The sequence below is a fragment of the Candoia aspera genome, chromosome 1 (assembly GCF_035149785.1).
Source record: "Candoia aspera isolate rCanAsp1 chromosome 1, rCanAsp1.hap2, whole genome shotgun sequence".
Lineage (NCBI taxonomy): Eukaryota > Metazoa > Chordata > Lepidosauria > Squamata > Boidae > Candoia > Candoia aspera.
In genome coordinates, this window is record NC_086153.1 from 45035858 (window position 1) to 45180036 (window position 144179).

At 39.6% G+C, this 144179-nt stretch overlaps 1 protein-coding gene across 1 annotated transcript; it reads right to left on the reverse strand.

Moving 5' to 3' along the window:
• Positions 1–25068: 25068 nt before the first annotated feature.
• PKDCC (protein kinase domain containing, cytoplasmic) lies at positions 25069–71912 on the reverse strand. The gene is made up of 7 exons (XM_063302968.1): positions 70895–71912; positions 51360–51482; positions 49647–49918; positions 45964–46043; positions 45377–45496; positions 30295–30468; positions 25069–27581 (listed from the first exon to the last, which is right to left on the reverse strand). Exons 1-7 carry the CDS (start codon positions 71627–71629, stop codon positions 27496–27498), a joined length of 1590 nt encoding a protein of 529 aa, XP_063159038.1. The 5' UTR covers positions 71630–71912; the 3' UTR covers positions 25069–27495.
• Positions 71913–144179: the final 72267 nt, after the last annotated feature.

The following is a 144179-nucleotide window of genomic DNA, read 5'->3' on the forward strand; positions in this document are numbered from 1 at the left end:
GGGAATGGCAGTAATCAAATGCATAGCCCTGCAAGCCATGGTGGCTATTCACAGCTGCATACCTGCCATTCTGACATATAAGTTATTGTATTACTACTACTACTACTACTACTACTACTAGCTTTGTGGAAGTAATGTGGATTCACAGTTCCTTTGGAGGGGTTGTCTACATATTCTTTTTCAGGAAATAATGCAGAAGTATGTGTATGTGTATGCACTATTGCGCTTCACAGTTGCTAATGCTGTAGCAGTTGTACAAATACAAGGACTGTTGGTGTGCCTGATTTGTTGAGCTTTAATGCATGGGTCTGTGCACTGTGCATGTCATGCTGAAGCTGATCTTCAGAGGGCATTTAAAAATGCAGTGCTTCTATGTTCACTTGGTATGATTTGTTAAGCTTTGGTGCATGCCACTGTGCATCACTGTTCAACTTTCAGAGGGCATTTAAAAGATCAAGACTGAAGGTTTTACTTTGTTTTGGGATGGTTGGTGGGTGAGCTCTGCACTTCTGTGGGTTAACTTTTGCTAATACAGCTCTGAGTGTGTATGAGTGCTAGAGAGCATTTTCCTGGGGAAATAGTATTGTGCTTGTTCACTGATGCAAGACTTATGAAAAGCACAGCTCAAGCACAAACTAATTTGTGTAACATTAAAAAAAATAAAAATATAGTAAAAAATATATAATTTAGCTGAGCAGCATCTTCTTTCTAGGGTGGGGCTTGGTATACCTGCTGCTTCTTTTTAAGTAAATGCTAAATGAAAGACATGATGAAAAGCATTAACTCTGTCCTGATAATGAATTGGCTGAGTAATTCAGGAAGTTACTTAATGAATTAAGGAGTTCTGAGAAACCATGCTGGATACCTTTTCTAGTAACCAATTCAATTGCTACTTTAATTTTACCTTATAAGTGATTTGATATTTTTTTTTGAAAAAGTTTCCCTATGTTTTGCCAGCACACATGGATTCCATCTCAGTTATTCTCATCCATCCTGGCCCTCTGTGATCTCTCGGAGGGTTTCAGTACTGTTAGTTGTGGTATCCTAGAGGGGGGCTAGGAGTGAGAGGCACAGTGTTGTGATGGTTTTTCTCCTTGCTCTGTGATTGGTTCCAGTCAGTGTTGGTGGAGGGGAGAGGACTAGGCCCAAGACCCTAACAGGGCTCTACCCTCTCCCCACTTTTTTTTAAACATCTACAAGTTGCTGGGTGAGGACATCCAAGACCATATGGTTATACATCTCTAACCGAGTGATACTGTCAAGGTTCTGAATCAGTGTCTGGGAGTTGTGGGGGCCTGGATGGGAAAAAACAAGCTGAAGCTGAATTTTAGCAAGACTGAGTGGCTGTAGATTTTAGCCTCAAGATCTGGAGATTTCCCATCATTGGTTCTGGGTATGGTTGCACTGCCCTAGATGGAACTTGTGTGCAAATACTCTTGACTCCTGCTTGAAAAGCAGGTGGCAGCTGTGGGTGGGAGGATTTTGCATAGCTAGATTTAGATTTAGTTAGATCCATTCCTAGACTGGGAGGCCCTGCTAATGGTCACTTGTATCTTGGTCATCTCATATCTGGATTATTGCAATGTGCTCTACGTGGGGCTGCCCTTGCAGATCACTCAGAAACTATAGCTCAGAAAATATGGCAGAGGGGTAAAAATAAAGGGGCAGAAGATGTGTCTGAGTTTAGCCCTTATCATCTTTCATTACCTTTCTCTACACTCATTCCAGTTCACCACCATCTTTGTATTCTGGTGACTAGAAGTGGACGCAGTATTCCAAGTGTGGTGTGACTTTTTCAATCATTTCTGTTGAAAAGAAATTGCTTTTGTTTGGTTTTTAAAGAAAATAAATATTGATGACATGGGATGCAGGTTTCTGGCATTAACTTTATTTACAAGGTGACACAATGCCATTCATGAGATCCTTTTGGTCTCCAGTAGCCTTTATCTCCCTTGGTATCCTGTGTCTCAATTAAATCCCACTGAAAGTGATAAGTTTGGGAAACACGGACAGATCTTTGAATGATCCATATAGACTACTTAACATGCTGCAGTAAAATTATTTCTAAAACTCCTAATGTCAAATCATTCATTTTTCAAATGTCCCAAAGGATCCCATATTTTGACAGCAAAAGGTTTTTTGAAAATCTTTTTGAAGATGAGCTGACTTACACCTTTTGAATGGAGTGCATTCCTGATTTGCCCTCTGTAGAATTTTCTGAATGAGAAAGAAGGAACTGCAGAAATGGTGAAAGCTGCTTCCAGAATGCATCTGGCAGTGGGAACAGCATGTGCTGCTTAAGTCCATTCACCTCCAGCAAACAAAGGGCCAGGGTAGTGGAGGCTTGCAAAGATGATAATTGCCTGAGCAGTAATCCCTTCGATTAATTGGTGTGCCACCCTTAGGATAGATCTGTCTCATCTGGTTTGCTTATCTTTCTGTATGTGAATATATTTAAGAAAAAGTTTCTTTGAACATGCCCAAATCGGCCACCGGAGAAATACACTGGGACATAAAGAGAAAAGACAGAACTAGAAAGAGGGGGGGAAATGCCACCAGGAAGTTCTGCCCCATGTGGAGAGAAGCAAGGAGTCTGACAGTACAATTAGCGGTTACTAAAAACAACAAAGAATATTGTGGCATCTTAAAGACCAAATGTTTATCATGGAATAAACTTTTCCGGACTACATGAAGTATGACCCTGAAACAGGAGCATCTATGCACATCAGAGATGTGTAGCTGGAGGCCTAGGGGGGATACCTAGTCCCAGAAAGCTATAGCGGGGATCCCCAGAGCCTATCCAAAAGTCACCAGTAAATTATAACAGGAAGGGGAAAATATTAAGATCATGTGGAATAATCATATTCTAATGTTATTAATTACCATAATTAATTTGATTTACGTTAAACTAATTTGAATGCTAAATAAAATTTAGTTCTACCCTGCCCCAACTTCTTTATCCTGTGCTATATTATAAAATATGGACACTGGCCTGCCACTGAAAGATCAAGTGTGGCCTTTAGCCCCCCACAAATTGAGTTCCCTGATATACACTAAGGGTTAGGTGAGGAGAGGTGTAAACAGTAAGGTTAAAGGGAAATGAAATGCAGATGGTACACATGGTGATAATTACCTACAGATAATAGCCACTCACAAAATAATTCTTAAGCATAACAGAGATATTCTTGCACTGATGAGTTTATGCATAAATATGGTGTTTTTATGAAGGTACATGATACAACCCCCACATGCACACTGTATTACTATAGATGTTGATTAATTGTGTGACTGAAGCACAGACAAGTTTTAAATAATTGTTTAAATAATCTTATCAAAACTTCTGTATAGGAACATTTTGAAATACTGAAGGCACCACAAAAGAAATACAATTTAAATAAGCAAAATTACTCTTCGATTAAAAGGAAAAATCCTTCATATTTAAATCCTTCTCTTTTACATTAACATGTCTAAATCAAAACGATTTCCACAAATAAAAGCCCATGTGGTCTTAAGTAATAGCCCTACCAATTAAAAGTGGACCACACTGATTGCTAGAGCATTAGCTGATTAATCCATAATCTGAGCCAATTAAAGATTGCAATTTAGTATTGCCAGACTCACACTGCAGAATATACAAAGAGTTCATTTATATATACACAGAGAGAATACACAAAGTATGTTGTGGTGGAAGGGACAGAATGTACATATACAGAAATTAAAAGAGACAATGAGTAAGGAAGAACATTTGAAAGTGAATATACAGTTGTTCAATGATTATGGTAAAAAACAACAACAAGATGGCGGCCACAACAGTGTGATTGAAGCTCTGCCTGTTCCTTCTGTGCACCACCCATAAAAAATGGGGGCAGCTTTGATCACACTCTCATGGCTGCCATTTTGACAGTTGTCCATCAAGAGTTACCTCAGGATGGCAGACTGAGCAAGCACACCATCTCAGTCACTTTCTGGTTAGAGGCATCTGTCACATGTATCATGACTTCATCACACAAATGACAAGAACTATGTATTTTGGCCAAGTTTGGAAGAAAACTTGGCCAAAATGCAGGAGTAACTAGGTGTATCCTGTTGCTGCTTTCGTTTTCCCACTGAGAAATCTGTGTAGAGGGCAGAGTAGCTTTAAATGGGATAGAAACTGAAAACTCTTCACTGTCATGTGTTTAGATACAGCAGTATCTAAATATCATACAGGCAATTGGGAGGTTAGAAACTGTAGATGAAGAACATGTTTTTTTTTCATTTCAGCATGTTGGAATAAATGTCTGTTTTTCAAAGAGACAGTTGGGAGGAGAAGAATGTACCTGCACTTTTGCACTTTCAGGAAATACAAGGTTTTCCAAAGTTGAGTGGATGAAGATTTTTGCCCCTGACATTTTTGCTAGCTGGGATGATAAAGCAGAAAATGTGATAGGAAATCTTTTTGCTGTTAATTTTTACAGCTGCTGGAGTTCAGAATTACTTACTGCCCAATGCTGGCCCCATGTTTTGCATCCCTTACAAGGTTTTCATTTCCATTTTCTAAATCATCCTGGCCAATCTTGGAGTCAAATTGAGACCAAAGTAAGTGTCAGCATTCAATGCCGTTCCTGTGCATATTCTCTTTAATACTGATAATTATCAGCTTCCCATTACCAGCCATTTGCAAGGCAGGAGTGATGGTGGTCCCAGTTGTTACTCATTAAATAAAATGTCTTATGGTCTTTTTGCCACAGATCACTGTAAAATCAGCCAATTCTGAATTTTTTTATGAGATTATTTCAATGAGGTAATGGTTTCCTCAAAAGTGCAGCATGTTTGATGACAAGTCATCTCTTCTGCTGGCACTCTGCTTGGACAGCAAGATAACATGGCCCTGCTTCTAGTCCATGAAGCAGGAAGCATATCCTTAGCATGCTGCAAGTGATGACTCTTCGGGTCTTGTGCTGTGTGTGCACTAGAGGTGAGCTGCCATGCTTTCAGTAAGCTTTCCGCAATAAGGAACCCTCCAGACCATCCAGACTACACTTCCTAACATCTCATGCCAACATGAACATGGAAACCCAATACACGCAACAAGTTAGGAAGGGCTGCTTTAAAGTATATCCATTGAACCCTCAGAGTCACATTGTAGTGGGTTCCTTTTGAAACCACTCCCAGTCAGATTGAGCCAGACTCAATCCTTGCATTTATGACTGTCGCAGTGTCCCGCAGTCATGTGATCACCATTCACATGCTTTGCAACTGGCGTGAATTTATTTTTATTTTTTATAAGAATTTTATTAATTTTCCAAATACAATTAAAATACAAAATACAGAATATAGAACAGATAGAGTACAGGTCTAAAGAAAAAAGAAAAACTATAAAAGTTCAGAACAGAGAGAGAACAGAAACAGAAAGTGACTTCCAACCTTCTCCAATACAGATATGAATACATTTACAAGTATAATCTCCTACCATTAATTAAACCTTAGTAACATGCAGCAATGGAAGCACTTACTCTTCTATGTCAAGAAGTTTGGAAGACAAGAACCTGGCCAACTGACTGAAGGAGATATGTATTCATGCCCATTCCAAAGAAAGGAGATCAAACAGAATGTGGAAATTACTGAACAATTTTGTTGATTTCACATGCTAGCAAAATTTTGCTGAAAATAATTCAACAACGTTTGCAGCCTTACATCGATAGAAAACTACCAGAAGTCCAGGCTGGATTTAGAAGAGGACACGGTACGAGAGATATCATTGCTGATGTCAGATGGATCTTGGCTGAACGTAAAGAATACCAGAAAGATGTTTACCTCTGTTTCATTGATTATGCAAAGGCGTTTCACTGTGTGGACCATAACAAATTATGGCTAATATTACAAAGAATGGGAATTCCAGAGTGCTTAATTGTACTCATGCAGAACCTGTACATGGATCAAGAGGCAGTCATTAGAACAGAAAACAGTGACACCGAGTAGTTCAAAATTGGAAAAGGTGTGCGGCAAGGTTGTATACTTTCAGCCTACTTATTCAATATGTACACTGAACAAATAATTTGAGAAGTAGAAATGTACAAAGAAGAACAGGATACTGTACAGAATTGGTGGAAGACTCATTAACAACTTGCAATATGCAGATGATACAACTTTGCTTGCTGGAAATGAAGCGTTGAAGTACTTGCTGATGAAGATCAAAGATTCTAGTCAGCAATATGGGATACACCTGAATGTGAAGATGATGACGATACTCACAAATGGACCAATAAACAATGTCACAATAAATGGAGAAGAAATTGAAGTCGTCAACGATCTACTCAGATCAACAATCAATGCCAAGGGAAGTAGTAATCAAGAAATAAAACAATGTATCGCGCTGGGAAAATCTGCCATTAAAGACCTATCTAAACTTTTCAGAAATAAAGACGTCAGTTTAAAAACAAAGGTACGTCTGACTCATGCCATGGTCTTCTGTATTGCCACATAAGCCTATAAAAGTTGGACATTAAAAAAGGAAGATAGAAGAAGAATTGATGCATTCAAATTGTGGTGTTGGCGAAGATTATTGAAAATACCATGGACTGCCAGAAGAACAAACAAATCAGTTTTATAAGAAATGCAACCAGAATGCTCCCTAGAGGTGAAGATAACTAGGCTTAGACTCTCATACTTTGGGCACATCAATAGGAAAGACTGATCACTTGAAAAGGGCATCATGTTTGGTAAAGTCGAGGGCCAGCAGAAAAGAGGAAGACCTTCAGTAAAATGGATTGATACAGTTACAGCAACAATGGATACAAATATTGGAACAGTCAGGCATATGGAGCAAGACCAAACAACGTTTTGTTCTGCTATACATAGGGTCGCTATGAGTCGTAAATGACATGACGGCAACCGAAAACAACAACAACATTATTTCTATTGAATCAAGCCATTTAATCATTAAAACCCAAAATCAAAACTTCATTTTTTTCTGACACAAGCAAGTAGTCTAAAAGTGGTTGCCATGTAGACACAAATCCAGAAACAGTATTTTCTCTTATCAACACTGTTAACCTGGCCATTTGGGCCAGCTCCATCAGTTTAATAATCCAGTCCTCCACTGAAGGTATTTGTGAATCTTTCCATCTTTGTGCATATAAAATTCTTGCTGCTGTAATTATATATAAAAGCAAAGTCCCTTGCTGTTTCTTGAGCTGCTTCTCCATCATGGCCCAAAGAAACAGTTCTGGAGTTTTTTTGTAAATCCATTTTAAGGATCATTTGAATATTAGCACATATTTGGTCCCAGAATTTTTTGGCCTTTTCAGAAGTCCACCAAAGATGCTAAAAAGTTCCTTCACCAAGAGAACATTTCCAACAAACATTCATTACTCCATTATACATTTTTGACAACTTATCCGGAGTTAAATACCAATGATACATCATTTTATAAAAATTCTCTTTTCAGTTATAATTCAAAGTAAATTTCAAACCTTTATTCCCATTGCTCCAACATAATATTGTATCCAAAATTCTTAGCCAATTTAATCATACATTCTTTAACTTGTTCATCTTCTAAATTCATCTGTAACAACATTTTATACATCTTTGTAATAACATGTTCATCATTTATTCAAATTGAGTTGTTTCATTAACAAATCTAAAATTCTTTTTATCCACTTTAAAACGTTCTAACAATTGTACATATGTAAACCAATGACATGTAAAACCTTCCAACTCTAACAGTTCCCTTGTTTTATCAACTGGTGTGCATTTATGATCATCGCAGTATCCCACAATCATGGGATTGCCATTCGTTTGCTTTGCAACTGGCTTGCGACAAACAAAGTTAATAGAGAAGGCAGAAGTAAAATCATAAGTCGTAGTCATGTGATTTTTCACTTAACGACTGCAGCGCTTCACTTAATGACCAAAAGGGAAGTAAGGTCATAAGCCCATCACATCATGTGATTTTCTGCTTAGTGACTGCTGTGCTTGGCGACCGAATTGCCGGTCCCAATTGTGGTCGCTAAGTGAGGACTATCAATAATGCTAACCTCATGTGTGATTGTTTTATCTATCCTTCTTTTAACCAGTGTTTTAATATGTACAGTGATTTAGCGGTTTGCTATGTAAAACTGCTTTGTTTTAAATGCTTCTTTGCTTGCAGTGAAACCCAGGGACAAAGAGGAAGAAAACATCCATTACATTACTTCTGTGATCCTTAACTCCCTCACTCCCAACAAATACAGAAGATCATTCTGTATTTCTTCTGATCATTCTTAAGTACCTTATAGATCAAATTTGAGATTATGTGGAGAACAAGCTTCTGTTTGATGGAATCGTCAAACATCCATGTCCCCATCAATCTACTCTCTCTTGAGTGTTTCCTTCTCTGCTTCATCTAAGGCTTTCTGTATTTCATTATTCCTAATTTTTGTTTAGGGAGTTATTCCCAAAGGTTCATTATAGAACTGATGTACAACGTCTGGGCCTTGCAGTTGGGAAGTGTTCCCAAATGATCCTCAAATCATTTTTATAGAGAATGTCACTTCTTGACTATAAAAGTCCAGTGTAGTCAACAGCCAGTCAACAGTGAAGCAGCTGTGCTGCACATAATAGTTTGTTTTAATATAGCATACATATTAATACTTGAAATTTGAACTGGGCCATGCAAGGAAATGGAATGAGATGGGCATATAGGAAAAATGGTGGAATAACATTGCTTTCTTAGTAACCAAGAGCATAATTTTTATTAATTAATTTATATATTATTAATGAATGCTGAGGATAATGAATCCCAAACTGGTGGATGATCTCACCCAGCAGTTTCATGTAGATATTGAAAAGGAGAGGAGAGAGAATAGAGCTCCATGGCACCCCACAAAAGAGGGGCCTTGGGAGCAATCTCTCTCCCACAACCAACACCAACTAGAACCAGCCCTGAGAAAGGAACAGAACCACTGTAGAATGGTGCCCTCAGAGCCATCTCAGAAGGATACTATGTTTGACAGTACTGAAAGCTGTGAGTCCAGGAAAACCCCTGGATTGCATAACACCCTTGAATGGAGAAGTGGAACCTCAAAGATGGAGTATGGTCAAAGATGGAGATCTAGGTGGCCCCAACACTCACAGCCACTCAGTCTTGGTAGGATTGAATCAGAGAAGGTTCTTCCCCATCCACCCCTGCACAGCCTCCAGTCACTGGGACAGAACCTCAACAGCTTCACTTGGCCAGCCTGGGGTCAAAAGATATAATTGGGTATCAACAGCATACTGATGATACAGAACCCTAGACCAGTGGATGACCTCACCTAGCAGTTTCATGTAGATGATGAAAAGGAGGGGAGACAGAATAGAACCCTGAAGAACCCCACATAGGGGTTAGGGACCTATCTCTTCCCACAACCAGCACCAACTGGAACCAGCCCCAGGGACTATAGAGTGGTACCCCCAATCTGCAGCCCACAGGGACATCTCAGTATACTCTGGTTGATGGTTTTGAAAGCCACCAAGGGATCAAGGAGCACAAGGATGGATGCACCACTGCTCTGCCATAGATCATCAACAAGCCCAGCCAAAGCTGTCTCAATACTAAATCCTGACCTGAAACCTGACTGAAATGGGTCTAGATAATCCATTTCCTCCAGGGTTCTCATCAGCTGCAGACCGACCACCTTCTCAACAATCTTCCCCAGAAAGAAATCAGTTTACAAAGAGAAAACTTGCATTAGCTCCATTCACTTCTGTAGTGAATCTTTGCCTACGTTTTCTTAGCCAGCTGCACTAGTTTTTCTCACAAAGGGCCAGACTTCTTTCACCTATGACCTGGGATGTTCTCTTTTCTCTGCTAGTGGACAATTGTATAGAATAGCTTAATGAAGGATGAGATGCTTCCCAAGCCCTGAATCCACATTCAGAAGCCAACTGAGTCTTACTTCGCACTGGCAGCATCCCCACTGCATTTGCAAGCCACACAGTATTGCCTTCCCAGTTTACCCTTCTCTGCTTCCCTGCATCTACTGCTTGAAATTAATTCTTCATTGTGCCTAATGAGAGGCCTGGCTCTAACAGTCTGCCCTTCAAATAAATAGTATTTCACAATTCCCTAAGTATTGCCTAAGTCTGTGATCATTAATGGGATTTTTATAGGGAACATGGAAGTATAGTCTTTGAATAGTCATGCTCCCTGGAATATTATCATGGGGCTCTGGACTTTACCAGAAAAATTATGAATGACGATGCTGAAAAGCCAGGATTTTTTTCCTTTGAATTTTTAATAAGTCATTTTTGAAAAGACAAATAATATGTTTCAAACTGAAAAGCAACCTCAGGATTCCTAAAGAAGTGACATTTCAAGGAAGTTGTTAACCTGCCCTTTCCTATTGCCATGGACAACCAAAGATTTTCCTTGGACCTAACAGGGAAATAATTCTAATAGCATTTCTCACCCCTGGGCTACCTTGTATTTGAGAATTCCTAAGTATTTTAAAAATCGAGCCAGAACTGGGGGTGTTATCTTCAAAGCGTTCTGGCAAATTCCAGCTTGGGTAATTCCATTTGTACCTACAAAATAATTTCACTACAGTCTTTATGTAGAAAGTTTAGACTGTTTATGAAATTCTTAATTTTTCCTGGCATCAGTTTTCTTATATGCTTAGAATAAATTAGATAAACTATAGACTTGGAATCATTATCATTATCCAAGTCATTATCCTATTTTCATTATCATCCCCATTGTTTCCAGTGTTCACCCTGCGGGTGCCATTGTTCATGTAGCCAAAATAGCACCACCCACACACAAAAGGGAAGTATCAACAGATTCACTGAATCCTTAAGGCTTATACAGATAAAAAAACTATTTTGCAGAGAAATAAAAGGAGAGGACTCCTTAACAGCTCATAAGATTTGGATATTCCTAGTAACTATAAAATGCTAACTAACTAGTAAAGGTCAAGCATAAAAAGGAAGGGATGGAGTTTTGGAATGAAAGGCATGGCTGGCAGGTTCTACAAGTCAGCATTTTGTTGCAAGCTTCATTGATCTCATTGATTCATTCTGACTGTAGGTCTGGAATCTGAATGAGTCACACTTGATATCTCTGGATTGAGGGGAGGGTCACATTTCTCATAAGAACATCAGAATAGCTCTGCTAGCTAAAAATCTAAGCCACCATTCTGTTCCCCACAATAGCCAGCCAAATGCTTATGGGAAGACTGCAAATATTCTTCTAGGACTTCTTACCTGGTATAGGCAATCTCAGATCCTGAACTACTTAATACCGGTAGTCTTGAATACATCTTATTTCCTTCAACTTCCAGAATAGACCAGGAGCTATTTGGTTACAGGAAACCTAAACTTGTCAACTATTTGAGATTCTTAGCCAAGGATCTTCACATGAACTCAGCCTTCAATGCCTCTTCCCAACGTCTCCAGTTACCAAATGCGGTATAAATTGTGCAATGTTTTAATTGCTGGGGAAAGTTATATTTTGTTGTCTTTTTCTTTGCTTTTGTTTTACTTTTACTTGTTATCTACACTTGTTGTTTTAACCCTGTTATGTAAGTTGCCCAGAGTTCGTATTGTGATTGGGACAGGATACAAATTGTTAAATTCCCATTTCGTCCCAGACTCTTGCATTGGTACATTTCTTTTTTTTTTCAAGTAATTTTATTAAAGATTATAATTACAACAGTAAAAACTAATACAAACTAAAATAAAGATAGAAAAATAGAAAGAAAAAATAAAAGGTGCAAAGGGGAAAAACAGGAAAAACATAAAAAATAGAAAGAAAAAAAGAAAAGAAAGAAAAGTAAGAATATAGTAAAGAAAAAAAAAGAAATATATAAAGAAGTGACTCCTAACCTTCATCACAACAAGTGTAAACACTTTTAGTAACTTTTCACCTCCTCTTAAATTACAACAAATGACCTTTTCTTCTCATATACCATCGCTTATCTGTAAACAAATCCATAAAGCATCGTCATTTCAATCCTGGTGTCAGCAAAAGTCCATTAAGAGTACCAGAAATAACAACACATCTATTTTAACCTTGATCAAATAAACCGACTTTATATTCCTTTGTTTTACTTCTAACAATCTTAATCTTTAGTCCCTTCAAATAATGTCCTAGAACTTGATTTCTTTTCACTTCTTCTTTGTCCCTTCTCATGAGATTCTTCAAAGCTTTAACAAGTCTCTTTTGCAAGTCCAAAATAATAAAATTATCCAGGTCGCTTTCTTAATTTATTGTTTGTATGTCCCTTTTAATTATTAAAACATCAGCCAGTTTCTTTTGTATATCTGGTATAACATCTTTTTTCTATGTCATTCTTGTAGCCTGTCATTTGTAAGTCCACTTTCAACTCAGTCTCTGTCTTGTCAATAAAACTTGTTCCTCTTCCGTAACATCTTTTAGACACAGTCTATCCATAGAGGCAGATATTGCTGCTGACATTGTTAATATTAACTTCTATCTCCATTTTTCAAAAATATCCTTCAATATTTCCAGTGTTAGAATATTTTGCATCCTTTAACTGTTAGTCAAGTTTATGTGTTCTTTTCCTTTAATTGAAATCTTTAGTTCCCTCTAGTGTCCAATTTTTAAAGTCTTATGATTTTTTAAAAAAGTTCAAAACACAAGTCTTTTCCCACAGGAAGGATTCTTTATAATTAATTCCAAAATCTTATTTCAAATTTATCTGGACCCTTAGTCCATTTGTAACTTTCTAAAATCAAAGTTTTAATCAACCTTTTGCTGTTTATTTAAAAAAAAATTTTTTTTTTAAGTTCTTAAGCTTGTAGTTAGAATTTTCTTTCATTAAAGATTGAAGGCAGTCTCACCTGGTATTTTCAGACTTGTCAACCCAAAGGTTTCTAATAGCTGAAAAGTAATTAATAAGCCATTTCCAAATGTGATTAGAAAAGGAAGTGTGCAAACTTTTAAAGGCACTGACTATGGTTTGAGCAAGATGGCTATTCCCTCATCTCCCAGTGCACAAAACCCACCGGAGGCCACTGTCTTACTGTCTCCTTGTGAGAAGCAACTATCAGGAGCACTTGTGGGCAAACTCCCATCCTCTCTTTTCTACTCAACGGCTTTTCGTTCTTTGCCGCGGTTGTCTTCAGTCTGCCATTTCTTCCTCCAAAAGTCTCTTCCCACATTGGTACATTGCTCATCTGCATCTATCACGATACTGAGATAGAACTGCTAGGAATATATATTTTTGTTACTTTCATTGTTTGCAAAGCAGAAAAAAGGAATTCAAGAAATGCATAACTTCAAATGACTCATTATTCTTCTTTAGTGCCAATGAATGAAGATTCTGATTCTGAGATAATCAGAATCATCTCCCGATTAGATGAAGTAGCATGGAGGACTAATGTGGGACAATGCTATGGCTGCATTATCTGTATTAGAACATACTTCATGTGGGGTTGGTTCAGTGATATAACTCACATAACCTGCTACCCTTCAGATGTACTGCACTTTTTGTTTCATAGTCAATATCACCAAAAGGATTCTAGGAACTAGAAGTCAATGTATTAGGAGTAAGCTAAAGGGAAAGCTGCTCCAGATCAATGCATTGATGGCACTAGGAGTATCTTGAAGATACAAGATGTAATATTTGTTCTACTCCTTCCCCTTTCATTTAGGAGTCACCAACAGTTGGCTCATTATTCTTGTCTCCTGGTTTAAGGGCTTTTTTCTCTCCTAGCATGACATTCCTTTCTTATTCTAGGAGGCTGTCGTTGTCAAGCCCCATGCAGCTGGACAAGATCATGCAAGTAAGAACTACACAGACTTCAGTACAGTATCTTTAATATAAAAGATATTATATAAAATTCCTCATATAAAATCTTGGAAACTGTAAGAGGAATTTCCCACTCTCATTTATTCATCGGATTTATTTAGGTGAACTTGAATGATATGAAATTCTTCTTCCCAGTTTACTGTTCACCTGGGCTATGTTGCTGTTTATAAGATAAGCTGCTAACAGACTCCCCTGTCCTTGATTGTTTATGTCTACTCTTCCTTTCCTAACCTTCCAGCTTCCCCAACAATCTTTTGCAGTCAGTTGAAGAATCTTCAGGAAAAAAAAGATCTTTACAATTTCCTCCTCCTCCTTCTGCTGCTGCTGCTCCTCCTCCTCCTCCTCCTCTCCTTCTGTATTGGGAGCAAAGAATTATATATTAAAATGTGTGTCTCCATCCATTTGTGGGGGGGAGGTGTGAGAAAAAATCTGAAAAATGTCAGCTCAGCTCATAACAGAAAGACCTCAAGCTCCTGACTCTGAATGCTGCAGCTTCCATGTTCTGCCTTTGGGGCTAGGTAGCATCTTCTCACTCAATAGCCACCAGATCACATCCTAGCTAAGAATAATATAATACTTGTAACTCAAGAAGAGTAAACAAAGAAGCAAAAAAGCTTCTGTAAATACAATGGGAGTTAATTCATGTAAGCAAATACTTCTGAAAGGAATAGGAAAGATATAAAATACAAAGAGTTCTGCCTTATACCAGGCCAGACTTTTTAATCCTGTAACCCTGGTATGGAAAATGTGTGCTCCATGACAACTCTCAGAATTCCTCACCATTGGCTAGTGAGATAGGCTGTTTGGAGATGGTGGGTCCATATCCTTCAGCTTGCCCAAACTTCTGGTTGGTAGCCTTTCTCCTCCATGCTACCTAATCTTTTTAACAAGAGATGCCACCTGATCCTTGGCAGTTGCCAAGATAGAGAGACAAATACTATGATTTTAGTATTGCTAAGTGGTTTAGATATGGCTTAAGTGTATCTAAACAATCCACTACCCACAACTAATCAATTATTTTCCCCCAGTCAATTTGTGTTGCTTGCAGTTTTATTTATTTATCAAATGTATATGACTGACCATCTACCAAAAGGAACTCTGGGCAGTGAACAAGAATAAAAACACAATGCAATTATCAGAAGAACCGATTACAATAAAAAAGACAATGTTGAGGCTCCAATAAAACTTGCATCTGTAAATCAGCCACACCATGCCAGCTCCATCCACATCCTGGCCCTAGTGTCAGGTCTCCACTGTTTTTCTGAAGGCCAGTAGGGTCAGGGCCATCCATATTTCTGGGAGGAGGCTGTTCCATAAGGCAGGCATCATGACAAAGAGGCACACTTTTGAGGCCCCACAGGGTGACACTCTTTCACCAAGGGGACCCAGAGCGTGCCCACCCTGCCAAATCTAGCGGGATGGACCATTAGGGGTAGGTGGTCCTGAAAGTAATCTGTCCCCATGCCATGTGGGGCTCTTTGTTCTTCTATTTATCCATACTCTAGGCAGGCCAGCCCAGTTCTTTAGGTCTGTGTTACATTTAGCAAGAGGATAGGCTTGAAAATCAAAAGTAGTGCTCTGCTCAAAAAAAAAGTCTTTTACAGCCTTTCTCATTCCGTAGAGTGAAAGAAAAACATTTGAAAATTTCAAAGTGTATAATATGATAAACCTTATACAGTATGATTACTGTATCTTAAAAATAGAGTGGCCTCTTTTTCATTGTACAGTCCTTTCTCACAATCTGCAGCCTTTCTGGCTTCCATACGTAAATCACTTCCAAGGGGAGACTTCCTAATGCAATGCTTTCCATAGAGGTGTTTCAGTCTGAGCAGCAGGGACAGCCAGGGGGTGGTTGAGTGCCTAAGGAGGAATTGTCACCAGGGAACAGCAACATCCTTTTCCATTTTGTAGCAAGCAAGAAAGCTCAACAGCAACACCAGAAGACACTCTAAACGTAGAGGCATACAGATAAGGAGGAAGATAAGCTAAAGGCTTGGTACCTGTGAAAGGAGGAGGATAGCTTTGGGAGCAATATTAGTCAAAATCATTTGAAAAGGGAATTCTTAGCTAATCCCTCCCCTCCTTTCACAAAACTGGTGTTGCAACCAAAATAGGTCATAGCCAAATACTGTCTATGACATTGATTTTTTAGGTTAACTGGCAGAGATCCTCCCTGGCATGTTATCTGAGACCTTCTAAGTAAAAATGTCAGGACTTAATTCACATTTCAATGCCAGTTTTACAGTGGATATTATCAAGGTTGTGGGATAATCATCATCATGATGATTGGGGTTTTTTTTAAATCAAGAATAAATTTTATTCCAGAGAGAAAGAGAGAGAGAGAAAGAGAGAGATTTCTGTTATTCATTTTTAATTTTACATTTTTCTGATGGTTTCCTGACATGCCACTCAAGGCAATAATCAGTTCTTGACCGAATGGAAGTTGTGCATCCCTATTTTACCATGATTTTATTCTCTTCCTCTCCCCATTAGAAATACCATCTAAATAAATTTATTTTACTAATTGACCTACTTTCACCTTTAACCATCAGCCATAACATAATGGAACATCACCATCTTTCATGTTTAGCAATAAGCACAGGGTTTTAAAAGAGTTTTCTTAGTTTGTTGATTTGAATGAAAGACCTTAGGTATTTGAATTCATTTTTCAAATAACATAATGGAATCTTCTGCCTATAAGCTGAAGCACAAAGAACTGATGTCTGTGGATTCAATCATCTCCCATTGACAAATCTGGTTGAATTATCAGGTTGTATGTAATTTTATTTGAGCATAGGAAAATGAGGGTTGCAGCCAAGAGCTTGGTGGGGTTTTCTTTCCTGAGATGATGATTTATTCCTTTTGGCTTCAATAGCTATGGTGTCAGGCATATTTTATATTTCTCCAGCTTTGACACTTCAAACATTTGATTTCCCTTTGCAACTTCCAATCTAAAACATGTTTCCCATTATAGATATTCAAGTGACTGCCATGCGTACACTGACTCATAAAGCTGTTTCATATTCTCACCAAATATATAATGCCATTTGAATAAAATACAGATGGCCTCTAATGTGTTAAACACAGCAAATTTGCCATTTTCTTTTCCACTGCTCACTCGCTCTCTCTTTCTCTCCCTCCATTGCACCACCCGGTTTTCTCTTTCCAATCTAACATGGTCTGCTTGACAGCAATATGAAATCTTATCAACCTAAGACTGAATAAATCTGAGATGTAAGGACAGCACATTAAACATTCAGTTAGAAGAAGTGATGCAAATATGTGAATGGGTGGGAGAAAAATATATCCAGATGAATTTTCTGTGCATAATGCACATTTCAAAGAGTACGCACCACTCTCCCAAACCAGTTCTAGTTTCACTAAAGTGTAGCTGAAGCTGGGCATGCAGATGGGCACAGGAATTCAACTGGTGTGGTGCTGATGGCCAACACATGATTTCTGATACATGCTGAAGCAGGTGGTCTTTATATAGATCTCATCTGGACTGGTCTAAAAATCCATGGCCACTTGTTATTACAGTGAGTTCCTCTTCATTGGATGTGTTCCAGCAGAGGCAACAGTGTCCGCAGGAAGGGCAGGGATGGGGAGGTCAAACAGGTCAGTCTGATGATAGTAGTGTCCTGCCATCATGATGCAACCCTGCCCCTTTTGTAACATTGCAAATACACCCAAAAAGGGGCAGAGCTTGCAGCATGACACTTTTTTAGGCATTCTGATGAAAGCAGCAGCAGCAGCCTGTGGATGCCCATCCTCAGAGGCTAGAGAACCATCTCTTGGAAATGTCTTAATTGCCAAAATCTATGCACTGAACAGGGGCTGGACTTAGTGGCTAAAACGGCCCTTTCAACTTTGTGATTCAAGGATTCTATTGACTGTAATAAGAGTGTAGCCATCACAAGCTGATTCCCCCTCATAAGACTAAAAGATTCTTATGGGAATTTGCAGCCCTCCTGTCTTCTGTGTAACAGAATAGCTACAGGCCCCCCCACCCCGCAGGATGCCATTTACTATGTCTATCTTAAATGCTTGTAGTAGCTTTCCCAGCATGCCAACCTTAAGATAGATTGGACTACAGTCCTCTTTATCCTTATCCAGCAGAGGTGTCAATCAGTCTGGCTAGGGAAGATGGAAACTGTAGTTCAACTCATCTGAAGGAATTCAGGTAAATGAAGGTTGGCTTATAGCATCCATTATGTGAGTCGTACAGACTTATGTTCATTGCAGATCAACTACTTTTGTCCTAAATTTTATTAATAATGTGTAAAGGACCATTCTTTTTTTATGCTCTGTTAAATTCCCATTACATACACGCACACATAGAGCAGAGTGGGAACATGGACCACCAGGGTTGCAAGCATTGTATATGTGAGCAGAACTTGTTGTATACATTTTTCTCATCTTATGTAATCCTTCAGCAATCAGGTAAGAGGGGACTTCTGCAGCAAGAACCGACCAATGTGGATTTGGTAATTATATACATGTTCTCATTCAGGCTTTTCCAACCTAATGTCTTCTGTAGTTAGACTCCAAGTTTCATAATTCATGTTGGTTTGGAACAATGGAACTGCAGAGATCATCAAGTTTGGCAAGATTGGTGCTTGGCAAAGGTCAAAGTGTCCACCTCAGGAGCTGATGTGTTTGGAAGTGGTGCACAGTATAACACTGTAACAAGCATGCATGCATTGGCAGTAGACATGTTGGCTTTTCACTTCTGGAAAGCAGCTGCACCTTGAAAAATGACAGAGTTCCCAATATACGACTTTTATCCATATATCTGTACTTCTCCCGAATTCAGAAATATGGATAAAAAGGAGACCCAAGGACATGCTACCATTGCACTAGAATGTAATTAATTTCCCTGCTCCTGATGAACAGTTGGAGTATATATGATGCTATCAGAGTCAGCCTTCCCATTTGGCAAACTGGGTCAGCTGCCTCTAGTGGCAGAAACTGACGCTAAGGGCCCTGGAAGACAACTGTGTTCGTTCATATGGCCATCCAGGTTAACTTGCTCCCTTCCCAGGCAGGAGAAAAGCTGTCCTATTGTCCATATTCAGGTAGGATTCAGTGACTTCTGAACCTGAAGGGAGCATCATCTAATTCTTTGTTTCAGCAGCACATGTGCCATGGCTCAGTCCTGGGTAGGCAGAAACAAGCGAAAGAGTCTCTGCAAGAAATAAGTGAAAAGGTCTCTGCAGTTTTAAGACAGTGAAACAAAATATGAATTGGTAGAGGAAGTTTCTGGGCAGCTGAAAAAAAAAAAACCTTTGTCTGGGCAAGATTTTATTTGCATGCAGAGAGCATAAAGTATCCAGAGATAAGGGCTAAGAGAAGCAGCAGGAGCTGAAAGAGTGTAAATACAGATTCAGAGTGCAAAGGAAAAGAAAAAAAGAATGGAGTTAGGAACTGAAGCAGCATGTATGTGCTGTATCCTGATTTGGCTTTAGGGAATTAAAAATTAATCCTTACTTAAGTCTCTGAGTGGAATTTCTCATACTATTTCTGTCACGCAGCCACAACCAGTTTAGCTCAAGGAGTGAGCATCGAGCATGACTTTTTTCAGATCTGGCTGATGTATTTATTCTTTTGTCAATTTTTGTTCCCCTATTCTGTTTACAGATCACCAGCAGAATTAGATCTATTTGCCGGCTTGTGACAGAAGCATCGCCTTAAGCCCTCACACCCTCATTGTTGGTCATGTCTGCATAAATAACAAAGATGCTTATATTCTGTTATTATGGCTAAGGCCTGTGCAGTTTTCTGTACTGCTGGAATATTCTACCTCATTTCTACACAGGAAGCTACACTGTAGACAAATAAGGATGGAAATATGGCCAGTGGAGAAGCTGGGGCAGCAGTTTGCTGGTGAGCCCATCGTCTGTTCCATCCCTGAGAAGCAGAATTTCCTAGCCAAGAAGAGAAGGGAAAGGAGGAATCAAAGATGCTCTTTTATAAAACCTATTCTTTGGCACTAGGATCACGCCATTAACTAGCTTTAGTTTTTGGGAGACACTCTGATACTCTGGCAGTAAGATACAACATGTCAATAATATGTTTTGTTGACTTCTTAATTAGCGCATCATCCAAACCCTTTCAACAAAACCCTGACAGCCTCACCCTGTCTCTCTTTGCTCTGAATACTTTTTTCTTTTAAACTTCTCCCGATTTCCTTCCAACCAGATTCTCAGCCATCACCCACTTCTCCCAATTATGCTACCAGATTGGTTCTTTTTCCTTTTGCATTATTATATGTTTACTTGGCATGTTTATATTCTGCATTTCTTCCCACATGTATCATAAATATTCTATCATCACCATCTTCCATCTGTCACTGACTAGATACAGACTTGCTTAGCTTCAAGCATAATGGCTTCATCATGAGCTTGTAGATGACAGAGGACAATTTACAGTTCATGGGCTGCATGCATGAGTGTCCTCATTGCCATGACCAAATTCTGCTGAATTTCTCCAATTTTTACCTTCCTGTTTAATAATTGACTTTTTTCACACCTGTCTTTAAGCCCACTTCCTGGTACAAATAATTAGCCCCCAAATATTCTCCCACCCAGTTATAGTTTTCTTTCTTTTCTATTTTTCTTACCCAGATGGACACTTGGATATATCTCCAAGTTGATTTCAGGAAGTCTTGGATGATGGAGTGGACTTGGAATGGAAGAAGGAAACTGGTAACGTGGCTACCCATAATGGGAAAACAATTACCACTTCTTGTTTGCCAAGTACTATTATTTTTAGGCTGGGGGAAGCAGCCAACTGGCCAACTGGTGTAGGATTCTATGTAATCAGATGCCTTCCAGAATCTAGCACTCTCATGTGATCCTCCTACTTCTTTTTTTCTAACAGTTCTTAATATACCTACCTTTAGGTTGGAGACCTTTTTTTCTCAATTTTATTTGTTAAAATGGTGAAATATAAAAGAAAAGAATCTACATTAAATAATGACTATACACTGAAAAAACCCTAAACTATGTAATAATGACTAAAATGAACTAAACATAACAACAAAATTAATTAACAGAAAGAGCTATATGGTAGATATAAAAACCTATATAAAATGAAGTCAAATTTTAACCTTATAATTAAATGTAAGTTATATAGCAATATACCATTTCACCTTCTCATTTTTAGAGACTTTTAAAAAATAACAAACTCATATCCAGGATCCATTCCTTAAAATCAGGAGAGTGATTTACTTTCCAATTACATAGACTTAGCCTCTTTGCTATATCTTGGCTTTGAGAGAGCCAAAGCTTTTCATTAGAACACAAATTCCATATTTTAAGAATATAGTTCAACATCACATTGAGATCCTTAATTATAATATTTCTTCCCAAAATTAAATTCTTCCCAAAATTAAATCCATTTGCAACCAAACCAAAGTTAGCAGAACAGGACCAAACCATGTGAGTTAAAGCACCTTCAAATATCTTACATTGACAGCATAAGACATCTAATATCCATTCCTTTTTAAACATTCTTTGAGAGGCTAATGTTCCTGAAAATATTTTCTGATTAATTAATTTCACCAGAATTAACTTCACCAGAAAATATGGAGACCTGTTCATATGTCAAAGCCAGAATTTGTTTGTTGATTCTCACAGAATCATAGAAAGAAGAACAAGAAAATCCCAGCTGCTGCACATCTACTTTTCTCTAGTAAGAAGACATCCTGCTCTTCCTTCCCATCTTTGTGCTAGTGCTCTTTTTTTACTGTTAGCATTCTCAAAACTGTCACAATTCTGAAGAGTTCTGTTATAATTCCTCAGATTGCCAAGGTATTCCCTACCGTCCCACCAAGGAACTGTCCATATTTTATAGGACAGTCAATAGATTCACTTTAGGTCAGAACTTTCACAGTTTCCTCTGGATGCCACTGTAACTGATAGGTGTCCGCAAACCTCACTTCATGGATACATGGATTGTGAATCATACACAATTTACCTTCTTGCTTCCATCATTCTTCTTTTCCATTAGCTGTTTTTTGTTGTCAAAACAAACAATTGTTTTGAAACCATCTATTCTTCAATGTCCTTGTACCATAAATATTGAAAGGTGACAGGTCCCCTGTGCAAGCATCGAGTCATATCTGACCCTTTGGAGGGACGCAGCTTTCATGATGTTTTCTTGGCAGACTATAGTGGGGTGGTTTGCCATTGCCTTCCCCAGTCATCACCTTCCCCAGCAAGCTGTGTACTCATTTTACCAACCTCAGAAGGATGGAAGGCTGAGTTGACCTGAGCCGGCTACCCGAGAATCCAGCTTCCACTGGGATCGAACTCAGGTTGTGGGGAGAGTTTCAGTTGCAATACTGCCACCTACCACTCTGTGCCACACAATAAATAAATAACGTATTACATATTACACCATTGCTTTGCAAGCTACGTTGGGTACCAGTCTGCTTCCGGGTGCAATTCAAGGTGTTGGTTATTACCTTTAAAGCCCTTCATGGCATGGGTCCAGGGTACCTGAGGGACCATCTCATCCCCATTGCATCAAGCTGTCCCACCTGATCATGCAGAGAGGGCATGTTACAGACCCCATGTGTAAGAGAATTCCATCTGGCAGGGTCCAGGAAGCGGGCCTTCTCTGCAGTGGCTCCCACCCTCTGGAACATCCTTCCCCCAGAGATAAGACAGATTCCATCTCTTGCGGCTTTCTGAAAACAACTGAAGACCTGGTTTTGCCACCTCACTTGGGGCGGGAAGGGAAGTAATCACTCCTGGAGATGGCTAGTGCCCTAAAATGGCCCTTTAGATATACATGAGCAGTACTACAACTATCATCATCATCAGGATTTTATACTGTATCTATGCTTACATTATATTTGTATCTGATATTTATTTATGTTTATGGTATTTTAATGTTTTTATGTTTATTGTAAACCGCCCAGAGTCTCCCCTTTGGGGAGAGATGGGCAGTGGCAAAATTTAATAAATAAATAAATAAATAAATAACAACATAACAAAAACAAGTTGTGATTGGCCCAGGAAGCTGTAGATCTTAACTACTGATTAGTTACATATATTTTGTATATATTTTCATCAGTCCATTCATAGCTTATTCCTTTCTGAAGGTACATGTTAGGTAGCCATCCATGTTTGTTTGTTTATTTCAAAATATAAATATGTTATTAAAGTTTTATTAAAATCAAGCAAGTAAAAGACAAGTAAACCAACTAATCTTATGCACCATGAGTATGTATGCATGTATGTGGGTGTTGGGGTTGGGTTTTCAAAAGGCTGGGTGGAGTCTTTTAATTCCCTTTCTCATATTAATAGTCTGTCTTATTATAATTCAGTAGTCTTGGAGATTTAATTGTATTGTTATCATTATATTCTGGGGGTTGCTGAGGTTGCTGAGCAGAAAATATACTTCCTTAACAAAGATATTCTATTAGATTAGGCTAGAACTGAGCTAACAGTTTTCTATTCCATTACATACATTAATACAACAATACCAGAACTGTCATGTTGCATCCAATAGCTCATGTCAGAAATCACGGCGTTGCTTATATAAAGCTTTTACATTGAATTGTCATACACCTCTTATTTTTCACTGCCATTTCCATTTTTTCCTCAATATACTTACCTGTACTGCACATCCATTTGGCAACTGGGAATGATACTTGATTAAATGGATGTTAGTCACAAATATTCATTCTATGGTACATAGTCTTTGAGATCTTCTTTGTTTATTTCCTCCTGTCTTAGGGGGTGATGGTAGAGCACAAACTGACAATAAGGGTTTTTAGTTTATGCTGCCATTGCCAGTGAGAGTACATATATAGTGTCATGCATATAAAGTCTACCATGACCACGTTTAAGACTAACATTTTCAAACCAATTGTCTTCCTACTTCCTGATTTCTCTCTTTTTCCCCCCAGTTGACTGAAAACCCATCCTTTGCTGATCAACACTTAAAAAATGTGAAAAGATCCAACATTTCTAAGACCAACATGGTCTCTCTTATGGTCAAGACCTCCTTAGCTCCCCCTGTCCCATTTGCTAAATTGCCAGGCAGATTGTTCATTTCAGAAGTTGACAGTTCCTTCTGCGCTATGTAAATAGTGTATCTCCCTTATGATCTGAGGAATTTTCTTTCTTTTTATCCCCAGGATCATTGTTTAGAGCAGGGCTGGTGTCTCCTTTCATTTTTCTACCTTTGAAATGCAGAAAGTTGTTTGAAGAAGCCAAGGAAATATATAAACCCACTGAAATTTTCGACACATGAAAAAGTTCCTATATTTCTCACAAAAAATCCTACAAATGTACAACCCAATCCTCCAGCACAAATTATTATTTTTCTCCTCTGCTGTTTTCATTTGCAAAGAAACACTTGCTCCTTTGGGCTGAAGACTGGATTTAAAGAAGTCTGAACAAAAGTTATTATAGCATTATTATTGTGCATTTCTATTCTACAGGTTTCCACTCATATTCTATAAGAAACGTTTGTTTTGTTTTGTTTTGTTTTGAAGGAGGTTTATATGAAACTGACCCTAACTGAAACCTTTATATTTATAATCAAATAATTTGGGGCATCTTAAACTCTATTACATAAAACTAATGGACCACAGTCTGTGTCATCAAATACAGTCTATCTGGAGATAGGAGTATTACATCTTTTGAGAAAGGAGAGGGGGGAATAATAAATGGAGAGGCTAGCAGAAATGAAATGTATAGGGTATAGACATTTTAAAAATATATTGGAATAACTGTTTTTCTTTAGAAGAGTCTGCAGCTGCATAATTGAATTTCCTCAAATCCTGTCCTCATGACAATCCTATGGGCTTGATTCCTATAGTAATTGTTCATCATCTAACTTAAACTCTGTGAGAAAAGGAGTATTTGAATCGGGGTCTCTCTAACTCTTGCATCACAACATGCTTGATCACAGAGATGGGGAACGTGACCAAACACAATCACAGAGAGGGACAGATATCCAAATTGGGATGGGAAAGTTGAAGAAATCCAAAAGATGGTCCAATCTCTAGGGAGCTGATGTCTACTAAGGCCAATAGTATTTTCTTCAGGGGTAGTTCCTGTAGTTTGAAACCCATTTCAGACTTTTATACAATATTTTATGTTTCAAAACAATCTACTTATAGAACAAATGCATTTTACATAGAAGGCCACAAGGTTCTACCTCCTGTTTGGTTTGACAGCTACCACCTCTAGAAGGGTTCCTTCAGGAGACCACAGTATTTTAGGGGAGCAGCCAGAAAAGGGACCCAAAAAAGTTACAGCCAAGGCCAAAAGAAGTTCATCCATTTTATTTTATTTTCATATAAAAATAAACAATTTAAGAACAAAAGTAGAAAGGTTTCCTGGATGTACAAACTAGGTAAAAGCATGACATTTGTCACGTTTAACATTGTCTTGCTTGCTTTCATTGAAAGCATATAATCTACATACATACATTTTGCCTGTTACAAGGTTTGCACTATTAAGGCTTGGATTCACTTGCTCTTGTTAGGAACATTTATTTTTAAAGCTAGTAAGCAACAGTTAAAGAATTCCAAACATTCACTAGCAGAAATTTATCTTTTGTTGTAAATAATCTGGAAAAATTACATCTTTCATTAGTGGTAGTTGCTCTGCTGATGTGCAAGGGGATACATTTCTCTCTGCTTTTGGATAAACAAAAGTGACTAGACCCAAATAAAGTTTACAAAGGGTTTTTTTTTTTCCTTAGTATTCTGAACACCTACATTGGCAGGACATTGTGGCAGCATTTACGTCGCCTCCTCTAGGGACAATTCCATCAATTTTTGGAACCAAAAGCAACTGAGAATATCTTTCGCAGTAGTGTCCCTTGGAGGGAAATATGGATAGCCCATTCCATCAATGAGCGTATCCAGACTTCTCAGTTCATTAAACATCTCCATGTGTGCAGCACATCAAGTCTCAGATTTCAAAACTTTTAAGTTTACATCAAATTAATATTAATCAACTCTAAATATTGATCCAAGGCTATAGGAATGAATTGATCAAGTTACGATGCATGTCTAAATGCCAGTTCAAATTTTTGTTTGGGTATATTCCAGTGTCCCATTCTATGATAAAATGAGACACTGGAATATGCACAAAATTTTGAACTGGCATTTAGATATGCATCATAACTTGATCAATTCATTCCTATAGCCTGGGTCAATATAACCAATAAATGAAACCCAAGAGAAGCTATATAGATCTTTATAGGCTCATTTCCTGGAGATTCCTATGAAGTCCAATGGGATAAAATAAACAGACTACAGTTTTCGGAAGCTTCTGTAGCATGGTAATACCTCCTTCCCTTTCCCCTGCTAAGAAGAATATGGTTAGCCTCCTTGTCTTATGGCCTTTTAATTTCTGAAGCTGTGTGAGATACATTCACCCATATGGGAAATGTGAATGGGTTCAGTTCAGGGTGTGATCCTGAAGACAGCAGTTACCCTGCTCATTTACTGTTACACTCATAGGCTTACAAGTGTATAGCTCTCTCTTACTTCATTCATCATAAGGAGCAACTTCTAGCTTATTGTTAAACTAAGCATTGACTGTATGATTGACTGTATAGGAACTATAATTGCAAAATTCAGTCAATTAACCAGTTAGACCAATTAAAAGCATATTGATCATTTCTTTTTTAAAAAAGTAATTGAGCAGCAGATGCAATGCATAATTTTATTACACATACAGATTAAAACTGCAGAAGACAAGTGCAACTTTAAAAGTGGCATTATTTCCAGTGGTGCTACCAGGGGACACTTGGGTAAAATATTCAGAGCCCCATTCAGCAAACTGAGTCCCCAGAGCTGCAGAATTAGCTTGTGACATGCTAAAGTCAGTGAAGTGACACTTGATACCCTCAAGAGAGAATACACCCCGTAAGGTCGTTATATCTGAAAGCTAAAATGACTGAACCGCACCTCTGATTTCCTCCTCTATTAAAGTGAGGCAAAGTTTCTTTTAAAATAATATCTACAGCACCGCAAGCTGTGCAATTGAACATACTGGTTTTTTCAGACACATTTTGCTGGTTTAATGAAAACTGATTGAATTACTATATTTTAAAAATCGGATGGCAACCCTTAGAGCCTATTGATCCCTTACCCTAGGACCACCGTGATGTTTGCTCTTCTATATTTCATACAACCCCAGAAGTCCTGATTGTCTTCCAGAAGATTTGATCTTCAAGAGATTTAACAGTGCTGCATTAATTGTACTTACTCAAATAAACATTGGAATAAGTAGTCCTGAGCTCCTTATGAAAAGAATTTTCAACCGACCCTAAGCAAAATTGAACATAGGGTGTATAATTCTCGTAAGAAAAGCATGCTTGAGGGGCCTGCTGCTTTCCAGCACTGTAAGGCTAGCCATGCAGTGTGTCACATTTTGGATTTCATTCTGCTTCATCATATGGAGTCACATTTTTAAAATGTCATTATATTGCACATTCTTCCTGGTAATGCAGGTCTCTTCTTAAAGTTATGTTTCACACTTTATAGATTAAGATGAGTGCAATTTCCTCCCCATTCTCAGCTTCTTTGCACGCAACAGCTATTTTCATTAAAAAGCCAATTGCTGTCATATTGATCAGTCAAACCAGGGTAGCAAACCTGTCTGCACTTACTATGGAGTAAGGCATGTAGAAATCGTTTGAGTAAACCTGCCCAGAATTGAGTTTATAGGTCATGTAAGCTTCATCCAGTCACTTTCACATATGTTGTCTTGTCATGGTCAGGAACAATGGAAGTGGATCCCATCTTGAAGTAGACAAGTTGACGACCTTGTCAGACAATAAATTATTATTATTATTATTATTATTATTAATAATAATATTTAGGATAGATTAGGAAATTTTATCCTAAAACTAACTCTGACGTTATCCAGCTACAGCCTCTTCTTTTGCATGGTATGTATCAAGTCAGGATCATAAAAGTTCATCAAGAGTTCTCAGTGGCTACTTCTAAGAATGGAACAGTCTTCCTCTGAAGGCTAGCCATAGCCCATCTATGGTCATCTATAAGAGATGTGTGAAACATCTTTACATACTTATCCCAAATGCCTTTGGACTCAACAAAAAAATAAATGGCACACACTGATAAGATTGCCCTGTAACTACATACTCCAGGATTCCTTGTTTATTTATGGATTATAATATAAAACCATCATGCAAATATCACTAAAATCCTGCGTATTCTGATTAACCCAACAAAAGCATAGAATTAAGCAGTGAGGAGCTCCTGGTTGAAATAATCCACTAGACTGTTATAAGTGGAGGAGCATGGCATTCATGTTCTGACTTCATCAGTGCTGTCACCATTCCCTGTGTAACCACAACAGTCAATGATATGGAACAGAGGCCAATCAAGTGAGGACAATTTGCTATGTGCAAATCTACTTACAAAAGGGGAGATGGAGAAATTAACAAGAGTGCATCCTATTTTTCCCACCTTCTTTCAAGTATTGCCCCCTCCAAAAAAAATTGAACACTGAGATACAATGTTGTAATCAAAGAAGATTCATCCAAAAATAATACTAAAATATAAAGCCTAAATGCTTAATTTTCATGTTCAGATAGGGATAATATGTTATATAGGTTAAACCAGGCTTTCTCAAACAGGGTTTCACAGAACCTATGGTTCTGCGAGAGGTTGCTAGGCGTTTCCTGGGAGATCACAATTTATTTAAAAAATATTTCAAATTTGGGCAACTTGATATTAAAGAGGTAAATTTAATTCTTTATATTTAGTTTAAGAACACTGTGAATGCCTGTAATACAGGTCAGCCCATGAAACAAAGATCATAACTTGGTAAGTTCTGGCCTATATTTGAACCTGAATGTGCAGGGGTTCCCCGAGGCCTGAAAAATATTTCAAGGGTTCCTCCAGGGTAAAAAAAAGTTGAGAAAGGCTGGGTTAAACTGTAATAGGTTCCTTTGCAAGCTTTTTGACTCTGCATATAATTTAACTATTGTTAAGTGTTGTTTTACATTGGGTTAATTTCTTGTAAATTGTTTCATAGGCCAGAAACATATTTCAAAGTTATTATTAAACAGTTAACAATAAATTCAATAGCCAAGACGGATAGCAACGGACATGACCTTTGTCAAGTTTCCAGAGTTCATTTGAGGCTGCCCTTTGAGTGAGGTGGCATTTGTTAGTATCCAAGAGTGCTGAGGTATGAGAACAGAATGCTCTACTTGTCAAAGGAAGATCTTGCTTATATTTCATCCAGCTGGAAACAGTCATCCAGCACACACATGCTAATCTCTTTGGAACTCGTCAGGACTGATAAAGCAAAGGCGTTGGAATGTATTTTCCAGGATCACTTTTGTAGCCAATCGACCTTCCTTTGCCTTCGGCTTAGTCTTAACACAAAGGAGAGTGGCTTCCCTAAATCCCTTCTCTCAAGTGCTATCATCATCAAGAACTTGTCCTCTGGACACTGCTAAGAGAGATTCTTTATATGCTAAAGCCATATGCTGAATGATCTCCTGAGGTTTCTCTGAATTCCCCTGCATAATAATTTGGTAGGTGATCCTCCTCAGTAGCAGTCCCCACCTGTGGAATGCCCTCCATACAGAAATTTGTTTGGAGGCATCTTTCTTGATTTTCAGTCCTAGGCAAATCCTTTTTTTTTTCCTCTCAAGCAACGTTTTTACTGGCTTTTACATTTTGCATTTTATATCTTCCATAATTATGTTTGAAGCTAATCTTTCCTCTCTACATATCTCCATTTCAAAGTGTTTTACTGTTTTTGTGCTGCATTTTTATTTCATTTTGGAGTTATTGATTGTATTGCTCTTATTATTGTGTACATCAGTGTTTCTCAACCTTAGCAACTTTAAGATATGTGTACTTCAACTCCCCGAATTCCCCAGCCAGCATGGGGAGATATCTTAAAGTTGCCAAGGTTGAGAAACCCCTGGTGTACATCTGCCTGAATGCCTCAGTCAGCCTGGCTCAACATGGATTCTTCTAGATGTGTTGAGAATATATTTCCCAGAATTGCAAGACTATATTGCAAGGCAGTATAGCTGTTGACCATCCTAGCTGGAATTCTGAGAATTGTGGGCCTAACTCATCTGAAGAGAACCAGAGTAGAGAAGGTCAACTCATAAGTTTGAACTATAATATTGTTAATGACTCCTTTTGCAAACTAAAATGTGATGGAAAGTACAATTTGCAACTCGGAGATCCTCATTCAGACAATTCTATGTGCTTTAGTCACAAGGAATCCCTCTGTAGAATTCTATTAAGGAAAATAGATAATTGGTGAACTGATTACCATTTACTTAGTATAGAAATGTCTCATTATCTGTCCTCCAAGGAACATTAAAAGCAAGAATCTGTAAACAGAGAGACCAGTGTGATATCATGAGCAAACAGAGTAATTATTTTCTTATGTGGATGTCTGAATGTGCTAACCTGCTTTTTTCAAACATTCTCATTTTGCTAGTTGAGAATTACAAAACTTTATTAGTTGCCATCCATTACCTGTCCAAGTTGTTTGGTTGGTAAAGACGAAAGCTTTGCATTGGGAATGACTCTTGCATACCTCTATGGCCTCATTTACATCAAATACAGAAAGGAGACATCCTTTATGATGGTAGGATGGCCAGCATCTGTAATTTTCATTGATTATTGTAGCTTCAGGCACTCTTTTATAATCTAGAAAAAAGCAAAGGAAAACCACCATTTAAAATGCATTCTTTCTGGCAAACTGGGCTTCAACAGTCTCCTAAAAAGTGTTTCCAACACTCTTCTCCATTTCCTTAATATTCAGCCTCTGTATGTGTTTTTAATCTTGCACGAAATATTTGCCAAAAAGAATATTTTGTTATATGCACTTTCATAGAAAAGAAATGTGTGAGCAAGGTTTGCCAAGAAACTCTCTGTGCCCCTAATTCTATCCCACTTCTCTTTCCTGTGCAATGTAAGTCTTTGATTTCATTGAGGTCTTTGTGGACCAATTGAGTGAATATCATCCACTTCAATGAGCAAAGGATTCAGCTGTTGTTATTCTTAAACCAGCCCCAACCTCGTACCTCAAATGTGTTAAGATTGCAAATTCCAGAATTCCCAATCAGTGATTATGCTAGCTAGGAATTCTGGGAACTGTAGTCCCACACATGCAAAGGGGAAGAACAGGGCTAGACTTAATAAGGCATTCCCACCCCTTGTTCTGAATCAGGAGAGCATGGCTGGGTTTGCCTGTTTTGTAATGAACAAGCAAGGTCTTAATTAAGCCAACTTTTCCTCATCAGTCTAGTACAAAGGGGCAGTGACCTGATGGGCTCCACAGAGAAAGGCATGGGGAAAAAATGGCATGAAGTTGGTTCTTGCTCAGGCACTTCTTGTCTGCACAGACCATGGATTGGCTTTGGTTCAGTCTCCCTTCCATTTATGCCTCTCTCTCACACACACACACACAAACATGTTTTACTCACAATTCAGTGCTCTTTTCCAGCTGTCTGGAAATCAAGCAGACAAACAATCAAGCAGAAAACAATACCCTAATCAAGGAACTACCAAGGAGAAAACCACCATCCCCCACCAACTCTGGCAGGGCAAGCGACTGAATATAAACAGGGAGCAAACCCCACACTCACTCGCAGTGATGATGTTACCTAGTCAGGTAATGAAACATCTGCAATCGAACAACCAAGCTCAGAGAGCACCAAGAACTATACAGAAGCAAGGACTGCATGAATACATGATAGATATTTTCAAGAATCAGAAAGATGTAGAAAATGGGGCAGAATTGTTCAGATTTGTTCAGTTATTCCAGAAGCAAAATGAGAAGCAGGCAGTTTAAATTACAAGGAACAGCTTTTAATTTTGGTTGGACCTGAGGAAAAAAATTCCTAACAGAAAGAGCTGTTCAGTGGTGGAACAGACTGTCTCAGGAAGTGGTGGACTCTCCACTATATGTGTTCATACAGAGGCTGGATGGTCATCTTCACAGTAGGCTGAAGTGGCTGATTCCTGCGATAGGTACGGGGTTGGACTAAAATCCCTTCCAACCTTTACATTCCGTGATTCAACATTTAAAAATTCTATGTCTTTGGATTTCTGCTATTTTGCAGAATGTGGATTCCATACTTGCATCTGCTTTCCTTTTCATTTGCAGGAGCTCAACCTGGACTCCCCCTGCTCAGTAATGCCTTTTTTTAGGAATAGACTAATGGGAAATCTCCACACAACCCCTGTGAATTCAGTGGCCTAAATAAAACTCGTAATATTACCTAACATGCTCTGTTCATGCAAAAAGGTTCACACAAATAAAGTAATCTTTCTGTTCCTGGCAGCTTGCATGGGTATGCAACACCACCCATCTGTCAGATGCCTACAGCCCAGAAGCCACAGATCTCCAAAGGTCTCTGGGCTCCAGACTAGCATAATTACTATGTCATAACATATTTAGTAAATGGTAACACAAGCCACACAAAGATATACCAAATCGGTTAGAAAGATGACTAACTGGGCCTTGAGATAGAAAGTTATTGAATATGAGGACTTGTAAAGCTGAGTCAGAGAGAAAGACTTGAGGAAATATCACTAGAAGGGCACAACTGTTTCCATTAGCTTTCTGGCAAATTTTCAACAGTGGCACAGATTTTGGAATCACTCCCATTTCAACAGTTGTTCTCCTTTCTTCTACAAATACAGAAGCCTATGGGGGGAGGGCAGTTCTGTACACAGACTTCTTTCTCCATGAGAGATTTAGTGCCCTGCACAGAGTGAAATAAATGCCAACTGACTTTCTGAACAGGAAGAATGTCATCAGGAACCACAGGAGCAAGCAAGTGCTCCTAATGTCCAAAACTGAACAAACTTACAGAAATATGTGAACCTTGCAACCTTGAATGTTGAGTCCCTTTTATACCATCACCCCAGTTAAGTTTTCCTGTGTGTGTATGATGGCACTTTTGGCATCAAATGAAGACCGTTTACAGAACTTCACATTATTTTATTGCTAATTTAATTATTGTCATTTTATTACATGTTTTATCTTGTCTTAATAATTATTTTATAAGGGACGCGGTGGCGCTGCGGGTTAAACCGCTGAGCTGTCGATTGGAAGGTCGGCGGTTCGAAACCGCACGGCGGGGTGAGCTCCCGTTGCTCGTCCCAGCTCCTGCTCACCTAGCAGTTCGAAAACATGCAAATGTGAGTAGATCAATAGGTACCGCTTCGGCGGGAAGGTAACGGCGTTCCGTGAGTCATGCTGGCCACATGACCCGGAAGTGTCCTATGGACAACGCCGGCTCTAAAGGCTTAGAAACGGAGATGAGCACCGCCCCCTAGAGTCGGACACGACTGGACTTTACGTCAAGGGAAACCTTTACCTTTACCTAATAATTATCTTAATTATTCCATTCCCTATGTTGTATTTATATTTATTTATTTTGTACTGCCATTACTGGGAGGTTTGTAAGCAAAATAAGCATACATATAAAAACACATTCTAGCTCAATTTTATGATGACCAGCAACAGCTTTCTCAGATTTCAGATGAGTCTTTATCGTTCCTCCCAGTGATAAAACATGGAAACTTTTATATGCAAAGTATGTGTTCTACCCCTAAAGATCATCTCTACCATGACCTTTCATGGACATGAATAAGAAAGAGGAAGAAAGAGTCAGATTTTGTAATATTAATCTAGAATTGTCAGTTCCACATAGGAATGCTGAATTCCACATAGGAATTCAGCAAAGTTTGAATGTGTGTGGAAGAGAGAGAGTCATTCATTTTTATTATTATATCCAATAGTGGATATAATAATGGTAATTGAACATGTGGCAGATTCACAAGATTCTAAACTTCTACTGAGGATCATCATTTATGGAGATGATGGAAGCTAACATTCCTCCAGCTGAGAGGAGATGGCAACTCAAACTGTGTGTGAAGAAAAGAAATTAGTACTACAAGAGGCACAGAGGCAGCTGGAAAGTGCCAAGAGTTTGCAGCTGAATTTAGCACTGATTAGGGTTCAGTCTGGGCAGGACTACTTAAATTGCTCTGTGGGGGATCTGCCCGTCATGCTCTACTTAACCAAAGTAAAGTAAAAGTTGAAAAGATTTATTGTATTTATATAAGCTTTGCTAAACTGCAATTTGGTCCTAACAAAACCCAGTTTATTGCAAATTCAAAAACTTCAGAACTATAATCTCATTAAAACAGGATTAGACATTTTAATCAAAGTTAACTGGAGATTCAGAAACACGACAAAGGGAGGAGATGTTTAAACTCCAACTTCAAACATACATGCAATTAGAAGTGAACTAAAAAAATACTGACTTTTTAGCAGCCCTTTAAATGTCCTCACAAACTAAATGGCTGCAGAGAAAGTATTCCCTTTTGAAATAAGATGTCAGAAAATGACTGTAACTTAGTCAAGCTGATATAAGGGGTGCCATTCTTGAGATATATTTACCCTAGGAGGTATGAACAATATATGAGTCACCATATGCCACTCAACTGCAATGCCCATCTTCCCCTATTCTTGGCTATGTTGGCTAGGGATGATGGGAGCCATAGTTAACAGTCCTTAAAGGGCTTTGAGCAGACAACCACAATATATAAGCTTAGCCACAGCAACTCACTGAGGACAGTTTTATCCAAGGAGAGAATTATAACTTGATAGAAAGCTAAGTCTCCACAGACAGGGTAGCATTCTACTCTCACCATTGCCTATTATTCATCAGACTGATTTGCCAATTTAGCAATTTAACCCAAAGCATTACATTAAACTATGGCTTCTTTCAAGTGACCATTCATCTGTAAGCATTTAGGCCCATAGGTGAGCCAATTATATGGCCAAGAAATATTTAAAAAAAAAAAATTGTAGCAATCTGGGACCTGTTGGAGTCTCTTTAATAGTGTTTGAGTGTATTCACTGTATCTGAATAAAGCTATAAAAATATTTAAATTATTTTCTATAAACAAAATACAAGTAAAACAGTAAATACCGAGAACCCAAGATAAAGATAATGGGACTGGGTATACCCTTTAATTCAGCCTTCCCTAATGAAATACTCTCCAGATGTGTCAGTCTGCAACATTCACCACCCCCTGTATGCATGACCAATGGCAATGCACAAAGGATCTTTTACAACAACTGGGTAACCCAGGCCTTTTCCCACCCCAGACTTCCAGACTTGTTTTAGCATTATTACTATAAGTATATGTTCAAGGCCACCCACTGAGTTCATGGCTGAGCTGAGATCTGAACTCAGGTTAAAGTCCAGCATTCTGTCAACTGGACCACACTAGCTGACAATTGACAGGACACCCAATGGAGGAAAGCAACACAGTCTTATTTGTGCTCTGCTCAGTGTTGCTCTGCTTTGCCTGGCTGGAGCAGAGCTGAAAGACTGAACAGAGAAGCAAGCCAACCAATGGAAGAAACACACACTGCCTGAAACGTGCTACACAGACTGGAAGACAAGACCCAGGGGATACATAAACCCATCAGCACATGCTAGCAGCCTTGACACACACAGTACAGATCGATGCAAGGCTATTAGAAAATAGAAGACCTGCTGGCTGAAATGGGTTCTTAAGAATTAGCTCATTTGAAACCAGAGCTTTATTACAAACTTTTAAGTATCACTATTAGCCTATGGCAAGAGTACCTCTCTAGCTCCATGGAAGACAGTTTTATTTATACTAAAAGTTAAATACATAGAAGAATTTATCTGAGGCATGTGGTTAAATATATGCATAGAATTTAAAGAGGTAATGGGAAGAGGGTTCCAAAACCAATGCATTAAGGCTCAAATTGACCCACCAACTAAATAAAAGAAGCCCCTTCTTCACAAACAGATTTTCCTGCTCCAAATTTGCTTGTTATCATGGAAAAAAGGAAAAAGAAAAAATGCCTAGGCATATTGCTTCATATGGACCCTAGAATTTGGCATAAGTGGTCCCTTTGTGTAGTTTTGTCTAAAGACAGCATATCCTTTAGTACAGCTATATGTGCATGTGAGACATGTGGGCAGCTAAGATTATAGCTATCATACATGTTTTCCCTGTCCCCCCAAATGGTGTGTGTGTGCGCATGTGTGTTTGAAGTTTTCTAAGACTATTAGGTCAAGTTTTCACAAATGGCAGACAAATAAGAAACTGGTGATTAGACTTTCAAACTAGGGAGTTCATTTGATGTTTACTGTATTGTTCTATAGGGGAGAAAAACTAGAAAATTAGTAGATCAGGGAAGATTTGGCAATTTTCTCCCTGGTATTTATTTTATTATGTGTCGTTTTGCAAGAAAGCCAATAATCTGAGTGGTGGGTTCTTGGTGTTCTCTGGGTATGGGTGTTTTCCTGCAGATGTTTCATTACCAAGCTAGGTAACATCAGTGTGGTTATGAAAGGTCTGCAGGAAAACAGCCAAGCTCAGAGAACACAGGAACCCCACAGTTGAGCTCTGAGCTACATATGTTGTCTACTAGTAGAATCTGAGTGTCATCATACAGATACAGATTTTCCTATTCACCTGCTATTTGTGGGAGCTAGATCTTGCTTAGGGTAGAGCTACATCTTGCAAAGCAATCAGGGGATGCCCTAGCACATATGCCTTATAAAGCTAATAAAGGAAACCAAAAGGCAACTGCAGAGACTCTTGGTTAGGAGTAGTTCACAATAAAGCTACTTAACAAAGATCTGCTTCTCTGAGTCACTGCCTGCGCAATTTACATTTCTCGTTTCATCTAAGAGAATCCTGACATCCTTCACCTCAGAACTGTTCCTAACAGTAAGCAGAAGGAAGTGATGTTTTTTTTAACATGGCAGATTCTAAAGTGTTGAAAATAGTAGAAGCGTTGGCCAACAGAGTTATTTAGGCCATGCAGTTTAATGCTATTCCTTAAGATAGCCCCCTGCCCTTAAGATAGCAGTGCCCTTTCCCCAGAAAATTCCACTATCGGAATTGTCAACTTCTGTGCATGGAAAGGAGGTATCTTGTCCAACTTGGGCAGCAAAATGCCTTTGGTTAGCTCTGTTTTCTCTGCTCATCTAAACTACTTTTTTAACTCAACCTTTGTGGCTACTGGAAGAAAGTGAACATCTAAGAACTAATAATCTATTTTAAAAGGCACATCATTAAAAGGGTGATTGTAGGATGGAAAACACATCTGTGATAAGAATATGGGACATTGCTTGATACTGAGTTATCACTGGCAATTGAACAATAGCTACACTGGCTAGCAGCACTCTCCAGAGTTTCAGACAAGGGGGCCTTCCCTCACCTATTTCCAGACCTTAGGGACAATATCGGATGTCTTGCATGCCAAAAAAGCACTCTGCTAATGAACAATGGTTGTCCTCTTTTAGCTATTATTCTAAGACACTGCTTTTTCTACCAAAGTTTATCTAGCTGTAGAGATATTATAAACAATGCAGCATAGAGTTGACAGCAAGATAACTGTTCCAGTAAAGAATGCGTTCCCACCAAGAACGTTTCCAGTAATGACCCACAGCACCATTTGCATTCCACTGGGAATTACTCCAGCTATGTCAGACTGTGTGGGTTTCTTTGCTGCTTTGAGGGAATCAGTTATTGAAACAGTCATACAGGACAGAACATTTTTCCAGTCCAGGATATAAAATGATGGGCTCAGTATCTACCTGTCAGAGCTCCTCAAGCAGGAAGGCAGCGGTATTCTGATTCTGGGTACCCAAACTGTTACACTTACTGACCTGATGTTGCTTTGCAAGTCCCGCCTTGCACGCATTTGACATCAGTGGCTAACTCCAGTTCAACAACTTGCCATTGGAGTTGAGATGTATATGTATGTAACATGTATGTACAGGGTGGGTGTGTGCATGTATGGATGCAGGTGTGTGTGTGTGTATACAGACACACATACATAGACACACACACACACACACACATACACACTCAGTTTATTTTTGGTTTATTTTCACTTATCAAACTTTATCACCGCCCATCTCCCTCCCAAGAAGAACTCTGGGCAGCTTGCAAGAAAAAACAAAATTGAAATCAGAAACATTTATAAATACGACAAATACAATACAAATAAAAATATAATGGAATGTAGATGGCTGAGAGTTCTTAGTCGGTCCGTGAGGGTAATAGGTCCATCAAGGATCACTCTAGGGCGCTGCCCTCCCCAGGTGTGGCTATTCTCCCTCCCGTTCCAAGCCGGCTGGCAAAACCAGGTCTTTAAACTTTTTTGGAACTCCAGGAGCGACAGTCGCTAGTGACTTGATAGATGCTCCTTATTACAATTCAGGAGGGGGCTGAAAACATATACTCACACAATTTTAAAAAATAACTATGCCAGGATTTTAACAGTACAAAAGTATACTCTTAGTTCCTAATGATTTATGTGTCTTGACTTTAGGGGAGATCTTATTATATTTATTGAACTTTTGCAAGCCACCCAGAGGCATGATGGGAGCAGCAGAGATATTTCTAAATAAATAACAAGTTACAATCTTGTGTAGCCTCATAGGAGAGAGACGGGAAGTCTCATAAAATGTTACTTCGCCATGAGGCAGTTTTTAGGCAAGACAGGCCTTCACTGTTCCCCCAACTTCTATCTGTTATATAAATATCCATCAGAAGTAATGGATTGCAATAAGGATGACTGATTTTTTTTACATAATATTCTGATCATTCATCATGAGATAAAGAATATGAAAAATGATAATGGTATGTGAAGACTACTACTTTTGCTGACAAATCTGTTCTAACAGCAGAGGCCCATCTGGTTACCAAGGCCTCATTTCTACTCCGTATACTTGAAAGACATTTAGGAAGACTCCAGGATTACAAGCAAATACAGTTCAGAGAAAGTGTTTTTCTTTTTGTCTTGCCAAAACCTGAAACAAGTTTAAACGGCGTTTGTGGTATTTGAAGATCCATGCAGTAACTCACATCATTAAAAGGTCAAAGTTCTGCCCAATTTACAGGCTCCTGTTGTTTAAAGCCTATAAATAATTTGCCTGATAAGTTAATGGTAGCAATAAATTTGCAGATTCACATACAGCCACAATGTTTGAGACTGGCAAAGGGTGAAGACTTCCATTATAATGCCACATTACAAAGATCGTTGAAGACATTGCAAACCAATAGCAACATCCCAATTGGAAGCTATTCTGGTTGAAACTATTGTTGGAAAGTTCAAACGATTGGCAGGATGGCTGCATCTCTCTTGTCTGACAATCCTGACCAGATTGTCCAGCAAATAAGGCATGTTCAACATAAGTTCAAGAATTAGAACCATGGACAACACCGAAATCAGATTGACTACATCCTTTGCAGCCAAAGGTGGCGAACATCTGTACAGTCGGTAAAAACAAGACCTGGAGCTGACTGTAGTTCAGATCACGAACTTCTTCTTGCACAATTTAGGATCAGACTAAAGAGATTAGGGAAGCCCCACAGATCAGCGAGATATGAGCTCACTAATATTCCTAAGGAATACGCAGTGGAGGTGAAGAATAGATTTAAGGGACTGGACTTAGTAGATAGGAAAACTATGGACAGAAGTTCGCAACATTGTTCAGGAGGCAGCAACAAAATACATCCCAAAGAAAGAGAAAACCAAGAAGGCAAAATGGCTGTCTGCTGAGACACTAGAAGTAGCCCAAGAAAGAAGGAAAGCAAAAGGCAACAGTGATAGGGGGAGATATGCCCAATTAAATGCAAAATTCCAGAGGTTAGCTGGAAGAGATAAGGAATTATTTTTAAACAAGCAATGCGCAGAAGTGGAAGAAGACAATAGAATAGGAAGGACAAGAGACCTCTTCCAGAAAATTAGAAACATCAGAGGTAAATTCCAGGCCAAAATGGGTATGATCAAAAACAAAGATGGCAAGGACCTAACAGAAGAAGAAGAGATCAAGAAAAGGTGGCAAGAATATATGGAAGACCAGTATAGGAAGGATAACAATATCGGGGATAGCTTTGACGGTGTGGTCAGTGAGCTAGAGCCAGACATCCTGAAGAGTGAGGTTGAATGGGCCTTAAGAAGCATTGCTAATAACAAGGCAGCAGGAGACGACGGCATCCCAGCTGAACTGTTCAAAATCTTGCGAGATGATGCTGTCAAGGTAATGCATGCTATATGCCAGCAAATTTGGAAAACACAAGAATGGCCATCAGACTGGAAAAAATCAACTTATATCCCCATACCAAAAAAGGGAAACACTAAAGAATGTTCAAACTATCGAACAGTGGCACTCATTTCACATGCCAGTAAGGTAATGCTCAAGATCCTGCAAGGTAGACTTCAGCAATTCATGGAGCGAGAATTGCCAGATGCACAAGCTGGGTTTAGAAAAGGCAGAGGAACTCGGGACCAAATTGCCAATATCCTCTGGATAATGGAAAAAGCCAGGGAGTTTCAGAGAAACATCTATTTCTGTTTTATTGACTATTCTAAAGCCTTTGACTGTGTGGACCATAACAAATTGTGGCAAGTTCTTAGTGGTATGGGGATACCAAGTCATCTTGTATGCCTCCTGAAGAATCTGTATAATGACCAAGTAGCAACAGTAAGAACAGACCACGGAACAATGGACTGGTTTAAGATTGGGAAAGGAGTACGGCAGGGCTGTATACTCTCACCCTACCTATTCAACTTGTACGCAGAACACATCATGCGACATTCCTTGAGGAATCCAAGGCTGGAGTTAAAATCGCTGGAAGAAACATTAACAATCTCAGATATGCAGATGATACCACTTTGATGGCTGAAAGCGAAGAGGAACTGAGGAGCCTGATGATGAAGGTGAAAGAAGAAAGTGCAAAAGCTGGCTTGCAGCTAAACCTGAAAAAAACCAAGATTATGGCAACCAGCTTGATTGATAACTGGCAAATAGAGGGAGAAACTGTAGAAGCAGTGAAAGACTTTGTATTTCTAGGTGTGAAGATTACTGCAGATGCTGACTGCAGTCAGGAAATCAGAAGACGCTTAATCCTTGGGAGAAGAGCAATGACAAATCTCGATAAAATAGTTAAGAGCAGAGACATCACACTGACAACAAAGGTCCGCATAATTAAAGCAATGGTGTTCCCCGTAGTAATATATGGCTGCGAGAGCTGGACCATAAGGAAGGGTGAGCGAAGGAAGATCGATGCTTTTGAACTGTGGTGTTGGAGGAAAATTCTGAGAGTGCCTTGGACTGCAAGAAGATCAAACCAGTCCATACTCCAGGAAATAAAGCCAGACTGCTCACTTGAGGGAATGATATTATAGGCAAAACTGAAATACTTTGGCCACATAATGAGAAGACAGGACACCCTGGAGAAGATGCTGATGCTAGGGAGAGTGGAGGGCAAAAGGAAGAGGGGCCGACCAAGGGCAAGGTGGGTGGATGATATTCTAGAGGTGACGGACTCGTCCCTGGGGGAGCTGGGGGTGTTGACGACCGACAGGAAGCTCTGGCGTGGGCTGGTCCATGAAGTCACGAAGAGTCGGAAGAGACTAAACGAATAAACAACAACAACAAACACCAATACTGAGGATAGGAAAGTTCCTAAGAGATAAATTCCTGCCCTCCCTTCCCTGCACTTTGGCCATTCAATGCCCCTCCATTTTTTCCCTGGTACTACCACTGACAACACATGGAACAATCTTTTTGCACAGTACAGTATTTATTGTATTCATTTATTTTTAAATGTGCATCCCTGTCATTACTACTTAGAGCACAAGGCAGTTCATAGCAAAAATCTCAATATTGACTATTTAAAACATCCTTACAATTTAAAACTAAAAACATTTACACACTCAAAGAACAGCAGAGGATCAAATTACCACAGCAGTCATAATATTTAAAATCCTTTTTTTTTTTAAAAACGGAGAGATTATACAGCAAGTTAGTACATAATTTTTTTTTTCCTTGAAAAGAAGAGGGTAATTAAGGAGAATGTAGGTTAAGTCATTTGAATCCATAGTCAGAAGCACTGCTTAAGTGTTTTATTTTAATTTATTTCACAGCTGGCTGGAGAATTCTGGGAGTTGAAGTCCACACCTCTTAAAGTTTCCAAGGTTGAGAAACACTGAGCTAGTTTGTCTGACCTGCAGTGCCCTTCAGTCTAAGATCTCAGCCCACGTGGTCTTTTTAATAAAAGATGCTTGGGTCTGAACTTGTCATATTTAGGGTATGGATTCCACCATTATGATATGGCTCTTTTCCTTCTTACAGGCAATTCTTTCTAAAAACCGTCTTTACTATCTGAATAGCAGGCAAACCCATTTACCCCACCAGTCAAATTCTTGGACTACAATATAATATAAATTAGGTAAAACAGGCAGTGGTTTCCTCCTTTTAACTTGCTTGGATCACTCTCAGTCTGACTTTAATCAGTCCTAATGACCATTTATTTCAACCACAGCAACAGACTTGTTTTTACATTTTTTTTAATAGCTACAAGTTGGAAATCTGTCCAGTCTTTTTTTCAGGTTATTTCCTGCAATGTATCAAAGTTCTAATGTATTTTCTTCTTCATTTGTCAGATTCCAAAAGAGAGAGAGACGTGAAAGCTATTTAAACTTATTTGTAAAATAACACAATATAGGTACTAATTTCCTTTATACGTAGTAGAGTAACAATTGGCCAGCTTAAAAAAAATAGTTTTCACTTTATATACATGGACTCAACTACCAACATATTTACAATAGAACCTCTGGCCAATTTTACAATTACTCATTTTGCTTAATTTGTACCACATGCTATTTTATATTATTTTACTTGTCCTTTCATGTTTAAATCTTAAAAAATCAATTGGTTAGGATTAAGGGAAATAAACCTGCATGGAATTAACTGTTCTTTATAGTCCAAAATACTACTAAGGTAAAATATACCTTTGACCTTTGAAGCCAAAGATTAGGCACAGATATAATTATGCTTAGAGTAGACCAACTGAAATCAGGGGGGCAAATTAGTCTTGACTAACTTACTTCTACTCTGAATCTATTCCAATGACTGTAAATGCACCACAAGCTACAGAATGTTTAAAAAGCTACACAGTAGAGATCTCCTCTTTACCAAACATTTTCTATTTACCACAAAGCCTAGTTTAGCATTCCCAAATATTGGTTCCCAGAATTCCAAGTCAACATACCTAAAGGCTCTGCTGTTTGAGAACCCTGAAAGATGCATTTATAATCATTATGAAGGGCATCAGATTGGAGCTGGTCTAAATGTTCTAAAATTAAAAGAGTAGAGAAACTTTCAAATAAAAAAAAAAAGACAGATACTATAATGCCTATGGACCTTACATTGCCCATTAATATCCATGGCACTGTACAAAGTAACTTAAATGAAAAGAATGAGTAAAGTCTCTTCTGAGTCAAGCTCCACTCCTGGTGACAGAGTCATGAAATTTCTTGACAACAGTGCAGACATTATTTGCCTCTCCCTTGTTCTGGGAAGCTCCAGCCTATAGATTTCCCATCCAACCAACCAGGTCCAACTCAACTTGGCTGCTTTGAGATAAGCCAAAGACACCAAGATGCTTCCACCTGCCTGACCTAAAAGAAGTTTCCTGTCTAAAGCATCTTACAAATTAAATTTCAGTAACTGGTTTATTAGACAATGCTACAAGAGGGAAGAGGTAAAAAAAAAAAAAGAATGGGAAGGAAAGGGTACAGTTGGCTACTACATAATTTTCAGTAAGCAAATGGTACGTATTTAATCTTCCCTATAGTTCATTGCCCTTAATCCTTTATCACCCAGATTTTTTATGTTAGTTGCTATATTATCTTTTTGTTTTACATGGTAAACCACGACCCATAAATTAAACATTAAAGAGTGGTGTAAAATATGATAAAACTAAATAAATAACAGATAAAAAGACAGAGGACCAGGGAATAGGGGATTATCCTGCAGCAAGGCTGTCTGGTTACTATTTGCTATGGTGACTCAAGGGTTAAATTTAAAACCATCAATAGCTAATATAGCTGCAGCAGGGACAACCAACTGAGAAATATAATTCCCTGTTTCATAATGGCTTGAGAAAGGAATCAAGATTGATTGATTTAGAATTTAGATTTATAAGGCTACCCAAGTCAGTACTGCCTCTGAGCAATATCTTGCTTTATTACACTTATATAGCTTATGGGATGAAAAAATCCTATCATTTTCCTCTTTTTATTATTTTCTGTTTCTAATTAACTAAATGAATTCAGTTACAATGAATTTTCACAGACACCCATTTAAATATGTAATGTTCAAATGAGCTAGACATATACAGTATTTTGAACATCCCGGATAGAGGCACATGCATCAGGGAGTCAAGATTCAATAATGCAGCAACTGTTCATTGAATGTACTGTCTAATCACCAATTTAGATGTACTACATGATGTGTGAAATGACCTGTAATTAGGAATAGGGAGATTCATTCAATTTGCATTTTAATATAAATTTGCATTTCTCAAACTATGCATGAACCAAAAAGAACTTATTCTATTTTTTCCCCCAAATTTGGCTATGTAGTTTTCCAAACTTACTTGTGCTTTTAATATCTAAAAAGTATATGTTGGGAAGAAAGTGAATACTGAAATGTGAATATTGAATAAAATAACAGAAAAACAGATTATTTTAGGGGGGGAATCTTATAAAACTACATATAGTATATAATGAAAAGTGCATATAAAAATGTGTCTATTAGAAAAAGTTCTTACGGTTTTTCATGCACCCTCTAATTGATGTAGGGGAGAACGAACATAAGAATGAAAAAAATAATAATCCATCCTACTCCTAAACAGGCATTACATTTTCAACCAATAATATAGCCAGCAAGGTGATCTGGATTAGTGTTTCTTAAACTATTTCAGAACTTGGAACACCAAACAATTAATTGGTTTATGCAGAACCTATCTGGTTAGTGAAACAAAATGGGTTCAGAGACCACAAAAAAAGAAACACTGATCTAGACGAAACATCAGTGGGCATGTCTTTTGTGGAAAACTACCTATTTCTAATCATTTTGCAAAGCATAATTAGATTTTAAAATATTTGCTTTATACGTTATTTCTCTCACCTTGCAAGTCCAATTTACAGCTGACAATTTCTCCTGGGTTCCTTGCAGTTAGTACTGCTTACCCATTGAGGTATTTTGATCGCAGTATAATTTCAAAGCACGGTCTCCAGATAACCAGCTTTAATAATGGAGTGACTTACGATTAGAAAAGAACACATGTAGTAACTATTAAACTTCCCCTTCCACACCACAAACACACATGTGCTTCGTTTCTGCATCACTACAGTGGAATATAATTTATGGCACTATAAAAAGTTTTACAGTTAAAGCACAATGAAAGCTTAAGACCCTAGTCCTTCTGTAACATGACCAAGGATTATCTTGTTAACATTTATTTATGGGATGACTCAGATTGACAAGAACTTTCACAGCGCTGCATTTCTACTGACTGTGGTGCCACTTTTCTCAGATGTTCTCCTTTAAAGAGGCTTTCCTTTTCCCCCTCCTTTTTCCTGAAACCAGTTTAAAAATGGTTCTGATTCTTCCGTCATATTTTATCATTTGAGGCAGTAAAGTTCTAGAAGTTTGCTCCATTTCTAAGGTTGGTACTTTACCTGATGTCCGTGTAGAGTTGGGTGCCCGTGTAGAGTTCCTAAGATACATGCCACTCTTATATAAATACAAAACTCTTTCAAGGTGAACAGCTGTTTCATCTATTCCCCACCGAAGTTCTCCTATAAGAAGGAAAAGTGACAAAAATGGCTTAGAGAAGAAAATAAACTCTGTCCACAGGAAGAAAGGCAAAACAATATGCTAACTGAGTGAAAAAGAAACAGAAGTGGGGACACCAGCAGAGGTTTAATTTCTCATGCTTACATTTTCACTTTGAAATTCAACTGAAAGGAAATGAAACAAAAGATATCAGTTTTATTTGGTGTGGTATAAAATGCAAAAAAAAAAAAGAGGAAGGAATAGAATGATCAAGAGGTTGAAAAATGCTAAAGTGTCTGTGTGAAGAACAGAAATTGAGATATTTTTTTTCAACCTAATCAAGAAATTGGAGGTCTTCCAATGAAATTGAGTAGTTAGTGGTTCAAGAAAAGAAGTATTTCTTCATACAGTGCAATCCAGTGGCATTTTTGAGCACAGAATCATGCAGATCTTTTGGTCTGATACAGAAAGATTCTTTATATGTTCTCACCTGTAGCACTGACTATCACATCAAGCAACGGTTTCAGGGATGAGGGGGCACTGTGTGGCAGGAGATATGTAAAGAAAAACCTACAAAAAATGAAACTTGTTAAATTTATGATAGCTTGGTAATTTCTGCTGAACAACATAGATGAATAATAAAATTCCAGTAATGTGCACACTTGTCATGAAGAAAATCTATCCATGTGGTCACTAGAGGTTGACAGTGATTTAATGGCACATAATCACTCAATAATCAACGTGCACATCTCTGGGCTATGCAAGAAATAAAACCATAATCTGTATAGGTAGTCCTCGATTTACAACGGCAATTGGGACCTGAATTCATAAAGTGCAATAGCATTGCTTAGTGAAAGCAATCCCTGAAATCCTAGTTGTTGTCACTGAGCGAATCCCATGGTCATTAGGTGAGATAACTTCCTGCCAGCCTCCCATAACCAAAGTCAGTGGGGAAGCCAGCAGGAGGTTGTAAATTCCAGGCTGATAAGCAGGTAATTGGCTGCTGCCAGGTGGAGGAGAGAGCAAGGGGGTGTGCAAGGGTGCAAGGGAGGGTGTGCGAGGGTGCGCGAGGGTGCACAAGAGGCATGGCATGCATTGGGGAGAGTGCAAGGGGGTGTGAGGGTGTGTGCAAGAGGCATGATGTGGGTCAGGGAGTGTGACTGAGGGAGCCCAAGGGTGCACAAGAGGAACAGCATGGATTGGGAAGGGTGAACAAAGGGGTGTGAGGGGGTGTGCAAGAGGCACAACACGGGTTAGGAAGGGTGCATGAGGGGGTGTGAGGGGGCATAGCATGGGTTGGGAATGTGTATAAGGGTGCAAGAGAGGTGTAGCACTGGGCAGAGAGGGGGTGCAAGGGTGCACAGGTGTGTGCGAGAGGCATGGAGGGTGCACAAGGGTGCAGTGCAGGTCAGGGAGGGTGCAAAGGGATGCACGAGGGTGCAAGGGAGGTGTGGCGAAGGTCAGGGGTGCAGGGGGGTGCAAGTGTGCACCCCTTGTGCAGTGACCACAACTGGTCATATGTGTGAACCGGTTGCCAAGCACCCAGATTGCAATCATGTGACTGCAGGGGTGCTAGGATGGCCAGAACTCCAAAGACTGGTCATAACCACCATTCATTCAGAGCCATCATAACCTTGAATGGTTGCTGAACGAATGGTCATAGGTTGAGGACTACTTGTAATTAAATGTATAGTTAGCTGACCCATTCATACAGCTGTTTGATAAAATCTGGAGAAGGCCATTTTGTAACTACCTGTAAATATGTTATTTATGCAAAGATTTGTTATAAAAACTTATGGATTTGGCCAATTGGCAGATCTCTCTGTCTCTCTATGAGCAAGGGAATTTTTAAAACTTCCAGTGTGAAAAACAATCAGGCAAATATTTATTCATTCTGAGTGGCTAAAATGTTTAGGGTTTCAGATGACGGCAGAATCAAAACAAAGCAAATTCTATGGCAAGTTTATTTCTGCAACCTGCATATATTTTATAAACTAAACATTTACTATCCAGACAGAACAATCAATTTGTACCAAGTAGGACCAAAGAAACTGTCATGAAAATATGATCAGACTTATTCAGAACTTTGCTTCAGACTTTACATACATCAAATCTGGAGTGGAAGAGCTGAATTAAACCATTAGGGCCACAACATTTGTAAAAATCTTAAACATGCTTAACTAGATCGGGCCAGTTTGAAATAATCACACAAATATAGCTATCTTGCAAAAAAAATGTTATCTTGCTCAAAATTCAGTGTCCTGTGTTCTTAAATTGGCTGCAGAGAAAGGGAAGCCATTTATTTTGGAAACTTCATGAAGTATATGCTTTTTCTCCAGGTTGAAGTACTGGATTAGCAACACAGGGAACATCTCAGTCAAGGATGTTTGATGCTTTAATATATCACCAGGGGATCCTTAATTCAGTCCTCCATCACAACTAAAAAAAAAGCTTTAAAAGTAAAATCAAACTCCTGAATGTTAAAAATGTCAGCACTTTTGAGTAAAAAGAACAGACAGTAAAAATGAATGTCAGAGAACTTTAAATCATCATGGCATGGTTTATTCAGGGACATATAGGGCTGAATTCCTCCAAGAACTGAGCACTACTATTACAGTCAGTCAACTCTCTTTTCAGAATAGTTTTAACAGGGTGGACAGTTCAAGCTCAATATAAATAAGACACACGAAACATAAATATTAAGTCATCGGTATATTAGTAACATAAATAGGACACTTCAAGGAATACTGCCCTGTTCTACATCTGTGCTGAAAAAAAAATGAAAAAAAAAAGTTTTCCCTTATATACATAGACTGCACTGTCATATTAAAAAGATGGTAATTATTCACATCCAGGAGAGAAAAAGAAAACATGCCAATGAATTTATTGTATATGTGAAGTCATTAGAAAATATTATTCAACAAATTATGCATTCACCAACATGAATTGAATAAATGGAATAGGAAGATAGAGCCAACAACAGAGAATCACAAAACTGGATGAGGCACTGTCGGCTTGAGCCAATGTCCAACTTATGGAAAGAAATCTAACGGTAGAGTGTCCCTAACTGCTTGCCAGCCTCTGCTACAAGACCTCCAGTGGAAAAAACCTCATCATCTTTCCAAATAATTGCTTCATTAAACTTAAATGTCAAACATTCAACTGAAATCTATCATATTGTAATTTAAACCTAATAGGTCTGGATCCAGCCTTCTAGGGCAACAGAGAATGGCATGATAAAGGAAAAAAAACATAATAACAATAGCTGCATGTTTTAATTGTTAACGTTTTGTTTAGAAAGGTAGCAAACTCTTGTACAAATTGAAATAATAAATAACTTTAGTTTATTTCGTTTTAGTTTAAATTTTAAACTAAGCAGTGTTAGGTGTCCTGGGAAAACTTTGTCTCAAAGGATGGCTTATAAATAATAGTTTAAAAGTGGTGTGACTGGTTTCATTGTACAATCACTGACTTAAAAATTATGCATTTTGTTATGTTGTGGCAAAAAAAAAAACTTTACGAGTTGCTGGAGGGGTGTGAAACAGCAGAAATCCTGCATGTGAGTGGAATAATATAGCCTAGGATCCATATGCTCTCTAATTGTTCTCTTTCCCTATATCGTTTTCCCTATCTCCCTAGAGTGGTTTTGTTTCTGGCTTTAAGAGTTCTTTTTATCGTACTATTTTAATTGAAAGAAAAAGAAATACATACACAGAGACAGGTCAAGTGTCTCCTTTCAAAAGCTTTTGAACACTTGGATAGCTCACACCTAATGTATGAAATAAATAGAAAATGATATATCACTGTTCTATCTTTCAGCTTATAGACATGTGCATCACCATTAGCAAAGCTGGGTTCACAGATCAACCCACTCCTTCCCTGTTACTGCTCTTAAAATGCTACACTTGCCGTAGAATCAAGAGATGAATTCACCTAGTTCAACCCTCCTCTCCACAATGCAGGATCAGCTATGTAGGATCTTGTAACACGGATCCTTCACAGATGGTTGCCCAGCCTATTTAATTCTCTGGAGAATGACTGCTCATCAGCTTCCAGGACAGTATGGTACAATAACTTGTAACAGAAGGCTATTCCTCCTAAATATCTATTTTCTAGTTTCAATATGTAAACAATTATTTTGACTCCAGTAATCAATTTCTATTTGTTCAGTACCTGTATGCATTGTAAAGATTTCTCTTCTCATTCATGCTTTGACATTTGCCATCAACAGAACAAGGAAGAGTGAAATTTCTTGCTGGAAATTCCATGAAACAATCCCTGTTGCTAGTGCAGGAGGTTTCCTCATTGCTTGCATCATCCAGGTCTGTCACTTTGAGCTCTCCATCCACAATCACAAACTGTCGAGGTCGGAAATCCAATAGAGTTACAGATCCAAGAGGAGAATGGGCCAGGTAATGCAGAAGCCGAACTAAGCTGAAGCATATCTGAAATCAGAAAAGCCGAGTTGTCACACATGGCTTTTGTAACAGAACAATCCTAATTATATCTGTTTATTGCTAGAGACCATGGAAAATGACAGTAAGCCTTCAGCCTTCTTCATTATTAGAAACAGATTCATCAACTAGGAGTGCCAAGCGTGCGCACGGAAAACTTGCTCAATATTTTTTCCGGGTCCTTGGCATACACATCTGGCTCTCTGATGTCCCGGGTGGAAAATGAAGCTAACATCACAGAGGCACACACAAATTTCATACAAACAGATTTCACACAATGTGCCAATGTGATCTGGCAAGCATCTGGCATTTCAAAGTCCACCTCCACACTGGCTCCATGGATGGCTCTGGCACATGGCTTAGCCATACAGTTCCATCTCATGAGGGTTTGCTTGGGAAACGATATGGCACAGAAGTGCTATGGAGTGAATTGGTTCCTAACTGCGCCGTTAAAAATATTGCTCAGTTGCAAACTATTCCATTAAATAAAAAGTTCTAGAAAAGCTACAACTTAAAATGTACTCATTTTATATTCAACCAGGTCCAGTGTCAGCACATAGCACCTGAAGCAGCTTTTCGAGTCTGTCAGTAATGAATGATGATGTCGTCATGCAAATGCCACAGTTATGCAAATATGTAACTTGTAAATTATTTGTATGACATCATCAACATATGTTATCATTTCTCCCCTTTTCCCACTGCAAGTGCCCATGGTGTCAGTACCCCAGCATGGTCTACCTGCACTGTCATTTGCCACTTACCTCACATTGACTTGGAATTGGTATTTACATTTCCCCGTGATCCCCTCTTCATGCTTGTTTTTGTATCAGTCTCCCCTAATAGTTTTTAGGGGATTCAAATCCAGAATTCCCAACCAAAATGAACTTCTATGCTGAGAGCTCCAGTCTCAATACAGCTGAAAAGTGCCAGGTAGGGGAAGAATGCTGTTCACAGGTAGTCCTTAGTTAATGATCGTAACTGGGACTGGCAACTCTGTTGCTGAGCGATGTGGTCATAAAGCGAAAAATCACGTGACCGTGCCAACTTACAACGGCAGTTGCAGCAGTCCCAGTTGCTGTCATTAAGTGAATAGCATGCAGTTGTTAAGTGCAATATCACATGACCACAACTTGGAACTTCCTGCTGGCTTCCCCATTGACTTTGCTTTTGAAGGTCGCAGATGGTGATCACGTGACTGCAGGATGCTGCAACCATCATAAATGCGGGCCAGTTGCCAGGCACCCAAATTGTGATCATGCAAACACCAGGATGCTGTGACGGCCACATGTACAAGGACTGGTCGTACATCTCCTTGTTCAGTGCCATCACAACTTTGAACAGTTGCTGAATGAGTGGTCGCTAAGCAAGGACTACCTGTACTCATTTTGTGCATGATAAAACTGTGCCATTAAAACTTCGTAATTGTACTTACATGAAATCTGTCCTCCCAGGAAGTCTGCAAAAGCTGTATCATCTCTAGTGGTGAACCTAGCTCTGTGATGGCCGTCAATGTGTCTGAGATGTCATTGCTGTCTTGGTAACAATATCCATGAAGCTGCAAAGGCAGACATGGAAAATGTGGCTTATAAATGTGTTCTTCCTCATCACATCATCATCTGACCTCATGCAGGAATGCTTTGCAAAACTTACACAAAAATCTCACTGTGTAAAGAAAATTGGCACATTAAGAATAGGAGAAGGGCTCGTCTAGAAAATAAAATGCTTCTATTCAGGAGATGTTCAACAAGATGGGTAAGCAGGACATAAAAAGCAAGGATTCCCTTGAGCTGAACTCCTGCTAACTATATGGACATGTCCATGTATTTTTCTTGGCAGCAGCACAGAAATGGTTTGCCTCTGCCTTCTTGCAGGTTTCTCTCCACACAAACACACACAATTTTACAGTCAAGCCTACAGCTCTTCCATTTCTAGTGGCAATTTATAGGTTGCATTCAAGCCTGCATTTGTTTACACCTCTTTACATTCTGTACTGTATGCACTATTATTATTTTTAAAAACCCTGCATATTGAAATGCAAAGACTCATTTCACTTCACTTACAATTTGCCCCTTTATTCAAGCATAGTAATATGATCACTAAGCCTGCCCAACACCTCATTCCTGACAGATGCAGAGCACCCAGCATGAGGATACTTTTAACGATTACCTAGACATCGCAGTTGGTATGAACTATGGCAACTGTATTAACTTTTAAAACCATAACGGTTTGGTCCTGACTACTTGAGGGACTGCCTAAAAGATAAGCAGGGTTCTGAAAATGACCTCGCTATCTGTTGCTCCCAGGCTGCAGAATGCATCCACTCGGGAGCTGATTTGGCTCCGTTTCTCTGTAGAAAAATCTGTAAAGATGAATCTCTTTTGCCAGGCTTTTAATTGTTAATTGCTTGTAGTATCACTTTTAATATAGCTTGGTTCAGTTTTTTTGTACTGTCCTTTCATTTTGTTAGCTGCCCTGAGTATAAAGTGAATGTTTGCAAAACATAGAACTACAAGATCCACAGAATTCCTGTGTAGGAATTCCATTAGGCTGGAAATTATAAATAAAGAGATACAGCAACTACATTTGCAAAAACTACTCTTAAAAAATTAATCTGCAAATACAGGACCCTTTTTCCAATTAAGACCCTATTGTAGGAATATACAGGTAGTTCTCACTTAATGACCACAATTGGGACCGGGATTTTCATTGCTAAGTGAAGCAGTCATTAAGCAAATCCAGCTTGATTTTACAACCTTTTTTTTTTGCGGTGGTCTTTAAGCAAATCACCATGAGCATTAAGTGAACCACATGGTCATTAAGTGAATCAGATGGTTCCCCATTGATTTTGCTTGCCAGAAGCTGGCCAGAAAGGTTGAAAATGGCAATCATGTGACCACAGGATGCTGCAATGGACATAAATGCGAACTGGTTGCAAACAGCCCAAACCGTGATCATGTGACCGCAGGGATTCTGCAACGGTCATAAGTGTGAGGACCAGCCATAAGTTGGTTTTTCCAGCACCGTCATAAGTCTGAACCATCACTAAATGAATGGTTGTTAAGTGAGGACTACCTGCACTTTTCTCTTCTTTATTGTGTTTTCATCACCACCATGCTATCTCCATGACTACTGTCTGTACCAAAGAGAATCAGAATCCCTTCCCCACGCAAATAACAGGCACATGTTATGGAGATAACACAGATCTAAAACAAAGTCAGGGAATAAAGCATTCATCCTTCTATCCCCAAATCAATCCTATTTCCACACATTTCTACGATATCAAATGTTAATTTTGTAAAAGGCATTCCATCTAGTTTGATCCAAAGAAAGCTTCCCAAATCTAAAATTGGAGTATTTTGAGACTCTTGGTGCAGCAGGAGCTAAGGCACCCAGGGATTCTCTTGCCCGTTCTCTCCCCAGACATGTTTTCCATTATGTCCCTACCTCTGTAGGTCCTGATACATATCAACAGTTTTGAACTATTGCACAAGTTAGGAAGAGGATGAACAGCAGGTCTGAGCAGCTTCTCTACCTGAGAAGGTAGAGACGTCCACAAAATATTCACTAGCTTCGGTGTGAGAACTCTGTGCCAGTGGTCTATTATGTTTCAAAATAGGAAGATAAAAATTTATTTCAAGAAAAATGCATTTCAAGAATTTCTATGAAATAATTGCTCCTGTCCTGATATCAATGCCTTCGCACCTCAAGAGTCCTACTTTTTGACTTTGGAACTTGGGAATGTATTTTTAAAAAACTAAAAGTCCTCAATAGACAATTTGGCACCAAACGTGTACTTTCAGAAGTTCTGTACATTTTAATCTGTAGAACAGAGAAGTGAGAAATACGAAGGGATTATTCATCTGAGGAGCAGAAGTAAGACTGAAGTTGATGTGGATGGCACCTAATTGGGGAACGTGAGAAGTGAGAATTCTACTGAGGATTGTGTTGTCATCTGCCTATGATTACTATTGCAGGGGAAACCAAGGCAAAGAACAAGGGAATACAAGGCTGCAAGAATTTCCAAGATGTTACAACAGCAAAGACTACAGTATGATCTAATGGGAATCTGAAAGGTGTCCAGCAGAAGTCTGACAAAATCTAATACCGGACTTGCTTCTTAAGATACGGAACTTGTGGCAGAGCCACATTCCAAAAAGTGGACGTGACCAGAAGAAATCAACATTTGAATTTAAACTCAAATTGTATTGATTAAATGCTATTAATGTGATTGCTGTCCATGGATTGAATAATATCCGTCCTTTATAACATTAAAAATATATAATTCAGCTACCACTTTTAGAAGTGCTCTGGCAACTTTCCACTGACTGGATTAACTCTCAGCCGAGGAGGAATGAGAAACTGTGATACTGCTGTATTCCTAAGGCTTCTCCACCCATTAAGACTTTGAGCATATTTGGGTTTCAGCTGCTACTTATCATCAGGAAGATGTGATTATTCCATTCTGTAAAGAAAATGCAGCATAAGTAAACCTTTTAAATCATATCACACTGGGTTTCATGCCATCCTGAACCCTAGCCAGGAACTGCTGAGGCAGCGGTGCTATGTCCAACCTTAATGGCTTTAGGAAAAGTCATCTTTATTTAGCATGTTGAAATCCACACACAGGGCATGACCCAGTTTTAATAAAGATCAGGTATCAAATAGTTGATTTGTTAAAAAACAGAAAGATTGGAAAGAGAAAGTAAGGAGAATTATAATATATCAAGAGCATAAATTGGTAATGCTTATGTACAACTATTATATTGATCACCTCATTATTTGGGTATGTATAATTTAGTATAGAAGCTATATGAGCAAACAAAGAGGAAAGGAGAAGATCACCAGCTGAAAAATACATTATAAATCATTTCTATAATGTGCACCCTGCAGAATGGAAGTAGTGTCCGGGAAGAACAGGGCCTAGATCATGTATGTAAATAAATAAAAATTATTTATCATGCATTGCACTTTTCACTGGTTAGTTTCCCCCAAAGAATTCTGGTAATGGTTAGTAGAGAATTTTAAGTTAGGTCTCCTTAGCTCTCCTCACCAAACTACACCTTCCTGTGTTCTCACATGAAAGGTGGAATGACTACTAAATCAATTTAAGACTGCTTTTTAGATAGACATGCTCTCTACATCTTAAGCCTTCCCCCACATAAAACTGTCTTCCATTGTAAATGTCAGTAGCTTTGAAACAGTACTGAAATTAGTAGCGACTGATTCCATAACAGACCTTTCTGGGGAGTATTCCTAAGGAAAATAGATGAGGTTGCAAATCATCAGCTCCTATTAAAGAAGCAGCAACTGAGAAGAAAGCCTTTAGGATTGATTTACGTGACACATAAATTGGAATAGACAAATTAGCCTGGATTATTTCTCAGGAAGGACAGTTTTGAAAGTGAGCAAGGATGGTGGAGGTTTTTTTAGCCACATCATTGTGTACCTTTTATCTTATGTAAAAAGAATCCCCTCCTTATCACACCTTACACAAGTCAACTCCCCCTGGGTACTCCATAGTTTCTAGCATTTAGAGGGCTACAGCCACTTCAGAGAAGAGACACACAGCTCAACTAATAATGACATGGATAGTTATGGCTCGTTTACAGTTGTATCAGCTCTGGCTTCTAGCAGCAGCAGAGTTCTTGCTAACAGATCTTTTCTTCACTCTTAAAAGCTCAGGATAACATCTGGGCCTTTGGGAAACGTTCTTGCAATAAAGAAGCACTTTATGTAATTTATCTTTCTTCACCAAGCCGCATCTGTCTGCTCTTTTGGCCGACTCCTGTCTCCCCACCCCCACCCTCAATCCCATGGGCTGCACAAGAAACATATGAAAGAAACATATGGCCACCTCCAATGAATCACCAGAAGATGGCACTGCTTTGACCTCTCTAATTTCCATCAAGCACCACTTTGGATCTATGCATCCCCTTAAATAGCTTGTATGCAATAAGCCAACTCCATTGTTAACCAAAAAGCTATCACGGATCAACATCAAACAACAAGAATGTATGCATACATTGTTTAGTGGGCATATAATCACTTATTTTAAAATAATGAATAGTGTGAGCCTATATTTTATCATCTTTATTTTCTTCCAAGGATCTCCAAGTAGAGCACATAGAACAGTGTTTCTCAACCTCAGCAACTTTAAGCCATGTGGCCTGCAACTCCCAGAATTCCCTAGCCAGCATGCTTAAAGTTGCTGAGGTTGAGAAACACTGACATAGTGACTTACTTCCATTGAGTATGCACTACTACAAACCTAAGAAGGAAGACCAGGTTGAGAGGGAATGATTTACCACACGACTACTCAGTAAAATTCATGGATAAGTATGGATTTGAAGTGAGATTAATAATAATTAATCTCTAATTAATAATATTCTTCCCATGACATACCTGTCTTTAAGTGCTTTAGATAGAACCAGGGGCTTTACACCAGTTGCAAGATAAAAAGATAGAAGCATTAAACAATCCCCAGAAGCAGGTTACTCCTCAGTGCATTTCACATCAAGAGAGTTTGGGGAGCACCTTTGATTCCATACTTTCAAGGAAAATTAGATGGTCTCATTGTGCAATTTAATTTCAGTACTCAATCTGGAGCTGTGGAACGTGCAGCAAGTTTTAATAAATGCATGCATATCTACTTCAAATGAAAATGTTGTACAGTTATTTACAATTGCACGCTGAAAGTTAAGTTAACCTCCCATGGACTAACTGTTCTAAGCAGAGGAAAGGAAATGGAGCAGCAACAGTGCATGTTTTTGGCTTGACACCAGTAAGTATGGATAAGTAGGACTGAAGCCTCTAAGAGTCAGGCTACCAGGACACAGCATTTTGAACTTTTCACTCTTCCAAATGTACTCACGAAAGCAATGGTCACAATGGTTCGGCTGAAGAATAATTAGACAACTATTAAGAGCATCTTTGTATGTGCCAATCATACTTAGCAAGATCCAGTTATTGTTCAGTCATTTTAGTGCTTCTGATTTCACTTGTACAATTAAGTCTCTCCCACAGATACCAATGGAGCTGCCTGCAATTTTAGTATTTAACAAGACTCCTCCATACACCTGTATAGAATTGATGCGGCTAGACTGGGTCCATTCTTGGTGAGGATTGATTGATTGATTGATTAGACATATAAATCTTTAGATGTTCTTTCTTTTTTGGGGTGAGCACTTTTCTACTGATCAAAAAAGCTCTGTGGTAATAAAAAGCACTTAAGAATAGAAATGATCAGACCTTAGAAACATTGTTTATAGGGTTGCCCTAAAACCCATTTTATCAACACACAAGGAAGTTCCATTCAATAAATTCTTTACTGGCTAATAGAAAAAAATGGCCAGAAAGATTTCCATATGGAGAAGTTTCCATGAGATGAATAGGGCTATAATAGAAATAAAACTGTTTCTTAGTGATTCTTTCCTTCTAGTTGGCTCCCAAAACATGAGAAGAAGATTTTAAGACAAGTTGTTTATGACTGGCTGAGCATCTGTGCCGACACATAAGGCTCATAATTATATTTGATTACAGTAAATCAAACATCACGATTATCTCTTTACAATTGCATCCATTGTCTGAAATTAACAGTTCAGCTACTGCAGTTCCGAGGGAAAGGATTTCTCTACCTTCTTCTCCAGACTGCAATGTACGGGGGCAGAGGGTGTGTTGAAACTAATCTACAACCACGCTTATTTATCTCCAAACAAAAATGCAAGGTCTAGAATCTCCCTGTCTCTTCCTCCCTCCCCGCCCCCCGCCACTTCCTCAAAAGAAAACAACCACCTTGCAGGGTAGCAGGAGAAAGAGGCTGTCAGCCACTGGGCTTGATAGAGAGCAATTGCACAGCAATTAGCAGAAAGGCTTAATCTTCAGATGAAATAAATCAGTGAATCCGATACCTCCCTTTCGCAAATGCCCCTCATTATGTAATCGACTTTAATGAGCCCCTGTTCTCTCCCCCTCCTCCTCCACTTCCCTTCATTCCAGACAAATCAACATTACACCTGCCTATCAAAATGTCCCCCACAAAAATGCCCACTTGCTAAGAGAATAGGGAAGAGGTGGAACAAACACTTTGTTGTGCTATATTTTGTGTGCGTGCATGGGTGGGTGCCTTTAAGTCAGGACTGACTCCTGGCAACTGCCTGGACAAGTCCATGCAGTTTTCTTGGCAAGATTTTCAGAAGTGGTTTGCCCTTGCCTCCTTCCTAGGATTAAGAGAGAGAGAGATAGGCACAAAATCACACACTGGGATTCATGCCTAGGGCAAGATTAGAACTCACAGACTCCCAGTTTCTAACTTGGGCCTTAACCACTTCACCAAACTGGTCTTCTTGTGTTATATAGGCTAGTCTTATCCAGACTTAGTAGTAACGCTCACCATAATAAAAGAAAGGCAGCTAGGGCTTGTTGTTGTTGTTGAATAGAAGGTTGTAATCGTTCAGCAACTGAATTCTTCCGACATCTCTGGGGAAATACTTTTGTTCTTCTGATATACCCAATGATTGATTTGCCACATCCAAGAAGAATGGGTCAATATATAATTGTTGTTTATTCGTTGAGTCGCTTCCGACTCTTCGTGACTTCATGGACCAGCCCACGCCAGAGCTTCCTGTCAGTCGTCAACACCCCCAGCTCCCCCAGGGACGAGTCCGTCACCTCTAGAATATCATCCATCCATCTTGCCCTTGGTCGGCCCCTCTTCCTTTTGCCTTCCACTCTCCCTAGCATCAGCATCTTCTCCAGGGTGTCCTGTCTTCTCATTATGTGGCCAAAGTATTTGAGTTTTGCCTTTAATATCATTCCCTCAAGTGAGCAGTCTGGCTTTATTTCCTGGAGGATGGACTGGTTGGATCTTCTTGCAGTCCAAGGCACTGTTGCTATTTGGTCGTTATACAGATTCTTCAGGAGGCGGCATACAAGATGACTTGGTATCCCCATACCACTAAGAACTTGCCACAATTTGTTATGGTCCACACAGTCAAAGGCTTTAGAATAGTCAATAAAACAGAAATAGATGTTTTTCTGAAACTCCCTGGCTTTTTCCATTATCCAGCGGATATTGGCAATTTGGTCCCTAGTTCCTCTGCCTTTTCTAAACCCAGCTTGTACATCTGGCAATTCTCGCTCCATGAATTGCTGAAGTCTACCTTGCAAGATCTTGAGCATTACCTTACTGGCATGTGAAATGAGTGCCACTGTTCGATAGTTTGAACATTCTTTAGCGTAACATTCTTTTTTGGTATGGGGATATAAGTTGATTTTTTCCAATCTGATGGCCATTCTTGTGTTTTCCAAATTTGCTGGCATATAGCATGCATTACCTTGACAGCATCATCTTGCAAGATTTTGAACAGTTCAGCTGGGATGCCGTCGTCTCCTGCTGCCTTGTTATTAGCAGTGCTTCTTAAGGCCCACTCAACCTCACTCTTCAGGATGTCTGGCTCTAGCTCACTGACCACACCGTCAAAGCTAACCCCGATATTGTTATCCTTCCTATACAGGTCTTCTGTATATTCTTGCCACCTTTTCTTGATTTCTTCTTCTTCTTCTGTTAGGTCCTTGCCATCTTTGTTTTTGATCATACCCATTTTGGCCTGGAATTCACCTCCAATGGTTCTAATTTTCTGGAAGAGGTCTCTTGTCCTTCCTATTCTATTGTCTTCTTCCACTTCCGTGCATTGCTTGTTTAAAAATAATTCCTTATCTCTTCTGGCTAACCTCTGGAATTTTGCATTTAATTGGGCATATCTCCCCCTATCACTGTTGCCTTTTGCTTTCCTTCTTTCTTGGGCTACTTCTAGTGTCTCAGCAGACAGCCATTTTGCCTTCTTGGTTTTCTCTTTCTTTGGGATGTATTTTGTTGCCGCCTCCTGAACAATGTTGCGAACTTCTGTCCAGAGTTCTTCCGGGACCCTATCTACTAAGTCCAGTCCCTTAAATCTATTCTTCACCTCCACTGCATATTCCTTAGGAATATTAGTGAGCTCATATCTAGCTGATCTGTGGGTCTTCCCTAATCTCTTTAGTCTGATCCTAAATTGTGCAAGAAGACGTTCGTGATCTGAACTACAGTCAGCTCCAGGTCTTGTTTTTATCGACTGTATAGATGTCCGCCACCTTTGGCTGCAAAGGATGTAGTCAATCTGATTTCGGTGTTGTCCATCTCGGGAAGTCCATGTATAAAGCCATCTCTTAGGTTGTTGGAAGAGTGTGTTTGTTATGCAGAGTGAGTTGTCTTGGCAAAATTCTATCAGCTTATGTCCTGCTTCGTTTTGTTCTCCCAGGCCATGCTTACCTGTAATTCCAGGTGTCATTTGACTGCCCACATTAGCATTCCAGTCTCCTGTGATGAAAAGAACATCTCTTTTAGGCGTGTTGTCCAGTAGGTGCTGCAGATCCTCATAGAACTGCTCTACTTCAGCTTCTTCAGCATCTGTGGTTGGGGCGTATATTGGATCACTGTGATGTTAGATGGTTTGCCCTGAGTTCGAATTGAGATCATTCTGTCATTTTTTGGATTGTATCCAAGCACTGCTTTAGCCACTTGACTATTAATTATGAAGGCTACTCCATTTCTTCTGTGGTCCTCTTGTCCACAGTAGTAGATTTGGTGGTCATTTGATGTGAAGTGGCCCATTCCAGTCCATTTCAGTTCACTGACGCCCAAAATGTCTATCTTTAATCTTGACATCTCACCAATAACCACATCCAATTTGCCCTGGCTCATACATCTTACATTCCAGGTTCCAATGGTGTGTTGATCCTTAGAACATCGGATTCACCATTCACCACCAGCACCATCGGCCGCTAGCCGTCCTTTTGGCTTTGAGCTAGCTGCGCCATCACGTCTGGGGCTAGTTGAACTCATCCTCTGTTCCTCCCCAGTAGCATTTTGACCATCTTCCGACCTGGGGGTCTCATCTTCCGATGGTATACCGACATATCTCTGGTTGTACTGATCCATTTAGTTTTCACGGCAAGAATACTGGGGTGGGTTGCCATTACCTTTCCCAGGTATCGCATTTAGTCTGACCTCTCTGTCATGACCTTCCCGTCTTGGGTGGCCCTTCACAGTTTAGCTCATGGCATCATTGAGGTGCTCAAGCTCCAGCACCACAACAAGGTAACAATCCTTTGCTGAAGCAATATATAATACACACAAATAAAGTTGGTGAGATATTTAAGAGTGCTCCTTTTTAATTCTCTCTGCCTACATATTAGGCCATCTCATGTACTTCAATAAATCTAAGATGATCAATCAGTTAGAACATGTGGAATACTATTACACTCGATTATAAAGCAGCAATTGTCCTGATGGATTTAGATATTCATTCTAATTTTTCCTTCCCAAAATGATATTATAAAAACACATAAAAAGCATACTTTATTATTTGAATATCACCTCTGGAACAACAACAGACAGCCACAACATTTAGCTGCCAGACTGCGATCCATATTTAAAATAAATTATTTAGTACATTTTTTTTTTTGCTGAAAATTAATAAAACTTTACAAAAAGAAATCATGCCCCACTTTATAATTGATCAAAAGCATTTCATCAACATGTATGACATGTAGAATGTTTTGAAAGAATGCATTTAAAAATACAAACACAAGCTAAGCCAATTGTGACCACTGGCAGGATAAGAACTGGGAAGGGCTGAAACAGTAGAAGAATAAGGCTGTTATCTTACAGACACACTTTAAGCTGTCATCTGGAAGAGATTTACAAGGAAAATGTCCCTTACAGGGTCACATGTATGTCTAAGGGAAGATCCCCTTCCACTCAAAGTAAGACTTGTGACCACGCTCAATTTGAAAAGGCCTAGGAGGGCATAACATCTAAGGGTGGCCAATCAGCAAGGAACAGTCTGTATGTTAGCTGGAGTGCTTAGAATAAAATAATACGTTATTATTTTAGATGCAGTGTCTGCCTTTTGAAACAAAGCATTCTTCCTAGGGTCGCACTACTCAGGTCTTCCATGCATGCAAAGTAAGAGTTCAAATGATGAGAAGGCTCCAGATGCTCAAGTGATTGCTCATAAAAATACACTAGGTTAGAGACTTTTGTTCAACAAAATAGCCTTGTTCTTTTGGGTACAGCAACATTCCCTAAAATGCTGCCCTTCTGCAAATCTTTTAGATACTGGATTGGGGAAGGTTGCACTGTTGCTATGATTTCATGGTAGAATGCAAACATACTACATACTTCCAGAGCTCTCTAGCCTACACTTCCTTGGTCATATAAATATGTGGAAGGAAATATGAAGCAATATTCCAGGTTTAAATGAAGAGCATAGCTTCATTTTAGAGCTGGAAAGTAACAACCTTGGTCAAGGGATGCTCTTCTCAGTAATACCAGATTGACAAGAATAGTGTGTAGTGCTAGGTCCAAGCAGGAGCCCTTCATACTGTATTTGATTGACTGGTTATTTTGATTTCTACAGCCACCCCACACATACACAAATCATGTACAGCTATGACTACCTACTCATACATGAACTATAATTATCATCACTCCCAGCCAACCATGCTGATAAAAGGTAATTAGATTGCAGTCAACATAACTGGAGGGCACCCTCTTGGAGAAGATTCTGTATAGTAAAATTCTAATTATCTCATCTATTAATCTATGGATGAAGCCCCATAGGGCAAGCTATATGATACAGACTTAGTCTAAACCAACATAATCCTAACGCTGGGGTGGAGAAGTGTGACTTGAAAATATTCATTACTTTTATTACACATTTATTGAAAACATAACAAAAAAAAAATCAAGGTGACTTACAAAATAAGTTAATATATGAAACAATATTTTTCCTCCTACAGGAAACTCTTCAAGAGACTACTAAGAAGCAAGAATTCATTAAAAACCTGTGGTAAAGGAAGAACACCTTCAACCAGGCAACTTTAAATGCCTGGAGGCTATGACGAGCTGGATGAGGAAGAACTGGCTACAACTCAGCTCTAGCAAGATGGAGTGACTCTGGTTTTTGGGTCCCCCAGATTTGGAAAGTTACCATCTCTAACTCTTGATGGGGTAGCACTCCCCTGAACAGTGTTGGTACACAGTTTAGGGGTCCTGTTAGACTTAGGGCTCCTGTACAAGGAGCAGGGCACAGCTGTGGCCAGGGGGACCTTTGCACGAGTCCATCTTGGGTGCCAAATGCATCCAGTCCTGGACCGTGAGGCCCTGTTCATGATCAGTTATGCCCTCGTCTCTTCTCATATGTACTACTGCAATAGACTCTACATGGGGCAGCCCTTGAAGACCACCTGGAAACTTCAACTGGTCCAGAGTGTCATGGCACATGCACTTCTGGACACCTTGCAATTTGCTCATGTTACACCACTGCTGTGCAAGCTGCACTGCCTCCCAATTTCTTTCCAGATGCAGTTCAAATGCTGGGCATCACCTTTAAAGCTCTTTATGGCATGGGGCCAGATTATCTGTGGGACCACCTCTCCTTGTAGACATCTACGCAACCCACTAGATTAGATAGGGTAGACTTGCTCCAAGTGCTCTTCCTTAAATGTTGCCATCTGATATAGCCTAGGAAGCAAGCCTTTTCTGTATCTGCACCTCCCTTGTACAACAGCTTCCCCCTGAGGTGCGCAAGGCCCCTACCCTCCTTGCCTTCTAAAAGGCCCTTAAAACCTGGCTTTTCCACCAAATGCTGGATTAGGAGGGGAGGGGAGCCCAGCATTTGTAGCTTTGTGATGAGTCTGTTTCCACACTTGGTGGTATGAGAGAATATTTAATTCTGTTCTTCTCGTTATTTGTGATGAGTCTGTTTGTTGTTGTTTATCTGTTTTTAGCCACCCAGAGTTATTTCATATAATATGGGTGGCCATATAAATCTAATAAATAAATAAATACAAGTGTGACAGCAGTTCCATATGTGGATCATAAGAAACTCCACTAAATTCAATTGTACTAAACCAGGTAGAGATAAAATGAGATCATCAGCTTGGCTGAAATCCCTTCTGGTGGTTGTTTGCCACAACATCTCTGTACAGAAAGCTAATTGCCTACAAACAATTTTCCACGTCAAACCAGCCTTCCATCTGCTTACATTTCAATCACCCAAAAGCAGAAGATTCATTCTTATTTATCCCCCTTTTTCTACAGCAGAGCTGTCATCCTAAACATAATTCCTCAGAAATAAGCTTAGTTATGTGCAACAGAACTTGCCCTCTAGCAACTGTGTTTAAGATTACAACTTTGGTCTGCAATCCTAAACACATTTATGAAAGATTAATATAACTTTTTTGTAGTAAACTTAACTAAGGTGGCAGTATATATTGGAAGAAATCCCATTTATATCTCTGGCCCAAACTGTTTATCTGTACTTGTCAGAAAAGTGAAACATTTAGCAGTCCTGATGCAATTAAATGTTGCTCACATACAACTATTTTTCTCTACCATTTTCCCCAAGAGACAACTGCTAAAACTTGACAATTTCCTTATCTATGTCTAAACCAGAAACACACAAGTACCAGCTTCTAAATGAAAGAACCTGGATTTTTTTTCAGTGTTTCAGAGCATTTGTCTTAATTCTTCCCACTGAAGGAGAAACCCCACAAAAAAATCAAAATAGCTTTCCCAAACATCCTGCCATTGACTGAAGGAATGACTGAAGGTACCTGTGGAAGATCACCCTCCTTTTCTCACCTTCCCCCAATCCAGCAACCTTCAAATATGTTTCACTACAACTCCCATCATTTTCAGTTACCTCTGTGCTGGAAAGGAATTATGAGAATTTCCTTTAGCTAGAAGAGCATCAACTTGGGGAAGGCTAATCTAGATTAAATAATAAGTACCATTTGCTCAATGTGTGCTGTCACCCCAGTCCACAATTAAACCTCATACTCTGTCTCAAGCCATCTACCAGATCTAATTTTATACCCAGAGACAGATTGTCCATACTAATTAAAGATAATAACATTCTCCAACATTGTCAAGAATTTCAAGTGCTGTATACATATGATCTCAGAAATCCTTGCAACAATCCTACAACATAAATCCATGATATGACTGTCAGCGTAATTGAGAAACTCATTATCTTGTTGCCTCCAAAAAGTAATCTACTGAATCTGTTCAGTGCAGACAATGGGTGAAGGATTTACATGCTTGGGATTACAAGAGGCTGGACAAGTTGCTTAATTTTTTTCTGATTGAGCATCAGTTCCTTTCTGTACATCACAGTGTGGTTTTCCTTACATGCAAAGAAAGCGGAGCAAGTGTGAATTGGATTTTCAGCCTGCATGAAGCTTTACACATTTCTTGCAGTAATGACTGTTACCCTTACTAAGTAGGAGGTTGTTGTTCTGACCTGTGGCAAATAAAGTTGCACATCAGAATGGTGGATGGATCTCATCTTACGTGGACAAGCTGACTTATTGGGGGAGAGACATGAGTACTTGAGATGTTCAGGGTTCCAATCACCACCTTGAGCAAGGTCCACAAACAACTTGCATGAAACAGACAGGATGCACGTGAAACAGGCCTTCCAACATTCTGCACAGCCAGGGCATTTAAAAACTCCTGAACAGCTTGGTGAAAGGTGAAAGGTCCCTGTGCAAGCACCAAGTCATGTCTGACCCTTTGGGGGGGACGCCGCTTTCACGACGTCTTCTTGGCAGACTATAGAGCGGGGTGGTTTGCCATTGCCTTCCCCAGTCGTCACCTTCCCCAGCAAGCTGGGTACTCATTTACCAACCTCAGAAGGATGGAAGGCTGAGTCAGCCTGAGCCAGCTACCCGAGAATTCAGCTTCCGCTGGGATCAAACTCGGGTTGTGGGAAGAGTTTCGGTTGCAATACTGCCGCCTACCACTCTGCGCCACACAAGGCTGTCTTGGGAACCCAATAACCATTTCAGACCTCTCCACAATTCCTTCCCACTGCATCTTGTATCCAGGATTATTTTCTGCCCATTGCATTTTGTCTACTGAAGCCAATGGTCAAGTAAACATGAGTGTGTAAGAAAACCCAAAACGTTGACATGGCTCTTGGCTTTTAATGTTAATCAGCTGGATCCGCGGTCCTGAATCAGAAGTACTGATCCATTTGATAATACTGTAGCAAGCCATATTTTGGATGAGCCGCCCTCACTGTTCAAGCACCGAGAGTCCCAGCTGAAGCTTCCAAGTTGCTTTCAGCAGCTGCCCCAAAACTCTATTGCAGTAATCAAGCCTGGAAATTCCAAAAGCATGAATCAGTGTAGCAAGAAATGGGAAGAGCCTTATAATGAATCAAAGATGGGGAAGGAATGTCAGATTGTCACTTATTAAATACGCATTATATTTTTTACTGTACAGTTAAAAGATGAGGCTTGGATTTTTAGAGCTCATCCAGGGCTAATCCCACTCAAAAGGGAGTTAGTCTAATTTTGCACTAAACTGCCTTGCATATATTCTATGAGTCTGATCTCTGACTGAGGGTTGCACACCAGAATAAGGCACTATTTGTGAATAAATAGGCTAATTCAGTAATGCTTTGGAGGCCCTTGGCAACCCATCACTCACTGTAGATGGATGTGCTGCTGAATTGGAGAGAAGAGCGGGAGAATGGGTGGTCTCCAGTGTATTCCAGCACTCAAGGAAGCAGCAACAGGAAAATAAGCTTCTGTTCTTGAAAGCTCTCTACACTTTCTCTGGACACTAAGAGCTTTGCTTTAGGAAATTCGCCTGAACAGGCTGGGTTTATTTAGAAAGTCTGTCCCCCCTGTCAAAATTAAATCAGAAACCAGAAGAGTCTGAGGTGGGGGTGTCAAAGGATGGAGTTTCAAGCATTCCCAGAAATTTATATAAAGAGATCAGTGAAGTGGCACATATTGCTAGTCCCGGGAAGTAGAAGCTCATTTTGCCATTACTACCTTCAAGATGTAAAGGAAGGAAACAAAGTTCAGGGTTTAGAAGAAAACCAAATTTCTCACCATGTCGTTGGGGTTTCCTATACTGTATGCAATTTGTTACCAGAAGATGTGGCTGAGTCCACAGGCTTAGATGTTTGGAAGTAGGGAGAAAATTTTTAGTAGAGTAAGATAAATCTATCCAGGGGTGGTAAGTCACATTGATAAGCAGTATTTGTTTCCCAACCTTCAAAAGAAATTTTCTCAGGGCAGCTTTATAGAAGATAAAATACCCATTTAAAAACAAATACCTAAACAAAAAAAAACAATATTAGAATAGCGAAAATTCAGTTTTACAGGAAATGAAATGAACAAAAAGGCCTTGGCAAAAGATTAGACACAAGTCCATTTTTAATTCTGTAATCACTATTGAGAAGACTGGGTCTTTCTTGGCTCCCCAGCTCACCTAAGATGGCAGGGATACCCAGAGGAGGACCTTGTGAAATTATTTATGCACAGGTAAAGTGCCATGATCCCTAGCAGAACTTCTTGGTCAGGAAAGCCTCCTCCTGCTGGGGAGGAAATAGTGTGGAGAACAGTTGGCTATCTGTTGCTGTCTTTGTGTCCTTTTAGGGATTTCTGAGAATCATCTGGCTGGACATTGTTAAAACCTGATGTTGGTCTAGAGGGATATTTAGATTGATCCTTTCTTACATTCTGTGAAAATCCCTGAGCAATATGACACCCTGTTTAAACCCAAAATAGCAAAAGCAATAGAATGCTCAGCAACATTCTAAAATAACATATATTTGGGGCGGGGGGAGAACAGATTCTATATTCTAGAAGCTTCAGTGAGGGTCTTTTGCTTGGAACCTTCAATTTATTTCCATTTGATTTCAAAATTAGAAGCTCAGGTACAAACTTAAATCATATATAGGAGTCTAGAATTTTTGAAGAACTATAGCTTCCTATTTTGGATCGGGATGAAACCAGAGCTAACTATCTGGAATAAAAGTGGAGTTCATGACAACTTCAAAGAAAACTGCAACCCCGCTTCAGACAATGAAGTAGATTGACTGCAGATTCATAAAACGGAAAGCCACAGTGTTGCTTCACCCCAAACATCCTCTCAAACGGCTATTTCAAAGTTGTCAGAAAAACAAGAATTCTAAGTGTGAGGGAGGAAGCATAATTAGCTAAATCTCTCAGTTTTAGTTTTCTTCAAATTATTTTACAAGCATTTACTCCTTGCTTGAATTCTACAGATACACATTACTACTTCCTCCAGAATTAAAGTCAAATGGCAGCAGTAACATTTTTTTTTTCCCATCTGCCTTTACTCTTGTGCAGTGGATATCCCAGTCAAGGAAGGCTTGCTTGGCTTTGGCTTCCTCACAAGCACAATCTAAAGTTCATAAGCAAAGACAGTTCTGAAATATTCCCAAAATTGCAGGGGGGGCACATAATCTACAAAATTATAACTGAAGAGGCAGGAGAGGTAGGCGTTGAAAGGAGGTAGCTAGATGGCTGTCAAGTCACTCAGAAAAGAAAGAAGGGGAAAAATAGGAATGGAAAGACAAGCTGCAAGAAAAGTCTCATCACATCTTTTCTTAATTTCATGGGCCAAAGGCAAAAGAAAAGATATTTTTAAAAAAGACCCCCACACCTTTTTCTCCAAAGAGCAGTTCTCCAGGAAGTACCCAGATGCAGAGATTATCTGAAGAGCATCATCAAATTATTTTCCCCAGCTAGAAGAAGCACATAAATTCACTTCTCAGAGGAGACCTGAGGAGCCGGTTACCACTTGGGATGAAGTAGGATGGGGTGCAGGGGAGAGAAAGCAAGGGGGAAGAGGCAGCAAATCCTCCTCTAGGCTAGACTTACTTAGCTGGGAGAAAGACCTACTGAACCTAGTGAAGCTTATGTCCATGTGGCTAGGACTGGCTAATTTCTCTTATTGGATACTCTTTTTCTGGAACTTTGGACCTAGTTAGAAACGAATTCTGTTGACCTAGATAGAACTGAATGGAGTATTGGGTAAAAAGTAGGATTTGGAACCAACCCCCTTATGCATATTTATTTAGAAGCAAATTCAAAGTAGATTACTCCCAGGCATTGGTTTAACAGTGGCAAAGAAGAAAGTGGGAAGAGGAAATGAAAAAAACGGGAGGTTCCCCACCCCCACCCCCACCCCCATGTATGACATTCTGGACAGTGCCAAAGGCAGGAGACCTTGCAAGTCGATCTGAATCTGAAAGACCATCCTTGTTTTAAAAACATACAGAGCTCAGTTTGAAGGAGGTGGAGAAGGGAGCTTTGGCTGTCAAGACCCATTGATTGCCTTGTCTCTACTTTTGACAAGAGCAATTTGCCCCAACAACAAATATGCACCTAAAGTAAAAAATTGCTAACAGAAACTTCTGTCTCCTGTTGCTCTGCTTGCTGTTTTTGAAGAATGAGGAGAGCTGCTGCTGCTGCCCAGCCATCTCTCCTTCCCACTCTGACATCTCTCACCTTTTTATCCATCTTTTCTGGGAAGGATGGTCTCCAAACCTGGTAAAATTCAAAGCACTCAAAGTTCAGCTAATTTCATACATCAGTCCTCAAGCAGTTACAAAATTGCCCAACGAACTCCTCCTCCAGTTAGGTATGATGCAAATTCAGTGAAGAAACCAGAGTTAAATGGCCCTTGTTTTGCCTTTGAAAAAAATGAATAAATGACTTGACTCAAGCTTTTTATTTTTAGCAATTCTGATTTTGTAATATAGGAAGGCCAGGTTCTAGTCCAGAACCCAGAGTTGCAGATGTTCCTTTGCCTTACAGAAAAGATAGGACAACGTTGTGAAGCATCACATTGTCATCTCACTTTTAAGATTCACACTGATTTGGCAGAATATTAAATTCCAAGAGCTGCTGAAAGCAAATTATCCCCCTGCTTTGCCCACCTCCACCAGTTCAGCATTTCATTTTGCTATAAAACTTACACATTTACATAATCGCAGCACTTCCCTGAACTCACAGACTGGCTCACAGAATGGCCTGCCATATTTAGTTTGGTCCAAATTCCACAATCTCTTTCACACTGTCATTTCCAAGCTCTTCAAATTGGTGAAAGTAACACACTTCATCCAATTACTCAATCTATGTGTTTTATCCAGCTTTCTCGCTATTGGGGGAAACATTTCACACCCTGTACCCAAACACACTGACTGTTACGACACCATCCTATACACGTCTAAAAAAATAAAGACTCCCTCAAGCAGATTTCAACTCTTGATGACTCTATGGCCATGTTCACGCAATTTTCTCACCTGCTCAGAAGAAAATTCAGCAGGATTTACTTGACATAGGTGTGTATAAGATTTCCAGCTTCATTTATAGAGATCTCATTAGGCATTACAATTGGGAAATACAGGGAAAGAAATTCCATGGGGTTCTATACATGCTTTAAAGTTCTAGCTGCTGGGTATCCTGGACCCAGTCCCTAAGATGATGAGACCGGCTCTATTCATCTCTCCTGCAAACTCTTTGGGAACTCTTTCGCTGGTACCTGACCTCTGACAGCAGCATCGGTAGCCAAAACAGTCCTCTTAAGTTCTAAATCTTGTTCCGGATTTAGCCTTGATTTCAGCTGTTTGAAACACGATTCTACGTTACCTTCGAAGTCGGTTCAGCTCGTTTATAGCAACTTACTTCCAAACAGATTGCAATATCTCATCCCCCACGAACAAGAAGTCGCACGTGGCCAGCCGTAAACTCTTATTTTACCCTCGCGATCGTGATACACCAGGAGATGAACGCCCTCTTTCCGCTTCCACAGCTCATCAGATGCAAGCGAACAGAATTAAAATGCGTTTGTGATCACGGCAAGTAATCATTGGGTTCCTGATAACAAAACAGCCTTCACCGCCACCCCCTCCAATTCTTCTTCCAAATGTATTATAAAGTATTTTGTTTATGCATAAACCAGGATCCCGCTTAACGAAAACGCAATCAAATTTGAGTTTGAATCCTAAACCCGGCGTCCGCCCATCTTTCACCGCCAGGGCCGCGCAGCCGCCGCAGGTCTGAAGTTCCTAAGATCCGGGATCCCCTACTTACCTGGAGGATGTTGGGGTGCCGCAACCGCTGCAAAAGGACCATCTCCTTGATAATCTTATAGGAGGCCAGCCGGTAACAGTCTTCCAGTGACCCATAGAGCTTGACGCAGTTGTCGATGTCGTGCCCCCCAAAATCGACGGATTTCAGGGCCACCGCCAGGCTCCGGTTGAGCACCGCTTTGTAGACCGCTTTGGTGTAGCCGGAGCCCAGGTAGTGCACCTCTGTCACGTTGCTAATGTCCCGGCATCCCAACCAAAGCGGGCCGAGAGAGAGTTCTAGTTTGGATCCAGGGGACCAGGGCGCCCCGGAAGCGAGGAGACCGGCCGAACTGGGCTGGACCACCCGTGGGCTGCGCTCCGTGGACGAGGAGGGGAACCTCGGCGGCGCGAGATCCATGAGCCGCCTCTCCAGCGGTCTCACCGCCGGCCGAGACTTGGCAGCGGCTCCCGCCACTCCCGCTTCTCCGTGCTGCCTCTGTTGGTACCGCAGCACCTCTTCGTAGCGCTCTCGGATCTGCAGAGCTAAATCCCCGCGCCGGTGACGGTTGTTGCTTCTCCTTTCCGCCTCCCACGACACGTCCAGAGGCGAGCCCGCCAGCGAGTGCGCGATGCCCGCATTTTGCTGCTGTTGTTGCTGAAGGGGATCAAAGGCCGGGATGAATAAGACGTTGAGCAAAGTGCCCAGCAAGAAGGACAGGCAGAAGCCAGCTGCCACAGCCAGCTTCTGGCGCTTCATTGCCCGGCAAGCTCCACAGCGAACCCTTCCTGCCGGGCTCCCTGTCTTCGCGATCAGCTTCGCCGCGACCTCCCTTGCAGCATTCCAGATGACCAAAAGACGGACGGACGGACGGACTGGGGGGAAAACACCCCGACCGAACCCCGTCTTCACTCAGCCCCGCTGCCTCGCCACTCCTCGGCGAGGCGAGCTGCTGCCCACATGACACTTGCCTCCAGCCTTGCCTTTATAAACCCGCCCTTAAAAGCCTTATTATTAGGTACACCGCAATGAGAAGGCAAAGGAGAGTTTTACATACAAAAAAAAATATCCAAGTGTGCTACATTCATTGTGACGACAACTGATTGACGGCTTGGCCTCGCCAGTGGAACGGGGAGAACGGCAGAGAGGATAGCTGGGAAATGAAGTCTTCTTGTCACAGGTGGCGGCCAGAACACCACGAGAGTGAGAACTACAACTCCCAGAAACAGTCCTCATGCTCCGGCTGGAGAGGCGGCAGGAGCTTGATAACGGTGTCGCCTCCCAAAGACGGTAGTGAACTGAACGGGACGGTAGGAAAAGTATCCCTTTTGCCTGCTCGAACTAGTGTCTCGTATTGAGAAGGCAGAACATGGAAACGAAGCGTTTGGTTGGGCAGAAGGATAAGGAACACTCAAGGGCATCATTCTCTGAGGTCCGAAGAGGACCTGACGTTTGCCCTCTACGTCTTCCACAGTCACGTTGTCTCTAAACTGAGATGTGGAAAAGACCGCTGCATTTTGCGAGAAAGCGGGAGGGAAAGCGAAATTAAGTGGCATTATCCAACCTCCCGATTATCATTTCAGGATCTTCTAAAGGCCATATGCTGATCTCAGCGTTTATTTTTTATATATATTTATTTTTGCCGTAGTGAGTTTTCGTAAGTATTTATAGACATGCATCTCGTTCACACAACCATACAGTTCCATTTTGACAGTCTTCGAAGCATCACTTAGACGTTCCGTTAGCCAGGGGCGGAAACGTTTGGCGCCCAAGTTTAAATACTCGGTTTTTAATAGCCCTTTCAAAAATCTGTACCAAAACCGAATAGGATAGAAATTAGCAGAGGAAACAGTTTGGTTTCTTTTATTTATGAACCGTTTTTTTTTTTGTTAAAAAAAAACAAGCCGGCTATATTTATTTAACCCGTACTGCCTATCATGAACCATATGCACATGTGAAATATGTCGCATAGTTGAGCCTTTTTTTTTCCTTAAGGCCAAACGACTGAATTTCCCTCCCATGAAAGCGATTTTTCCCCTATGTCCTTCGAAACGCATAGCGAAGGGATGTCAATCGATCACTTACTTCTCTACCGGGCTTGCAAACTGATCGATTTGCCCGGGAAAATCAGCTGCGAGTGTAATCCTGGACAGTAGGATTTTTAGTAAAATGAGAGCAACCTCAAGTGGACCCAGCAGTAAACACGAATAGGGGAGGCTCCTTTCTGGTTGTGTTCACGTCACACGCTTAACCAGATCATCCATAGTCCAAGCAACTGTATTTGCATAATTTATTAAACTTGTTTAGTTTTAACTGTAGTTTGAGCGGGGGAAGGGGAAATCCTAGACCATTTGGTTAATAGATGGTTTGATATATTGTTGTTTTTCTGTATGTGGTTTTATGCTTGTTCGCCGCCCAGAGTTGATTGGGGGGGTTAATTTGCATAATAAATAAATGGGTTCAGTCATGAAACAGGTCAACGCGCTGTGTGAATACCAAAAATAAGCGCCATTACTGGCCATTCATCTATTAAGGCATAATAGAGGTAACTTCGATCTGGGATTATTTGGTTAGGGCGGAGGATATAGCATCCGAATTTGTAATATCACTACAAAAACAGTAATAATAGATCGGGTTAGTCCCACATTATGGGAATCATACAATTTTTGTTGCACCCTCGGGCACGATTTGGTCATCTCCCTTCAAAATATGCCTTTCAGGCCGTTCCGTTTCGTTTGGCTTAAAGGGGCCCTAAATTTCTTTCCTAAAACCTCAACAGCGTTATGGTTTTAGACTCTAGGCAAGAGTCTAAATCTAAGAACGAATCGATATTTTAAAGCCACATAATGAAGCTCATTTCCCTCCTCTTCGTCCTCCCTCCCTCTTTCTTCAAATAACTGCAGAAAATCACCGGGATTGGAAAGTAAACTTTTTTCTGACAAAACATGTAAATCAATGGGCTTCACTATTGCGCCATCAGAGCATAACCGAGCGGGGGCAGGGCTGGGTAAAAATCAGATTTTAAATGCACATGCAGTGCCATTGAAAGGGGCTGATTAGTCGCAGCGGTTCGCTGATTAGCCGGCCAAAGGTGCTTAAAACACGCACGTACAAATATTGCTCAAGGTGGATTGCGAAGTTTGTGGGGCAGAGAGAAATCAAACTTTATTTGGGCGCCTTTATCTCCCGGGAAGGTTATGTGAGAAATTTACAGCTCAGTTTTCCACGTGTAATCTTGGAGTGGCCCGAGGCCAAACGGTTTTAACTCCCATGAAAGCGGGAAGAAAATGTATGGGAGGGGTATGTCGAAATTCATTGGATGGCGTGGTAAATTTAACGGATCGAAGAAGGCCTCAAGGAATCTATGTGCTGGCTTGCCCCATCCCGAGGCCCTGTAAGTGTGCGAGTCTACAACACTCATATTTCCTGGCCTGTGGCTGGGGATCGTGAGCCTTGTGATCCCGCACATCTCAAGGGCATCTTTCGGCTGGGCAGAGCAATTACACTGTCAGTTGGGAGTTGGGTGCGGGTCCGCAAACAGTTGGAGGAAGTTTTCTGCGATCTTTTAAAGGTAAAGAGGGAGACAAAGACAATTTAGGGGAGCTGCCTCTGCCTTTCCGTTCCCTTACCCCTCCCCCGGTCCACAGGCCTGGGCGCGATGTAGATTTAAAAAATCAATAAAACTTCGCTTCTCCTCTGAACAGACGCGGCAAAGCGGCAGCTTGCCCCCACCCCTCATTAAAGTCCTAGCCGGGAGCTCTGTGTTGTGGCTACCGCGGAGGAATGAAAGGTCCCCACCGGGACCTGTGGGGGTTAGGGCTGTGCGCCCCTCCTGCATCTCCCGAGCTCGGCGTGAGGTCGCCGCAGCTCTGCTGGAGATTGCCCGAGCCCTAGTGCTAATGGTGTGCTTATCTACCCGGGCCGGCGCTGTTAGCAACTAATTAACAAATGAAATTAGTCCCAGAAAGGACACAAAGCGCGAATACGTAAGGAGAAAGAGAGCGCGCGCCAGTTGAAATTGCCTTGGATTGAGAAAGTTTTAGAAAGGGTTGGAGAGCGCCATTCAGGTCGCCAGCACAAAGCATGCAGGACGCTGTAATTAATGCACTGTTTGGATTGCCGGGAGGAGGGGCGGGCAGGCAGGCGCAGAATCGGTGCCCGCCTAATAATCTTGATAAAGCTGGCTCTGGACAGGGCGATTTCCCTTCCCAGATCCCTCTCACGAGGGTACTAATTGTAAAAGCACAAGCTGTCACAAACACCCGTAAGTGTGGAACTTACGTTTTCCATCTGCAAAGGAAATCAAGGCTAGTGCCTGAGAAAACACAATCAACTATTTTATTCCCTTGTTATATTTTTAGCCCAATCTGCTTTAATGTGTCCATGATGCTACAAACCCCAGTGTATTTTTGCCACAGCCCTGTAACTAAATTTGGCTGAAAGATGATGAAACTGTTTCCCCTCCACCATGTTATTCACTCACTCACTCACTCACTCATTCTTCCTCTCTCCTTCCAGCAAGACAAAAAATTAAAAGCTGCATGAAATACCTACCTGTGCTAAAAGGCAACCTGGTTCTCAAAGGTTGGACTGCCACTCCAGTCCACTCATAGGATATGGGAGACATCTAACATACCTGGGCAGCATCAGGCTGAGGAAGACTGCTTTATTATTTAAGAAATAATTTACAGGAAGTTACAGTAACTTAAGACTGTTGACAATTGCCCTCCTCCCCCATTTTGAACAACTGACATTCAGTAACCTCAACAGAAAGTATAAGTGGGATTTTTTTCTTAACTTCTACTTCTGCTGAGCGGTGGTTGTTAGTTACAATACTATTCCCCTCTTACCTCAAAGGCTGGTTCTCCCAGCATACAAAACCATACTGTGGTCTGCTAGTTTCAGTTCAGCTTTTTGTGTGAACCCAACAATTGTTTGAAAGCCATGGCTTAAATTGGTGTTTCTCAATCTCAGCAACTTTTAAGATGTGTGGACTCCCAGCATGCTGGCTGGAGAATTCTGGGAGCTGAAGTCCACACATCTTAAAGTTGCTGAGGTTGAGAAACCCTGCCTTAAGTGAACCCAATCAAATAATTTTCTTCTCTTTGCCAAGGTCTCCTCCAAACAGCATTTTAAGGTAAGTTCAGCTGAGAGACAGTGGGTGAATTCAAACATCACAATAAAATGTAAGGTGGTTTGTTTGATTTTTGCCTAGCACAGCATGCGAACCCAGACCATGTGGTTTGTAAACCATGATCTTATTTATTTATTAAACTACACATTACCAAAATTGTAATGAACAGTAGACTGAATTCTGCCTGCACAAAGTTATTTGCAGATAACAATTTACTCTTCAGAATTGTGTGACATTAGAAGTTAAATTACCATTATTCTACCTGTGTGGGGAGGAGGGGAGATTTGGGAATCTTTAGTGAAATTCCCCAGCCTAATCCTCAAGTTCTCTGCAGCCTTCTGAAGAAATACCTACACCTGTTTCTATACGTTTTTATGATCATGATGGTGATAAGATACATGATGGAATAAGAAACCAACCAAGATATTTTCTCTTTAACAAGTCATAAGGGTATACGCTGAAAAAACCAGGCAGTAGAAATAGTTACACAAATGGGTAAGCCAAAATTTGGGTTGGAAAAGAGATGATTCTCAAGAGCAGCCAAGAAAGATTGTTGAAAGATTCCTTGCATAAATAAATACAAATGTTAATAAACACAAGACAGACAGTGTCTTTAAATGAGTGAATGGTCTAAGATAGAAAGATTTAAAACATTGAACCTACTTCTACAATTATGTACCTGGGATTTCAGTTTGCACCTAACTGTGTTAATGGTGAGGTACAAGTGGAAACAATAATACAGAATTAAAACTAGTCTGCATATCTACTTATTTATGTACGTTACAATGTAATTCTTAACAGGAGCCCTGTTCACCCAGTACATTCTCTTGTAAAAATTCAATACACAAGGAGTAATGAGTAGTCTATCCCCTCTATAAGTGATATTGTGATGCCAGTGAAGAGCTGGTTGTTCATGGCTATGGTGCAATTATCTGCAGTAGGAATCTTAGTTTTACATGTGAATTGTCTGCTCCCTGTTGCAGACAACTGTGGATTGTGTACGACCAGCTCTTGATTGACAACAGAGTATAATTTGGAGAAGGGAGGGTCCGGTCACAGGTTGAGTTATGCATACGAGGATAGTGCCTGAGTAGAGCTAGTGTCCTAGAATCCAGAAGCGAGATATTTTTATTTGTTTTCTTGCTTTCAAATATATAAGAGAGACTAATTGGATACTAAAAGAACAACTTTCCTAAGTAAAATATAGTACATATTGTATTATATATACTACTTAATGTTCTTTAACATTTACTTCTCAGCTTGCTTCTTAGGCATACAGAGTGATTGCACATAATTATCCCCCTCTGTTTATTCTTACATCAATTCTGCAGGGTAAAGAGACATAATGATTGATCAGAAGTCACTGCTGAAACTTGGAGATTTGAGCCTGGGTCTCTCCAGTTATAGTCCAACCATTCTACCCCAAAACTATATATTTAATCCATCCACATCGAAAGATGTAATATCCATAGATTCAGAAAACTCATCTCATTTCTGATAGGATCCATATTTAACCCCAAACTCCAAAGTTACAGTGAAATTCTGGTGACACGCTGAACATTCCAAAAGATAATCTGAATCTGAACTTCCATCAAAAATATGTTCCTAATTTAAATGCAATATTCTTTTAACTGGATGGCATGTCAACCATGAAGCACTAATTAAAAGGGGGTGGGAATCTGATAATAACTTGCAGAGAGAGTCTGAAAAGGAAAAGGCGGACCAGTCCAAGACCTTTGGGATTTTTCTCCCCCTCCATCTTTTATTATTTTAATACATTCAAATCTCTTAAAAAGTGACAAGTGGTGATGGTGAATTATTCAGATCACAAACTCAGTATGCTACGTATTAATTGGACAAACTAAGATTTTTGATTGCCTAAACCTTGGAGGGTGCAGGTCTCCTCCTCACCCAGGTTTACAGTGTTTCTTTCCTACCATGTATTAATTGATCTTCACCCCAGAAGTCAAGTTTAGGTATTCATGATAAAACTGTCTTTTAACAAATAAGAGACAAGCAACTACCACAGCCTTTTAAGGAGATTTCAATGTGAAATATTGGGAAATTGTGTGTACTGCTGGGTCCTGGGACATAATGATATAATATAGCCAATAGGCAATCAGTTAACAACAAACAAAAAAACTCTTAATTGACCTACTATGGACTTTACAAGCAATGACACTGAGGTTTTGATGAGTACAGCTTTCCCATTTCATGGTGTTCTCATGCTGCCCTAATTATCTCCATGCTGCAGATCTCAGGAAGGCATGTATGTTGTAAGAAGGGGAAGCACAGAATGAGATTCAGACAGGATGGGCATAGGGATACCCAGGCAATCAATTGCAATCAATTAAGTGCTACCTACTGGTGCCTGCTGCTGTAAGCAAAGCCAAAGCATCGAAAGACCCATTTTATTTATTTATTTATGTGTTTATTATTTTATGTCCCACCTTTACTATTTTTATAAATAACTCAAAGCAGCGAACATACCTAAAATTCCTTCGTCCTCCTATTTTCCCCACAACAACAACCCTGTGAGGTGAGTTGGGCTGAGAGAGAATGATTGGCCCAAGGTCACCCAGCCGGCTTTCATGCTTAAGGCGGGACCATATGTGATCTTAATTGGTGGAGAAGATTTGTCTTCCTTTTTTGATAGAAATAGCTCAAATAGTTCAAGTCATTTCAAAATTCAGACCGAACAAAATCCTCTCTCTCTTGTCTAATCTCTACTGAAGCCTTTAGTTTATTCCCATTATGACTGCTTGTATAATAAGGGCATAATCCAACAAATGGAAATGAATAAGCCTTGGTAAGAAAATCCCATTCCACTTCGTGTCCAATGTTTTGAAGATTCGTATTCTGTGCTTTTGGTCAGAAAATGGATTAGCTGGGATAAAGTAAGTTGCTAGTCAGTAAGATGGCAGCTCAACAGATGTGAAGTTAAAAGACTGATGTTACACAATCAACTTCTGAACATTTTCAGATGTCCTGCAGAGAAAAATTTCTGATGAAAGGAAGTTGATGATCTGGTTGGGTTATATTAACACACCTTTATTATTCAACTTTACGTAATAAATATTATACAGTTAAATATAATATTCCCTGTCTGCTGTTGTTGCTGATTCTGCAGCTGAGAATGGAAGAACAGATACAAAAAGCTTAACTCCAAAGGCAGTGGAGCAGTTTTCTACTCTAACTTGACTTGTATCTTAATGGCAAAATATATTAATTTTTTAGTTTGGGAGCATTTAAAAATTAAACCAGTCTGCCTGCAAACCAACAGAGCAAAAAGCTCCTTCATGCATTTCAGTACATGATTTGGCCTGAAAAGCAATCAGGGAGGGCAATTTAAGTAATGTGACCTTTAGTACAGCTTGAGAGATACGGCTTGAGAATCCAAGCCATGTTTAGACCCACCTCTTGTAATATGAACAATGAGCTACACAGCAGGAAAACCCTGGATACTGCAGAGTTGCTGTAAAGCAGAAATGTTGAGGACCACGAAACAACAAACTTTTTAAATGAGATACACCCATGACTGTTTTTTTTAAAAAGGCGGGGCAAAATAATATTGAAACAAATCACATTTTAATCATGCTCTTTTTCCTCTTACGTTTTAGTTTATGTTAGTTTCATCAATTATGAATCTTAATAGGATTTATGACAGCATATTTCAATAGTCTGTAGTAAGATTTGTTAAATATAATCATAGTTGGAATAACACTCAGATTATTTTCGTATCTGTTCATGATTGTGCTGAAAAGCCACTATCACAATGCTACTTCAAAGGAAATGATAGTAGGGCCTTCGAAGTCTCTTCCCTGAAAAACTGCTGTTTTCTGTGAACTTTCAGTCAGAAGTCATCTAGTGATTTTTGTTGTTTTTTCAGTGTGATGTTTGAGAAGAAATCTTCCAACATCTCCTCTTCATTCATGGATAGTATACTTCTTTGGCTAATCCAACTAAATCGATTCTTGACTCACAAAAACCACCTCCTGGATCTTGGGAGCAATTTGTAGAAAACTTTCAAAAAATTTTGAAAGTGCTAGTACTCCATGGAACATAATTTAAGAAGCACTGCTGTGAATCACACAAAGATTGTTCTTCTGCAAGCAGAGTAAACTGCAGATCTACAGATTTATTATACTGTGGAGTCCTTGGTGTTCTCTGAGCTTGGTTGTTTTCTTGCGGACGTTTCATTACCCAGCTAGGCAACAGCTTCAGTGCTAGGAGGGAGTGGGGTTTGCTCTTTGTTTATATACAGTAGCTTGCCTGTCAGTGTTTTCTCCTTGGTAGTTTTCTCCTTGGTAGATTTATTATAAGCTACTCTTTCATGTGTTTGGAAATAGAACATAAAGTAATTAGTAGTAGTAGCAAAATTAGGTCAATTTTTTTTTTATTCCAAGGGCATGTTATAATCCATTAAAACATACTTTGTATATGTTCATCCAACCAAAGTGCTAAAAAGAACAACAATGTCAGGTTACTGCATTTCTTAAAGCATTTTTGAAATTTGGTTCACAAATGAATAGAAGTTAAAGATAAAAAGTAAATACTTCCTTGAGTTGAGCTCAATTTTTAGTCACTACATGGGCACATCCATGTAGTTTCCTTGGCATTCCCTTCTTTCAGTATGTTTCTTGGATATCACAATCTAATCTATAGCTTTAAGATTTCCTGTTGCTTTTCCTGTCAAGTACTAACCAGGTCAGCCCTGCTTAGCTTTTTGATCTGCCTTTGAATAAATACTTGATTTTCTGCCATGTCTTTCTGATCTTGAAGTTATTTATTCCAAACTCCATTTAGGTTGATTTATTCTAAGTTAGTCTGCATAAGAAATGGCCAATAACAACTATTCTGTTCTATCATAAATATCTATTTCAAATGGTAATAGTATATCCAACATCAAAAGTGCCTTCAGTCCATATTTTTGTACAATTTGTGTTCATCAGTGAATGTGCTACTACAGGTATTAGAAAACTAGCATTGTCATGGATAAGACAAATACTCTGACTTTGTTTAAGGCAACTTCCTGTGATTCAGGAGAGGAATCAGAAGAATAAATATACAAACTAATATCACTGGTTCTTTCATCCCATTACAAAGCTGGCAAATACAAGCATTTTTTATTTTAGGTGTGACCACACCTTCCTTACATTCTTATTAAATCCATTCCTTGAGACTAGTTAGTGGAACTGGTGGTTCTGCTTCTAATTTCCCCAAAGTTATTGGGGAAATTCATGCCTATGGCATGAAAAACGGATCCTCGCCATCAGCCTCTTCTAGGTAGAGCAGCCTTCTTCAAGGGTTATAATTCCACCAAATTGCTGGCATTGTCTTCAGACACCTAACAGCTATTTACCATCCCTTACATCTTAATCACAGAACCCATTTAGAGTGGGATTAGCAGCCTTCACACATAAGCAAAGGAAAACCTCCCATCAAGCACACAATGGAGGCTTAACGCCCCCCCCCCGCCCCGCCCCTTTGGAGATTGCAGATCAGATAATGGAGCCAATTCTGTCCTATTGAAAGGGCCTTGTTTAGGCAGGGACTTTGCATCACAATTTTACCTGAGGTAGTTCAGGAGTAGGAATGTCAATAGGCCAAAAGAAAAAGCCAGAAGGCTGGAAGTTGCTTTAAAGACCACATACTGGTAGCAGAATTGAGGTTTTCATTAGTTTCTGGCTTTTAACAACAGAAGCAAAGGCCTGACTTGGCAGATCAGATGGGAGGAAAGATCTACTTAATGAGCAGTTCGTGTCCAACTTAGTGGCCCCTGGAAAAGTCACCTTTGTAATATAAAGACATTAATAAACAGCAAGAGTCAGCTCAGGTTGGTTTCTACTAATATCTGTAGATAGAGTAGCATTGCCAAAAAAGTGGGAATGCATCACCTCAAAAGAGGATGTATTTAGATAGTATTTCAGTGTGATTATCTATAGGACTTGATAGATATTTGGAAATAAATGTAATACCCTTCCCCAAGTGGGGAAGATTGTATTCTGGTGACCCACATGCCAACATGTAGCCTGCTACCCATTGAACTTTGAGAGTAGGAGTTCCTCAAGAGAGTAGTTCCTACTCTCCAATGAAGGTTTTGTTTTTATCTGTTGTGATTAACTGATATTTGTGAAGTTCTCCAATCCATGAAACATTATTTATGTGAAAGGACATCTTCATATCTTAGTTCTTCATATCTGAGTCCTTATATTCATATTCAGCCCCAAATTTATATTATACATAATAAAAAGGAGCCTCACTGTTTTAAATATAAATTTTACCATCTTGACTATCTCCACAATTTTCAAAATCAGAAGCTAAATGAATTGTCCTGTATATTGCAGAGGATTGTCTAGATTATCCTCATGGTCCCTTCCAACTCCACAATTCAATGATTTTATGAACCCTGCCCACAGGTCCCGTTTTAAAAGATATTACTACTGAGTAGCCAATATCGTCTTTGGCCAGTTTTCTTTCCCAGGACAAGAAACACAGACTGTCTCTTACATGTAAACACTGATTAGACTTGACCCAAGAAGGACCTCAAGATCAAGAACCTTTTCTCATCTTTCAGTGCTTCTATTTTCTTTTTAGAAGATACCAGTTAAACTCAGATGTTATCACAACTTCAGTTTAGACATCAAAGCTTTCCATCTGCCTGATGAACTCTCTCAACCCTAATCATAAGAATAGTGAAATGTATAATGGAGATACTTAGATTTTCATTTAAAAAACCACATGCACATGTCCTATCTTAACTGTGTATTTTGTATGCTCTTAGTGCAGGAACACACAAATGAACAATGTTTCCTTTGTTGATACTAATCTCAGAGTTCACACTGAAAGAGGTGAGTCAGATGGCAATTTTTCCATATTGTAAGATACATATATTACTTGAGTTATTTATAAAAATAAAAAAGGGATTTTTTAAAAAAAATCTATAAATAAATAAATAAATAGTTATACTATAGTTACAAAACAGTTCCAATCCTAATCACATGTAAGTTCATGTACATATTTTTATATTGCTATTTTTTTAATTCAGCTTAAGGGAAACCATACATACATTGTTATTAAAATAATGACAACTGTTGCCTTTTGATAGTGAGTTTGCGGCTTCATTTCTTTCATTTGCCTGATCTCCCTGTCATGTCTTTTCTACTAGATACTAAAATCAGCAGTACGTTTTTCTGCTTCTTCTCTTCTAGAAAAACTTAACTCTGGTGGGTGTGCAAGAGTTCCAACATATACAGGCACCTCAAGGTAATTGAACAACAGTACTAGATCACAGGCGTGTGTGACCAGTAATATCAACACACTACACTCCCAATCTATTTTCTCTTATCTTAATTTATTTATGTATTCAATTTGTATAGCCGCCCATTGAAACAGTTAATTAAATACAAATAGCAGCCAAGAGATATTATAATCCTTTGGTGTCAATATAGCCAGGAAACAGGGCCCTTCACACCCTTGGGACCCCAGGCCTGGCCACATAGCCAGGTCTTCAAGGGCTTCCATAAGGCCAACAGGGTCGGGGCCATCCTAATCTCCTAAGGAGGGAGGATGTTCCAGAGGGACAGCGCTACAGCAGAAAAGGCACATCTCCTGGTCCCCATCAGCCAACATTCCTTGGCTGATGGGACCCGGAGCATGCCCATCCTGCCAGACCGGATTGGATGGGTAGAAACAACTGGGAGAAGATGGACCCTCAGGTAACCTGGCCTCAAGCCATGAAGGGCTTTAAGGGTGACAACCAGCATCTTGAATTGCACGGGTAAACACATTGGCAACCAATGCAGCCCCCGAAGCAGTAGTGAATAGCCGACACCATTTACAACCCGATCCTATTGGTTACTTTAAGCTGCCATGTGCTTAAAGTTGCTATGTCACTGGGCACTGCCCTTCATGACCATTTGGCTTGGGCATACTTTCCACTGAGGCAACTGCCCATGTAATACCTGACCAGCCCTTTCTGAAGCATTTGATAGGACTTCCACAGGGTCCATGTTAAACACTCCAAAAGAACTCCAGACTTGTGTTTGAAAAACAGGAGTAGTGTTCTCTTGAGCTCAGCCAGGCGTTGAAATTTTAATATTATCTGAAGACTGCCAATTGGGAGAGAGATGCTTTATGCCACATCCTGTTCCTTTGCCTCTCAGGATCTAGCCAAGGAATACTACTACCTGTGCTATTATAGTATCTATACTCTGATCCAGATACTCATGCTCTGTGCACCAAGAAAGGAGAGACCATGTAACTGTGGTATGTCCACATTATTCCATCAAAACAAAATACAGAGGGGACAGATGTACTCATTATGGAATTATAAATGACCCAACTTCCCAATTAACATTCCACAGCAAATTTCAACCCATGTCTGCTGGACAGTCTGAGTTGGGTGACCTCATTAATTTTTGAGGTTATTTTTCTGTAGGCTAAGGAATCTGATGTAGCCACAATTAATATGGAATAGCAGATGAAATGAGATAGGTCTAAAAGAAATCCACTGAACTTGTGACTCATGAAACTGAACACAGCCCTCTAGCTGGATTGTGACCTGACAGATGGTTTGCCAGATTCACTTTTTTTTCTTTTTTTAATCCTGGGCTAACAATAAAAGCCAGCAGTTTATGAGGCCAACAGCCCTGATAACTTGGCTCGATTTGGCTGGGTGAATCAAAAGTTGTGTAAGTATAAAGTAAACCAGAAACACGCAGCCTCCAGAGTCACACATGGCTACCCAAAACATCTGGTATGCCTCTCCAGGGCCCCCTTAAAGTTGTCATGAAATTGAATTTTTAATGTCCTGGAGAATGGATACATTACTAAATACATGAAGAGTAATCATATAAAATGCATTTTATTAATTTAGTGTAAATTTCAATCAAATGTATTTTAAATTAAAAATTTAATTTGATTTCGGCCTGGCTGTACCCATTGCTTTCTCTTGGCCAAACCTACTTTTTTGGAGTGTGGCACTAGCATGCCATTCAAAAGCTAAATGCAGTCTTTTGGCTTAAAAATTGTGCACACTGATAGGAACACTTACAAATCAAACATTTTAACATTTTTAAGGACAGTTGGGAATATATCAGTCTCTGTAGCAGGTTCTTCTGCAAGGGAGGTTGAAAAAGGCAAGATGGCAATTGCGATCCTAGGATGGAAGTCTTGCCTCAGTTTTTCATGCATCACTGCCAAGTCATGGTTGCCACAGTGACTTTTTTTATCTCCTTTGTGAAGCCATTTGTGGACAACTAGGACCACTGAATGGAGCAGAGCTTAACATAGCAGAGAAGCTGTGTACAGAAAAAGAATATTATCTTAAATAGCTTTAATGAGCATGTTAGAAAAATACAGGTTATTGATCTTACACATTCAGCCCTCCCAAGCATAAAGAATCACATGCTTAGACAAAGTAGGTTTAAAAGTAAAAAGAGTCTTACTGATTTTATTCTTGGTTCAGTTACATCCATCTTCGGTGGAAAAATGAAGATCCTTTGTTTCTTCTGTTCCCTAAACTTAATGAACTCTTAGCCCTCATAGCTGCTAAGAGCTGCATGCAGATAGGGGCAGAATCCTTCTGATTCTTAGGCCCACTGCATGGCCCAAGATGGAGGAAGAGGAGCTACATGCCTCATGCTTCTCTCCCAGTGGGTGGAAGAAGGAGGAAAAGAGAGAGAGGAAGTGGGAGTGGCAACAAACAGCTTCCTTGCACATAGAGAATTGCATCATGGGATCAACTCATCTATATGCTAATGAGGCATGCTGATTTGTTAATGTCTCCAACACCTTGCAGATACTTATGGCCTGAAGAATGCAAATTGTATCTACCACCACCATCTTACACACACACACACACACACACACACACCATCCTATATTGGTTGTATATTTTCTGGGATAACTGACAAACAACATGCTTTTATGGAAGATTCTCAGCCCAACTCAGGAGATCTCATCTCAAATCCGCTTCGAACCTGAGCCAGGCACCACCTCATAAACCTCCCTCTTACCTTACCAGCAAAAGTCTTGTAAAGATAGAAGGAAATGGCCTTATTTGTTATTGAAAACTCCTCAGAAGGGATATACCTGTAGTAAATGGATAAAAAATATTTTTCCAGTATATGGGAAAGTTACTTAGAAATATCTGCTAATAGAAATTACCATGAGATAGCTTTTAACCATTACAAACATGCCATGATTCCTCCAAAGGAGTCCACAGGAGTGTGTGTGTGTGCGTGTACAGACACCCATTCAACCTGAATCAATCCCCTGCAGAATGAAGGCCTCTTTTGTCCTGTTCAAACTAAGCACCCGACTGGTTCTCAAGAAACTTCTTTATTAACAACTATTTACAATAAGTAAGTCCTTGATCTGTGAGACTGGGTTGAACAAGCCCAACTGGGCCGACTGGATCTGAATGGAACATGAAGGTTGAAGGCCACAGTTCTCGAACTGGAACAGTACATCTCTGACTCGTTGGACCTGGGATCAGGACTACGAACAGCAGACAGGGATGAACTGGAGACTTGGATCAGGATTCAAACTCAGAGCAAGATTAGACTCGACTGGGGGTTCTAGGCTAGGCTGGGTACTCTGAACTGAAGACTCGAAGACAAGGCTTAAAACTGGAGCAAGGCTGGACTCGGCTGGAATTCCTGTACTAGACTGGATTCTCTGGACTGGAGGCTTGGAACAAGGCTTGGAACTTGGAACTGGGCTGGACTCAGCTGGAAGCCCTGGACTAGGCTGGATTTTCTGGGCTGGAGACTTGGAGCAAGGCTTGGAACTTGGAACTGGGCTGGACTCAGCTGGAAGCCCTGGACTAGGCTGGATTTTCTGGGCTGGAGACTTGGAGCAAGGCTTGGAACTTAGAACTAGGCTGGACTTGGCTGGAAGGACTGTGTGGGCCATGAACCCAGATCCTGAACAAGATAGGTGTGAAACTTCAAAACATGCTGGACTCTGCAAAGCGCGGTCACGTAGAACTGTGGACAAGTGGCAGTGCTGGGAAGCTGAAGCCAACTCACGCTGCTGAGGGTATCACGAAGATTCACGGCTAGAAGCAAGGTGAAGGCCGCTGGGCGCAGCTGACTCCATTTCCTCACTGACAGCAAATGCAGGGTTCAGTTCATCTTCGGAATGAAGCTCGAGCACTGGTTCCTCTTCGGCCACAGACACTGACTCTGATACCAGTAAGGACTCTTCTCCCAAAGCTGCAGGGTTAGAGGATCGGCTGTCTCCGGCAGCTCGCTGTCTGCGCGGCTGCCTTTTATCCCGATTTTGGGCACACTTGGAGTCCCCTGCAGCCAATCGGGCTGCCTTCTCCTTCACGAGCTTTTCAGCCCGTCTTTGGCATGTGCTGACTGGTGTATTCAAATCCTCCTCCTGATCTCGCCCAACCAGCATTGTGGATTCTTCCCGCTCTGCTGAGTCATGCTGGAGTTTCGTTTCTCTGATTTAGCACAGTAAGTTTCCAATTCCTCCTCTGACTCAGTTTCACTTTCCGAGTCAGAGGCAAGCCTGGTTCTGACATCTTTATTGAAAGTTATGGACTGGAATCTACCATTGCAGTTGGCAAAAAGTTTTTTTTTTTTTTTACTTCCCAGTGTAAGGTTGAACCAGCCAGCCAGCTTCTGTGCCTCAGGGAGGACTAGAACCTGGGCCTCCCCACTCCTAGTCCAGCACCTTAACCACTATACAATACCAGCTCTCCTATATATCTGAGAACCAGTTTGGTATAGTGGTTAGGGGGCTGGAAGTGCATCCAAGAGACCATGAGTTTTAGTTCTCTGTTAGTCCAGAAGCCAACTGGGTGATCTTGGGCCAGTCACTCTCTTTTAGCCCAATCCACCTCACAGGGTTGTCCTGGACAAAGTGGGAGAGGGAGTATTATGTACACCACCTTAAATCATACCAAATAAAGGTGGAATATAAATCTCTCTCTGTGTATATAATGAAAGCTAAATTCCCCAGGTTATGGCCCTGGAGTCTCAGGTTATATGTACTAAGTGGCCAGAAGCTATTATGCATTCAAACTACATACGTATGTTTTCTTATGCATTCAAAAAAACCCTGTCTTGCTTCTTTCCATTTTTTAAAATAGAACCATAGAGTTGCAAGGTGGCTTTCTAGGCCAAACCATGCAGCTTTCTGTTCAATAAGGAAACCAAATTAATTCATCTCCAATTAATAACAATCTTGATTCTGTTTGATGTCATCCAACTGGAGCCCCCTATCTCTCATAGGAACTAGTTTCACTATCAGAATGATATTTCTGTTAGGAATATCATTCCCCTCAAGCATTCAGTTGAAATCTATCCTCCTGTAACTTAAATCTATTTTTCTGTGTCCAGAGATCTGGAATGATGGAGAATGGGTCTTAGAGAAAGAGGTTACAGGTTACATTTAAAAATATTCTTCAATATTCTTCATTGCATCAACTCCCAACAGACACCCCACCCCCCAATACATTATTCATTTCAGTTTGGCAAATGACTTATTTGGAATACTTTGGTGTTCCAGAGCTTAATTTTCAGAAGACCAATAACAACGAAAAATATCCCTCTGGATTCCTTGCTCCAGCTCATCTCTGTCCCATGGAGTAAAAAGTGTGCTGCAGACACCTACAAATGCAAAATCTGAAGTGCATTTAAACCAGCTGCCTTGAGTGTACTTAATTACATTAGTCTGGAAGAAAAATCAACAACAGCTTATAAACAAAGCTACTGGCTGGAATTAACAGAGCAGCACATGCCATCCTGAGCATATCAAGAGTTTCTGCAGGGGAAAGGTTTACATTTGAGAGGTGAGAAGAGAAACCAGAGAAGTTCCAAAGTCTACATCTACATTTGACAAACACATTTCATTCATTTCTAAACCTTCCTTTCCCTTTCCTTTCCATAATGAATTAAATGAACATATACCATATTTTTTTCCCCAAGGGGGAAGGGGAGCCAATTTGCCGTATAGGAAGATATTGGTATTACTTGAGCAGTTGCTGGCTGTCCTGGACCCACATACATCATCTCAGTTCTCACTTTTTAAAAGCTGAAGAGAGTGACTTATTCAAGGGTATTTAAAAAGAAGAAAAAAGGGAAAAAGTTCATTATTTAAACAGTCCTTATTATTGCCTGTATTTTAAAAGTCAGGGGAATGAAACATAGATAAATTCAAACAGTGTTCCCCTGATAAACAGGATCAAGTTTGTGGTGATGTATCAACTATTTCTTCAGGAAAATAAATGATGTTACACAAATCACAGCAACCAGCAGAGCTAAGAATGATAGAGAAATGATCAATATGATTTCTGTGATCAATAATAAGAAAACTGGGTTGAAGGAGAGTTAGAATCAGATATCTCTGTATGGTAATATTTTCTCTTATCTTGGTTAAGTATGACTATAAAAGATGGGTGTTGAGAAAAAGCAATAGAAAGAAGATAGATACTTTTGAATTGAAGATTTTTTAAGACGTTTACAAAAAGTACCATGGACTACAAAAACTGGTGAGTTGGTCCTTGATGAAATAAAGACTGACTTTTCCTTGAAACAATGATTAGCCAGCATAAATTCACATATACTGGGCAAGTGATGTGAGTGAATGCTGGACTAGAAAAACAACTCTGCTTGGCAAGGTTGAGGGAAGGCGAAGTCAACAGATAAGTTGGATGGACAGGATCAAGGATATCCTTGGAAGACCTACAGATTGTCACCAAGAACAAGCTGATATGGAAGAACTAGATATTGTGGACAAAGGATATAATCTGATTAATCAGTAAGTTGCAATTAGTAGCTACCAGGGCTTCAGCACCCAGGCAAGACTCACTGCTGATACCTGCCCTGTCCCCCACCTCAATCCTTTCATCTAGCCCAGAGTGCTTTAATTGTAGCATCAGTCTAGGGTGTTGTGGGAAATTCAGAGGTATCCAACTACCCAGTGCTGCTTGGATACTGCCCTCAAAGGACCCCTGGCAGAAATGGTCCAGTGATATAAATCAGATGCAATTTTAGCCCAGGACACCTAGTGACATTGCCTGGGTTGAAAGCTAAGCAGAGTCTGACTTGGTTAGTACTTACTGTAGATAAGAGGCACCTGGAAATCCCATGGCTATAGGCTAGACTGAAAGTCAAAGCCACATCCCAGAAGAAGGCAAAAGAAAACATTTCTGTCCTGTTGCCATACACAGAGACACCCCACAAAAATGTGTCCATGTGTTCTCATTATTATTATTTTTTTAATATCCTATGAACTGCTGGAAATGTTTCCTGGTTTCTAGGTTTCAGGGATAAGTAAAATCATGTCTCCTTCAAGTTATGCTTGACTCTTGATGACTTCACGGACACATTCTTGTGTGTGTGTATGTGTACACCTCGCCTCAGTGCTTCATCTCATGTGGCAAAAGAGGTGCACTCTGCTTGAAGAAGCATCAAAATGATGTCCATTCTTCTCTATTGTGGCCTTGCCTTAAAGGAAATGGCTTCTGTCTGGCTGATCCACTGCTTGAAGCAGGGTATCTGCTTCATTTTGCAATTTTGCTTGCAATTTTGCTTTAAGGAAATGCTTTAACATTTGAAGCATTGGTGAAGCAAAGCACCTCTCCAAAACTCCATCCATATTTGTTAAATAACTGAACATGTTTCTTTTTTCCATAAGTTCTTCCCAACTCCTTTATTCTTTCAGCTGCCTATCAATTTTGCATCCTTCCTTGGAAGCCATCCAGGACCAGTGCTCTCACTTTTGAGAATCTTTCAGGAAAGATTTCAAGTTTTATGAAATTCTGCTTTTTGTACTTTAGTGGAGAACATTTTCAGCCCCATACTGAATAGTCAGGGTAATCTTAGCTTCTGTTTACATGGACACACTGCAAATAAATATAAGCAATTATATGGATAGTTTATACACTTTTTCTTATCTGGTTGTTGTTGTTAGTTGCCATTGGGTCATTTACAACTCATGGTGACACTATGTATAACAGAATGAAATGCTGTTCAGTCTTGCGCCATATGCCTGACTGTTCCAATGTTTGCATCCATTGTTGTGGTAATTGTATCAATCCATCGTATTGGAGGTCTTCCTCTTTTCTGCTGGCCCTCGACTTTACCAAACATGATGTCCTTTTCAAGCGATTGGTCTTTCCTGACGATGTGCCCAAAGTATGAGAGTCTAAGCCTAGTTATCTTCGCCCTTTATTTTTAAACTGGCGTCTTTACTTCTGAAAACTTTAGATAGGTCTTTGATGGCAGATTTTCCCAGCAAGATACGTCATTTGATCTCTTGATTACAACTTCCCTTGGCATTGATCGTTGATTCGAGTAGACTGAAATTGTTGATGTTCAATTTCTTCTCCATTTATTGTGACATTGTTTATTGGTCCATTTGTGAGTATCATCATGATCTTCACATTCAGGTGTAGTCCATATTGCTGACTACAATATTTGATCTTCATCAGCAAGTACTTCAAGTCTTCTTCACTTCCAGCAAGCAAAGTTGTATCATCTGCATATTGCAGGTTGTTAATGAGTCTTCCACCAATTCTGATACCCTGTTCTTCTTCATACATTCCTACTTCTCAAATTATTTGTTCAGCGTACACACTGAATAAGTAGGATGAAAGTATACAACCTTGCAGCACACCTTTTTCAATTTTGAACCACTCAGTATCACCATTTTCTGTTCTAACAACTGCCTCTTGATCTGTGTACAGGTTCCACATGAGTACAATTAAGTGCTCTGGAATTCCCATTCTTCGTAATATTAGCCATAACTTGTTATGGTCCACATAGTCAAACGCCTTTGTGTAATCAATGAAACAGAGGTAAACATCTTTCTGGTATTCTTTACATTCAGCCAAGATCCATCTGACATCAGCAATGATATCTCTCGTACCGTGTCCTCTTCTAAAACCAGCTTGGACTTCTGGTAGTTATCTGTCAATGTAAGGCTGCAAATGTTGAATTATTTTCAGCAAAATTTTGCTAGCATGTAAAATCAACAAAATTGTTCAGTAATTTCCACATTTTGTTTGATCTCCTTTCTTTGGAATGGGCATGAATATGGATCTCCAGTCAGTTGGCCAGGTCGTTGTCTTCCAAACTTCTTGACATAGAAGAGTAAGTGCTTCCGCTGCTGCATCTGATCGTTGAAATATCTCAGTTGGTAATCCATCAATTCCCAGATCCTTGTTTTTCGCCAATGCCTTCAGTGCAGCTTGAACTTCTTCCTTCAGTACTAATGGTTCTTGATCATATTCTACCTCCTTAAATATCTGAACATTGACTAACTCTTTTTTCTTATCTGGAGCTACTGTCAAATAGTTCTCTGATCATATTTACATGGTTTGAGCAGCAAACATGGATAGCACTTAGCAAGAAGGTCATGCAATTTGGAGACAATTATAATGCAACTAACCATAAGTAAGTCTTAGGAACGAAGAGTACAATTTATGGAAGTATAAGTCTTGTCTGCAGTTTTTACTGTCTAAGAAGTTAATAAAATAGTGCCAAAAGACAATGAGGGGAAATAATTTATTTAGAAATTGGGAGTATTTTGATAGGTCTACTTTTCAAAAAATATATTAAGAAAGTTGCCTCCCCTCAATAAAGTAAGAAGCAAGATCAAATCTATTTCTATTAGCTGGAATAAATTGCCAGTTCTAAGGAATGTAAAGAATTAACAATGGGTACTTTAGAGATGATTATTAATAAACTGGAGAAAAAACCTTGATTTTTAAAATGGCAAAGAACTATCAGAATAGAATTCCTTAAGTATGGTAAGAAATAGATTTGTGAAGGAACTGAAAATTATGGTCCTCTATAATCTTTTCCATAAAAATACCTAAAAGAAGAAACAGATTGAAGATTATCTTTGATACTTGACTGTCGTTGCTTGTCTTCCTTTCTTCTTTTTACACAGGCACACATACACACATGTGGCCTAAACACTTGACAGAAATAGAAAAGGTGGTTCCTTTATTCTGTAACCAATCCTTCCTCTTAATAGCACAGAGCAGCATATACAGTTTTGTTGTTTATTCGTTTAGTCGCTTCCGACTCTTCGTGACTTCATGGACCAGCCCACGCCAGAGCTTCCTGTCGGTCGTCAACATCCCCAGCTCCCCCAGGGACGAGTCCGTCACCTCTAGAATATCATCCATCCATCTTGCCCTTGGTCGGCCCCTCTTCCTTTTGCCTTCCACTCTCCCTAGCATCAGCATCTTCTCCAGGGTGTCCTGTCTTCTCATTATGTGGCCAAAGTATTTCAGTTTTGCCTTTAATATCATTCCCTCAAGTGAGCAGTCTGGCTTTATTTCCTGGAGGATGGACTGGTTTGATCTTCTTGCAGTCCAAGGCACTCTCAGAATTTTCCTCCAACACCACAGTTCAAAAGCATCGATCTTCCTTCGCTCAGCCTTCCTTATGGTCCAGCTCTCGCAGCCATATGTTACTACAGGGAACACCATTGCTTTAACTATGCGGGCCTTTGTTGTCAGTGTGATGTCTCTGCTCTTAATTATTTTATCGAGATTTGTCATTGCTCTTCTCCCAAGGATTAAGCGTCTTCTGATTTCCTGACTGCAGTCAGCATCTGCAGTAATCTTTGCACCTAGGAATACAAAGTCTTTCACTGCTTCTACATTTTCTCCCTCTATTTGCCAGTTATCAATCAAGCTGGTTGCCATAATCTTGGTTTTTTTGAGGTTTAGCTGCAAGCCAGCTTTTGCACTTTCTTCTTTCACCTTCATCATAAGGCTCCTCAGTTCCTCTTCACTTTCAGCCATCAAAGTGGTATCATCTGCATATCTGAGATTGTTAATGTTTCTTCCAGAGATTTTAACTCCAGCCTTGGATTCCTCAAGACCAGCTTGTCGCATGATGTGTTCTGCATACAAGTTGAATAGGTAGGGTGAGAGTATACAGCCCTGCTGTACTCCTTTCCCAATCTTAAACCAGTCCGTTGTTCCGTGGTCTGTTCTTACTGTTGCTACTTGGTCGTTATACAGATTCTTCAGGAGGCATACAAGATGACTTGGTATCCCCATACCACTAAGAACTTGCCACAATTTGTTATGGTCCACACAGTCAAAGGCTTTAGAATAGTCAATAAAACAGAAATAGATGTTTTTCTGAAACTCCCTGGCTTTTTCCATTATCCAGCGGATATTGGCAATTTGGTCTCTAGTTCCTCTGCCTTTTCTAAACCCAGCCTGTACATCTGGCAATTCTCGCTCCATGAATTGCTGAAGTCTACCTTGCAGGATCTTGAGCATTACCTTACTGGCATGTGAAATGAGTGCCACTGTTCGATAGTTTGAACATTCTTTAGTGTTTCCCTTTTTTGGTATGGGGATATAAGTTGATTTTTTCCAATCTGATGGCCATTCTTGTGTTTTCCAAATTTGCTGGCATATAGCATGCATTACCTTGACAGCATCATCTTGCAAGATTTTGAACAGTTCAGCTGGGATGCCGTCTTCTCCTGCTGCCTTGTTATTAGCAATGCTAGCATATACAGAGTTAACCTATTTTATCTTCAAAAGAACGTTGTGAGGTAAATCAAGCCAAAGGTTGGCTGACATTCAGTCAGTAAAGCTTCAGTAAGCTTTTGTGGCTTAAGAAGGTATTGTTTGTAGCCCCAGTTTCCTTGGATGAAATCCAGCACAGTATCCCCACCTACCAGCACAGTATCCCCACCTACCTTTGAGGTTAAGTCCTAGGGACTGAGGGAAGGCTACCTGTCCATTTCTTCTCAGCTGAAGCACTTGAGGCTTCAAATTAGGCTATGTACAGGAGTTCTGATAAGATCTGCAAAATGTTTGCTGATTTGGGAGATCTTTGCATATTTATAGATTGTCACTCGATCTATAAAGGATCTGGCCATCTTGAGGATATTTACTATCTCTGTAATCACTAGCAGCATCATTTAAGTACCAGATGGTAGGTAGCAACAGAAGAAAAGCCTTATCATCCTCCTGTTAATATTTGTGAGTGGTGACACAGAACACAGGGCTGTTGGTAGTTTGACTTGATCCAGAGGTGTTCTAAGCTCTTGTGACTGAATTCACATATTTTGACAGTTTCTGAAACAAGAGGGAATTCCAGCAAGACAGGAATTACTATTTGTTCAGAAACATCTTCACAGTCTCGAGATTGCTTTGGATGGGGTTTTCCACCCTCTGAAGGAGCAGGTTTGCAATTTTGCAGTCTTCCTGGATCCACAACTCTGGCTGGAACAGTAGGTGGAAACCATGCCTGGGGAGCCTTTACGCAGCTTAGGCTGGTGCACCAGTTGCAGCCGTTCAACATCTTGATTACAGGAAGAAACTGTGAAGATGACCCCAAATTGTAGCTGGTACTAAACGGAGCAGCCAGGATGAGAATCAGTGTTATATACTGTGATATAACACTGATTCTCTGGTCACTAGTTTGGTTATCAATAGGCTTTTAATTAAAAGTGCTGGTTTGAACATACGAAGTCATACATAGTTTGGCTTAGGATATCTTAGGGACTATCTTCTCCTGATGGAATGTTACTGGTTCATGCGTGCAAGAAGGGATAGCATGCTTATGGTCCCATTCCTATGATAGATAGGATACATGGACCCAAAGGCAATCCATATCTGAAGGGCCCTCCTCACTAGGAGCACCCTACCTCTGAAGTTGTGCCAGGCAATATCCTTCTTTGCTTTCCTAAAGAGTTTTGTTGGGAGTTGGGAGGAATGGATGGGTGGGCCTGGGGCAGAGGAACCTGGGGGAGGGTGGACTGGGGAGAGACATGAGGATAGGGGGTGTTATTGGTACAGTGATGGACAGGGCTAGTTATGCTTTTGTCTTGGGGCAGTTGCAGTATGATCTGGCATTGGAGGACATTATCATCAAAGCCAGGATGCATCCATCCTGGTGCTCCTTGATCTCTCAGCAGCTTTCAATATCATTGACCACAGTACCTTTCTGGACTGGCTGCAGTGGTTGGGAGTGGGAGGTATGCAATGATTGCTTCCTACCTCAGCAGTTGGTCTTAATTGGTGTTGACAGGGGGAGAGATTGTGCCCATAGCCCCTCACATGTTGGCTGCCTCAGGGCTCAACACCCTTCCCTCTCCTGTTTAACATCTACATGAAACCACTAGGTGAGGTCATCCATTGGTTTAGGGTTCAGTGTCATCAATATGCTGATGGTACTCAGCTGTACATCTCAACCCTGGGCTGCACAGATGAAGCTGTCAATATACTGACCTAGTGTCTGAAGGCTGTTCAGGTCTGGATGGGGCAGAACAAACTTCAGCTCAATCCTGACAAGACTGAGTGGCTGTTGCTATTTGGCACTCTGGGGTCGGGGACATTTTCATTGTTGGATGTGGATGGGGTAGCATTTCCCCATTCAACTTGTGCAAAACGTGGGGTCCTTCTGGACTCACAGCTCCTGCTCAAAGAGTTGGTGGCAGCTGTGTCCAGGAGGGCCTTTGCACAGCTTCATCTTGTGTGCCAGTTGTACCCTTTCCCCAACTGGGAGGCCTTGCAGATAAATACTCATGGTCACTTCACAACTCAGTTATTGCAATGTTCTCTACATGGGGCTGTCCTTGAAGACCATCTGAAAGCCACAGCTGGTACAAAATTCAGCAGCACAAGTAGTAACAGTCATTACTCAATATGCCTGTGTATTACCACTGCTACACAAGCTGCATTGATTGCCATCCAGCTCCTGGGTGCAATTCAAGATGCTGGTCATTACCTAAAAAGCTCTTCATGGCATAGGACCTGGATATCTAAGGGACCACTGATCTCCAATTGTTTCTGCCTACTCAATATGTTCCAGCAAGTGGATGCACTTCAGACCCCCTCTACTAAATGTTGCCATATTAGGAGACCTAGGAAGCATGGCTTCTCTGTCATAGCCCCTCTGAAGCAGCATTTCCCCAGAGATATGGGTGGTGTCCTCTCTCCTGGGATTCAGAAAAGCCCTTAAAACCTGTCCTTGGTTTCTGTTTATGGAGCCCCTGTTGTGGTTGTCTATTATTGTTACAGCTGTTTTAGCCCGGGCTGTCTGTGTTGTTGTACATTTTTAACTGTTTCTATTGCCCTTGGATTTTGTAAGCCACCAGAGTCTAGTGGAGTGGGCAACTATAACAAATTTAAATTAATAAAAATCATCATCAACGACCTGATCTATGAAGGCTTCTGAACACAGAATTCCGTGTTTTCCATATCTTTGGGAGCATACATAAGCATCTGTCATATGATTTATAATTAATGTGACTTAAACTAAAATGAAATTAAAAGTTCGTTTTTTCCTGAGTTTCACCTACCATTTAGAATGCAGCACTTAATTCATCCTTCAGCCTGATAATTCCCTTTCTTTACTGCACCAATTCATACAATCAGAAATCCCTTTAAGGCTTTACATTAGGATATAAATATATACTGTCCAGAGTCACTGCAATACAAGATGGAAGGCAAAGAAATATGATAAATAAATAAATAAACATGTAATTCCCCTAGCTGTAATTTCTAATATTTCCAGTTAATAGGTCAGTAACACAGAATTAATATATTTTTAGTATTGCCTTTGTAAGACTACCCGGCATGCATTTTCCCCCTTCACCAAGTCATCAGAGAGAGAGCATGACTTACAGGAAGTTTCAGGGTCCACATCCCATATTAAACACTAACTCCTTATAAATCAGAAATCAGATGTGTCTCATGACTTCTAGGGAAAAATGGCTTTGATTCTCTTCCCAGACCTCTAGTGAACTCTCCAAGTTCTTGTAACACCACTCCCTTCAGTTTGCAGCATGGAGTGAATCTAATTAACCCCTTGGGCCAGCAGCTGGTAATTGATTTATAGAGATCTTCACCCTGCAAATATTACCAAGAGACCCATTCAAAAAAACAGTTTTATACCCATTGTACTCATTCCTTCTCATTATTTTTACACTGTACTGTTTTGAACATGGTTGACTTCCTTCCTCCAGTATTCTCATAAACATATACCGGCTAGAATAGATTGAACTGCAGTCAGGTTATTTGTGGTTCAACATCTTGTGGGAACAATGATTGCCTTAATGTACTGGGTGAACCAGGCCTTTTCCTTAAGCCATAAAGTGGTTTATTTGTTTCTATGTTATGTAAATACAGCAGTTGTATTTTGTTATCCCAGGTTATGGGATTTACTGTGTCATATGAACCCAGCCTACTAGACATAAAACTGACAACATCCCTTTGTCTTCATTTCATCTCTCTAAATGATATTCTATAGAATTTGGGATTGCGTGTACACATCTGTGTGAATGCAGGTGAATGCATGTAAGCCCCTAAACCTTCATATTTTGCTCCTCAAAATATGTCAAGATCAGGAACAGGGACACTTTCCTACTTTCAAATGAATACATAATATATTCTTGCTTCCTTCACCTTTTTAGCCTTTCTTAGAAACAGACTGAATGCTGGGAAATGACTAGGTCAACTATTTAGCACAGCCACTATCTTGAGTCTGGGCAAACAGCTGCAAGGTAATGCAGACTGAGAAAATGTAGGAAGTATTGTCTAGCATTCATTTAAGTCCATGTTTCAAAACAAAATATAGATTGAACTCCATCACACGATCATTATCTCATAGAATCATGTATACATTACTGTGAATTACAAGCAATGAAATGATTGAAAAGAAGGGACAAAGTAGATGAGGTTCTGAAAAGACAGAAGAGGCATAAGACAGAGGCAACAAGCAAAGGTGCAAAAGATGGAAGAGGCCAAGGAACTAAATTGAGTGGATACTGGGCCAGCTGCATCTAAGAGATTAGGAAAGAAGGAAAACATAAAATGAAAGAGTGGAGGAAGAAGAAGACTGAGAAAAGAGAGAAATGAAATAATGAGCAGATAATCAGAGGTCAAAGTAAGGAAGAATGGAGGAAGCAAAAACTGCAAGAGAGAATGAGAAGAAAATAGGGCCAAAGAAGGCTGGAGCAAAGCTTGCTGGGAAGGGTTAGACCAACACATTCTGTTGCTTGAACAGAACTGCAAATGATAACATGCACACACACACACCATCAAGGGTTGCATGAAAACCAAAATTGGTGAAGTAATGTTGGCACTGAAGCTGAAAATCTAATAATAAAAATGAAGTAGTAGATCTTTTCTTTTTTAAAAATAAATTGCATTGGGAAATCAACTGCTGCCTTTTTAGGATCCCCCAAACTAGCTGCCTTAATCAGCTGCCTCACTCTTCTTAAGGAGTAGAAACTTGCATTTGTCTATTCACTCAGGTATAAGCTCACTGAGCACCTCTTTCCACCTCCATCCCCACCACTCATTGTGAAGCTTGCTGTTACATATAACAGTATCTTTTATCTCTCAAGCAATGCTTTGCAGCTAAAAGATGGATTCCTTTGGTAACCTTATCAACTCTCATTTTTACTTCCTCCCACTTGCCTTACACTCACAGATAACAAAAAAACAAAAGAAACAATGGCCGTGAACGTTCAAGCTCTTGTTTTCCCACCAAGATTTATTATTATGTTTTTAACCGGCAGGTCATTTTCAGGGATGAATTTTAGGAAACCATTAAAGATGTGAGAGATGTTAGGCAAGCAATGAATTTTTATGCAATACAACAGTGAAAAAGCAATAACTTACAAAATGTGGCAAGCATATGTTTTACAAGTGAATGTAGATTAACTTCTACATACACTTTCCCCCTCCAACCCCCTTCTTTTAGGGAAGATACTTTGTACCAGTCTGTGTATTTGTCCCTCTTACTCAGTGTTTTCTATGCTGATTAGTGTGGCCATGAGTCCTACTTTATAGAGGTCAGCCCTCTATTTGAAGAGCTGTCTGGTCCAAGTCCAGCATAAGGATAGCAGCTGAGCGGGCTGAATTCAGCAAGTTAAGACCATGGCCACTTTTATTTGGTTCAGAAGTAAAACAGGATTAATGGAAAGCAAAATAAAAGTTTTTAAACAGATCTCTGGAAATTTAGTAGAGCAGATCCCAGCAAGAGAGAAGAACTACACAAACAGTGTAAATCTGGGTTAGGCCAGGACATGTTATCTGCCTGAAGACACTTTCTTTGGTGCTTCGCACACTCCGTGCCCAAATTGTTTAGATTTTTTTTTAATTTAAAAATGAAAAAGCATTAATTACAAGGATTAATTGCAAGAATCCTTTCTTTATAAGAATACTTCTGGATCCTTACAGGCATTCTTAGGGGGAAAAAAAGATAGATGACCACAATCTAGTGCTTTGTTTGAAACTCTGCCATCTTGTTAAAAAGATGCCCAGCACAAATTTTCTTAGCCCTATTTAGATGTTAAAATAGAAGAAGCAGGCTGTGCTTGAAATCCATCAGCAATATCCACAGGTGGAGTTAATATTTGTAAGATGTTGGGTACTGCACCACAATTCAAACCCCACCTTTGGGCAGGGGGAACATGGCACTGCACCCACCATTCCCCACCACCCTCTGAAATCTGCCTTACAATTTTCTTCCCTTGCAGAAGAGATTAGAGTTGTTCTATCTTATTCTCAGAGTGCTTGAGAATTTATTTCATCTTTTTCTTGGGGGTGTTTTCCAATTTATCTTATTGTTGAGAATGGCAGAAGGTGCCCTTGCTCTAAAGACTCCCTGGCTGCCCTCATTTCCACATCTATAAAAGCCCAGTAAGAAAAGTTCCCTGGGATTTAATTGGAGCATAGGGAGGTAAGGGAAGCTACAGATCTGTGAAGAGATGGTTGTACAATGAAACATGCCACATCGTAACTAAATTAGTGCAAGAACATGATACCTGACCCATGAGAAAATAACCAAAATGTTTTTCTCCTTTAAAAAGATTTTAGAAACAAATTCTCTTTCATTTAGTTGATAGACAAGCAGTAGGAAAAAAAATGCAAGGTAATTTTTCTCCACAGCACAAGTGGAAATAGCTTTCCCAATGAGGCCAAACTCTTAGGTACCTCTTCTGATAAACTGTGAGGATGAAATTCACCCTTATTTTGTTCCATAGTGTGTCATCATTATTCCAATGGAAGAACCCAGGAGGGGCCTTGAGGTTGCTAGTAACAGTTGTCTACTGGACAGCAGAATGAAAGGCAGGAATATCACCAGGATAGTCTTCTACTCTGTAATTTAAATTTTTGTTTGACTTATAATAATTCCTTTACTTTGCAATTCCATACTTTTGTAATAACATACTGTATATCCTTCCCACATATACCCAAATATATACATTTACAGTGGTGTAGACAAACAGTTCAATGAGTGTTGTGCATCTTTTTAAATTAAAGCTTTATGTAAATTAGGCAGCATCTAATTTTTCAACCTTTTTTCCTCCTGCTCCAATAGACTTTAATTTTTGGAAATGCTCTTTTGTTTTTGTTTTGGCAGGGGCGTGTGTGTGTTATATACAGTATACTGACAGGGATAAGTCCCTTCCTTTGTCCATACAGAAAACAGGCTAATTTGGCAATTAAGTCTTTAACTGAACACCAGTACATTAGACCTGATAATTTTCAGTGTTAACTGTTCCAGCCTATATTGAACAAGAATTTTAAACTCACCAGGTCTGAAAAAGATGTAAAGAATATTTGAGGGACTGCCTTTCACCAATTTCATCTGCCTGTCCTGCCAGTTCCAGCAGAGAGGGCACATCTTGGGTCCATCATCTAGGGAGCTATATGTGGTGGGTCTTAGGCAGAGGACCCTTTCTGCTGTGGCGCCCACGTTGTGAAATTTCTCTCCCCCCAGGTGAGATTGGCCTCATCACTTCTGAGCTTCTGAAGGTCCGTCAAGACCTGGTTATGCCAGCAGGCCTGGGGACCTCTGGGGACAGGTGAACTAGTGAGGTGGCTCCATTATTATTAAAAGCCCCCATCTACTATTTTTTGTATTAGCTCTGTTTTCTACTTGTTAATTTTTTAAATAATTAATAGTGAAAATGGCTTTAGGTATTTATTAATTGTTTTAGCTCTGTTATATACCATCCAGAGTCACTGGTTTTGTGAGATGGGTAGCTATGTAAATTAGATAAATAAAGAAATAAATACAGAAGTTGTTATAATATACTATTTTGTCAATGGTGGCCCTGTAGATGCTTGATAAAAAATAAAAAATGGATGAACAAAGAATGAGAAAAGTTAATATGGAAGCATTTTCATCTGATCTGTAATTCAAAATAGAGAAATTGGCTAAATGATTTGAACCTCTTTTCTGCAAATACTAAGGAGATTCTTCACTTTGTGTGTCCTGCTGGGCAGACAATATTCCCTCATGGTTTGCATAGACTGCTGAGCTACTGCTGCAATTCACAGAAATTAAACTTTCCATCATCTGGTTTTTATATTTAGAAAATGTCAACTATACTTCCTATCACTGTTGCTTCAATGGCTGAAACCTTCTGTGAATTTCAAAACACATAACTCAGCTCTTGAGCATTTCTATTGTAAATATTGATAATGGTTTCAAGTTCTTTATTAAATAACTTTTTGAGAAAGTTGAGGACAAGAGCTTTTTTTTAATGCACTTGTGAAGATAAGAATCGTAACAGTTCTTTTTGTACCCTGAGACACATGGGTTTCACTACTTTACTTTGAAGGGGAATTTCCCCCATATTATGAAAGTTTAGTTTGAAACACTTTCACCCAAAAAGGTAATTTGACTAAAGAACTAAAGCCAGCCAAAATACTCCAAAAAGCTGTACAATATTTGAAAGCATATTAGAACTTCCATAACACACTGCAAGTCACACAGCATTCATTGTGTATTGCTGCAATGAATGTTAATATCACAAAGTTGCAGTTAACCGCAAACACCAGGCTTCAGCTAAGGTAAAGACTGTGGTGCCCTCCAGATACTTTGGACTTCAATTTCTATCAGCTTTGATTGGCACAACCAATGGCCAGAATTGTGAAAGTTGTAGTTTAACACATCAGGAGGGCTTCTGGTTATCTATTCCTCAACTAAATCCATTGAAATTTTCAAGAAGAGCTTTAGCTGTTTTGCACTGCAGCCTTCAGCCTCTTCTCTCCCATATGTAAATCAACTGAAGATGAAGCTGGCACAAGAAATCTCTTTCCAGATTTCAATCCCTTTGGCCCAGTCTTCTGGATCCAACCTATTAAAAAAAAAAGCCTTTCATTGCAGGCATCCCAGCAACCCAACTTCAATGGCCATTGAAGGCAGAGAGAGAGAGGGAGGGAGGGAGGGAGAGGACTAATAGCTCTGGTTCCATATCAGAGATCTATATATCACTGGACATGTTGACAGGAACTGAGGTACAAAATTTCTAAAGGACACCAAATTGTCTATCCTTGCTGGCAGCACAGTTTTGTGCCTTATGGATGCTTAATCAAGAAGGAAGATTACTAGGCTAGTTCTATCTTTGGTGTGTTACCTTTCCTATATATAAGGGTTTTGTTCTTTCCAACCAAAGGCATTTTCATGTAATGGTCTCCTCCTATAAGCATGCTTTTTAGCCATAGAAGAAGAGACATAACCTTATGAATATACTCCTTGAAGTCAAACTCAACTTATAGTGACTTCATGGAGAGATCCATGTCATTTTTTGGGCAACAATATGGGCATAGTTTGCCATTGCCTAATTTCTAGTCTGCAGCCCTGGGATTTCTTGGTAGTCTCCCATCCAAGAACTAGCTTATCTTTCCAAGAGAAGACAAGGTTGAAAAACACAATTTGTGTCAATCAGATTTAAAACATGCACACATACATAATCTGGAAGGAGATGGTTTCTCTAAATAAAAAGGATGCAAGAGAAAGGTTTAATGTGATTCCTCCCACTCTTCTCTCATGAGCAGTTGTCCCAATCCAGATCTGTTTACAGTAGAGTAAATAAAAATGGAAATGAAATTGCATGATACATAGTTGTGTAACATATAATTTACTCCTATTCAGGGGTGTCCACAAAGTGTGGTAAAAAAAGTCAAGATGGTGGCTACAACAGTGTGATCAAAGCTCCACTCATTATTGGTGCCCTGCGTCCACAGCTTCCTAAGTCTGAATACAATTTGTTGTGTTTAATACATCAGCCTGAATAAAAATTTTAGGCCCTAGCATCAAACATTTGACCTTCTAGTAGAATTTGCATAATTTATTCCTCTCCAATGATACATACAAAATGTAATTTTCCATACTGTAGAAATTTGGAGAGATGATTCACAGTATGCCAGTGACGGCATTTAGCGGTCTATTAAAAGTTCTCTTCTCTACGATGCTGTACTATACAATTATTTTTTTATGGACTGTGTCTTCACCAGATCCCTTTGCAGCAACAACAATAAAATGTCAGGGAGAAGAGGCTTTTTTTTTTAAGTTCTTTTAAAGCAAAAATTAAAATGGGGTGGGGTGGGGTGGGGTGGGGAATTTAAATGGAACCGCAATAAGAATTTTTTTTCCCCCCTTCTGGCTTGGAAAATATTAACTCACACAAGTTGTGACCTCTGTTTCCAGCATTAAATCTAGAGAATGTTTACATGCAGCATTTGTCTCTTTCAGAAACTGCACAGTGTCAATTGCAGTTATTTTCCTTTGATAAATTGTATGTAGAAGTCCAACTATGCAGCCGTACTTTAAAAGAAGTAGGCTGCAGACCGATTTGTGTCTACTAAATAAATGATCTACATTTGAACTTAAAACTTGCTGACATTAGGGATTAAATCAGACAAGTAAAGTTTGAAAACTTAGAGGAGTGTTCTCTAGCTGTTGCCTTTCCTGTTCAGAGCTAGATTGCATGAGTTACAAGGCTTTATTTCTCACCCCTGCCTACCACCCTTCTCTGTCTCTCTCAATAACATCATGAGTCTAGCTAGGCAGCAATACAACCTCTTTTGCTGCCAAAAATTGACGTCCCACATTGTGATAAGCCAGGTTTGTTTTAATCAGGTTTTGTTGGGTAGGTTCAGTCATCATGATAAGTCCTAAACCATGGTTTATTAACTAACCATGGTTTATTAACTGTAATATACAACACACTAAACCATTATAACCCAAACCATATTATATATTAGCCTGATTTGTAAACTCTGACTGAGTGAGTTAAATGTTCACATATCGTAGATGTACTTGGTAACTATGTGATAGGCTGTTCATGGATACAGTAAGTTTGGAAGACTTTAGAGAAACAAGCAACATTTCTTAAACTTATTGTTTATTTCATATCGCTCATGCCCCACTAGACATTTTTGGCTTTTGGCTTTGTGAGTGACCACACCCAGTATGCTAGCCTTTTTGTGAGTGGGTAAACTGCTTTGGGCAGTGCAGTAAGAGTAAGATTAGTTCAGTAAAATAAAATGTGACGTTGGAGTTTAACACTGTTATCAGAGGAACCAAGTTTGCATCTCCTGCCTGAAATGCAAACAGGTATGACAAACTCTTTCATGCAATTCATATCATTCTTCTCACTACAGTACCCTTGTGATGCAGTTCATTAGTATTCCAATGATAGAATCATAAGTAGATTATAAATTGCTCAGAGTTATCTTGCAAATTAATCAAAGAGATGAAATACAAAGCTGACCTCCCAAGTTGATCTCCCAAGTTGACAAGAGTGTAATGGAATCACCATTATACCAAGCCTACTATAGAGCAAGAATAAAGTATCTAGTGTAATATTGTGTAATTACTGTATGTTAACATAATTGTTTCAGGTTCATGAAGAGTGGGTTCACCAGCAAAAGGAACAACAACAACAGCAACAGCAACAACTAAACTTTCCAGTTTGTGGGTCATCTAGAAATCTCCAAACAGGCCTAAGCCACTGGAAACATAATGGCAGAATAGGTGGACTAAATGAGTATTTTGATTCATCCAACAGGACTTTTCTTATGTTCTGAAGCCATCCTTCTAGCTAGCAGAGATCATACTGATCCTAAAGCTGTCCGCTGGCCATGTTTTCTCATCAGATCTATAGCCACTGGCTTCAGCCTTTTGCCAGGAGCACCCACAGAGGGACATCCCTGCCTCTTGTGGATACCCCTGCCTCTTGCCCTATAGAGGAGTTCCATACTGCTGTGTGAGTGACCTCATTGCTACTCTCTGGGACTGGGGAGGATGAGAAAAGTGGAGGGACAGAAATGCCATCTAGCTGGCCATTGAGGGAGCAGAAAAATCATATTTCCAACCATTGCTGCATCCTCATTGTTACTTCATTCATTTGCTTTCACAAGAAAAAAGAACAGTATGCAAGGGCAGTAACCCCCTCTTTTGATCAGTCTTAAAGAACAAGTGGGATGAGTGGGATGGTGACAAGGTATCATGGCTTTAGGAAGTGGAGAAATCCCAGGACAGGGTGAGGGTTCTTACCAATGGGCAACCACCCATTCTGCAGGAGCTGGAGCTGACAGAGGCTTGGGGAGAGGGGCAAGGGGGGGTGGCAAATGACTAAAGCAGCACTGTGCTGACATGATGCAAGCTAACACCCCTTTTCTACTTGCATTGTGACATTGCGTTGTGACATTGCATTGCAATGGTACTTCTACAGTGCAACACATGTTTTTGTCATCCCGTCTTAGGCATGAAAGCCACCTTGGGCCAGTCACATTCTCTCAGCCCAACTCATCTCACAGGGTTGTTGTTGTGGGGAAAATAGAAGAGGAAGGAATATTAGGTATGTTAGCCGCCTTGAGTTATTTATATAAAAAAATAATAGTAAAAGCAGGATAGAAAATAAATAAATAACCTATCAACTCAACATCCCAAACTCCATTTAAGCCCCTATAATGTCAGGACAAACCTTGTATATGGGAGGGTTAAAACAGACGCACATTTTGTCTTGCTGAAACTCTACACATCTAAAAAGTTATACCTATGAGGAACCCCTGAAGTGGATCTTTGACCCAAGCTATCTCCTCCTCCCACATGGTTCCCTTATAAGGTTCTGTCCTTTTCTTTATTGATTCAGGGAAGAAGGGTGTATTCAACTGTTACACTCTACAAGGCCTCAGCATCTCTTGCCAGTGAACAAAGGAGATGACAGAGTTGAGACAAGATCTCTCCACTCCCTGCATGCTCACTCACTATGAAAATAAGCAAGCAAGCAAGATCTGCTTACTTGCAGATAATTACTTATTAAAGCCAAGTTCATTATGCAATTGTGTGTGTGTGTGAATACACACACACACACAGAAAATTATTATGTCCCTTTTCTTCTTTTGCCTACTCACATGATTCAGGCACAACTTAATTCCTACCAATTTCCTTTTTTTTAATGAACTGCCATCTATCATTGCTGGTAAAAAAAATTTAAAAACCCAGTTTTTCTTTTTCTTCCAGATTCTAAGTATATTTGTTGCAGTTCAGACAGTCAACTTAAAAGGATCCAGTATGAGGCTTCTCAACAGCATAAGAATAACCCAAAGGGCCTATGGAGAGAAAGAGTGTCATAACAGTACCTAAGGTTGACAAATTAACTGTAGGTGGCAAAATAAATAATTTGCCATCTGGATTCTGTTTTAATGTCTGAATTTCACCCAGTTATTCTAAATTCATTCTACATTGGCAACTCTCTCCCAGTTACTTCCCAGCCACTGCTGTTCAGAGGCACACTGCCTGCTCTCAGAAGCAGCATCCAGCCATTATAACTGGTAAAGCCTGATAGCTTTAACTTCCCTGAATACTAATCCCCAGTTAAAACAATGGCCATTGCAACATTTTGCAGCTGCATACTCTATAAGTTAAATAAACTTAGGGCCTGCCTGAGATATTTTGCTGTTTGAGGCAAAGGAAACGATACCTTCTCCCACTGCAAATACAGAATTAAATTGGATTTTGGGACTAACAGTGACAGAATGCTTTCCTTCTATCTGAAAGCAATTTATAACCAAGGGGATGCTGAGTAGGCAGTGTGACACATACAATTATAATTGACTATCAGGAGGCACCACGCAACTGGCATCGTCATTATTGGGACTCCTCAGACATGAGTACCAAATGTTATTCTAAGGGGTTCAAACCCTCTGCTGGGAGTTGAACTCACAGACCTTTACACTTTAGATGGCATATGCAGTGCCTTACCTTTAGAAGCTATCCAGGCCCTGGTGCTCAGTAATAGTAGGGAGGGCTATCTAGAAGCTCTATCAGAATACCTTTCCATTGACCTCCTGGTGGTCAATATAACTGAAAATACTGGATATACACTTTGTATATACACTGTGTAAAAATAAATCCCCCCCTCACTGCAATAGGGAGGTGTAGTGGTAATGTAAAACACCATATATGAGGACATGACATAAAGTAACACCTGTATCTCTCTTCTCTGAGAGCTTAAGAGAAGGGGAACTGTATATACCATTCTGATAGCACATACAATTCTACTGTCCAACAAAGGGGAAGAATGGCTGCCAGGATCACCTATTGTTGCCACCACCTCCTAACAAAGGCAGTTGCTTCCCTCTGCTTAATGAATGACTAATCAAAACATGGTGTCCTGAAACTTTTGGGAGAACAGCAATGTGCTAGCAGTTCCTAGCCTATGTCCCTAAATTGATGTTAAGGCAGCAGTCTATACTATAGCTGGACTGTGATTCATGTGGAGTGTTGAGGCAACCCCACACCCAATTTGGGGGAACCCCATTTCGAATTGCAGCATTTATCTCTGTGCTTTTGAAAAACCACTGTGCCAAAAATGAGTTCAAGTGGGTTCAGGTGAGTTCAGCCAAGCCTGTGGTATTTTCTTCTGCATCTGCCAGCAAGAATGTCAATTAATTTTAGTGATACTAGAATACAGCAAAAAGCCAGCTTGCTAGCAAGGTGTATTAGCCAGGAAAAAGAAATGTTGCAAATTGCTTGGCTGCAACAATATGGGGACTGAGCCTTAGGGTTGGTGGGTATGTATGCGTGTGTGTGTGTGTATGTATGTACATATACATATACACACATACATACATACATACATACATACACACATATTCATTCTAGTTAAGTGATTTTAGAATTTGGGGGGCTCTGCTTTTCAGAGGTAATGCTAAAATGATTGCAATCTGAATTTACACATCTCTGAGAATTGGTATGTGTATTCTGCTAGACTAAATTAAGGTAAGCAGATTTCCAATTACGCCTTGATAACATGCCAACTTCTTTTTAGCCATTCCAAATGTTCTCCTTCTTTTCAGCTTCTTTGAAAAAATTGGCACTGCTTTTATTGAAATCCAATAGTAGACCATGGTGGTTTGAAATGTAATGTAATATTTGTGCTTGAGCTGTCTTTTGGGAGCATTGCAGCAAATGATATGTCAGTCGCCTTGTCCCCAGAAGCACGGGCATGCTTTGCAAAGGAGGCATAATCTAGGCCCTGTTCCAGAAAACTTTACTTACAATTGATGATGGGGATGACATACATCCTCTTACCCCCACCCCCCAGCTCTGGCTACAAGACATATGGTGCAATCCTAGGGTTGTTTTTCTGAAATGTCAATTCAAGGCTGCTAACTCTTCAGTAGGCAAGATTGCCAGCACTTTAAGTGGAGGGGTCAAGTGGAGCACATGACTTCAGTGGTGCACAAACCACAAGGAGACTCTAGCCCCATTTCTATGACTCACAGAGCTACCCCACCCAAGATCACATCACAAAATTCATCAGCAACAGCAACAGGGGCCCTGCTTAGTGCTTCATCTGAGTCCTTCTTGAAGCACTGAAAGAAATGGGACTATACAAAACTTATAAGCCTTATATAGGTAGAAATAGTAGGAGCTTGTTTCCTACTTTTGTCTGCTCAAACATAGGAGATAATTGGAATATTAGTCCAACAAGTGCTATCTAATCAGTCAGACAAAGAGATACACAGCTGGAGAAGACACTTTCAGGTAGTCCTACACAATGGGCTGAATCATTATCTGAATACAGAGATATATTGGAGGAAGGCTGAACTGAAACACAATCTAGATAAGCAGACTTTCTTGATCAGTAGACAAGTCAGGTTGGCAGCAACCTGTTCTAGGTAGGGTTGCTGCCCCTCTGAAGGACCAGGTTCACAATCTGAGCGTCCTTCTGAACCCAATATTCTCCTGATGCGCAGAATGGCTGCTACACTATGGTCAGGGAAGCCTTTGCCCAGCCATATCCTTTCTTGGGCAAGACAGATTTGGCCTCAGCAGCCATGCTGGATCAAGGCAGAAGCATTAATCCTTAATATGAAACATCTGATTTCATCTGTGAAAGGCTAGCTATACCGTACTGTTTTTGTTGATATTTATCAGATTTAGAGACCTCCCAAGTCCTTGACTAATAAACACACATATGTCCCTTATATGCAATGAGAAAAATAAAAAAGATACTTTATCATTATTCCCCCAAACAGAAAATTTGACCTGGAATTCTATTTTCTCATTCTCCAAATCACATATTAGTCTTCATTCTGTTAGTTTTACAAGTACAGTCTCATATCAGGCAATGTGTTAGAACTTACTTTCTTCTGTTTTATAGACAGACAAGGAAACCCTAACATCATGAAAAAGGATCCAGGCCAATTCCACAAGCTGATGGTTATTTTGCAGTCATTTTCTGTGGCAGAAGAAACAGGGTACTGTATAGCCACAGTTTATCTAAAATGACCTTTCCTATTTGCATTCTTGTTTCAAGCTGCTAGCTTTTGCTGTAGTCTGTTGTTTCCCACAACCTGCATTTCTGTGATGTTTACTTCCTGGATTAAATTCTAGTTCAGCTACCACACTAATCCTTAAATAAATCTTTTTCAGTTTAACTCTCTTCCCCCTAACCTTATTGGTCTGTGTTTACACTAATTTAAATGGGCAGGATATTAGATTAATGTTAATTGATGGAGTCAACATACTAATCCAGTTTCCACAGATTTGCACCTTTGAAGAAAGAATTAAGTAGACCCACATAAATTACCCTCTCTCTTAGTGGGAGAGAATATGTTTAGAAAGAGACCTGCAATTAAGTTTTGGAAACCAAAGATGCTTGCATTGTGTGTTTCTCAAATCTAGTGTAATATAAACCAGTTCACATTGTTAAGCTGACTTCAGTTTCCCTCAGATGCTCTAGAATTCCAGGAGGTTGTCTGAAATTTACCCAAGCAAACTTTTACATTAACAAATTACATAGTTTAAAAAGCCTCACACGTCATATAATTTTGTACTTTTTATATGTCTGGTATTTTTATGATAATAAGGAGTTTAAAACAAGCATACAGGAATGTTTTCTATGTCCACAAAAGGAAAAGATGACCATTTTAAACCATAACCCCAAAATAACTTAGTAACCCAGACTACGGCGGGACTACAGACAACAGCACTTACATTTTACAGATAAGCTCAAGGAAAATAGCTATTGCAGAACTGAAAGTGTATAGCCAACTTGAAAGGCTGGGAGAAAAAAAAATTAATACAATCTCATGTCATTCACAGATATTTCACTAAAAGCAGACATATGGAAAATAAGCGAATGGTATAAATTTTAGCCAGTTTGCAACTTTCTGAATTCAGTCCACCTTGGCACAGAAACTTTTACTTTAAATATCTTGGAATACCCAGTCTTGTTGGCTATTCTAAGCAGGTAATTCCATAAAATAATGATGTGTACAAAAACTTCAGAAAAGAAGCACCAGCAGCTATAGCAAGAGCACAATGGATAGGTAACTAGGCAAGTCACTTGATTAGCCTGATGGTAGGCAATCATGACTAAAATGGAAATGTATGTATAGAGCATTGTTTCTCAATCTCAGCAATTTTAGGATGTGTGGACTTCAACTCCCAGAATCCCCCAGCTAGCACTGGTATAGAGAGTTGTGAAATGTGGGAGAAATGTGGGAGAAATGTAGGAGTACAATTCAAGAAAAACCAGAAACAAAAGGACTAACAGGTGTGGAGATACACAGTTGTAATCAAAATTATTCAACCCCCACTGCAAATCAGGTTGATTATCAAAATGTACAGACTTTCAGCTGTTTGCAATGAACAAATCAAACAAAAGCAATTGAAACAGCTCAACACAACAAATGCTTCAAGTCGTGTCCCCAAAGTCAGCTGAAAATGCATTCATTTGAATAATTTTGATTACAACTGTAGATGAATGCTAGAGAGACAGAGAGATAGATGTGCATCTTCGTCAGGGCAACAGCCAAACAAGAATATTTCTATGTACCAGATAGTGTCATGCAGATCATTGACTGGAATGTATAGGCTGTGTCTTATGCTAGAGATATTCTTCCTTTCTTCTCTTTGTTATACAGTACAGATAGCCAAGATCTAGCATACTTCTTCAACAGTGGAACAGTTCATACATGCAGGGAGCCTACTGTATATCCAGATGCTGATAACAAATAGCAAGGCAGATCCATTAACCTCAACCTTTAGTCTTACTTTTGCTTAGTCTTAGATTTGTCTTAGCTTTTGTTATTGTTGTTTTCTGATTTATCTGCTTTAAATATTATTGTAGGAGCTGTTTCAAGGCAGCATAGCAATCTTTTAAATAAGTGAAACCTATGCCAGGCTGAAGAGTTCCCAAGGGACATATGGTTAACTACCAGACAAGATGTTCCTTGTCCTCTCATTGATTTGGGTGGTTGACTAAGTGAAAGACTTTTTAAAAATTGTAACCTGTCCTTCAATATACAACAGATCTGTAGAGTTTCTTACAACCCCATCTCAAAATGGGAAGTAATAAAACTGGTGAAAGATAAAAATATAGTGAGAGTACATACAGAAAGGAATATAAGCTCACCAAGAAATCAACAGATGAAATCAACAGCAGTGATATTTCACAATCTAAAGCTTTACAGTCAAACTATGTAATATCCAAGATATCTTAAACAGAAGCTTTTAAAGCTATGGATAGCTCAGGCTACTTTGAAGTCTGGTTCCATCTCCTTTAATTAGGAAGACCAGATGGTCCGTGTTTAGACTGATATTTATCCTAAGCCATCTCAGCAAATTGAGAGCCAGTTTGGTGTAGTGGTTAAGGCATCAGGCTAGAAACTGGGAGACCATGAGTTCTAGTCCCTCCTTGGGCACAAAGTCAGCTAGGTGACCTTGGGCCAGTCTCTCAGCCCTAGGAAGGAGGCAATGGCAAACCATTTCTGGAGGACCTTGCCAAACAAACTGCAGGGACTAGTCCAGGTGGTCTCTGAAAATCAGACACAATTGAACGGATTAAAAAAAAAAAGATCTCAGCAAATTAGCAGTCACCATAAATCTCTGAATTAACAGAGGGCTAGGACCCTCTCCTACCTTGAGATGAGAGATTTGAATGGTGTAGTCAGGAAAAACTTGGCCAGCTTCTAGGCACTACCCAGCTAAATCCTCAGAAACTTAATAATTTTCTTTCATTAGGTTGGCTGAGATGTATACAGGGAAAATGCAGGTTGAGATATATTGCTGTAGAATTTATCCAGATCAGAACATTAGATTACTTTAACTATGAAGAAATAGGGCAAAAATCCATCAAATAGCCAAACTTCTAACTCCTAAGACATATCTAAACATGCCCTAATTGGTTTAATTAGGTAACCCATTGTATTTTGTGGAAAAGCTAGAATGCATAATCTATCTCTCATCCAACTTCACTACCTAAATTTTAAAGTAATTTCTAACTGGAGGTAGCTGTATCTAGCTGACCTTGGCTGATTTCAGAAGTTAAGCAAGATGACCTTGTCTGGTACCTGGATGGGGGATACCTGGGAATTCCAGGACTGCAGGCTTGGTTAAGAAGCTAAAAAATAACTGCAGGCAAAAGGCAATAACAAACCACTTCAACTTCTGTCATTCAGTTAAATCACCATTAACCCCAAAATGAAATTTTAAAAATTATGAAATTATGATCCATGTATTTCATAGTTCCCGGCTGGGGTGGGGGTGTGAGAATTCTGAAGGTGAGCAATTGTCTTCTTTCTGACACTTTTTAACCACACTTAATTCAAGCAGGAAAAGGCAAGCTAAGTGATCAAGGGTCATCTCTGCCCTGCCAGTAGAATGCAAAGAGAAACTACAGATGCCCATCCTCTTTTGGATGCCCTTAGGGACAATTGTATTGAAAAACAAAATGCTTACTTGTGCCTGCTTGCCTGCATATGGGACAGAAAAAAGAAAAATCCGTGTAACCACATACTCTTTCCTGTCTGTCTAGTCTTGGACATCTGGAGAGTGAATGTTCTTCCTAAAATATTGGACAATCTGGTACAAAAGAGGATGTTTGGATGTTGGGAACATGGCTAGCCAGCTCTAAAGATTAGAGTGTGGAGACTGAGGACTACTACTTCTCATGACACAGAGTAATATAGATTAGGGCTAAAATCATGAACTGATCTGGGGCAGAGAGAAATATAAGTCAGGGAGATTGTGCAGGGGCAAAGGATTAGATCTTCTACCCACAGTACAATCATGATCCAGATCCACCATCACTGTGTCCATCCCTGCCAGTATGGTAGTTTATTGAGAAATAAGTGGTTTTTAGTTTATATCGATAGTCAATAGAAATAAAACATGGCAGAAATTCTTCATTGCAAAGTTTGGGTCTCACTGTCAAAATAGCCCTCTTCAGAACAACCTGTCATGTTTCATAACCTGCATGAGCAGAATAAATCTGCCAAATAGTTTCCAACAAGCATCAAAGAGTCTGGGTAGACACACCATAATGGTCCTTAAAATGGATGTACAATAATTCATAAAACAATAAGAGATCATCTCAAATACTGGCTTGCACGTAAAGCAATGATAACCTAGGAAGATCAGAACAACCATCAGTGTAACTAGACACTGAGAAAATTGAGAAAGTCAGTTTGCCGCATCAGTGTTGAGCCCAGTAGTCCCAGTACACAATAGTCCAACATCACAGCAAGCAAGTCCAGTCAATAAATAAATGGCATCAGTTGAAGTTGAAATTACAGATAACCAGGCATGAGGCTGCACTGGTTAGCAACACTGAGAAGCCTTCATGTCCAGATTTAAATGTTGTTGGGACATTTTTCTAGTAGCCCAAATATTGCTAATCTCATCAGACAGTGGGTAGGTTCCTCTTCCTGCAAGTACTTTCTTTCAGGCATTTGCTACATCTCTCCATATGCACCTTCATTTCAATTTTTTTTAAATGTCATTTATTGCTTTTTAAAAATCAATAATACTTAATTTTGGCTTAATTGTTTTGCTGTTTTAAATTATTATTAAGCATGACATTCAAGTGAGCAGCCCAGAATCTGTTCAATGGGGGCAGAATATAAATTATGAAATTTATACATACATATCAACATACATACCCTAGGATCAGGAGTGGGAGGACAGCATTGAAAAGAACCATTTAAGCTACTAATACAGAAATCCAGATTAAAGCATCTCCAACAGATGGTTGTCTAACCTCAGTCTGAATGTATCCACTGGACAGGAGCTGATCATAGGAGGAAGATTTTTCTAACATTCAATTTAAATCTGCCTTCCTGGAACCTACATTTGTTTTTCCATGTTCTTCAGTCTGCAGTGACAGAAAACAGGTCCTGACCTTCTGTGTGACATCCTTTCAGTTATTTGAAAAGTGCTAACATATCCCTGTACACAAGGCTATACTTGCCCAACTCCTTCAATCTCTCTTACAAGACTTACTTTCTTAATCATCCTCAATGTCCTCCCCTGAACTTGTTCCAGTTTGTCTAAATTTTTAAAGTGTACTGTCCAGAACCTGAGGCAATGCTTTAGTTGGGAGCTGAGCACAATATACTAAGAACAAATGTGTTTTCTTAGCCTTCTGTAGCCAAGCAGCACCATTTACATAAAAGAGGGAAGTATTAATGGTATGGGACCAGGAAGGGAAGACAAAAAAAAAATCCACTGGAGAATAGACTAAAATCAGCTCAATGACCACAGGAAAGATTAACAACAACCACACCATTGAGGCAGGGCATGGAATGGAGTACTCTGGAAGAAGGCATCAGGGCTGGGGGACCCTGAGGAGGAGCGCTCCACAATGCAACATTCTGACACTTGATTGTTGATAACAACAAATAAATTATCCTGATTGCCTTACAAGATGGGATTTTCAGCTCAGCAGTAGCACAGCCTATGATTAAGTCTAATATGGTCCCAACTGATGTTTTGTTGTTCAGTCCAAACTCAGGGCTTAGGGTCCAGGTTGTAGTGTAGTCTTTTCCCTAAAGAGTAGGTGTTTATGGGCACAGTAGCAGCAGAAGTTTTTCTAAAACCCACAAACCTAATTTAGCTGTGGCAGTGTGAAATTACTGGCTCAATGCTCCTGTAGCAAAGCATGCTGCAAGGAATTGTAGAAAGACAGATGGAATGCTTAACAGTTTAACCACAAAGGAATGTTTGGATCTGATTACTCTGAACTGTTAATCTGATGATCATCACTTGTGGCATATAAACCAAGCAGACTTGTGACTATAATGCTATAGTATTACTATGAGAATTCACATTTTCTTTCCCCTTAATGCAAAGGTTCCCAGATTTTAATTAAGAGGAATGTACATGGAAATTTATGCTTGTTTTGCATCTCCACTTGCTGATCAGGCAGTACTTTACCAAAAGTCCAAGTGCTTTCAGATAGCTGGAACTGCAATTCCATTAACTCTGATGGCTTTATTTGTAAAATATAATCCTTGCTTGTTCACCTCTGCCCTTGGTAAATGCCTTCACTACTTTGTTCATATTTTTGCCCTTTGGGGAATCTGAAGCTAAAATTATATTCATGTAATATTCTAGTTATCATTCTTCAGAATTCAGTCCCACTGGGCATGAAGACTTATAAAAGTCATTCCCAGTTGATTTCTTATCATTTCCATCCAGTTCAGTTTTGGTCATTCTGATCTAGTTCATGAATCTTCTTTCACCTCATGAAGATATAGACTGGTACAGAGCAACCCAATTCAGGTCAGGATTTGGCCAATTCCAATGCAACCCCTTAATTAGAATATATTTGCCCACTAAGCATAGACTATGAAAAGCTTGGCATCACTGGGACAAGACTTGAGGGCAGAAGTTCTGGTCCTGTTTTGCAAAATAGAATTAGCTAAACTGAAATGAACTAATACACATTCAAATGTAAATGGTGAGCTTTTGTAAGAGCATTATATCAAGGGTCTAAAATTATCTAAACACTTCTATGCTATCAGTCAGCTGAATGTGTGGAAAGGGGAACGAATTACACTTCCAATCTGCTCTCAACACATTGCTTTTAAGATTGTGTCTGATAATCATGTGAACTAAAATATGTACATAAGATGCTAACCACCACCTCTGTCTTCTCAGTTGCTGGGAAAAACCAAGGAAGTGCAACAGTCAAGTTTTTTGCTTACTTCATTGATTGGGAATGAAATCTCTGGCACTTTTTTCCTCAAAAGTGGACTACAGTACAGTGTAAAGAAAGAGTAAGCTCACAAAATGATAATATAGATAGTATGTACATTCATATATACATATATACATTTACATTTCTCTCTGGTATAATTGTCAGGAAGATCATCCATGCTAATCACTTCATGAATAAGGTAGTTATTAAGGTACAAACAATTTGCCACAGCAAAAAAAAAAGGAAAGGAAAGGAAAGGAAAGGAAAGGAAAGGAAAGGAAAGGAAAGGAAAGGAAAGGAAAGGAAAGGAAAGGAAAGGAAAGGAAAGGAAAGGAAACTCTCTGTTCACAGCTTAACTTGCCAACACTGTATATCATAACCCCAGCTTTAATTACAAGGTACAAGTATGATAATGAATCTCATCCAGAAATACCACAATCTAATTAAATATCTAACAGCAACTTTAATTCACTTCTGGTGTTACATCCTAAGTGGAAAAAATACAAGAAAAGACTAGCATTGTAATAATAGCATCTATCCCTTAGCCTTTTTAACTATGGTTTAGTGGGGTAACATCTTAAGACTGCATGAGATGGTTCTTTATTGCACTTTAGAGCAGGGGTCCCCAACCCCCCGGGGCTGTTAGAAACCAGGCCGCACAGCAGGAGGTGAGCGGTGGGCGAGCGAGCGAATTTACAGCTCGAGTATTTACAGCTGCTCCCCATCGCTCGCATTACCGCTTGAGCTCCGCCTCCTGTCAGAGAAAGTAAATCCATTGGCTGCTATTTCCAAATGGCACAAAGAAAAAGAATAAAAGGTAGGGAAAAAGAGGAAGCGCTTGAATCATCCTGAAACCATCCCCGCGCCCCCTGGTCCGTGGAAAAATTATCTTCCACGAAACCAGTCCCTGGTGCCAAAAAGGTTGGGAACTGCTGCTTTAGAGGATACCTAAAGAGGTAAAAATATAGACCCCCACCCCCAAATATGCAATTCAATGCAGAAGCCACCTGTAAGAAAAGGTTTTCAAACTGGTACTTAATTTGGAATAGCAAAAAAGAAATAGTGACCTTTATCATCACTTTTGATCCCCCTCCTGCATCTTTGTATTGGATGCTGATTACTCCTAAAACCAGATAAACAGAAGTTCATGAACAATTTAGCTCTGCTCCATATTCCAACCCAAAAGTGCTCTCTGTAGTGAGACATTTCTATAATATCATGCATCTTTGGTGGGAGCACAGGAATATTCATACCTTCCCACTACACTTGTGAAAAACGGTCTGCTTAGTAAAGATGTGTCTGAATCAGTGTGTTTTGTTTAAGCTTGGAACAAAGCAGCCCCACTCAAAATGTTCTCTCAATATATTTCAAGTTGGCTGTTTCCCATAAAAACAAAACCCAATATTGTTTGTTTTGTGTTCTCCTGGAACAAAATCCAACAGTTTGAGTGTTCTGCCCAAAAGAAACAATGAACACAAGCTGATACGCCCTTGCTTTTCACCACAGGGCCACAAGCATATATGGGTAGTAGTCCACACTGAATGGTACCTACCACCTAAATTACAGAAAGTTTGGCCAAGTACATGGTTTTTTAAAAAAATTAAAAATGTCCATATAGGAAAGTTTGAGAACAAAGCTCTGCTCTCAATTGCTGAAAAAAATCTATTTGACTATAATCTGTTATTTTTAAAAAAAGCATCAGCTGTGTGATGCAAATCAGTATATGCACATACAGATTGATTGATTGATTGATTGATTGATTATGTGCCATCAAGTTGGCATTGAATTTTAGCAACTACAAAGATAGATTTTCTCCAGGATGATTTGTCCCCATCTGGTTCTTCAAATCTTCCAATGATGTAGCCATTGCAACTGTAACTGAGACTATTCACCTTACTTTTGGTTATCCCCGTTTTCTCTTTCCTTCTAACTTGCCTATCAATTCAGATTTCTCAAGAGAGCTAGGTCTTCATATACTATGTCCAAAATATGATAATCTGAACCTGGTCATTTATACCTTGAATGAAAACTCTGGACTGATTTGTTTTATGATATATTCATTTGTTTTCTTGGCTATGCATGGTACTCTCAGGAGTCTTCTCCAACACCAAAGTTCAAGAACATCAGTACTCTTGCTATCCTGTTTCTAAAGAATCCCACTTTTGCTTCCATAGAGTATCATAGGGAAAACTAGGACAATTTTGAATGTCATAGTTCAGCACATCATGATATCTGTCTATCTTCTCCAAGGCCTTGACTGATATTCTGCAATGTGCTAGTTTGCAACATATTTCTTGATGGTTGGTTCTTTTACTGTTGGCAGTCGATCTTAAAAGGCGGAAGCTATCTTCCACTACAGTGCCTTCATTGTTGATTCTGAGGTGGGTCGCTCTACTTCTGTCTTCATATTTAACCTTAGTCCCATTTTTTCACCGTGCTCCTTAACTTTCACTATCCTAGCCTGCAGGTCATTTGCATTTTCAGCTATCAGAGTAGTGACATCAGCATAGCACAGTTTATTGATTTCCTTCCTCCAGTTTTAAAACCACATTCATTTTCCTCCACTCCAGCTTCCCTTAATATATATTCAATATAAGGTTGAAGAAATAACAAGAGAATATACAGCCTTGTCTCACTCCTTTGCCTACCTGCAGTCAGTCTGCTTTGCCATATTCTAAATACAGTTAGTCTTCAGCTTACGACAGCAATTGGGACCAGAATTTCTGTTGCTAAGTAATGCAACTGTAAAGCACGACCACATAACTTAGCAACGACAATCCCTGCAGTCCCAGTTGCTGTCGTTAACTGAATCCCATGGTCATTGGGTGAGGCAATTTCCTGCTGGTATCCCATAACCAAGCCAGTGAAAAGCTGGCGGGAAGTTGCAAGTCCCAGGTGGCTCGCAAGCACACTGACAGGCAGGTAACTGCTGCTGCCAGGTGTGGGAGTTCACGAGGGGGTATGCGAGGGTGTGAGGGATATGTGGCAAGGGTCAGGAAGGGTGCGCAAGGGTGCTCAAGGCTGCAAGGGAGGTGTGGCGAGGGTCAGGAAGGGTGTGTGGGGGTGCGAGGGAGACACAGGGAGGGTTGGGGAGGGTGCACAGGGGTGCATGGTGCAAGTGCAGAGGGGCCGGGGGAGGATACACAGGTGGGAGAGACTTACCCCAGTGACTTGCAACCTTCCCTGCCAGCTTCCTCATTGATTTTCTGGAGAAGCCGGCAAGGAAAGTCGCAAATGGCGATCACGTGACTGCAGGGCGCTGCATCCTGTCATAAGTGCAAGCCGGTTGCCAAGCACCCAGATTGCAATCATGTGACCACAGGGGTGCTGGGACAGCCAGAAGTCCAAGGACTGGTCATAACCACCATTTGTTCAGAGCCATCATAACTTCAAATGGTCGCTGAACTAATGGTCATAAGTCGAGGACTACCTGTAGACTGTGACTTCCTGACCTGAATATAGATTTCACATGAGGAAAATAAGATGTTTTGGCTGCCCTATTTTCCTAAGCACATTCCACAACTTGACATGGTCAACACAATCAAAAGCCATACCTTTGAAGGACATATTAACTTATTTGGGGTATTCTTTACTTTTCTTCTCAATGATACAATGTATATCATCAATAATGTCTTGAACATCATTTCCCAAAAGGTGAGATTGGCCCCAACCCTCAAAACTTGCTTTTGCCATCAGGCCTGGGGATCCCACGGAAGCATGGAGCCAGTTAAATGGCTGGTATAAATTTAGACTGTGTTTTTCCCTGTCTTTTAGTTATTATAGCTTTTAAACTGTTTTTAATCGGTTTTAATGGGTGAATTATGGTGATTGTTTTGTTTTTGTTTAAATTGTGTATGCCAGTGAGAGTCACATGCAAGTGAGAAGGGCAGCTATATAAATTCAATAAATAAATAAGAATAACTATCATGCACCTTCCTTTCCATGTAGGGTTCTAATCTGCACTGGATGATCTTAACCATTATTTTGCCAATATGTGAAATTAAGGAGATTGTGTAATATTTGCACACTCTGTTAAGTGTCTCTTCTTTGGTATTGGCATGTAGACTGACCTTTTCCAATCCATTGGCCACTGTGTTGGTCTCGAGATTTGCTGGCACAGTTTGATTAGAAGCTTTACTAATTATTCTTCTGTTGCTTGCTATATTTCTATACATATTCCATCAATTCCTGTAGCCTTCTGATTTGGTAATGACAGGAGTGCTGTCAGTGCATCATCTTTTAGTATTAGAGGTTCTTGTAAATAGGAATATCTTCTAAGATATCCTAGATGTTGACATCTCTACTACATATCTCTTCCCTCTTGTTTGATCTTCTTTGAATCAGTTACTATCTGTCCACAGATACCCTTTAGGATACCAATTCAAATTTGGAACCTCCTCCTGAATATAAAGATCTTTTGGAAGACACTGTTTTTCTGTGTCTGTTTCCAACTTCAATACCTTTACAGATATCATTGTAATACTGCTTCTTGTCTCTTTTAACAGTTTTCATAAATTCTTTGTCAACTTCCTTCCTGAGATCTTTTTCTTTCTTGGCTTTGGTTTCTCTTTCGTTCTTGGCAATTTCCACCATTTGCCCTAATATCCAGTTTGCTTTTCCTGTTTTTTGATCTTTGGGTGTCTCTTTCTATATTCACTTAAAAAAAAAAAAATTCATTCCACAGTTCCTCTGGTTCCCTATCAATGAGTTTCAGGACTTCAACATGATTCCAGATGTTTTCGTTGAAAATGGGGGGTATAAAATAAATGCCCAAGACAATAGTGTGGAAACTAGTTGGCTTTGTTCTTTGGTTTTGTTCATGATCTGTTCTACATCTTTGCTGTTATAGCTGAGTTCTTCCACTTCCTTATACCAATACTTTTGTCAATTTGATTTCTATGTACTTCATTTGGTGATGTCCGTGTATGTAGGTGACATTTTGGTTGTTGGAAGACTGTGTTAGGAATGAAGATACTGTTGGATTGACAGAAATTGATGTCATTCTGCTTCATTATGGTTTCCTAGAGCATACACTCCAACTATATTTTCCGCCTTACTATTTCCAACTTTGGCATTCCAGACTCCAAACACAAGTGACACATATTCCTTCTACTTTCTTGCAATTTCAGAATGAACATGACCAAAAAACTGAACTTCTCTTCTTCTGCAACAGGGATTGGAGCATAAGCTTGGATAATTGTCACATTAAACAGTTTTTCATGAAGTCTCATTGATATTATTTGATTATTGACTGCATTGTACCCAAGTACTGTCTTTGGTGTATAATTTCAGTCAATTTCTATTCACTAAGATTGGCAAAATGTGGTTGATCCATTTCTTCTTTCACTGCGTTAAGCTTTTCCATATTCATGCTTCTTATGTTCTGTGTTCCCACTATAATTCTGTTTTTGCAGCTTTGAATTTTCTTTCTTGCATGGCAACTTCGACAACTAGCCATCACAAAAACTTTAATCTAGTCATACCATAAATACCATTAGTATTCTGACAAATCCTCAGCAGTTCCTCAGTAGCACATTGAGTGCCATCCAACCTGATTTATCACTTTATCTTGGCAAAATACAGGAGTGGTTTACCATTGCCTTCCCCCACACAGTATGAAATGATGCCTTTGCCATTGTCACTAAAGTGAGCATCCACTTCCAGCATCTTCCAATATCTCTGCTACCCAATGTAGGAGCCTGCTTACTTTAGCTGGGTATCTGGGGTGACTTTCATGCTTTGGTGATCCTTTTGGGATTATATAGTCTTGGCATACTCTCCCAATATTCTTTGTTCATCTATCCCCAAAATACCCACCCCCTTGCCATGATGAGACAGCACAGTAGGACTTGAGGAGACACATACAAAGACCTTGTATTATCTGCCAGTTAAATAGATTCTGCACAGCACAATCCATACAGAACCTACCACATCTGCTCCATGAACCCTCATTTCCTCATTGCAAAGACTGAAATAAAAGGAAGTACTAATGCTTCTGGTGGGCTGGCAAGCCTACAGCTGTGAGGCAGCCTTCTTTTTCTTTCTGGCCTTGTCCTTAACTTCTACTTTTCTCTCAACACTCCATCCCAATATCACACCATCCAATGTAAACTAATAGTAGCACAGATGAGACTAGTCCTGACTGCTGTACTGGCTAGGCTGGAAAAGGTTTAGAAAAAGGCAACAAGCCACAAAACAAGAGCCCAGTTGTAGTGCTCAGAAGAAGCAAACAGTCAAAACAACACTTTTCAAAATATACAAGGTTTATTTCACACCTGGAAGAAAACAATGTGTGAAGAAAACAATGTGTTTTCTTCCAGCCTCAAACAAAATTCTTAAAACAGATGTGTTTTGTTTCACTCTCAGAACATTCATAACAATTGTTTGGATACCCAAGTATTTTGAGAGTGAAACATTTTACACATCCTTACTGCTTAAATAAATACATGATTACCCAACTATGGGATGTTATCTGGTTGAATATGTGACCTGTCTCTATTGAAGAGTATTATTGTTAGGTTATTCTGAGAAGGTATGAAAACTCAAGCCTATAGCATTATAATAGAGGTGGTTATAGGGAATTTTGTAGCTTAAACATACCTGTGAATATAAGAGAAACTGTTCCAGTTTTGCTAGCAGTATAGCGAGATAAATACTATTAAAAGTTGTCTGGAGTGACCATTTTCTCTGTTCCATTTCCAGACTAAAAGAGATGGCATCCCATTCTAACTCTGCTCTTGCTCATCTCCCCAACCCCAGAATCCTAACACAGACCCTCAAAACTTGGCTCATGTCCCAAACATATTGTTTCATCTGTCATGAAGATTCATTTGACATCATTTCTCAGTCACTCTTCAGTTATAGTGCTAGTAGAATTAACACATTTAGGTGTGTAATATAAGCTTTGGGATTTTGCATGTCTGTGTCTGTGGGTGAAATAAAGAATAAAGATGCTTTATAGAGCTTAATTGCTTAATTCCTACGTTCACTTAACACTGATTCCTCTTCTGAAATGAGGTGGGTAGGAAGAACTTTTCAGGCCCCTCTGAAAGTTACAGAGAAGAACAAGAAATACACAGCTACTCTCCTATAAACAGCCAGTCTTATTATTGGCCTAAGATAAACAGTCACTAGCTTTATAAATAGTCAGCAGTTAATACTAGGCTAAATAAAGTCCAAAAGTGATGTTTAAGCAGTGAGAAAGTAAACATTTATACAAATATTTTCATGTTGTAACTTCCTTTCTAAAATTTCCTTCCAGAAGAATTCCTTAAATGATTTTTTGAATTTCCAACCATTGGAGTGAAGCCAGTTTTCCAAATGAATGAGGTGAGGGGGAATGCCACAAATGGAAAAGCAAGCTGGAACATTGAGGTTGTCAGAGGATTTTTTAAAAACATTGTGCTGCATTTCCAAATGAAGTGGGATTTCCTGACGCTTTTCAAAATACCCTGGCATTTGAATATGTGCCCTTAAATCAGTGTTGACTCTTAGCGACTGCACAAACAGACCTTCTCCAGGACGATCTGTCCCCAACCTGGCCCTTCAGATCTTCCAATTAGTTTCCCATCACCCCTGTAATTGAATCTATCCATCTTGTTGCTGGGTGTCTTCTTCTTCTCTTCCCTTCCATCTTTCCCAGAATTATGAGCCTCTCAGGGGAGCTGGGTCTTCACATAATGTATCCAAAATATAAAAATTTGAGCCCAGTCATTTGGCTTCAAGTGTGAATCCCAGATTGATCAGCTCTATGGTCCATTTGTTTGTTTTCTGTCTATCCATGGTATTCCCTAGAGCTTCTAAGCACTAATACTCTTCCTATCCTGTTTCTTCAAAGTCCAACTTTCACTTCCATAGAGTGTCACAGGGAAAACCATCATCTGCATGATTCTGATCTTTGCAAGTATAGGTACATCACAGCATCTTTTCCAAAGTCTTCATTACTACTGTACTCTAAGTGTTGATCTTTGATATATCTCTTGACTGCTGGTTCTTTTACTGTTGATTGATTATGAGCCATCAAGTCAGTGTCAACTTTTAGCAACCACATAGATTTCCTCCATGACAATCTGCCCCTAACCTGGTCTTCTAACAGTGCACCCATTGCTGCTGTAACTGAGTCCATTCACCTTGCTGCTGGTCATCCTCTTCTCCTTCCTTTCACCTTTCCCAGCATTAAAGCCTTCTCTAGAGAGCTAGGTCTTCACATAATGTGTCTGAATTAGGATAATTTGAGCCTGGTCGTTTGTGCCTCAAGTGAGAACTCTGAGGTGATTTGTTGATGATTCGTTTGTTTGTTTTCTTGGCTGTCCATGGTATTCTCAGGAGTTTTCTCCAACACCAAAGTTAAAAACTAGATGTCCTGAAGGCTGTAATGTAGCCACATCATAAACACTATTAGTACTCCAGAAGATCCTCAGCTCTTCTTCATTAGCATATTGAGTGCCATCTGACCACATTCCTCCCAGGAACTTGCCACCACCACAATGAGGCAGCATAGCAGGCCTTGGGGAAAACAGTTCTATTATATAACCCTTATCACCAACCCTTTTAGAATAATTTGAGAGTCTCGAGGGCAAAATGTTCATGAGCTAGGGGCATCTGCAGAGGGATCAAAGATGTCAAGATGTCAGCCACAGCATCAAGCCCCAGCTCTTTTATACATGTGTCATGCATAAAAAGTGGCAGGGCATCAATAGTTTGGTCATGGGTACCATCCTTACCTCTTTTTATACTCTTTGCAGACATCCTTGATCTGAGTTCAACCCTTTCTTCTCACTAGATTCTGTATCAATATAATTTTTTTCTCTCTGATGTATTTTATCCAGTAAGGGTAACAGCCAATAAACATGAGTGGGCATTGAAACACAAAATATAGAAATAAATACTGGAATTCTATTTTAACTGATTCATGCGAACACCCTGACAAAAATCTATAGATCCATCTTATCATCTGTAATACTAAACCATACCTTGGGTCCTCCATTTGTGTGTCCCTGGGAAATTACTCACATTCCCACTATCCCCAGTGCAATATCTGGAAGGAAGTGCTGTAGCATGAGCTTTAGATGAAGGATATAAATGTATTAAATGTAGTTGAAGAATATAAATTTATGTACGTATGTGTGCTTATATATGCATATGTATATACAGTACCTGTAAATATAAATATAGTCTTTCTCAAATGCACACATATACAGTTCTATATAAATAATGGCCAAGATTTAGAGGAGTCTTTAACCTGTACAAAAAAATGAAGGACTTTCTGGATTGTTTGTAAGGAAACCCAGATTCCAATGACTATTTCAAAATGAGATTACCCTACATTCATCAATGGATTGTCAGATGACCATACAATGTTGCTTGCTTATGTAGTCGGAATAAAAAAAAATGGAGGATTGGGGACCCTTTGCAAATTGTGGCACACAGAAGGGGCAATTCTAATTTTTTAAAAAAGCAAAATAGAAAAAATGAGATGGAATTTAGTTCCCCCAGCCTTTCATCTTTGACTTATCTTTGACTTGCCCCATCCCCTTCATTAATGGGGCACAACCAAAGGAGAGCAAAGGATCAGCATAGTACCAATACTATCTATCTCTTTAACTCTCCAACTACAAATATAGATATATTTGATCTATATCCAAGAAACAAAAGCCAAGAAATTGAATAAGTATGTTATTAAGAAGGGCCCAACCTCTGGAAGAAGAGGTAGGAAGAGAGCTGCTTGATTGACCCAATATTCTTATTGGAATCCAGAGATCCAAAGGACTATATTATTTTAAGAAAAATAATAAGGCTAAGATCCTGCTTCACTGGAGTTAGTTACTTAAATTTATTTCTCTGCATCTATCTACCCTATTAATATTTTGTGATATTTGCCAGAATCTATCAGAAGCAATGTTAGAACATAAAAGCAACATTCTGAGCAGATGCTACCTTCTCCCAGGAATGTGTGTTCCTGCAGTTAACTTAGGACACATAGTTGGAAAGTTGGGGCTATGCTGTCTCAATAAAACACATACCTGCACATGTTTTAAATGGGGTAGAAATGCAGAAAATACGTTTTCAGAAAGAAATCAAACATTTTGTTTCTGATTCTTCAGTTTCACGTATATATGTGGGGAGGCCGAAGAGGCCCCAAAATACTGCTGGAAAGCAAACTGGTAGTGCAAATATGAGCAACCAGTGTTCCTCTAATTCCTAAAGCAAGTAATTAATTCAGATTTCTGGTAAGAGGGCTCTTCTGGGCTGAGATGGAGAAAGAAAGAGATGGAGTGGTTAGTGAGGAAAAAGTGATATTCTAGGCCTACCTATCACTGACTTTGACTGTGTCCAGTATCAACATATGTGGGGGCACAAACACACAAAGACACACACACCCATACATATAGCTCAACTGCAACTGGACCTTTTACTGAACATCTGTATATTATTCTATTTCTTTCTCAAGTTAATTGGTATTGTACAGTACTAAGAGTTGAATAAGCATGGGGCAGCAAATGCTCCCATGCAGCATTCAACAGTGGGAATAATCTTACTGGAAATGCTCATATAAGTCTGAAATGAAGGCCTTGATAACATTCTCTAGCTTGCTAGCCTGTAGCATTCAAAGCTGTTCTAGTGTCAGACAACCAACAGATTTCTCAAGATGAAATTCATGTGATTCCTATTAAGTTTGTTATATCCTGTGGCTACACTTTTCACCCAGTATGTAGAAGACCATCTTTATCTCCTAACAAGGGTCAGTGCATTGAATTGTAAGATCAATCAGTTATTAAGAAAACATGAGTGTAAATTCCACCTTAGTCCCTTGTGTCTCTGTGAAGTGTCCCATTTAAAGATGCTGTACATATTTTCATTGCAAATAATTTTCAGTTGAGCAGAGATGGACTATTTCTGAAGCTGTGGTTTAGTTATTTTGATTCTGAACATTTTTTTATCAGTAAGTGGATGTCAACAGTCCTAGCATCTTAACTTACAAATATAGCAATACCTTCTGTGACTTATTGCAGAAATGAAAAACACTTTTCTCACTTCTGGGTCAGAAAAAAAAATTCTCATCTTGTTTCAATACTTGTAAAATTCAACTTCTTTCCCAATGGATTTACAATAGAGCAACTGGATTTTTTTTTTTAAAAACTGTGAGCTAGTATAGTGGGTATTAGTTCAGAAGGGAATATTCCAGGTTCAAATTTCAAAAGGAATGGTTAACTGAACCAACTAAAGAATTAAGCTTATTGCCTAAGTTTGTATAACATAATGAATCATAAACTAAACACCATGGCTGGGTTCATAGAGCATACTGAATCAAAAACTATCCAATCACATTAATCTAGAGCAGCCTTTCTCAACCTTTTGACCTGGAGGAACCCTTGAAATATTTTTCAGGCCTCGGGGAACCCCTGCACATTCAGGCTCAAATACAGGCCAGAAGTTACAAAATTATTATATTCATTTCATGTGTAGGTCTCTATATATATGCATTAATAGTGTTCTTAAACTAAAAATAAAGAATGAAACTTACCTCTTTAATGTGAAGTTGCCCAAATTTGAAATAATTTTTTAAATGAATCATGATCCCCCAGGGAACCCCTAGTGACCTCTTGCAGAAACGGAACCCTGGTTGAGAAACCCTGACCTAGAAGTTAGCAAATCCAGTCTAACAATGCAATCCATTTCTTATCTATTCAGAAAATAGTACCCTGAGTTCAGTATGGCTTACTCCAAGGTAAGTGGGTACAGGACTGCACTGTTGCAAGTCAGAATGCACATATTTATCATGTAGCATGTAGCTAATCCTCTGCTTTTTAAAAGACTAGAGTAAGTGTATAAACTCTGAATGTGAACTGGGGATACTGCACATGGATTATGGCTACACCAATATAATGTTAAGTACCTAGAACACTTGAAGTAAATGGCATGCCACTGCATCCACACTTGATCTATGCCAGATCAAAAAGTTTTGTACCAGTGTGATTCTTTCTAACCAAACTAAAGGGATTTTGAAACTGTAATGTTTACTGTAATTTCTCTTTACAATGCTCTGAATTACTGAACTTTGAAATCCAGATCCAGAATTAAGCAGTTCAGCCTTCTCCCAGTTGTCTGTCACCATTCTGCCATCTTCTCCAGCCAGCAGGCTGACCATTTCCTTGACTTTTCTGCACATAACCAGAGAATCCTTTTTTGATTTGTTTTGGCATTCATTTCAAGGTTTAGCTCATTCTGAGCATTAACCTTCCTGACCCTATCCTTAGAGATTCAGGCTGTTTCCTGATACTCTGCTTTCTCTCTCTATTTTCAAAATTTCCATTTATTAGAGGGGTCTTTATCCAACCACACTGATCTCATCAGCTGTCTCCCATTTTTCTTTCCCTTTGGTATTGTTTGTGTTTGGGCCTTAATTATCTCATATTCAGAATTTCCCAATCCTTCTAACCCATCCCATTGAGTTTTAGTTAGAAAGCACTTCCAGGGAAATTCCATTTCAAGGTAGTTGCTCCCATTAAACCCTATGCAGCAACCTGGCATTTAGCAATAGGCTGGGCTCCTGATGAGATGCTGCCTCTTTGGTTTCACAGCTAAGAATGGCTTTCAAAGAAAAATACAGGCAACTCCGTCACTAAGCGACATGGTTAAGTGAAACATCACATGGTCAGGCTGGACTAATGACCTCAGTTCCACTGTGGTCATTAAGCAAATCGCCAGCGATCGTTAAGCGCAACATCACATGACTGCAACTTGCAACTTACTGCCAGGTTCTCCATTGATTTTACTTTTTGGAAGCTGGCTATGAAGCTCACAAATGGCGATCACGAGACTACGGGAAGCTGCAATGGTCATAAATGTGTGCCGTGTTGTGAAGCACCTGAAAGGTGATCATGTGACTGCAGGTACACTGCAATGGTCATAAGTGAGAGGACTGGTTGTAAGAGTTACTTTTTCAGTGCTGTCGTAAGTTCAAACAGTCACTAAACAGGGCAGTTGTTAATCAAGGACTACCTGTAGAAGAAACAATACTTTTTAAGCTAGGTATGTTCCCCTCATGAGAGAGAGAGAAAGAAAGAGAAGATAGATTTAGCAAGCAGCTAAAGTCACACAACATGTACTGAAAATGTGGGCATAGGGGAGGGGGGTCTAAAATGTTATTTTCTTTCCATTTTGTGCAGAGTAAAGACAAGGGGATTTTTGTTACTCGAGAAGCAGGGACATCTCAGAGGATAGTGACTAACTGAACACCATTTTTTGTATCCTCCTATTACTTTTACTGGATGGAGCACTGATTGGTTTATGGGGTTTTCCGCTCATTCTCAGCATTTCCATGCCATCAGAAGAAAATAATGTAGTTCTAATCTAGATAAAAATATTTATAGGTCAAACTCTTTTTAGCATAAGGATTTTTTATAATTTGCATAGATAATCCCTTGAGCCTGTGTGTGGATTAAGCATATGTGCGTGGAATCTGCGTGTCAAGACGTTTTAAGTTATAAATTTATAGTTCCTCCCTTAATTTCTAACTTCTTGCTCAAATCAGATAATTGCATTTGCATACTGAAATAAAGATGACCCAGCCCACTATTTAATCTTACTTGGCCTAGTTTCACCTGTGCATAATTATTACCAAATCCTACCACAGAACCTGCATTTATTAAAATCAGATTAAAACCTGGCAATCCTAACATGAATTGCAATGGGAAGAAAATGCTAACAACAACACTTTTTAAAAACCTATGGTAGAAAACGCAGGTGAAAGTGGCTAAGATCCAAGTCTGTGTAAGATGGAAGTGATTTGGTAGCTGTTGTTTTGATATAATCCTGTTGAGCTGTGCCACCTCGTGCTAAAGCAGAAGAATTGCATTTCCTGTTTAATGGGTACAGTGTCTATATGCCTAATTCCTGCTGTCATTGGAAGCTATTTTGATGCCTGAGTTAGTGCTCAAGTGTACCCACAGCCACCCAGCCCACAATAATGGCTGAAACTTGTAAAGCTTTTGCTGCAATACTTTAATAACCTTTTTTTCACTCACAGGTTACTTTTTAACCGCTAGTTCTTTTGTTCTAATCCCTTCTCCTCCTCCTCCTCTCCTTCTCCACAGTGAATCTCTTTTCTTTACCGAACAAAAATGCTATAATGAAAGGTGCATCCCACAAGCAACATATTAGAGCCAGAGCTATTGAGCTGAAAGGGTCTAGTTAGATCACTAAGTCCAACCCTCTATTCAGTTCAGGAATCTAAATTAAAGCATCACAACTGCCTCGGCTTGAACACATCCACTTCCTCTGGATAATTAGTTCCACTGCTAAGATGCTCTTATTGCCAGAAAACGTTTCCTAATATCCAGTTGTAATCTGCCTTTCTGGAACTGACATTCATTGTTCCAGGTCCTGCACTTTGGACCTTCATCAGAATGACTTCCTTTCATATACTTGAAAAAGCACTACTCTATCTTCCTTCATTTTTTTCTTTTCAAACTTAAACATTTCCCATTCCTTCAGGACTACTTCTCTGATCATCTTTATTGCCCTTCCTGGAATCTTGTTGGAATTGTTCAAGCGTAACACTGAGAACTGGACACAGTAATATAGCTGGAATCTGACCAATGCAGAATAAAGGGGAAACTTTACTTCCCATGATTCAGAAATCATATTGATGTTGATGCATTCAAAGTAAAATTACATTTGATGCTGTTCGTTTTTAGGAATCCTATCATGATGCTGATTCACATTCAATTTGCAATAAACTTCTATTTTAGGAATTTCTTCACAAGTGTCACTGCCATACCTGGTATCCTCTATTCTATACTTGTACAAATGTTATCTGTTTCCTATGGAGAATTTTATATTCATGCTAAATTTCATTCTGCTATTTTCAGCCCATGCATCCAGCCCGTGAAGAGCATTCTGAATTGTATTTCTGCTTTTAGCATACTAAGTACTGAATCCAATTTTGTGTCATCTATAAATTTTATAAACATTTCCTCTACCTCACCATCCAGGTCATTACTAAATTATCAAAGACTACAGGGCTCAGGATTGAAATTTCTGCCCCCTCCCTCAATATCATGCTCCACTTTGATGAGAACCCATTAAAGGCCCTCTTTCAGCCCACAATCAAAATTGTCAAATGCTTTGCTGAAATCAAGGGATATGACATCTATATCATTACCACAATCTATTAAGGAAATTACCTGATAAAAAGCCAAGTTTAGTCTAGCAAAACTTGTTCTTGACAAATCCATGCCGACTTCTGCTAATTACTCCATAGTTTTTCAGTACACTCACAGATCAATTTCTTTATGATCTTTCCCTGGAATCAATGTCAAACAGATTTGCAAGTGTTTCTCCAGATTCTCCTTTGCTCCCCGTTTGATAATAGGGATGTTTGCTCTCTTCCAGTCACCTGGCATCTCACCAGTTCTTTAGGATAATATAAAAGGTTTTGTCAAGCACGTAAAAGCCAACAAAAACCCAGAAAAAAGGATTCACAATGAGTCTCAGTAGTTAGATTTATTGTTGACTTCTGGAGGAAGAAATAGCAGACTGAAGATGCCACAAAAAGTGGAGCCGATGACCAAGGCAGAATGAAGAGCCAGTGAATAGACCGGCTCTTCAATCATTCCTCTCTGGGCAAGGAGGGGACTTGAGTTCACCCACAAGTGCTTCAGACAGATGCTTCTTGTGAAGAGACTACAAGATAGTAATCTCTGGTAGGTTTAGAGCTCTGGGAGATGAGAGAATTGCTCAAACCATGGTTGGTGCCTTTGAAAAGACACTAAGTTCACATATTTCCTTTTCTAATCACTTTCAGAAATTGATTGTTAACCACTTTTCAGCTATTAAGAACCTTTGGATTGACAAGTTTGATAGCACCAGGTGAGTTTCCTTTAATCCTTAGCAAAAGAAACTTTTAACCACAAGTTTAAGAACCTAGGGGAAAAAAAATTAGGAATAAACAGCAAAAGGGTAATTAAAACTTTGATTTTAGAAAGTTATGAATGGACTAAGGGTCTAGATAAATTTGAAATAAGATTTTGGAATTAATTATAAAGAATCCTTCCCATGGGAAAATGCTTTGTTTTGAATCTTTTAAAGAAAAATAATAAGATAAGATTTTAAAAATTGGACACTAGAGGGAACTAGAGGGAACTAAAGATTACAATTAAAGGAGAAGAATACTCAAACTCTACTTACAATTACATAATGAAGCAAAATATTTTAACATTGGAAAAACTGAAGAATATTTTTGAACAATGGACTCAGAAGTTAACTTTAATAATGTCTGCCTCTATGGAGAGACTATGTCTAAAATATGTTATAGAAGAGGAACAAATTCTACCTGACAAGATTGAGACTGAGTTGAAAGTGGATTTACAAATGACAAGTTACAAGAATGACATGGAAAAAGATGTTACACTGGACATACAAAAAAAAAATGGTTGATGTCTTAATAATTAAAAGGGACATATAAACAATAAGCCAAGAGGGTAATTTTCCTGTACTGAATTTACAAAAGAGGCTTGTTAAAGTTTTGAAGTATCTGGTGAGAAGGGTAAAAGAAAAAAGAAAAGAAATCAAGTTTTAAGACATTATTTGAAGGGACTAAAGATTAAGATTATTAGAAGTAAAAGAAAGAAATATAAAGTTGGTTTATTTGATCAAGGTTAAAATAGATGTGTTGTTATTTCTGGTAACTCTTAATGGACTTTTGCTGACATCAGGACTGAAATGGTGTAAAAAGCTTTATGGATTTGTTTACAGATCAGATATGGGAAGAAGAAATCATTTGTTGTATTTTAAGAGGAGGTAAAAAGTTACTAAAATTGTTTATACTTATTGTGATGAAGGTGGGAAGTCACTTCTTTATATATTTCTTTTCTTTTTCTTTACTATAGTCTTACTTTTCTTTCTTTTCTCTTTCCTTCTCTTTCTCTTTTTCCCTTTTTTCTTTTCTGCAACTTCTACTCTTTCTTTTTATTCTTCTATCTTTTTTAGTTAGTATTAGTTTTTACTGTTGTAATTATAATCTTTAATAAAAGTACTATTTTAAAAAGGTAGTTAGATTTATTGTCAAGAAGCTAAGTGGTTAATATACTAACTCTTGGAAACTGAGTAAATCCAAAGTCTAGCACTCATTTATTAGTGAGTTCAAGGGCTCTGAGAGCCATTTGAATCCATTTCCCCCAAAATGCAAGACCAAAGGCCTAACCATCCTTCTTCCAGATAAAATTGACTCTGAAATATCTGCTTGTCATTAAGTATATTTTGAAATATTCCCATTTTATTTCTTTCCCAGCCCTAGAGATCTCTCCTATGGGTTTGACCAGGTGTTCAGTTGCTCTTTCAGTGCCCTAAGATGTTCTTCATCTTCTCCTGGAAATTTAAATTTGTTTGAAGAGGTATTTCCTGACCATATTTCTATCACTCTCAAGCATCAGTGCTCCTCCTGCATCCTCTTGATCACAGTTGATTAGTAGCAAAGGCTCTCTTCTTGGAAAAGCCTAAAACTAAAAAAGGCTTTTTAAAAAGGGCAGATCTGGATTCCAAAACCCCAAATGATTTTTCTCTGGTCATCTAGATTTTTGCAGTCCAGGAATGGTAGTCTTAAATAACAGGAGCTCTTTCCATTAGTATCAACTCATTCTGAGATTAGATTTCCTGACAATTTCTACAGGACTAGCTATTTGTATCTAACCTACCCTTCCTTCCTTGGTGACCAGTCTCTTTCCCTTTTCTATGTGTCCTTCTTATTCATTCCAGCCCTGCAAAATATGGGTAAAAATATGCAAAGGATCTTAGGCCTCCATCTGACTATCTCGCTGTCAGCAGAATAATTCTCCAAAAACTCCTTTCTAAATCTTTGCAAATCCGCTGCTCAATCAACTTTTCTAGGGTTTTCCCAGGTATTGATATCAAGCTGATTAATCTGTAGTTTCCTGGGTATATTTTTTTCCCTTTTTAAAAGATTGGAACAATGTTAGTTCTTCTGCATTCCTCTGGTCCTCTGGTACTTGTCCTGCACTGCAGGAGTTAACAAATATTTCAGTCAGCCTACTGAAAAACCCATCAGGGTGGAGGCCGTACAGACTTGAGAGTGGATGCTATTCCTCAAAGCGGGATTTTGTCTCTTTTCTGCTCTTCACCAAGTGAAGTTTCCTTTTCACAGTTACCTCTACTGTGCTCTATTGTTTCCTCACTGGAATTCTTTATAAATGTACTTTTAGTACTTCCTTCTTAGAAACCTCAACTCACCTTGAGTTCCTTTTCCCATTACCTTCTTCTGCCATGGATACTTATTTATCATTGAACATACTTTTAAAAAGTGGATTTTAAAAAGTTTCTTTTTTAAGTCCAAGATATTTTAAGTCCAAGCGTTGCAGCTTCAGAGGCTTCTGGATGAAATGGATTATCTAGACCCCTTCCAGTCAGGTTTCAGGCCTAGATATGGAACGGAAATGGCATTGGTTGCACTTATGGATGATCTCTGGCGGAAGCGGGATGGTGGCAGTGCATCCATCCTTGCTCTTCTTGACCTCTCAGCGGCTTTCGATACCATCGATCATGGTATCCTTTTCAGTCAGCTCAGGGAGTTGGGGGTGGTCGGCGTAGTTCTACACTGGTTCACCTCCTTCCTGCAGGGCCGGTCCCAATCAGTGGTGATAGGGAGCAAGAGATCTGGCCCACGGCCCCTCCTTTGTGGGGTGCCTAAGGGCTCAGTACTCTCTCCGCTCCTTTTCAACATCTACATGAAACCACTGGGCGAGATCATCCATCATCACGGAATGAGGTATCATCAGTATGCTGATACTCAATTATACATCTCCGTCCTGGGTGAAGTAAGTATGCTGTGACTGTCCTATCCCAGTGCCTGGGGGCTGTGGGAGTCTGGATAGGGAACAACAGGCTTCAGCTGAACCCTGGTAAGACGGAGTGGCTGTGGGTAGGGTGCTTCTCAGTATCCGGGAATTTAACATCTTTGGTTCTGGATGGGGTTGCACTGCCCCAGACAGACCCGGTGTGTAATCTGGGGGTTCTCCTGGACTCACAACTCCTGCTCAAAGAGCAGGTGGCAGTTGTGGCCGGGAGGGCCTTTCCACAGCTTCATGTTGTGCACCAGTTATGCCCTTTCCTGGACCGGGAGGCCCTTCACTTGGACACTCATGCCATGGTCATCTCCCATATAGACTACTGCAACGAGCTGTATATGGGGCTACCCTTGAAGAGTATCCGGAAGCTACAGCTGGTCCAAAATGCAGCTGCACGGGCAATTCTTGGTGCCCCTAGCTCAGCACGTGTTACACCGCTGCTTCACAAGCTGCATTGGGTACCAGTCTGCTTCCAGGTACAATTCAAGGTGTTGGTTGTCACCTTTAAAGCCCTTCATGGCATGGGTCCAGGGTACCTGAGGGAACATCTCATCCCCATTGCATCAACCCATCCCACCTGATCATGCAGAGAGGACCCCATCTGTAAGAGAATTCCATCTGGTGGGGTGCAGGAAGCGGGCCTTCTCTGCAGTGGTGCCCACCCTCTGGAACACTCTTCCTCTAGAGATAGGACAGATTCCATCTCTTGCGACCTTCTGAAAACAATTGAAGACTTGGTTCTGCCTCCTTGCTTGGGGCGGGAAGGGAAGTAATAACACCTGGAGATGGTTAGCACCTTAAATGGCCCCTTTAGATACACCTGAATGATATTCCAACTGCTACCATCATTTAGATTTTATATTGTATTTATGTTTACGTCATATTTGTATTTATATTTATTAGAGTATTTTAATGTTTTTATCTTTGTTGTAAACCACCCAGAGTCCCCCCTTTGGGGTGAGATGGGCAGTGGCTAAATTTTAATAATAATAATAATAATAATAATAATAATAATAATAATAATAATAATAATAATAATAATATATGTCCACTATACTCAGTTTGCATTTCCTTAAAATCAATAATTCCTTTTCTCCATTTTTCCACATTTCCTCAACTAAATCTTCCGTATTGGTTAATATTAGATTAAGGATAGCTAATCCTTTTGTGTTAGAAGAAGAAAGTTCTTAGACAAGTGATGGAATATCTTGGAAGGACCATGCTTGGCAGAATTGGTCTCCAAGCATATGTCAGAATAATTAAAGTCTCAGCATTACTACTTCACTCCTCTCTGAAAGCTCTCAATTCACTTTTGGAAAGCACATCAACATCTTCTCCTTGGTGAGGCAGCAATCATAGACACCATTTACAAAATTTTATTAATACTGCAGATGCTCTGTACGCCAGCGTTTTTCAAACTATGTTCTGCAGAACCCTAGGGTTCCATGAGAACTTGATGGGCTACTGTGAGAGACCAATGTAGAGAAAAAGTTCACTCAAACAGCCATTTTTCTATCACTAGGGCTTTGCCTCTTGAACAGAGGTTCCAAGAATTTTTTTTAATTAACAGCTTCTGCAGCCTGAAAAAGTATGAAAGCCCCCACTCTTCACTATTGCCAAAATTAGTACAAATTAATCCAGATGGCCTCTTCAGTATTGCCAAATGCATTCATTCATTTGGTCTCTGAGCAGATCTCTCTCTCTCTCTTTTTTCTGATACACACTACCATTGCTCTTCCCTTTCCATTGCTTTTATTCCTTTGAATAAATTGTACCCTCCTATTGCTATATTTAAATCTTGGGAATAATCTGACCAGGTCTCCTGCTAGTACTAGAGTAATCATTTCAAGTCAAGCACATGCAAATTATCATGCTACAGATATCTCAGTAAGTCTCACTTCTTGATCTGCCACAAGTAGGGCCTGCCCATACTAAGTACATTTGATATCAAATTTAATATTTTCTGTTCTCAACTGTACTGAAATTATTCACTGACTCCTTGCCTTCCCTTCATTTTACCTCATGTGGTTTGCACATACTTTCCAGTGCCTCTACGGTCTTAACTATTCTATATAAAGCTGTCCATCATTTATTATCATCACCAGAAGTCCTATTACATATTTCACCAAGTACTGGGCAAAGAAATTCTCCTGAACTTTTTTCACTTTGTTCTCATTCAGTTTGATGAAAGAGAAATTACACAGAATTTTTTTCAAGGAAGAAAAGAATTGGTAGAAATATTCATAAGTGGAGTATAGTATTCTTCCACTTACTTAATGATCAGGTGGCCAAGGCACGGGTGTGAGTGGGCTGACTTTTGGTGTGTCGTCTCTTCAGCAATCTTCAGCCTCCCTGACTTCCCAGGCTCCCATTAAATCCCGAAGGAAGATAACATGCAGACGTTCATCCTAACGGTCTTTTTCAGTAGCAATGGTACCACCACTACTAAGAGTTTTACCCTTGAGATATTGTTGATGAATTTCTTGTTGCTCTGAAAAAAATAGTCCATCCCATTTCTCTCCCCCAAACTGGGCAGAGAATGCTGAAAAGCCATGTGTGCCTAGTTTAAAAATTAAATTGGAGGATATCTGAGACAAGACTCTTTTTGAGGACCACCAACTGTGGAACTTCCTTCTGAAGCAACTGAGATTGGCTCTGTTATTACTTTGCTTTAGATAGGCAACAAGATGTTTTCACTTCATTTGGGTTTTAATGCAGTTAATAGAAGAGAATATCTTCTCTTTCATTACATCTGCAAGCAAACAACCAAGCTCAGAGAGTACCAGGAACTCCACAATGCAGTTAATTTTTATTGTTTATTTGTTATATTTATAGTCTCCCTTTCCACTAAAAAATCAAGTCAGTGTTTACATAATACTCACTCCTCTGATTTTATCCCACAATAACAACCCTGTGAAGTAAGTAGAGCTGACAGACAGTGACTGGCAAGTCACACAATGAGCTTTCACGGTTGAGTGGGTTTGAATCTTGATCTCCCAGTCCTAGTTCAACATCCTAATAACTAAACCATGTCGGCCCTTAATTTTAATGCAATTCCCAGGTATTACTGGAAGGTATGGCTTTTGTTTTTGGTACGGCTCCTGTGATTCATATTTTTAAAAATACGAACTCTGATATTTTCCTATTGTCCATTACCTTGGGCATCTGATAGGTAATGGTTTATAAATTAGTGAACTGAAGGATAATAAATACATCGCATATTTGAAATAAGGCAGCATTTTTCAAAGTGCTGGAATCATTCTGAGAACAAGCCAGCCTTCTGTGCATTCCTTTCCGAGCAGGTTTACCAGTGTGATGTATGCTGAATGCAGAGCAATTCCAAATTCCACAATTCCTGGTATGAAGCCTTTTATTTTTAAGCACGCTATATTTGCTTTTCACAGAAGCAGTAATCATGGTTTGGACACAAGGCTCCCGTGCATGTCTTTGACCACCTGACCCGATACTCACTCTGCAAAGGTGAAGGGAGGATGGGAGAAAGATGCCATTGTTACCTCAGTTCTTCATGTTGAAAGAGAGAGAGAGAACATGAAAAGCAACTTACCGTCTTCCAGTGTTTTGCAAGCTGCACCATTTTAAGCGCAGTCTAAGAGAAGCAGATTTAAGGCAAGGAAATGCCCTTTTCTTCTCCTCCACCCCACCCCCATTTTAGTCAATGAGACTGGCTGTGTTCAAAGTGAAGAATTACGCAGAAATAAGCAAGTCTCTTTATTGGTTTTTTTGGGGGGGGTATTTGTTTTTGTTTTGTTTTTTTCTTATTTCCACTGAAATTGTTTTATTTTTTAAAGTTACAAGTTATAAGTTTCCGTCACTGTTTCACTGGCTATATATTAAGAGCAGCATATTTAATTGTTGCCCAGCTCTAACAAAGTAATTAGTTGTACTGGGGGGGGGAGAGAGGGTTGTGTAGATCTATTTTAACATTTTGGTGGATTGTATTATCACAAAGTTTAAGAACCCCAGTGACTTAGGGGACCATCTCTCCCCTGTTAGACCCAGCAAGAGAGGCATACTCTGGGTCCCATCTGCAAGAGAGCGCCACCTGTCAGGACCCAGGAGGAGAGCCTTTTCTGCCATGGTGCCCACCCTCTGGAATATCATCCCCCCAGAAATCATACTTGCCCCATCCCTGCTGACACTAAAAAACTGGCTTTGCCATCAAATCTGGAGCCCTGATAGTATGAGTGAGCCATTTTGTGGTTAGTCTGAGTGTTCTTGGCTGCTATTTTTATGCTATTTCTGTTGTTTTTAATTTTAGTTGTTTTTATTGTTTTTACTGTTTTAATTGTTAGCCATGCAGAGTCATGTATATGAGATGGGCAGCCTATACATTTATTAAATAAATAAACAAATAAATAAGAGATTATTTCTTGCCTCCTGCAGCCCTTCCCCGACATCTTAATCATTGGAATGCGTTTTTCCTTTGAAATGCCTACTTCAAATACATCTCTTCACCCAAGTTTATAGCATTTGAGCTTTTCATTTTGTTTTCCCTTCTTCCCCAACAGACCTTACTGTATATTGTCAGTCTGAGACCTAAATCTGGGGTTAGATTTTTATACATTTTAAATTACTACAACATTCAAACTAGATTGAGAGTGATTGAGGAGAAGCCTTCTTTGGGAAATCAGCACAGAACTATTTATAAAGATGACGTGCTTTTCTATAGCCTGCTATTCAGTTATATAGCTTCTTAGTTCCCTGAAGTAACAGAAACTCAACATTAACCCTTTTTTAAAATGATGTATTTTATGAAATTGTTATCATAGTACATAGATGTTTACTAGTGCAACTTGGAGGATAAAGGATTAAAAAAGAATGGAATAAAGGTATTAATCAAGCAAAAAAAAAAAGATCTTCAGGTGGTATTTAAATGATTAAGCTGGCATCAGTCCATCATAAGGATATCAAACAAAACAGTAGGGAAATTGCTATTGCCATAATCTAAAAGCCAGTTCAACTGATTTCATGTGGCCTATATGTATCTGGCAACCTCTTCTAATTATGCAAATTTAGCATATTTGGTGACCTCTTAATTTTCACAGTTTCTTCTGTTTACGCTCATTTCCCTCCCTTTGTGCTCTATGCTCTGTGGCAATTTGCCTTAAGAAAAACCTAGGGACCGCTGAGCCTTTTTTCCAAGGCTTGCTTGCAGCAAAAGAAGGTGAAGTGAAAGAAAGGAAGGAAGGAGACTGCACAGGAAAAATGAGTGAGAGTTAGAGAGAAGCGAAGGCCTGCCACCGATGAAAGAAGCGTATGTCAAAGGCCAGGCTGTCCCCAAGTCTGTTTCTGTTTCTGTGACCATTAAAGAGCAAAGATAGCAGGGAAAGGTACCTTCACCCACCCAGCCCCAAAAATCCTTTATGTACTTTTAATTCATTATAATTCTGTAATCCTGGCACCTGAAATTTTATAATTACTTAGGCATACCTCCACATTCTGTCACATGTTTGTGCAAATTGCCCATAAAACCACAGAGAAAGGAAAGCATCATTTTAAAAGTGCACACCCACACTTTAAAAGATCCAGACATAAAAGGTTCCTACAGTTTCTTATACAGGTAGTCCGCAACTTATGAGCACAATTGGGGCCATAATTTCCATTGCTAGGCAATGTGTCATGAGTAAGGACACAATGTGGTGGTAAAGTGCATCATTACATGACCATATTGCTTAGCGACGGCAATCCTGGAACCTACCGTTGCTGCCATTAAGTGAATTCCACTGGTAGTTAGCTGAGGACCCACCCCAATCCAAACCATTCAAGGCTTGGTCCCTCCCAGCCTCGAGCCTCTGGGAAGAAATGAGGGAAAGATTGATGGGTGGGGGGAGCTGAAGCGCCCCTGCAGTTGTATGTGCAGGTGGGCTGCCAAGAACCTGAATTTTGATAACATGACCGTGGGGGCATGGCAATGGCAATAACTTCTGGGACCAGTCATAAGTCCATTTTTTCAGCACCATCATGACTTCAAACAGTCACTGAATGAATTATACGGTTGTAAGTCGAAGACTACCCGTATGCCATTTGGCATGGTTTATTCTCTTAAAACGAATTATTGCTCCTTTTAAATATGTTATCCAGTTTGGCCAAAGAATTTTTTTAAAATGTGCTGTTGTTATTGTTGCTGCTGCTGCTGTTGTTTCCCACTGGCAGTCAATGAGGAAACATCTAAAGATCCAAAGATCTGGAAAAATGAACTGAAGCAAAGTTCAGCATAGATTCCAAATCAAAGATCTAGGGGGAGAAGGGCGGTGGCAAAATTAGATAGATAGATAGATAGATAGATAGATAGATAGATAGATAGATAGATAGATAGATAGATAGATAAAGACAGGTGTCAGTCAGAAGCACCAAAGAGACTCAGTGTCCAAAGTACTAAGGTAGGATCCAAAGTGTTTTTTTCTCTTTATGTCCTCCCTACTTCTTGAGATAGACAGCATAATAAGTTGAGCTGCACCATAGATTTATATGCTGTATAAAAATTATGACACTGCTAGTTGCCTGGAAAAGATACACATTCAGTTTAAAAGTGACTTACCACTATCCAGAATGAGGTTAGGCGTACTGTATCTCAGCTGATTTTAATAAGATTTCAGGACCAAACCAAAGCACTGAGAAGCACTGATAGACTAGGTAGACTGTGATGTTTAGTTGCCCTTTCCCAACCTATTGCCCTCAGATGTGTTGGGACTGATTCTGGAGGTTGCACTCTTAACATACTGTATCTGCAGAAAGCCAGGTTGAAGGAGAGTGCTAGCCATTGTTTGTATTAAACTGTTCTTAATCATCTTAACAACAACATCAAAAGACAGGCAAAATGATGGGGGCAGAACTAGGGTCCCACCTCTGATAACTGCTTGTCCAATACTATTTTTTCTAGAGGAGAAATAGCCCATCATATCTAACTTGGTCCTTAGAGCACCTAACAATTCCAGCCTTTTTTTTTCCCAGATCAGAGTTTAACTTTTATTTAGTGGCCTTAATATTTGGGGGGCACCTTTTGTAACAGGATTACTAATGGCAGAGGTATTAATGGCAGTTACTAGAACATAATCCTCCCCCTTTACCCCAAACTCATATGAAAAAAGATTGGGATCAAAATGCTGTATGGAAACAATAAAACAAGATAATTTTACTTTTCACATGAAACAGACTCAAATCTTCATGAAAACAGCTGATTACTTGTATCACGGTTACTTTAAAAAAAAAGAAATTCAAACCATCTGCTAATATGTGAAGTCTGATAAAACTTGGCAATTCCAGATTTTAGCAACTGTATTACCCATGGTGCTGTTCATAAAGAGCAGGTGTATGAGTCTACATGCACACTAAGCTGGAAAAGACAGGAATGACAAAGTGGAGGTTTAGATAGGACCCTTTGTATAAAGAAGGTCACAGAGGAGGAGGAGGAGGAAGGCCTGATGAGTACAAGTCTGTTTGCACCACACTGAATTTCATCCAGGCCATTTTCCAAAAAGAATATATTTAACATCTAAATTTAAAATAGTAGGTTAAGATTTTCCATTAAAAAAAAGACTATTACTCAGCTCACTTGCAAAATACAGCATGCCTTCTAAGTATGTTTAAACATCCGATACGATGTCAGGGTCTGTGGATTTGACATTCAGTGTGCCTTCCTGATTTTGGAGGAGATGATAGCCTGGCTGGAGGTCTAAGTGATAGAACTATTAGCTAAGGTAATTGGTCTTCCTGGGGGTGTCTAGAAAAGGATTTATTGGGCTCTACTGTTCCATGTAATAGCAAATTCAGGTGGTGTCAAAATAGACCCACTGAGAAACAAAAGAAAGGCATCAGCATATTCAGTGGAACTCCAATTTTCCAAAGGGATGGGAGTGGGGGGGGGGGGGGGGGGAAGAGAACGCTAACAGACAAAAATGTAAAAAGAACCTAACAAAAATTGAGCATAGTCACAGAATGTTAGGTGTCAGTTGGTGAAAAAAGATGGAGAGGTAATGAAAACTTTGAATGCCTCCCCCCAAAATGTCCTGATGTGGATGCATTCCTACATGGCATT

Bases quoted from the DNA above. Each gene is read 5' to 3' on its own strand.
- PKDCC (XM_063302968.1), bottom strand. From the start codon at position 71,629: ATGAAGCGCCAGAAGCTGGCTGTGGCAGCTGGCTTCTGCCTGTCCTTC. The intron at 46,044-49,646 runs GTACTGAACAAA...CATTTTTTGTAG, and splicing joins AATCTTTACAATGCATACAG to GTTTTTCTTTACATATCTCC. The intron at 45,497-45,963 runs GTGAGAACATAT...TCCTTCTTATAG, and splicing joins TGTGATAGTCAGTGCTACAG to GAGAACTTCGGTGGGGAATA.